General features: G+C 35.0%; 5 protein-coding genes across 13 annotated transcripts; 3 read left to right on the forward strand and 2 right to left on the reverse strand.

Moving 5' to 3' along the window:
• Window positions 1-11,627: 11,627 nt before the first annotated feature.
• Window positions 11,628-23,666, reverse strand: LOC125274692 (immunoglobulin kappa light chain). 3 transcript variants are annotated; one of them, XM_048201097.1, is made up of 8 exons: window positions 23,552-23,666; window positions 16,608-16,749; window positions 16,122-16,439; window positions 15,728-16,033; window positions 15,262-15,360; window positions 14,119-14,146; window positions 13,986-14,023; window positions 11,628-13,840 (listed from the first exon to the last, which is right to left on the reverse strand). In XM_048201097.1, the coding sequence occupies exons 2-8, from the start codon at window positions 16,663-16,665 to the stop codon at window positions 13,773-13,775; spliced, it is 915 nt and encodes a 304-aa protein (XP_048057054.1). In that variant the 5' UTR covers window positions 16,666-16,749; window positions 23,552-23,666; the 3' UTR covers window positions 11,628-13,772. The 3 variants fall into 3 exon arrangements, with proteins under 3 accessions (XP_048057054.1, XP_048057055.1, XP_048057053.1); XM_048201098.1 differs by lacking the exon at window positions 23,552-23,666 and adding an exon at window positions 20,510-20,867; XM_048201096.1 differs by lacking the exon at window positions 23,552-23,666 and adding an exon at window positions 16,943-18,563.
• A 3,167-nt stretch (window positions 23,667-26,833) lies between these two features.
• Window positions 26,834-69,078, forward strand: sema4ab (sema domain, immunoglobulin domain (Ig), transmembrane domain (TM) and short cytoplasmic domain, (semaphorin) 4Ab). 3 transcript variants are annotated; one of them, XM_048201099.1, is made up of 15 exons: window positions 26,834-27,118; window positions 41,755-42,004; window positions 53,012-53,172; window positions 54,157-54,216; window positions 54,340-54,438; window positions 56,871-56,976; window positions 60,820-60,942; window positions 61,081-61,208; window positions 61,378-61,559; window positions 61,660-61,804; window positions 62,418-62,607; window positions 64,151-64,266; window positions 64,569-64,729; window positions 64,899-64,987; window positions 66,398-69,078. In XM_048201099.1, exons 2-15 carry the CDS (start codon window positions 41,911-41,913, stop codon window positions 67,261-67,263), a joined length of 2,520 nt encoding a protein of 839 aa, XP_048057056.1. In that variant the 5' UTR covers window positions 26,834-27,118; window positions 41,755-41,910; the 3' UTR covers window positions 67,264-69,078. The 3 variants fall into 3 exon arrangements, with proteins under 3 accessions (XP_048057056.1, XP_048057058.1, XP_048057057.1); XM_048201101.1 differs by having other exon boundaries at window positions 26,835-27,118; window positions 66,413-69,078; XM_048201100.1 differs by lacking the exon at window positions 26,834-27,118 and adding an exon at window positions 27,204-27,226.
• A 1,586-nt stretch (window positions 69,079-70,664) lies between these two features.
• Window positions 70,665-89,914, forward strand: si:dkey-81h8.1 (uncharacterized protein LOC100034657 homolog). 4 transcript variants are annotated; one of them, XM_048201104.1, is made up of 9 exons: window positions 70,665-71,082; window positions 74,952-75,073; window positions 78,667-78,783; window positions 78,890-78,946; window positions 79,890-80,027; window positions 82,239-82,289; window positions 82,981-83,094; window positions 84,581-84,646; window positions 85,569-89,914. In XM_048201104.1, the coding sequence occupies exons 2-9, from the start codon at window positions 74,978-74,980 to the stop codon at window positions 85,701-85,703; spliced, it is 774 nt and encodes a 257-aa protein (XP_048057061.1). In that variant the 5' UTR covers window positions 70,665-71,082; window positions 74,952-74,977; the 3' UTR covers window positions 85,704-89,914. The 4 variants fall into 4 exon arrangements, with proteins under 4 accessions (XP_048057061.1, XP_048057059.1, XP_048057062.1 ...); XM_048201102.1 differs by having other exon boundaries at window positions 70,667-71,082; window positions 74,894-75,073; XM_048201103.1 differs by lacking the exon at window positions 70,665-71,082 and adding an exon at window positions 71,092-71,214 and having other exon boundaries at window positions 74,894-75,073.
• Window positions 89,915-94,994: 5,080 nt separating this feature from the next.
• si:dkeyp-92c9.4 (mucin-1) lies at window positions 94,995-103,763 on the reverse strand. Of its 2 annotated transcripts, none has more exons than XM_048201108.1 (8): window positions 102,919-103,763; window positions 100,007-100,188; window positions 99,794-99,867; window positions 99,470-99,618; window positions 98,919-99,079; window positions 97,609-97,764; window positions 97,219-97,294; window positions 94,995-95,779 (listed from the first exon to the last, which is right to left on the reverse strand). In XM_048201108.1, the coding sequence occupies exons 1-7, from the start codon at window positions 102,923-102,925 to the stop codon at window positions 97,244-97,246; spliced, it is 780 nt and encodes a 259-aa protein (XP_048057065.1). In that variant the 5' UTR covers window positions 102,926-103,763; the 3' UTR covers window positions 94,995-95,779; window positions 97,219-97,243. The 2 variants fall into 2 exon arrangements, with proteins under 2 accessions (XP_048057065.1, XP_048057063.1); XM_048201106.1 differs by lacking the exon at window positions 102,919-103,763 and adding an exon at window positions 101,630-102,140.
• Window positions 103,764-103,900: 137 nt separating this feature from the next.
• Window positions 103,901-111,376, forward strand: polr3gla (RNA polymerase III subunit GL a). The gene is made up of 8 exons (XM_048201109.1): window positions 103,901-104,057; window positions 104,196-104,323; window positions 105,452-105,581; window positions 105,808-105,876; window positions 107,062-107,118; window positions 107,242-107,318; window positions 110,045-110,170; window positions 110,796-111,376. The coding sequence occupies exons 2-8, from the start codon at window positions 104,204-104,206 to the stop codon at window positions 110,880-110,882; spliced, it is 666 nt and encodes a 221-aa protein (XP_048057066.1). The 5' UTR covers window positions 103,901-104,057; window positions 104,196-104,203; the 3' UTR covers window positions 110,883-111,376.
• Window positions 111,377-119,459: the final 8,083 nt, after the last annotated feature.

Consider the following 119,459-nt stretch of genomic DNA (forward strand, 5'->3'; position numbering starts at 1 on the left):
TTTCCCTGCTCAATTATTATTTTTTTTTTTCTGAAGTACGATAAACATAAATGAAGAAGAAAGCCAAAATATAAAATGTAATGGATGTATATTTGCTGAGTAATCCAATAGGCCTGTTTTGTAGAGAGGGGGTCAAAATTACAATTTTCACCTGACATTTGGAGTCAGATTACAGGGATAACTTTAGAACAACATCATTATTTTATTTTTACACAAAGATTGTTAGTTAAATCTGCTGACATTAGCAATCTTTTTTGCATTATATGCCAACAGTTGTAGATTGTAGATATCTTCATATCCTTTTAGATTTTAATTATTTTCAAACTTTTCTTTTCTTGATTTTAAGGCCCAATATGGTTAATTTCCAGAGATAGGGATCTCAATGTGCCTCCATGAGTAAATTGGTACACATTTTCAATGGTCGCACATTTTTCTGAAGAACAAATAATGTTGAAACTAGAAATGTTTCTGTTTTTTTCTATCACAATTGAACATTCCTGTCTGAGTGCCATAAATAGTATTTTTCCAAAGTTTGTGTGTCTGTAATTCTAAAAGTATTAAAGATATCTCAATATCCATCTATATTCTCATTCTTAATAAACTTTTCTTTTGTAATCTTCATTTTAAAGGCCATATAATATGGTTCAATCCCATAGATATAATGTGACTCCATGTTCAAACTGTTGAATTTTACCATTTACACCAACAGATATTAAACATCCACCTCTATTCAAAACCATAACATAAAAAAAAGACAGGAAAGATAGGCCTACATATGGCATAAAATTTGAAAGTATAATAACTGAACATCTTCATCTTCAAATTTCAGCCAATAAAACACGTAAAAATTTGAACTAAATGTTGTTTCAACCATGTATGTATTAATAAATGAAAATGCATATTTTTCAATTAAAGAGAAGTAGGCTAGGGGAACTTAGAGAATTAGCCTAGTATGGGCTGCTTTTGTGCTTGAGACTTTATTATTTTGTGTTTCACACAATCCATTCACAATTCCATCACAGTAATATTAATAATTAATATTTAGCGTTAATATACAGTGTTCTATAGTGAAGATTGGGGTTCAGTTCTTTGGTGTTCTATATAGACCTATGTATGCTTGAATGTACAACAATGTATTATTTTGTTTTCACAACAGAGATTAAATTATAATTTGTAGAACAGAATTATTAAATTTAATCTTCATATTAGACCCATTCTTAATCACTTAATCACAGAGGCGGAAAGTAAAGTGTGTTTCTTTGTATGAAACAAATAGGATATTTAAAAATATTTCTAAAATAATAGGTTTAAAAACCTATAAAAATAAAAACATGCAAACAACAAATAATCATCTTAAAACACATAAACTGTTGACTCTTAAGCCCATATCATGGCATTTCTGCAGAAAAACTTCAGAACGTCTTTTCATCCCTGGAAACGAAATGAATATGCTTTATTAATTTTTATTTAATATTAACATGAATAGTATCTTTTGACAAATGCAAAAAAAGCTTTAATTATACAATGTGAAAGACGTGAACAGATTTAATATTTTGGCAGATAAATACTTAATATAGGCTATAGCCTATTCGTTCACCAACATCATGACATGACACAATGTATTCATTATGCTTCTGTTGTCAAATGTCTCATTGGCTTAAATGCATGTGTCACTTGTTCAAGGATTTGCAGTGATTAAATACATGTAGGCCTATATTTGACATTAAAGCACATACCTCAGTGTCTTTAAGTAGGCGACTTCACAAGTTCACCACATGAACATAAGGAAATAATATTATCACATAATACAGTCAAGGGAGACATTTTACTATGGTTACACATTTATTAATAATTTATTTACACATTTATTAAATTTATAGGGTTATATAAATTATATGGTTAAAAGTATTTGTTCTAAATTTATGCAAATTAGTTCATGCCGTATGAACTAACAAAATAGTTTGTAGGCTATTATCTGTTAACATGGTAGGCTAATAAAAAAATCCTCATTGTACATCATGATATCTTATGCATAAATTAACAGAAAATGCACTTTATTTAAAAGTATTGTTGTTAAATATTGTAGACATAGATCCGATCAAAATCCATAAAAGAAAATTACGTGTATGGGTAGTGCAACTATGTCTGTTTAAGCCCCGCCCCTCACTTCCGGATCTGTGGATGCGGTTCCGAAACTGCTGGTTCTGTAGTTCAGCAGCTGGTTACTATTGAATGAAACAGACATTTTAGAGAGAGTTTAGTGCTCACAGCTCCTCATTTTGGGTAAAAATAGAAAAATACTAAAGTAGGCTAGCTCATTTGTAACGCTGTAACTTGAGTAGGGCCTAGTTTTTCAGTTTTTCAATTACTTAGCCTATTTAGGCTTCTCTAACTTGAGTAATATTATTTTTCAGTACTTGTACTCAAGTAAATTATTTCTTGAGTAGCAATACTTTTACTTAAGTAGCCTACAATTTTTTAGTAGCCTTTCACCACTGCAGGGTTTTGATAGGTGTTTGTAACAAACACCAAAAATTTAAAAAAGGAAAAGAAAAAACATTTGTGTAAATGACCTTTGAATCCAAACTTTGTAGTTACTGTATACTGTGACAACTAATCTAGTCTCTGAATTCTGAAAATGCAAAGTAAATAAAATGAGAACATATATCGCGTAACATTTGTCCTGATGTTTCTGAGACTTTCATCATTATACACACCATATCGCTTCAGTGTTTTGGAGATGTTCTTGCCATTATATTCAACAAAGCATTGGATTTCATCGTCTTCTGTCCACTCCTCTGCAGGAATAAAGAGATGAGCACGTGTGAATTCTGTGGCTGAATCAGTGGCGTCTGTCCAGGCTGATTCAGTCCATCCAACACGGACTTTCTCTCCAATCATCCAGGACACCCGCACTTGAGACGGGACAACTCCGGTCACAAGACACTCCAGTGCTACTGATGATGAGTCAGGTTCTTGTGGTGAGTAGGCCTATAAGATGGATAAACCTGGTTCCTCAACAGAGGGGTCTACAACAGAGATCATCAAGTCAAAATGTTATCTGTTATAGTGACCATGACCCAGAAGTGTTGATGAGATTTAACTTAAGACTTATTTACCTGTTACGATCACCCTGCTTCCACTGCCGACAACAGCCATTGAGTTATGATGGCTCTTGTAATAATACAAACCTGAATCGTTCGGTGTTACATTTGTAAAACTAACAACGCAAGTTTTATCATCATTTTGAAGAAAATCAGACTGTGAGATAGACCAGTCCGTAGGTTCAACTTCTGCCATGTTGCAGCAGTATAGCAGTAAGAAACTTTATACTCAAATTTACATGTTAATTTTACAGTGTCACCGACTGAGACAGGGTGTTGTAAGAGTAAGTAGCTGCAAAATGAGAGAATAAAAGCAAGTTTACAACGAATATTCTACATAATGAAATATTAATGAGTTGAGACAAATGTGATGACATTCTTAACTTGTATAAAAGACTTACTTTTTAAAGCTGAAATGCAAAAACATAAAATCCAACAGCACATCCAGGTTCTCATGTTAGCAGTTTCAAGGCTCTGATGCACCTTTTAATGTCACCTTTAACGGTACCAATCTTAATGCCAAAAGATGCCAGTACAAAAGTAAAAAAACTCACCAGTGGGTGGACCTTCTTAGCACTTAGAAATCACTGTTGCAAAGCATACACTGAAATTGTAGATCTCTTTATGTTGCAAATTACACTTCTATAACTTATTAGAAAGTTCTAATTTAAGGTAAATTTTACTGTAATAATGCTTTAAGCAAACAAGCTGCAAAGTAGCTCTTAGACTGCTTATGTTTCAGCAGGTACACTCAGCATATTTCAATGTATCATCTCTGAGTCTTGGATTAGTTTGTTTCTCTGTGTAGCAATCAGTGCTGAGAAGTTGTTCTTGTCAACTCTTTCTGACAATCTGCTGTTATTTTGGATGCTGTCACTTGTTTTTATCTAAATACATGGTGTAAGATGAAAAGAGCAGCATGGTATGTCAATGCTCAACACCCACACCTTCACTCACAAACTGACAATACCATTTCTCCACACTGTACTTCAGATCGCTACATATGTGGAATGCCAAGCTAGTAAATATACTGAATTAATGAATTATGTAACTGTGTGTCAAAACACACTGTAAAAAATGACCGTGATTTTAACAGTAAAAGACTGTAAAAATGCTGCAGTGAAAAACTGTTAATTGGTTTACAGAAAGTTCCAGTACTATATACGGTGAATAACTGTAATAGATCTAACGGTACAGTTAATGTAATTTTACGGTAAAATACCGTTAAATTCACAGTTTTTGGAAGTGAAAAATTTACAGTAATTTAATTTGGAATTTACAGTGAAAAACCGTAAATTGACATTCCCACAATTCCCTAAGTGACACTTCACATTTGATATATTTTCGTTGAAATAACTCTGTTTCTTCTTAGTTTTTCTCATTTTTTTCTAATCAGTTATGTACATTAGGGTTTTATGTTACATGTTGTTAAATGAATGTTTATTGCATTTTTAAAATGTCATGTGTGTTACCATGATGGTGTTTAGTGTGTGTGTGAATGACACTGTGTGCACCTTCTATATGTTAGTGCTGTCCTTCTCAGCTTGTGGAAAAGCTGCTTGTGATGAACTTTGATTAATCATGTGACTCTCATCACCACTGTGTTTGGTGATTGTCAGTGAATTATAAAGGTGCAAAACAGATATTAGTACTTCATTAGGTTGGTAAATTAACATTAATATCAGTTAATGAAATATGTTATTTTACCGTAAATTTAACAGATTTTTTTTTTTTTTTTACGTTGCTACCGTATTTTTAACGGTAAAGTTCTGGCAACCACAGCTGCCGTTTTTTACCGTAAATTTTACTGGGATTTTTTTTACAGTGTAGTTAACGCAAATATGAAAATTAAAAACACTCCAATCTTGCATAACTTTCTTCAGTGATTTTATTTTATTTATTTTTTTTTTTTATTTTTTTTTTTTGTCCAATGCAATGCTGTTTTTTATCTCTTATGGACAAAACAGTTAAAATATTTAAATATATTCTTTTGTGTTTCACAGATGAAAGTAAGTCATACAGGTTTGCAATGGCATGAGAGAAAGAGTAAACAATGTTTCGGTAGCCATACAAAAAAGAAGTTTATTCAAGTGTGCTATTAGTATACTTCTTTTAAACTAAAAAGTAAGAAAGTACTTTCAGTCCTCTTTTCATGTAATTCTTAGAAATATACTTTTCTCAGAAATAGATTTTTCTGTCAGTATAACTCAAGTATACTGAAGTGTAATTGTAAGTATAAGTATAAGTATATTTGACCTATTATTGTACTCAATCTTTTGATTGAGATATAAAATATATAATTAAGTATTCTAAGTATACTTGGCTTGTAGTTGTGTTTACTCTTTGGATTGAATAGCAGGGCCGGGTCTAGGGGGGGGCTAGGGGGGGCATTGCCCCCCCAGAATTTCCTTGTGCCCCCCCAAAAATGTGCAGCCAACAATAAAAATGAATAAGCCTACATAAACATTAAAAACGTCTTATCTATTGAATAAGGATCGGCCACTTTAATCACAGAAAAAAAGTGAATATTATGCTTATAATGATATTTAATCTCACAAAAATGGACTTAAAATCCAAAAACATGCGAACTGGGAAGTAACGAACATTAATCAGAAAACACGTCGAAAACAAGTGTACACCTAATCTTCAAGCAAGTAGCCTAAAAAAAATATCACAATGAGGATCACATCTGCATCAGCCGAACATATTTTCTGCATGCTGAGATAGCTGTCAGCGAACATTTCCTCAGTAATTTCGTTAACAATGAATAATTTGAACATTATATCCAGGGGCGGTGCTAGGGGTGGGCTAAGGGGGCTGGAACCCCAAATGTTTTTCCAAAAGCCCTGAATCTTTCAGGTTTGAGGTTTCTGTGCTGCGTGTTTTAAAGAGAAGTGTGCATCCGAAAATACAATGTAGAATGAGACTCTATATCACAACTAAAAAGATGTTTGAGCCCTCTTTCATGACCAGGTACAAGTCAATGCTGTTTCTTTGTTCCATTTGCACTCTATACATGGGTTGAAGCTCTCAGTTTTGAGCTTCCAAAGTGCACCAGACGGATGCATTTAACCTTAAAATACACAAACATTTCTTACCGGGGGGGCATGCCCCTGGACCCCCCTAGATGATGGTATATAATGTACATTTTATGAACTTTAACCAAGAATACTACAAAAAACGCTCCTTTCATGTCAGTAAATTAAAATGTCATTGGACAAATATAGATTTCGGTTAAGCCCCGAATGTATACAATGTCTGGCTCCGCCCCTTATTATGTCCATAAATAATTCACATGGCCTACATAGCCAGTACAAATTAGGCTATAGCCTATAATTTGTTAGCCACAAGACGATTCTTGATGAATCAAAAAAACAAAAAGTTAGCTATGAATATTAGCCTAGAAAATGCTGCCCTACCAAAATTTGTGATTGCCCCCCCAGTCCAGCAAGCCTAGTACCGGGCCTGTTGAATAGCCTATTTAATACTTTCTTCACATATTTTGCATATTGTCATAGCTATAAACTTACATTGTTTGAAAATATGGATTTATAAAGAAAACAGATTTGTTCCTAATAATGAGTATATGAATTTTTGTGTAGTCCATTGGTAATGTTCATAGGAATTTACTTAACATTTTATTTATCTACTTAACTCTTTCACCGCCATTGACAGAATTTTCCGGAAATCCATGTTTTTACTGTTATACGATAGGAGGCGCTGTGACGAATTTTCTGAAAGGGTACAGAATCTCCTGATCAAAATACTGGTGAAGAAGAAACAGAAACAAGTGACAGAAGCATTGCTTATGCACCATAGACTGTAAAAAAATATGGACGTAGTGTCCGTGACGTCACCCATAGATTTCTGAAGAGCATTTCTGAGGCAAAAATGAGGCCGCTGCCATCTTAGCTGCGCGTCACCGCACGTCACTCCCGGATAACTGAAAATGGGCAAAGAGGCGGGACATAGTTGAACTGAGGTGCCATGGTTACTGAAACCACGCCGCCTAGCTCAACGTGACCATGTTAGCAGGCAAAGGAGATACTATCTAAAATATTAATATTATAATGATATAACTGATCTTTATTAGTTAATAAAGATAAGTTATATCATTAGAAAGTTATAAAGGTTTACCGCCAATCTACGGCGTCTTTTTTACGATATGCTCCAGCACCAGTGACTTAATTGAAATTTGTGTCAGGTTTGCACATGACAACACGAAAAATCAAACAGGACTTCATACCTTTATAATGAAATAGTGATCGCAAAATAAATCCAATCCGTTGCACTTGGGTAAAATGTCCATGATTGTTCGTTGAAAAACAAAAACAAAAAAATAGTACTTTTTGTCCACAAAAGCGTTAAATCCATGAAATATTAATATATTATCCATTGTTTGCATCACATTTCTTCTGAATGATCTGCTCTCCATCATCGTTCTTCAAGAAATTATGCAACCTGGGCAGCGTTTATGTTGTAAAACTGTATGTGATCGTATATCTCACAACAAATGAGCCCGCGTCCAAAATTCAGCAGTTTTAGTTATAATATCCAAGCAGTGCTGTCGGAGTTTGTGGTGTCTTGAGAGGGATATTCTCCAGCCATAGTCATAGTAAATCTCACAAACAAAACTTTTAGCCAATGCCACGATGATCCTTTCCTTCCGCATGCGTGCACATCTACACAGACGCACATCTGTCTCGACCATTAACGCAGCAAACCATATTATTTTATAATTGTATAAAATAATCCTGAAAAAAGCACAAACACGGCAGAGATGCCAAATTCAGCGGCTGGAATTAGCTGAGGTGACGGCTCACAGACAGCAGCGCGATCCACCTGTCACTCAAGTGACCACTCTCTTAATTATGCAGAACTTCAAGGCTTAATATAATTTAAACGGATGAGTTATAAAAAAAATTCACCCCCCTCAGAGTTGTCATGAAGGGCAACATTAGCAGTATAGACCAAAACCACATTTTGTACCAAGCTGTAAACATGTTTTTTATGCTGTAAAATTGGCCATTTTAACATGGGACTCAATGAGATTCTGCTGTCTTTTGGAGCCTGTCCCTAGCGGCCAGTTTAAGACACTTCTGTATTGGCCTCAAGAGAAACTGGGGGAGGTTGCCGCTTGTTATGCACATGTACGTGATGATCAAATGTTAGGAAGGAAAATGTGTAGGCAGGGCCTAAAATTAACACTCGACAAGCGCCAAATGCGATTAAAAATTGGTGTCGGTGAGTTTATGAAACTGTGTCAGTCACCAGATAGCCGGTAACATTTTTATGAATTCTATCAATTTAGTGTTATGAGAAAATGAAAGTGAACAAATGTGAACGATGCTCAGGACACTTGATGGGTCAGTGCTGCATCATCACAAAAATGTAATCCCTTCTAAATGAAATATTCAAGCGCTAGAACACGGGAAATGGCGCGCTGTGGGAAGATCAAAATCTGAATTCCGAAACATCCGAATCGCACGCCCTGAAATCCGCATCTCAGACATCACGCAAATATGAAGTTGAGCTCTCTCTCATGCCTTCCTGTGCTTGAACGGACAAATTCAAACAAAATTATGTCAAAGAATGCCCATAGTCGGTTATGTCTTCATTTGAGAAAGAAAAGGCATGATCTGTGCGTGCATTTGCTCTTAAAGTGACAGCATCCTAAATAATCCTTCTGCTGTCTGTGTTTTTTATGTTAGCAAACAACAAAGGGAAAAAGCACTCACTGCTCTTAAACTTTAAAAAGGATGAAGACTATGCAGTGTTATTTATTTGATTAGAATACTTTATTACATTTCTATACCTGAAAACATACAGACCGATGGTGGCAGTTATGCAACAAGTAAGTAACTTTTCCTTACTGTTCTTAATGCCTGATCTGATATGTAATGATTCATGTACAACCATGTTCTGTGTGTCAGTAAACCAGTGACTAAAAGTAAACTTCACGTTGTTTCTCTTAGTAGGATGAAAATAATCTGTTATTTAAATGGTGATTAAATTATATAAAGAAAGCGATCAAAGAAAGCCCCCTTTGCAATCCTTTGGAGATGTCAATCAAACAACTAACAACGAGAGTATATCAGTGACTGGACTCACGCCAAAACTCCCGTTTTATTCAACGAATCTTATCGCGTCTGCACTGTTAGTGACGATGAAAGCATTTGTTAGTGTGCAGAAATTGAGTTGCAATGACGAGATCACTGCTTTCATGCGCTCAACATGTCTGTAATCAGCTGTTCATCACTGCAGCCTTTCATGCCACGATTTAAAGGTGCCCTAGAACTTTTTTTTAAAAGATGTAATATAAGTCTAAGGTGTCCGCTGAATGTGTCTGTGAAGTTTCAGCTCAAAATACCCCATAGATTTTTTTTAATTCATTTTTTTAACTGCCTATTTTGGGGCATAATTAGAAATGAGCCGATTCAGGGTGTGTGGCCCTTTAAATCTGGTGCTCCATGCCCCAAGAGCTCGCGCTTGCCTTAAACAACATAAAAAAAAGCTCAAACAGCTAATATAACCCTCAAAATGGATCTTTACAAAGTGTTCGTCATGCAGCATGTCTAATCGCGTAAGTACAGTGTTTATTTTGATGTTTACATTGATTCTGAATGAGTTTGATAGTATGCTCCGTGGCTAACGGCTAATGCTACACTGTTGGAGAGATTTATAAAGAATGAAGTTGTGTTTATGCATTATACAGACTGCAAGTGTTTAAAAATGAAAACAGCGACGGCTCTTGTCTCCGTGAATACAGTAAGAAACGATGGTAACTTTAACCACATTTAACAGTACATTAGCAACATAACAAAACATTTAGAAAGGCAATTTACAAATATCACTAAAATATCATGTTGCTTGCTTGCTTACCTAGTCTGTTGATTCATCTGTGCACATCCAGACGTTCTGCCCTTGTCTAATGCCTTTCATCCAGACGTTAATACTGGCTGCCCTTGTGTAATGCCTCGATCATGGGCTGGCATATGCAAATATTGGGGGCGTACACCCCGACTGTTACGTAACAGTCGGTGTTATGTTGAGATTCACCTGTTCTTCTGAGGTCTTTTAAACAAATGAGATTTATATAAGAAGGAGGAAACAATGGAGTTTGAGACTCACTGTATGTCTTTTCCATGTACTGAACTCTTGTTATTTAACTATGCCGAGGTAAATTCAATTTTTGAATCTAGGGCACCTTTAAAAATATAATGCTGTAGATCTAAATGTAATGCAGTACTTTTCACGATTAGATAACCTTAAGAGCTGTAACAGTAAAAACACGTTAAAAGAGAGAGTAATACTTGGCTATTTCAAAAAGATATCAGCCAATCACAGCAGTGGGCGTTTACACTTAAGTTTCACAGCAGACGCGCCCCTTAATACAGTGTTCAGATCAGAGGGTAGCAAAAATGCCTTTTATGATGTAAAATTTTTGATGTAAGTCCACCCCAAGAAACATTATAAAACAATAAAACAATGCAGTTCATGACCACTTTAAAGAAAACAAAAAATGTGCCAGTTCAGTTGTAGTATAGTTGCAGTACAAATGAAAAACATAGTTGTAAACTAGTTTTGTACTCAAAGTTTACTACTGTTACACTTAAAGAATACTTTAATACACTAAAAAAGTGGGCCAATTTAGTCCCAAGTAGTATTGCAATTCACAAGGTCTTTAAATCTACATAATGCAAAACAGAAAAACAAAGGTGGCTGATGTAATTTTCACAATTTTGCTCTCTAATCTGTTATCATTAACTGTTTTCCATTATATTCCAAAATATATTTGAGTGCTTGAATACAGATTTGCAGTCTTATTTTATTTGTCCTCGGTCCAAGTATTTCATATCACCATTAATGTTGTTATTTAGATTATTTAGAGATGACAAATTATAATATTATATCAATACAAAGGCCTAAGGTCCAACATGAACTGTTTCAAATCTAGGCATAAGTGATGTCAGTGGAGTTGCTGCAAAAATGGACAGTAAAAGCAGGTGTGCAGTTCTGTTTCATGAGACCCTCTGCTCATCTAACATCCTGTTATGCAACTTATGTCTAACCACAAGCACTCAACTGAGAGTATGAACACTGTTAAAAAAAACTGTCAAATTTACGGTAAAATACCGGCAGCTGTGGTTGCCAGGAATATACCGTGAAAAAAAATGTGGAATCTGTAAAAGACAATACGGTATACTGGTTTTGTAACCCTAAATTTTACAGTAGACAACGTATTTTTTTACCAAAATCATGGTAGAAAAAAACAAATATATTTGTCAATTATACAGTAATTTTATGTAAAAAATGCAACTTTCCATAGCTTTTTACGGATATTTGCAGTAAAAAAAAAGTTATAATATAATAATATATACAGTAATTTGTTGTTAATTTAACAGTAATAGGATAGACCCTATTATGGTAAATAACTGTAAAAATAACAGAAATATGTTAAACCTTATTAAAACCTTTGACAGTAAAAAAACACAGTGAAAAATGTATAACAAATTACAGCATTTTATTTTGACCAGATACATTTTACGGTAAATTCCTAAGGCTACAAGAGGCCACATTATCTTGTTACAAGCACTGACTGAGGTTTTTCAATCTATCACAAAAAATATGCATACATTATAAAAAATATCCATACATTACAAATCTCAAACAGGCTTATGTAACCAGTTTTATTAGTAATAATAAAAAGTACAGTCTGAGAAACTATAATAATATTAAATAATAGAATATGACCTAATGTCAACCTTATGAGCATTTTTTTTTTTTTTTTAAGTAGTTTCTGTCAAAAATAAGAGGTGAGGATCTGCTCTTTTGTGTTGCACAAATATAACAGGAATCTCATGATAGATTAGTCCTCAACTCAACATACTGATTTTTTCTTAGAGGTTTATGTTAATAATAAGGCTCACGTTTTACAATGTAATTTTTATGTATGTATCTATTGGTGAAGATGTGCCGGTTCAGGTGTGACCATTGCCACAGAGTCAGTCGTGTTTAATATTCTTCTTCATATTTTTTGTATGGTTCATATAAGATACAAACATGCAAGCATGAGACTGACAGGAAAAATTAAACTGGAGTGCATTTTACCATTTAATATTAATTTTAGGAAACGTAAGGCAATATAATTGGTTCCACTCTCCTCATTTTCATGTCCTCATTTTTAATAGAACTAAAGGTGATATTTTTTAATGAGCCTGTCTTCATTTTGGACAAATATAACTCATCAAACATTTCACACAATAATACGAACTTCTCTTGAAAGTGGTCTGGAAAGTGTGTGATATCCTCCAGAGGGGGTATTATTAAATCCAATTTCAAGAGGACAGAATACAGAGAAACTATATAGGGAAACCTACAATTTCTAACTAATAAATATTTATGATCATGGACATAAAAACAAGAACAGATAATATAAGACAATATGATTTATTTCTTAACTTTTACATTTAAATTAGAATATTCCGACATCTTTTCCACTAGCACCCTTAAAAAAAGAAGAATTCAAATCCATGTGATAATGAACCTTACAAGGGTTATTTTTTGCTATTTCACATAATACATATAATTACAAATTCTTTTGATGGACACACGTCCTGTTCATGACTGATGGGATCCGAGAAACACTGGACAAACTTTTAAAATGATAAAATGTTGGCTGACTTTTTAGTACAAGGTAGTACAAGATTTGTTTGGTAAAAAATTTTCAAAAGCATAGTTTTGTTGCAACAAATATGTAATATGTAAACATTTTCTTTAAGTGTTATTGGTTAAAAACCACCACAAAATATATCTAACATACAAAAAGGAGTAAATCACAGTGAGCACACTAACAAGACTTCAATCACGGCAGTTGGCTGGGTTTCCAAAAAAAGTAGCAACTTTCTCACTCCATCTCACACAAATTATTTTATGTTGCGTGTTACTGTTTAATAGAGTATTTTACTCCCTTATGTTATTCCAAATCCAACTGTAGTTACGTTATTATAGCATTGCATAAATATTCAAATTAAACCATAAGTTCTCCAACCATTTTTAGTTTGCTACTTGTTTTGAGATGCAAGATGATTTATTCCAACTTATTTTAGTATGAATAGAGAGAGAGAGACAAATAGAAGAAACTTGCAAGCAGCACAGCTATGTTGCCACAGTCAACCATTAAATATACAGTTTACTGGTCATTATTTAATTGCTCCGTGCCACAACTGACCAGTCAGAATCAAATGATCTAGAAGGCCATGTAATACAAAGGAACATTTTTAAAGAATCTGCACATAGCTCTTTTCCATTCCATGACATTCGTAGTGACCACTGCCAAGCTAAAACTTTGACCAATATAACAAATAAGAGCTCACTCCCCTCAATGCAAAATTAGTTTTATAACAAACTTTCGGGCAAAAATTATTTCCATCAAACTTCAGTAACAACCACAATAATCTTTTTTCCATTTAATATTATCACAAGTATTGTTCATAAAATACATATTTATAGCTTGCTTGTAATTTAATAATTCATCTTTTTGGCAACAAACAAAACTATAAACAAAAATCTCTCTGTAAATGTTCTAAATAGGGCACATTAAATAGTTGTTTTGAAACAGCAAAAACAGTCTTTTTCTGAAGACACAGATACAGTAAAAATTTTAGTTCAGTCTTCACAATTTTCTGTGCCTTTTATAACAGATGAACTCTCTCCTCTCAGTGTGTTCTGTTTACCTGTTAAAGGGTAAATAGACACATTCATTTTATGTTTGCAGTTTTTTTCTGACTCCTATTAGTTTTCAGCTATTATTGCATATATTATATGCATTGAATACAGCATACATACAAACATAGTTTTAAGTTGGAAAGGTAAAATTACCATATGAAATTTTGCGGTGAGCATCTTTTCTTGTGAGCCTAAAAGGAAAACCATTTAGAGTTAGGTTCAGTTGGCTCTATTACATTGTATAGTACTCTTTTAAAGTTTATAATGTATAAGTTGAAATACTGACCCTCTGGATTTTTTGTTCATTGACATATCTGAGAATTGTAATGAAGAAAATTAAACATATGATTGAAATTATTATAAATATATGACACGTTTCATATCATCTGCTGGACAATTTCACCAAAGCATGCGCCTTTGTCTTTTAATTCATGCAAAATTGTTGATTGATTCTAGTTTTAAAATTCATATCCAAATAATTTTTGTTATGCATTTGTTTATGAATTTTGCATATTTATACATATTTCCTCCAGAATAAACTATGATAAAGGTTACGGTATATATTAACTAATGTAATACATAATGTATAAACTAACATGAATTAACCATAAGCTATACATTTGTTACTGTATTTTTTAATCTTTGTTTACGTTAGTTAATAAAAATACAGCTGTTCATATCATGGTAGTTCACAGTGCATTAACTAATGTTAACAAATACAACTCTTGATTTTTTTTATATTAGTAAATGTAGAAATTAACATTAACAAAGACTAATAAATGCTGTAGAAGTGCAGTTCATTATTAGTTCATATTAACTAATGTAGTTAACTAATGTTATCTAACAAACCTTATTGTAAAGTGTTATCAAGGTTACTGATGTGGAATTTCAAAAGACTTATGCACTGAAAAAATTATTTTCATGATTTGTTATCACAACATTTTTTCTTTTGTCAGATCAACTTAGATAATTAATGTGGTTCAGATAACATAATATTTTGAGTTTCTGTTCAAAATGTTATGTTCATAATATTCTGAATCGCTTACTTTGTATTAACTCAAATTTTAATTTCAATGAACTCAAAATTTTAAGGCAACCAGGTAACTTACTTTTTTAAGTTAAACCAACAATTCTTTTTAAAAGTGTGACTTCCTTGTTTCATTAAGATATTCATAAATTACCATTTCCCCTTTTTACTGTCATGTTAATCAACATTACAAATTAACAGATTAGCCTATTTTAGATTGTTTGTCAGAGTACTCATTATTAATGTCCTATCAAACAAACCTGACTAAAGCACAGCAAAACATAACTCATTTTAGAGGCAGTTGAGAACTTTGGAAATATAAACCTTAATCACTGTTTTAGGAAATATACTGCACTTCTTAGTATTTATAGACATACAAAATCAGAAGTGATAAATTCTTACCATGGTATAATCCCACAGACATAATGATGGTTACAAGTATGGTAAGGAGCGCTGCCACACAGCCAGTGTACAGAAGCCAGGAGTAGATTGGTTTGGTTTCTGAAATATATAATGACAACAGTAATTATAACTATATAGGTAGGCTATAGGTTAATTAATAAGTAAAAGTGTAATGCTTTAACATTGTGCAATGTTCCAAGTGTTTCTACTTTCATTTTTTTCATCATGTTATGTTACAACATTTTGTTTCCATTCATTTAACTTGTCACAATCTTATCATTTCTACTTGATTTCTTGAGTTTTCAGAGTTCCGTTGTGAAGTTCTTCATTAAATTTTAAAAACAAACTTTTAGTGTTCATCAGTTGATAGTTTTATGCTAAGAAAATGAGTGAACAGGTGTAGACTTGTTATTTTCCCAGTTATTATATGTTTCTCTGAGACTTTTACCATTTGGGCTATACACACCATATCGCTTCACAGTTTTGGAGATGTTCTTGCCATTATATTCAGCAAAGCATTGGATTTCATCGTCTTCTGTCCACTCCTTTGTAGTAATAGAGAGATGAGCACGTGTGAATTCTGTGGCTGAATCAGTGGCATCTGTCCAGGCTGATTCAGTCCATCCAACATGGACTTTCTCTCCAATCATCCAGAACACCCGCACTTGAGACGGGACGACTCCGGTCACAAGACACTGCAGCAGTACTGATGATGAGTCAGGTTCTTGTGGTGAGTATAAGATGGATAGTTTTGCTTCCACAAAAGAGGGGTCTATAACAGAGATCATCATGTCAAAATGTTATCTGTAACAGTGACCATAAGCCATTGAAGTGTTGATGAGATTTAACTCCAGATTTACCTGTTACGATCACCCTGCTTCCACTGCCGACAATAACCATTGAGTTGTGATGGCTAATGCAATAGTACAAACCTGAATCGTTCGGTGTTACATTTGTAAAACTAACAATGCAAGTTTTATCATCATGTTGAAGTGAATCAGACTGTGAGACAGACCTCACTGGTGTGAGTTTACCAGTCCGCAGGTTCAACTTTTGCCATGTTGCAGCAGTATAGCAGTAAGAAACTTTCTGCTCAAATGTACATGTTAATTTTACAGTGTCACCGACTGAGACGTGTGTGAAGCTTGGAGACTGACTCATGAGGAATGAGTAAGTAGCTGCAAATGAGAGAATAGAAAAAAAGTTTTACATTTTTCTGATATTATGACTAGAATAAAACTATATTATGACTAGAATTAAATAGCTCTTTAAAATTATTTGAGGTGAGATACATGAGACAGAATGTTCTCAACTGAAAATGCAGGCAAAAATGTAAAATAACTTACTGTGTGAAGCAAAAATGCAAAAATATAACAGCCTCCAACAATGCGTCAAGGTGCTCATGTCTGCAGTTCCAAAGGTCTGAAAGAATGTTAGATGTATCAACACTCCTAAAATCAAACGCCACCCAGTGTGACTGAAAATGGCCTGCAAGGAGAAACAAAATAAGGAAAGAAAGAATCCTTTACAAGTCTTCAGTGGGTGGACCTTTATTATAAATCACTTGTGCAAAACCGACACCTAGATTGTTGATGGAAAGACCTATTCCTCAGTCTGCAGCCCTCAAAGGTGCTAGTTAGAGAAACATGTTGCCAAGATAAAATAGCATTTTACTACTTACATTTACTTTGGTGTTTCAGGAAATGGGGCAATGGAACCACATCACCTTCCTCAGGCCTCCTAGAACAGCGCTTCTCAAACCTGTTCTGGGGAACCCCACCATTGCACATTTTGGATGTCTCCCTCATCAGACACGCACCCAATTAAAATCTTGCAGTTTGAACTAATGAGCTGATGAATTGAATCAGGTATGTTAGATGGGGGAGACACCAAATTTGCAGTGGTGGTGTGGTCCTCAGGACAGGTTTGAGAAGCACTGTCCTAAAATGACTACTTCACTAACTCAGAAATAAACTTCCAGTCAGTATGTCAGTCTGCAAAAGCCTGTCACTTTTCATTACTGATGTTCTGAGTGCCAAGACGTGAGCTTTATGAACTCAGAGGCCAAAAAGGAAATTGTGCTGGTGTGGTATTAGTAACAAGAGCTCATAAGTGATAGGGTTTGGATGTCATATATTTTAGATATCATCCATAAAGTCACTATTGCATATTGGTGTGGCTTTCTCCGTGTTGCACAAATCTACAGATTTTTATCCCATAAAGGTCAATGCCGACTGAGCAGGTGTTCTTTTTGTCGGTTGACTCTACTGTGCCTGACAGTCTGCTGCCATTCTGGATGCTGTTACTTGTTTTGATCTAACCACACGGGTTTGAGATGAAAAGAGCAGCATGGTGAGAGAAGAACAGCCAATGCTGAACGCCCACACCTTTGCTTGCAACTGAGTCTGAAACCATCCTGCACTTCAAATGCTTCACCCTGCACTTTCCCCACCCTGCACTTCAAATACTCTCATATGTGCAATGTCATGTTAAAATTCCATTCTATAAATATAAATGATGTCTTTAAATAGAAAAAAAAATTATTAAATTATATTAAAACAAATCATTTTATTATGCATGTGTCCTATTAAGAGTTTCATCCTCTGAAAAAACAAGGATATGGATATTCACCAAAATATACTGATTTTTACAAACCAGATTGTAAAGTTATTTAAGTCTGTAAATAAGTAAATGAACAAATAAAAAAAAATATCCCCACATCACACATTAATCTGTGTCTATATTTATGGTCAAAAATGCATGTTCTAATCATAACACCAGCAATTTTGATATTTAGGATCTAAGGACGGGAGTACATAAAGGATTATGTTTGCTGCATTTTATTTGTTTTGTTTTTTGTTTCATGAGACCCTCATCTCTAACATCCTGTATTGCACCTCTTTACTTTGGTCTAACCACACGAGCTCAGATGACAGCAGAAAGGCTACAGCAGGAAGCCCACGCATTGTCTTGTCGGCATGCATTGTGGTTTTTCAACTCGTCGGTCTACACATTCACAAAATCTCAACTATAAAATCTTAAATACCTTTTGATTAATAAAAGTGTTTACCAGCTTTTTAAATCAACTTTTTGCTACAAAAGAAAGAAGTTGAATTATTAGGAATAGATTTTGTTACAGCCTGTTTCTTATTTTTTAGAGTTCACTTGTTGACTGCTTCACACACATCAGTGCAGGCATTATTTTGATCCAGGTCAAAGTAGGACAGGTAACATAGTCTATACCACTTGTTTCACTCTCTGATTCTTAAGAGTGGGAATGCATGCTACAAACCTGAACCTATATAAATAGGTTAGTTCACCCCAAAATGAAAATTCTGACATTACTCACCCTCATGTCGTTTTACACCCGTAAGACCTTCGTTCATCTTCGGAACACAAATTAAGATATTTTTGATGAAATCCGATGGCTCAGCGAGGCCTGCATAGACAGCAATGGTACTTCCTCTCTCAAAATCCATAAAGGTACTAAAAACATATTTAAATCAGTTCATGTGAGTTCAGTGGTTCTATCTTAATATTATAAAGTAACAAGAATATTTTTTGTGGGCCAAAAAAAAAAAAAAAACGACTTTTTAACAATATCTAGTGATGGCCAATTTCAAAACACTGCTTCAGAGCGTTATGAATCTTTTGAGTCGAATCACTGATTCGTATCGCGTATCAAACCACCAAACTGCTGAAATCACGTGACTTTGGCGTTCCGATCCACTGATTTGATTCGTAAAGCTCTGAAGCTTCAAGAAGCAGTGTTTTGAAATCGGCCATCACTAGATATTGTTAAAAAATCGTTATTTTGTTTTTTTTGGCGCACAAAAATATTCTCATCACTTTATAATATTAAGGTAGAACCACTGTACTCACATGAACTGATTTAAATATGTTTTTAGTGCCTTTATGGATCTTGAGAGAGGAAGTACCATTGCTGTCTATGCAGGCCTCACTGAGCCATTGGATTTAATCAAAAATATCTTAATTTGTGTTCCGAAGATGAATGAAGGTCTTACAGGTGTAGAACGACATGAGGGTGAGTAATTAATGACATTATTTTCATTTTTGTGTGAACTAACTCTTTAAAGTTTACATGTTTTCATCTCATTCTGGTTGCCATTCTGCCGCGTTTTCATGCTTTGACACGAGTCAAAATGGCATTTACAACTTAAATAAGTGAAATGTAATTTAACAAAACTATCACAAACTGTAATTCGCAGTCTTTCAATGATAGATAAAATATTTTAGGAATTAATTCACTCACTGACATTCTGTAAGAAATTAAAATAGTCTATATTTGTATTTATTAGATAAATAAATCAATTTCAATCGAGAAAACTGAGAAACTGAAGAACGTCACACGTAGGCCTACCTTTTACAAACTAAATTTCTGTTCGCACCCAGTAGTCTACTTTCAAACTCATTTAGCAATTCTGAAATATTCTGGTGTCCAAGCACAACATTCCTCAAACATAACAGCTGTAGTGTCAGTTTTTTCTCCGAAAGAAAAAAGAAGAATTCTATTCGTTATTGTGGAAAAAAATCTCATCGAAAGTAAGCAAACGGGATCGCCTCCACAGCGAGAAAGGGAGTTCTGGCTAGGGATGCGCGCCGACTCCTCGGCAAGATGAGCACAATGAGCTTGTGCCTGAACGATAAAGTGAGTAAAGACACGAATAAAAAGACGTTATCATTAGTCCTACCTCTGATAATGACTGTCACAATTACAACTCCAAAGAATTTTGTATTTTATTTCACTTGCCAACCGCGCTCTGTTCGATTATCCAACAACTTGAGAGTGAACATCACCTGAAGAGGACTTAAGTTTAAATCATGTAGCCGAAATAAACAGGTTTGTTCACACACACATATTTTTAAGCCATTAATAAACTACTACACATAAAAACACTACACATCTAGCAAAAATCTTCACATTTTTACACGTTCGCGTTGGAGCGCTTAGAGAAGCGCGCGAGCAACCATTTGCGCGCAAAAGCCGGTTTTGAGGTCGACTCTAAGCCTCAAATCTTCTTTGCTCATATTATAATCTTACTACCCGCTCCCCTGTCATGCTCGTTCCTGACCTAGGCTACCTATTAAATCAGTGAAAGCCTGAGACGACAGTCTTGGTGATTATTGAACATATTGCTTGAATAAATTGCTCAGCAAATGTTGTTTGAATAGCATAGCCTATACCTACCAGTCGGGACAGAATTTCAGAGAGCTAAAAAGTAATCACCTGGTTCTCAAGTGAATAATAAGATCTACATTTAGGCTGCTTAAATCCACACGGAATGCACAGACGGGCAGGTGCGATGACAGGACAACTCTAGCCTTTCAGTTCCTTTGAGGGAAGAAGAGCCTGTTGCTGCAGTGGGCAAATTTGATAATAAGCATTCGCTATCACGGGTTTGGCGACTTTTAGTGTTGCTTCGAGATAACACATGTGCTTTTATAGGCCTATGTGTTTTAGTTTAGACCGCGAACGCTAAACTGAGGTTTCAAACCTTTGAATGACCCTTGATTAGCAAAAGAGAAACTGAGGTCAAAGAATTTGGAACAGCGAATTTGTTGTCTTGAAAAAGTCAGGTAAGTAGGCTACATGATTTTATATTTATATGCATTCCCAGCAAGCAATTTTATGTCTATTAGACGTCTAATAGCCGTCAAAACATAGCCCGGCCGTCTAGGCTAAAACCAGGCAAAATTTGGGCTGTCAGTGAAAATCTAATAGACGTCTAACCATAACCCAAAAATAGACTAGTCATCAATTAGACGACTATTAGACGACTACATATATATGTCTAATAGACGGTGAATATGGATCTAGGCTAAAATAAGGCTGAATTTGGGCTGTCAGTGAAAATCTAATAGACGTCTAACCATAACCCAAAAATAGACTAGTCATCAATTAGACGACTATTAGACGACTACATATATATGTCTAATAGACGGTGAATATGGATCTAGGCTAAAATAAGGCTGAATTTGGGCTGTCAGTGAAAATCTAATAGACGTCTAACCATAACCCAAGAGTAGACAAGTCATCAATTAGACGACTATTAGACAACTACATATTTATGTTTAAAAGACGGTTAATACGGGTCTAGGCTAAAATAAGGCAAAATTGGGGCTGTCAGTGAAAATCTAATAGACGTCTATCTATAACCTAAAAATAGACTAGTCATCAATTACACTACTAATGAATGATTACATCTATACATGCAATAGACAACTAAATAATGGCTAAAGGATTCTTTTCACTTAAATATAACAGGTTCTCATAAATGACAATCCGTCCAAACAAATTAAATATAAAAGGTTTTATTTACAAAAAAGAACTCAAGATAATGCACAATGATAAAAAAAAATTAAATTTTACAAATACAATACAAATAAACATTAAAAGAAAATTACAACGTGTAACAATAAAAATATATTGACAAAAAAAAAAAATAACATTGACAAAAAAAAAGTTAAATAAAAAATGTTAACAATATTTTTTTGGTTTATAAAACAACCTGATTAATTTTCAGTTCCATAAATTCCATGTTTTATGAAAAGCACTCTGAATTACCTTGAACATTGTTGTTGAAATGTGCTATACAAAATAAACTTGCCTTGCCAAATCAAAAACTCATATTTTTATTTCATAATGATCAAAAGATTAAAAGATATACAAGGCTTCCATAACAAATAATAGTAGGGCGCACAGGTTTCATGTTTACCCCCTTGTATTTAGATAATTACAGAGTTTTAGGGCACAAGGAAACACTACAGTACATGTGCATGTATGTTAATCTAACCACGTTTTACTCTGAGTCTGCACTGTTACCCGCTAAAATGTCACGGTTCCTACACGTAATGTACATAAATAATAAACACATGTCAAAATGAAAAACACAGATACTTACAAGACCAAAAGCAGGAAAGAATTTGCTTTAACATTTGCTGTTGCTTGCTCTCCGTCTCCAACAGTTGTAAAATGCGGAAATGTTTATCGCGAGATCTGGCAACAGTGATCGAGAGTCAACGTTCAAGTCTCGCGTTGCCAGTGGTCATGTCTCAGTAGAGCCACAGTTGCCATCTAGCGGTTGAGAATTGTAAATTTTTATTTAACTTAAAATTAAATACAGTCATATATCCCAGCAAGCAATTTTATGTCTATTAGACGTCTAATAGCCGTCAAAACATAGCCCGGCCGTCTAGGCTAAAACCAGGCAAAATTTGGGCTGTCAGTGAAAATCTAATAGACGTCTAACCATAACCCAAAAATAGACTAGTCATCAATTAGACGACTATTAGACGACTACATATATATGTCTAATAGACGGTGAATATGGATCTAGGCTAAAATAAGGCTGAATTTGGGCTGTCAGTGAAAATCTAATAGACGTCTAACCATAACCCAAGAGTAGACTATCAATTAGACGACTATTAGACAACTACATATTTATGTTTAAAAGACGGTTAATACGGGTCTAGGCTAAAATAAGGCAAAATTGGGGCTGTCAGTGAAAATCTAATAGACGTCTATCTATAACCTAAAAATAGACTAGTCATCAATTACACTACTAATGAATGATTACATCTATACATGCAATAGACAACTAAATAATGGCTAAAGGATTCTTTTCACTTAAATATAGGCCTAACAGGTTCTCATAAATGACAATCCGTCCAAACAAATTAAATATAAAAGGTTTTATTTAGAAAAAGAACTCAAGATAATGCACAATGATAAAAAAAAAAATTACATTTTACAAATACAATGCAAATAAACATTAAAAGAAAATTACAACGTGTAACAATAAAAATATATCACATTGACAAAAAAAAAAAGTTAAATAAAAAATGTTAACAATATTTTTTTGGTTTATAAAACAACCTGATTAATTTTCAGTTCCATAAATTCCATGTTTTATGAAAAGCACTCTGAATTACCTTGAACATTGTTGTTGAAATGTGCTATACAAAATAAACTTGCCTTGCCAAATCAAAAACTCATATTTTTATTTCATAATGATCAAAAGATTAAAAGATATACAAGGCTTCCATAACAAATAATAGTAGGGCGCACAGGTTTCATGTTTACCCCCTTGTATTTAGATAATTACAGAGTTTTAGGGCACAAGGAAACACTACAGTACATGTGCGTTTATGTTAATCTAACCACGTTTTACTCTGAGTCTGCACTGTTACCCGCTAAAATGTCACGGTTCCTACACATAATGTACATAAATAATAAACACATGTCAAAATGAAAAACACAGATACTTACAAGACCAAAAGCAGGAAAGAATTTGCTTTAACATTTGCTGTTGCTTGCTCTCCGTCTCCAACAGTTGTAAAATGCGGAAATGTTTATCGCTAGATCTGGCAACAGTGATCGAGAGTCAACGTTCAAGTCTCGCGTTGCCAGTCGTCATGCCTCAGTAGAGCCACAGTTGCCATCTAGCGGTTGAGAATTGTAAATTTTTATTTAACTTAAAATTAAATACAGTCATATATGTGTGTGGTATATAATTATAATTAATATATGGCTTGGCTATACCCTATATATATATATATATATATATATATATATATATATATATATATATATATATATATATTTATATGATATCGTAGAATGTAGGATTGTGTGACAGCAAAAATATGCTGTTTCAAATATATACTTGCACATAAATGTATATTATACTTGCATATAAATGTATAAATGCAAGTATATCAAGAATCCCACAAGCTTTGTGGTCGAAAATGACTTAACACTATTTTGGTTACACTCATTGCTGGTCTGAATCAGGGCTATAGCCAAGCCGTAAAAACTAGACTATAAAATTGCCTCGATTTCGCTGGGTGGACTAAAAGCAGACTACACATAGCCTATCCAATTCAGAGCTAAATCGTGACTACATATAGACCATGTCATGAAATGCCACTTAAATCTTGTAGAAATCATTGACATTGCGAACATGATGAGATATCAACCATCTCAAGCACTTCCTGTCCAAAAACTACAATAAATCAGGATTGACTATAGGTGGGCTACAAATAGCCGGTCTGACTATGAGCTAAATCGTGGCTACGCACAGCCTACACAATATAACATGTCATAGATGTGAAACCAAACACCTTGTAATCACTGTTGACTTCACTTACATGATGCAATAACATACAACTCGCAAGTTATTTTGGCAAAAACGACATGTAACCAAATGAAAGATTATTTTGGCTAAAAGTGGGTTACACATAGCCGGACTATATCGGGTCTATAGTTAACTGAGACGGTGAAATGACGGCTATTGCTTGCTGGGATGTGTGTGGTATATAATTATAATTAATATATGGCTTGGCTATACCCTGATATATATATATATATATATATATATATATATATATATATATGATATCGTAGAATGTAGGATTGTGTGACAGCAAAAATATGCTGTTTCAAATATATACTTACATATAAATGTATATTATACTTGCATATAAATGTATAAATGCAAGTATATCAAGAATCCCACAAGCTTTGTGGTCGAAAATGACTTAACACTATTTTGGTTACACTCATTGCTGGTCTGAATCAGGGCTATAGCCAAGCCGTAAAAACTAGACTATAAATTGCCTCGATTTCGCTGGGTGGACTAAAAGCAGACTACACATAGCCTATCCAATTCAGAGCTAAATCGTGACTACATATAGACCATGTCATGAAATGCCACTTAAATCTTGTAGAAATCATTGACATTGCGAACATGATGAGATATCAACCATCTCAAGCACTTCCTGTCCAAAAACTACAATAAATCAGGATTGACTATAGGTGGGCTACAAATAGCCGGTCTGACTATGAGCTAAATCGTGGCTACGCACAGCCTACACAATATAACATGTCATAGATGTGAAACCAAACACCTTGTAATCACTGTTGACTTCACTTACATGATGCAATAACATACAACTCGCAAGTTATTTTGGCAAAAACGACATGTAACCACATGAAAGATTGTTTTGGCTAAAAGTGGGTTACACATAGCCGGACTATATCGGGTCTATAGTTAACCGAGACGGTGAAATGACGGCTATTGCTTGCTGGGTTTATATATGTATAATAAGTAAAATTTCAATTCTATTCATTAGGCTACATGTTGACTCGGATTTTACATTAATCACATTGCACACTTTTTTATCCAATCAACAATCATATTCTTTTCTGAGTAGCGGTTAAGTTCATATTAGTTTTTTTTTTTTTTTGGTATTTTGTATTTTAGTTTAACAGCATATTGCACAATGCCCTACAGGCAATTATCCACAGAATTTATAACAAAGCCTTTGCTTGTCACGTAGGCCTTACTGGTTTGGCTAATACGTGACATATTCCTGTTCAGAATGTTCTGATATGGTGAAAATGTGACAGTATGCCATGTTTGAGTCTTGAAAAAGAAAAACAGCTGACTCCACACAGCTGACTGAAAACCCCTCCCTCATGTTTTTTCACTTCGAACCCTCACCTTTGATTAAATATAATTTAGTTTTTACTAAGGAACTGTAAAGTTTATAGTTCTTAGTGTGTGGATTACAAAAGAAAACTATAGGATTAAGATGAATTTGACTGCAAATTGTTAGCCAAAATTAGATGTGAGGTTCAAAACACTCCTTCAAGGGTTAGTTCACCCAAAAATGAAAATTCTGTCATTTATTACTCACCCTCATGCCATTCTACACCCGTAAGACCTTCGTTAATCTTCGGAACACAAATTAAGATATGTTAGTTGAAATCCGATGGCTCAGTGAGGCCTTCATATAGGGAGCAATGACATTTCCTCTCTCAAGATCCATTAATGTACTAAAAACATATTTAAATCAGTTCATGTGAGTACAGTGGTTCAATATTAATATTATAAAGCAATGAGAATATTTTTGGTGCGCCAAATAAAAACAAAATAACGACTTATATAGTGATGGCCGATTTCAAAACACTGCTTCAGGAAGCATCGGAGCATAATGAATCAGCGTATTGAATCATGATTCGGATCGCGTGTCAAACCGGAAAACTGCTGAAATCATGTGACTTTGGCGCTCCGAACAGCTGATTCGACACGCTTATTCATTATGCTCCGATGCTTCCTGAAGCAGTGTTTTGAAATCGGCCATCACTTTAAGTCGTTATTTTGTTTTTGTTTTTTGGTGCACGAAAAATATTCTCGTCGCTTTATAATATTAGCAAATATTGAACCACTGTAGTCACATGAACTGATGTAGATGTGTTTTTAGTACCTTTATGGATCTTGAGAGAGGAAATGTCATTGCTGGCTATGCAGGCGCTGAGCCATTGGATTTCAACTAAAATATCTTAATTTATAACGAAGGTCTAACGGGTGTGGAACGGCATGAAGGTAAGTAATAAATGAAAGAATTATCAATTTTTGGGTGAACTAACCCTTTCAGGTTAGGCCTTCACTATTAAAAAAAAAAGTTTAGTGTGTTTATTATGTTGTTCCGTATCTTACGGCCAGATGGCGCCATTGTATAGTGTAGCGGTGTTGTGGAGTAGTGTCGCTGACCTGATCTTCCCCCTGGGCAAAACGGCGTTTACTTATCAACAGCGTGGACACAATAGATAGAGAGAGACGAGCGTTTACATGAAAACGAGTTACTTTAAAAAAGGGGGAGAATTTTGTCACTAAACACACACCCTATGTTTCAGATTTTCGATTAGTTCGAGTAGTAACGTCAGTTTGGGGGTTGTTCGTAATTCAGAAACGGTAATATACACGGACTGGGGACTATCGTATCAACACTGGAGCGGAGCATAACAGATCACAGAGAAGCACATTTTTATGTGAGTACAAACGTTGAATCGTTGCAGAGCTTTATGAAGTGCAATAAATGCGTCGTGTATTTGACGATAGAATGAAAAGGACATGGGAAAATCCCTAAACTGCTGTAGGTGGGTGATAATTTATAGTATATTTGTTCTATGCGTGAACGGTTATCCATATCAATCCAAATGCAGATTTGAGTTATACTTGTACAGTGTAAACTTTTGCCTGAAACAAACATTGACTTTTATGTTGCGATGGGTTAATGAAATATGTTTAGTAACAGTGTAGAAACTTTGCAAAAAAAAAAAAAAAAAGAGAGAGAGACACGTGCTTTTCATACTGTATGCGTCAAGCAGGATGTTTTTTTTTTTTTTCCTGGTTAATTTGTTTTTTTTTTTTTTGTAACGTTGAACATTTCTGTGATTGCAAAGTCTAGTTTGCATTTTTTTTTTGCTTTCTTAAACTCAGAAAGTTCAGGTCTTGAGTAGGTACATCTGTCAACAGCACATCATGTTTGTTTTGAAAGGCTGAATTCACGTTTCCTTTTTAAAACCCTGTATCAGCTGCTTGTGATCTAATCTATCTGAATATCAGTCTGGTAGTTTCGTGCGCATCGTTATCTGGACCTGCAGTGAAGTACATGCACACTTGTATTCTAACTGAGATCAAAATGCAGTCTATACTGATAGTGAATTACTAGTCATTGAAAGACAGTTCTGATTATTTTAATACAGAAGTTTACAAAATATAAAAATATTACATGTTAATATTAATGTTGTTATTGTTGTAATTATGTGATTAACTACACCTGTGGTTATGTTAAAGGGTTAGTTCACCCAAAAATGAAAATTCTGTAGTTTATTACTCACCCTCATGCCGTTCCACACCCGTTAGACCTTCGTTAATCTTCGGAACGCAAATTAAGATATTTTTATTGAAATCGGATGGCTCCGTGAGGCCTGCATAGGGAGCAATGACACTTCCTCTCTCAAGATCCATAAAGGTACTAAAAACATATTTAAATCAGTTCATGTGAGTACAGTGGTTCAATATTAATATTAATATTATAAAGCGACAAGAATATTTTTGGTGCGCCAAAAAAAAAAAAGGACTTGCATAGTGATGTCTGATTTCAAAACACTGCTTCAGGAAGCTTCGGAGCATAATGAATCAGCGTGTCGGAGCGCCAAAGTCACGTGATTTCAGCAGTTTGGCGGTTTGATACATGATCCAAATCATGATTCGATACACTGATTCATAATGCTCCGAAGCTTCCTGTAGCCATGTTTTGAAATCGGCCATCACTAAATAAGTTATAATTTTGTTTTTTTGGCGCACCAAAAATATTCTCGTCGCTTTATAATATTAATATTGAACCACTGTACTCACATGAACTGATTTAAATATGTTTTTAGTACATTAATGGATCTTGAGAGAGGAAATGCCATTGCTGGCTATGCAGGCCTCACTAAGCCATCGGATTTCAACAAAAATATCTTAATTTGTGTTCCGAAGATCAACGAAGGTCTTACGGGTGTAGAACAGCATGAGGGTGAGTAATAAATGACAGAATTTTCATTTTTGGGTGAACTAACCCTTTAAGACACCTGTGTGAACTTGAGGAGAACATGCATCCACTATCTTGGGATCAGTTGGGTTAAAAGACATTGCATAAATGGTTAAGAAAACTGAAGTTATTTCTAAGGAAGCTCCAGCTGTGTATTTTGCCATCTAAGTGCAATGAAATCAATTTGAGATCAATTTGGTCAAATCTGTCTGTCCTCAGAACATTATCCAGAGTCTGCAGATAGGATGTGATGGGATTAGGATTTTCTTTTCTTTTCTTTTTTTCCTTCATGTGTTTCTATTTCTCTCTCAGAACACAACAAACCTTAAATCACAGCCTGCATGGCATAGGATCACTGGCTGTTTTTTAGTTGCTGGATTCTATTCATTAAACAGACACGCTTAAAATATTATGTGGCTTTTCAAACTGTTCCTTTATGTGACAACTAGCATTATACTATAATGCATCAGCCCACTGGCTCACGCACCTCATCATAACTCCACTGCTGCCTGGTAATCACATCAGCTGTAGTCATGGCAACTGCACATGGGAATGGAAGCTTTCACTGGGAGAGCAATTTTCTTCTCCTTCACTGACTCATCGCTTTCCCTCCATGGATTAAGACGTGTTACCTGCTTGCACGCAAATGCCACCACCGTTTTTCCTCAGGGTACCGCTGAATGCTCTTCTAGAGGCAGATATATACGCTGCTTCTTCACGTAAGGCTTATTCTGTGACAGTGGCTGTTTTCCTTCACACTGTATTTTGCTTTTTGTATGTGTGTGTGAGATTTATAGTTTTTGCAATATAATAGTTATCATTATTATAATGTTCAGTGCCTCCAGGTTCTATGTCAGAACGCCGGCTCAGTATTGGCCGATGCTGTTCATGTGAGCAGCACGACGCATGCGTTTGATGCTGACGCAGGAGCTGGCCAGTAATGAGTCGGCATTCTGACATAGAACCTGGAAGTGCTGAACGTTAACAGCGTAGGAGAATGACACAGAAGAGAAGATATTGTTAAATAAAGTTGTTGTTTTTGTTGTGATTTCATAAAATTAAGGTTGAACCACTGGACTATTCTAATGATGTCTTTAGTACCTTTCTGGATCTTGAAAGTGGTGGTTAAATTGCTGTCTATGGAGGAGTTGGATATCTCGGATTTCATCAAAAATATCTTAATTTGTGTTTCGTAGATGAATGAAGGTCTTATAGGTGTGGAAAGACATGAGGGTGAGTAATTAATGAAGTGAACTAACCATTTAAACTTCATACAGTTGTGTGAAATGGAGAGATACAGAGTATTTGCCAGAGAGGGATCACTTTGTCTCCACTCTATTAGTTATTACCCATCCTCTTTTCTGTTCTCTTTTTCTCTCTCCCCTTTGTTTCATTCATCTACGTGCAACTGAGATTTAAGAACTCAAAAAAAAAAAAAAAGGAAACAGGGAACCTTTGCCCCTTGGGACCTCAGCTTCAGAAGTCTGTGCTTCATCATGTCTTCATTTAGTCTCTACTCTTTGCTCTTCTTCAAAAGGTCATTCTTCCTAAACAGTCAGACCTGCTTTGATTATTACTGTCCTCAGGTATTTCCTTGAATACATTTCTAATGGAAAATGTCCCTGTTTGAATAGTCTAAATGAATGTTTTTAGCATTAGGGGCTTTTGCACCGAATAGTTCTAGTAGTTAAGTTATAGAAACTCGCCACTAGGATAGTTCCCCCGAAAATTAATTTCTCCACTAGACCATGTTCCTGGTTGCATTGGCACCAGGAATAGGAACTCTGAAGCGGCCGACAGCAGCATCTTTTAGCACAGCATACAAACGCTAAAAACCAGTGAATGGAGGATGCCATGATCGGAGATGTGTTTGTTGTGTGTTCCATTCCTTGTTACTAGAAAAAAACGTCAAAACTGTCCCTAATTTGACTGTGGTGTAGATACTTTTGTACCAGTCTGATCCTGCCCTTGGCTCAACAAACAATCTCTGTGTTAAAATGTCATGAAACCCCATTTGGCACTGTTCGTTCATACCTCAAAATTGTTAAAAAAAAAAAATCAAGAAATGGGTGTGTAAACCTATGAAAAAGTGGGAGTAAGGCTGGGCGATACAGCCAAAAAAATAACTATCATGATACAATTTTTCGTATCAGTCAATAATTATGATAAATGTCAAATTTTAAAGGCTGTTTTTGCTTCTGAGTGAAAGTTGTATAAAAAAAGTTAGAAAAAAAAAAGGAAACAGGGAACCTTTGCCCCTTTGGACCTCAGCTTCAGAAGTCTGTGCTTCATCATGTCTTCATTTAGTCTCTACTCTTTGCTCTTCTTCAAAAGGTTATTCTTCCTAAACAGTCAGACCTGCTTTGATTATTACTGTCCTCAGGTATTTCCTTGAATACATTTCCAATGGAAAATGTCCCTGTTTGAATAGTCTGCATGAATGTTTTTAGCATTAGGGGCTTTTGCACCGAATAGTTCTAGTAGTTAAGTTATAGAAACTCGCCACTAGGATAGTTCCCCGAAAATGTATTTCTCCAGTGGACCATGTTCCTGGTTGCATTCGCACCAGGAATAGGAACTCTGAAGCGGCCAACAGCGGCGTCTTTAAGCACAGCATACAAATGCTAAAAACCGGTGAATGGAGGATGCCATGATCGGAGATGTGTTTGTTGTGTGCCGTGGGTTTCATGATAACGTAGATGGAATGTAAACGCATAATTTATGTGACTGAAAGATCAAAAAGTGGGGCTAAGAGACGAAATCTCCTATGGCAACTTTCAGTAATTACATATCATTGAGGCAGAGAAAAGAACACAACCCTGCAGACAACAGGTAAATGCAGTTATCGCTGTTTTCTATGTTTGTGAAGTAATTATGTTTACAGCTTTTTAAAAATGCCGTTGTTTGACATGCATTTGACCAATCAACGTACACTTGTGTCATTGATAGTTCCTATAGTGCTGGCTTAGACCCTACTCTGAAGTAGGAGGTAATTTAGTTTCCCAAAAAGAAGTTGCCAGAGCTAAAATCGTTCCTAGGTTCTGTGGTGCAAACATGGCAAAATCCGGGTACTTCAGCCAAGGAACTATGAGGAGGTTCCTCCAGTGCGAAAGCCTCTATTGTCAGCTAGACATTTTTTGGTACGCTTTACAATACGGTGTCATTAGTTAACTACTTTAGTTAACGTGAACTAAGAATAAACTACTGTATTTTTATTAACTAACATTAACAAAGAATAATAAATACTGTAACAAATGTATTGTTCATTGTTACTTCATGTTAGTTAATACATGAACTAATGTTAACAAATGAGACCTTAATGTAAAGTGTATATAAATATGAAAAAGCTGTTTGTTTCTTGGGGCAGAATTAAATGTAACAGAAAAATGTCACATTAGATTGGCAATTATGTTGATTCATGAATATCAGCAGATTTCAAATCAGTGTTTTTAAAAGGAACTATATGGGAAGTTTACAAAATGTGAAAACAAAATCTTCAAGTAATGGGTGAGTGGCTACATCTCCTTTGTGGTTTTTGAACCACATACGGATATGAAAAGTGCCAACTGATCTTACAGTAAACAAGAAGAGGAACACACTCAGTTAAATGAAGTCTCTTTTTGACTCTGTAGTTTTCGATCTGACTCAAGTAGTACACATGTGTGCATTTCTGCACCTGAAGCTTGTAATCTAGAGTCTGTATAGTATGACAGACATGTCTCTGAATGTTTATGGCCATGTATGGAAAGGCCTGGCAGGTTGTGATGTAAGGTTTGTTGTGTTTACATCAGGGTTGCGTGACTTCCTACACTAGAGGTGTTATCTTTCAGACAGTCCTGACACGAACGTTTTGACGTGGAGGCTGTGTATTATTTATCAAGTAGCTGAAGGCATTTCCTGCACGTGTCATTGGCTGTTGAGCTGACTTCAATTCTCTAATGAATATGCATTTTATATTAAGCTGACTGTACCTTATGATTGCATCCTATGTTACATTGCAAGTTTCTTATAAATAGTGCCTAGAAAATATGAGGCCCAGTTTGCTTATAACAGCAGTAGAGTGTCAGATTTATAGATGCCCTGAGTATAAATTATTGGTTAATTTCTTGGTTAAAGTTGGGGAGTTAAGCAAATTTGTGATTACAATAGCTGAAATTGAAAAATTAAAAAATTTGAAAAATGTACTGCTTGTAAGGACATTCCTTGTTACCAGAAAAAAACGTCAAAACTGTCCCTAATTTGACTGTGGTGTAGATACTTTTGTACCAGTCTGATCCTGCCCTTGGCTCAACAAACAATCTCTGTGTTAAAAAAAAGTGGGAGTAAGGCTGGGCGATACAGCCCAAAAAATAACTATCATGATCAAATTTTTCATATCAGTCAATAATTATGATAATTATGATAAATTTTAAAGGCTGGTTTTGCTTCTGAGTGAAAGTTGTATAAAAAAAAGTTAGACAACCTCATTTTCACAGAGTAAAATTTTACAGGGTAAAACTTGTTCTTTCATAGGATTTAGATCATGTTAACCACAACATTTTGTTTTTATGGTATTTATGTAAAACAGTTGCCTAAAGACATTTAGTATAATACAAATACAGAAAAACTGTTATAGCTTAATAAAAAAAAAAATGTATGCATGTTACTGTCACCAGTGCAAAGGTCTGCAACACGCATTTGCAGCATTATTTGCATAGTGCATAAATGCTAGTGCGTAATTATCGTTATTGTTTTATCGCCCAGCCCTTAGTGGGAGTGAAGTGAGAAGAGGGGAGACAATAAAATACGTTTTGATAAATCATTCTTAGAAAATAAGCATTATAGCTTTCTAGAGCTATTATGTGAAAAATAAGGAAGAACATTTAAAAGATTAATACTATTATCATTTAGTTTACTAGCACATCAGTCTCTGAACAAATGTCACATACCAATTTAACACAGAAAGAATGAAGGCGTTTACTTTTTTAGCCGTTCTGCTTTGAATTTTCAGTTTACATTGTCTTCTGAATAATCAGTCACGTCATTGTGTTCATGATCAGATGTATTGCCGTAACAGTGCAGTTATTTGCAGTTGCATCTACGTGTATGTAGAAAAAAAGAAATCAGATATAGCCATCATATTACTCTTCATATTTAAGTATCAGTTAATCATTTACCTTATAATAATTTATATTATTTCATTTATTTTATTTATAATTATTTATCCTATTTGTTTTTTTAACATATATATGTATTCTTGAGTTTGCATGCTTATTCCACATTTAAGCTTATTGTCTATTGTTTATGTCTGAGCCTGTTTCGGTGAAAGTGTGACTGTGACTTGTGCAAAAGGTTCCCTCTTTCTGTGTTTTGTGGTTATATTTCTGCTAAGATCAGTTCATGAACAGATGCTTAAGGGCTGCCTCGGTAGTGATCACTTGTTAAAAGATATCAAAACTACAATAGTTCATCAAGTTTATCCCGCATCTTTTCTTCAAATTTCATCAATTGAGAAAGAAATACTTGATACTCACTAGTCACACATCAGAGGTAGTACCTTGGAGAAATATATATGTTCTCATTTTATTTACTGTTGCAACTTTTTTTTATTCTTTTTGTAATAATTTATTGATTGTGAGATACTGCAAAAATGTATCTATAATTTATTAAACTGTGTTAATCTTTATACTCGAATTCTGTTTGCACATCACAATTTTTTTGTCTGCCTGGATCACACTACATCAGAATACAGTACAGTCCAAAAGTTTGGAACCACTAAGATTTTTAATGTTTTTAAAAGAAGTTTCGTCTGCTCACCAAGGCTACATTTATTTAACTAAAAATACAGTAAAAAACAGTAATATTGTGAAATATTATTACAATTTAAAATAACTGTTTTTTATTTGAATATATTTCACAAAGTAATTTATTCCTGTGATGGCAAAGCTGAATTTTCAGCATCATTACTCCAGTCTTCAGTGTCACATGATCCTTCAGAAATCATTCTAATATGCTGATCTGCTGCTCAAGAAACATTTAATGTGTACAATTGTACAAAATATTTGTGTACAATATTTTTTTTCAGGATTATTTGATGAATAGAAAGTTCAAAAGAACAGTGTTTATCTGAAATCTAATCTTTTGTAACATTATAAATGTCTTTACCGCCACTTTTGATTGATTTAATGCATCCTTGCTGAATAAAAGTATTAATTTCTTTAATTTCTTTTCAAAAAAATAAAAATAAAAATTCTTACTGACCCCAAACTTTTGAACGGTAGTGTATAATGCTACAGAAGCTTTGTATTTCAGATAAATGCTGTTCTTTTGAACTTTCTATTCATCAAGGAATCCTGAAAAAAAAAGTACACAACTGTTTTCAACATTGAAAATAATCATAAATGTTTATTGAGCAGCAAATCAGCATATTAGAATGATTTCTGAAGGATCATGTGACACTGAAGACTGGATAACGATGCTGAAAATTCAGCTTTGCATCACAGGAATAAATTACTTTGTCAAATATATTTAAATAGTACACAGTTATTTTAAATTGTAATAATATTTCACAATATTACTGTTTTTTACTGTATTTTTAATTAAATAAATGTAGCCTTGGTGATCAGACGAAACTTCTTTTAAAAACATTAAAAATCGTAGTGGTTCCAAACTTTTGGACTGGACTGTATGTGCACAACATGGTGCTGGTTCATGTTTGGCTCTTGAGGTCTACTTTCCTCCAGAGTTGTGCTCCAACCCTAATAAAACACACCTGAACAATCTAATCAATGTCTAAGGGTTACTAGAAAGTTATAGGCAGGTGAGTTTGATCAAGGTTGGGGTAAACTCTGCTGGAAAATGGAGCTTGAGGGCCAGAGTTGAGAATCCCTGCAATAGGGTATATGAAATATGTCCATAAAAATATTAAAACACCCTTGCTTTGCTCTGTATATGAACTGTGATCAGCATTGTGAGTGTTGCAACACTCGTTGCGGTATTCCGTGTCAAAACCACTCTTATGCTCACACTCATGTTGCGTGTTAAATATCGTTACATTTTTGGACAGAATCAACACTTGTGATGTCAAGGGTCAGAATACACAAAAGATAGAGATGAAAGAGTCAGCTCCATCTTTTGTTTACTCTGACCCCTTGATGTCACGTGTTGCTTTGTTCAAAAACAGCTTCATCAGAAAGAAGAAAGTCATATACACCTAGGATGGCTTGAGGGTGAGTAAAGCTTGGGGTCATTTTCATTTGAAAGTGAACTAATCCTTTAAGTGGGAATATTCCAGGCTAGTCTCAATTCCGTGGCCAGGGGAATGTGTCTGAATGACAAAAACGCAAAGCTGAGTTGATTTTTATGAGTAATTAAGAGAAGTTTAAACCTACATGTTATTATTTATATATATAAATAAGCCACATTCTGAATTCAGATTTGGTTTTATTGTTCAAAATTAAATTCTTAAATTTTGTTTGGACTCTATCCTTCCATTTTTTGCCAAAAAACGTTCTATTTATATTTTCCTTTCTACTGCCTATCACATCAAAACTCAGGATACTTTCTAACTGGTAGTGATGGACTTTGTGTTCTTATGATGCCGCTTAGCGTTGTCATGATGCCGTTTTCTCTAAAATAATAGCTCTAAAATAATAGTGGCTTTAAAATAAATAAAATAATTATTGCTCTAAAATAATTAATCACTAGGGGTGTGACGAGATCTCGTGATACTAAAATGTGACAAGATTTCTCGTCGAAGCGAAAAGTAGTCTCGTGATATTGCCATGACAGAGTGTTAGGATGATTAGGAAAGAATATGCCACCGCTACGTTTACATTACGCCTCCACTGTCATTGTATTTAAATAAAAAACATTTAATTCAGTTGGATAACGGTCGCCGCCGCTCCATATTTACAGAGTTACGCGCGATCGTGAAAGTGAAAGTAAACGCAAGCGCGCATTCAAACGCGCTTTCAATACCCCGCATTTTGAAAGCGGCTCCCTGATGAATGCAAATATCTCTCAATATGAAAGCTATTTTAGGCTGGACAGTGTAGTTGTAACCTCTTAGCTCTGTATCAAAGAAACATTTGGTCTCATTTGCACTTTGAATATTGAGAGAGTGCGATTATGGTTGCACTTATTGCAAAGTGTCACCAAAAAATTGAATAACAGTTTTCTCTTAATCTTATTAAGCACAAACAATAAAGTTTAATTTGTTAACATTAGTTAATGCACTGTGAACTATCATGAACTAGCAATGAATGACTATTTTTATTAACTAACATTAACATGTTAGATTAATAAATACTGTAGCAAATATATTGCTCATTGTTAGTTGATGTTGGTTAATACATTAATGTTAATAAATGTGACCTTATTGTAAAGTGTTAACATTTTTATTTATACTGTTTTTATTTCTATGATCAGTTTGTGGAAAGGAGTTCAGTTAGTAGGTCAAAAGTTGTTGAAGCTCATAAATCATGTACAGTAAGGCCTGAAGAAACTGAAATCATACAGAAGAGAAGTCAGTCAGTTGAGTTAGTGACAAAACCTTTTACAGTACTTGAATATTGTCGTCATTTACTGCATATGATAATTCACAGAAAGTAGAGCTGAAATGACATTCATTACAAGATGATTAGTTAAAACATTTCAAATACACCTGCAGAATATTTTTTCTAGTCATGTATTTCGCCATTGAGGATTTCTTAAAAAATAGTGTGTAAAAATCTTGTCTCGTCTCGTCTCGTGAGATACCTGTCTCGTCACACCCCTATTAATCACCCGTGTTTAACAGCTCAGGTGATTGGCCCCAAATGAGTAAAGATGGTAGAATTTCAAATCCTGTGCCAGCCAAACAACTGCCATTGAGATGAATGGGATAGCACAAAACAGGAACCCTTGTAGAGCTTCTGTGTAATTCTGTCACACTAGAGGCCTTACTGTAATTTCACACTCCTCAGTAGATTGTGAAGCACTCATGATCTGACCGCTCTCAAACAATGGATTACTAACTGTCACGATAACATTATGCTTAATCAGATGTGAATGCCACTGTTGTAATATTCATCGTTTGCTGTCACATGATAGAAGTCAAGATATGACTGACTTCCATTACTATATATGTTGAAATCCCATTGCACTGTTAGACAGCTGAGTGTCACATGTGGTGGATCAACACTGGAATATCCAACACTGCTTTAGTTTCAAATCTCCATCCAAATGGAAAAGTAAAAATAGTAAATAAACAATGTTTTTATAATATTATGCTTAGTATTTTTCTCAAAGAGTATAAATTGATAAATCAAAATATGTACATGTAGTTAATTTTTACATTTTAGGAAGGGGGTCTCCTGCAAGGTGGTCCTTTGCAACAAAAATGTTTAAAAAGTCCTGTCTTATACGGCTGTCACACTGTTTTCTTATGATCTGGTGCTGTGACATGATTCAAGTCGGAAGTGACTAACTGAAACTACCGTCGTTGGTACTACTTCATTGACTTTTTAAGGAACTAATGCTTGGGGCATTCTTATATGGTCATTCCGATTAATGCCACTGGCCGGATATAAAAGGATGGAAAGGCTTACAAATCTCTTCTAATCACACTACCTAAAGCCCTCCCCTCGGACTGCACATCTAATACGCATGTTCTATACTATATTTGGTTTATGTAAGTGCGAACATGTGAAATTATGAATGAGTAATTTGGGTTTGTATATTGATGACTGGCGAAGTAGTGTGCAGAAAATAAGGTTGAACGGTGTATTGTGATCAGGAGAAACAAGTATCCCTCAAGTCTTGTTGCTTGTGCAGGGTTAGTGCTGTATATATTGTAAACTAATTTACTGTTCAGTTACACCCTAAGACTCAACTAGTGAAGGACACCTGCTAAGCATCACTACTACTTTGGCTCAAACTCTATTAAAGGTGCCCTAGAATTAAAAATTGAATTTTCCTCGGCATAGTTAAATAACAAGAGTTCAGTACACGGAAATGACATACTGTGAGTCTCAAACACCATTGTTTCCTCCTTCTTATATAAATCTCATTTGTTTAAAAGACCTCCGAATCTCAACATAACACCGACTGTTACATAACAGTCGAGGTGTACGCCCCCAATATTTGCATATGCCAGCTCATGTTCAAAGCATTAGACAAGGGCAGGACGTCTGGATGTGCACAACTGAATCAACAGACTAGGTAAGCAAGCAAGGACAACAGTGAAAAAATGGCAGATGGAGCAATAATAACTGACATGATCCATGATTACATGATATTTTTAGTGATATTTGTAAATTGTCTTTCTAAATGTTTCGTTAGCATGTTGCTAATGTACTGTTAAATGTGGTCAAAGTTACTATCGTTTATTACTGTATTCACGGAGACAAGAGCCGTCGCTATTTTCATCTTTAAACATTTGCAGTCTGTATAATTCATAAACACATCTTCATTCTTTATAAATCTCTCCAACAGTGTGTAATGTTAGCTTTAGCCCGTTAGCTGCAGCCTAGCTACTATCAAACTCATTCAGAATCAAATGTAAACATCCAAATAAATACTATACTCACAGGAATCGATGTATGCGTGCAGCATGCATGACGAACATCTTGTAAAGATCCATTTGAGGGTTATATTAGCTGTGTGAACTTTGTAAATGCACTGTATTATAGTCGACAGCTCAGAGGGGGCAGGGAGCGCGCAATTTAAAGGGGCCGCAGCATGAAACGGTGCATAGTTAATGATGCCCCAAAATAGGCAGTTAAAAAAATGTATTTAAAAAAATCTATGGGGTATTTTGAGCTGAAACTTCACAGACACATTCAGGGGACACCTTAGACTTATATTACATCTTGTAAAAAAAAAAAACGTTCGATGGCACCTTTAATATTGCTTGTAGTGGTGTAGATATGCATACGTAACTATCCAATAAATCACAATAACCTTTGTAGTTTGTTGCTTTTGACATGAAACAAAGTCTCATATTTTAAATTCTGCCCATTTTACTTTGAAATAATAGAACATAAATACAGTTTCGGGGCTCTTTAATGTGTAGTGACAGATTGCTGTAGTTCAAGAGAAGCGGCAGCGTGAAGTGCGCGTGAACTGATCCTCTCCTCTGCTTTAATACCAGTTACAGCGTGAAATAAACATGAATGAACATCTCAAGGTATGTTAAAAGATAGTACAACTTAACGAAATTCGTATCATGTCTTGTGTAATTGCTGAATCAGTGTTTCAACTGTGGAAAGACGTCAAAATAACAGCTTGTAAAAACCACAATCACATTTACCTCAGAACAAACATTTTCAGTGACCATAAACTCGTTAGTCAGCTAGAAAAATTAACTCTAGAGAGGAGCATTTAAGTAAGCAATAAGGTACAAAAGGGTTTGCTGTATTATGAATAAGTCACGGCTGAAGGGCATTGTTAGGCACGATGCAAAACGGAGTATATGCATCATTAATTATATTTTTTAATGTTCTTCAATAGCCTATAATGCATGTTTGAATAAATCCGTCAAGTTGACAGCCACCATTTAAAAGTTTATATTTCAAAAAATGAATTGGAGTAGAAATAATTTTAAAGTTAGTAGGCCTATTATAACTTAGTTTAGTAAGTCTAAAGAGTGTTTTATGTTCTATTCAGATATAATCTAAGTGCATGTATGTTCTTTTCCTGTGTTATGTGTTCGGCTTGTGTGGGGATTAAAGGGGTGGGGTGTTCTTCTGAAGGAAGAGCCTGCGTGGTGATGTTTTTGCGGGGTTCTGGGGAAAATGTTCCAGAAGTATGTTCGCTGTCTGGAGGCAGGAGCATCGTCCAAACAGGTGCTCACCTTAATAAAGAAGACTAACCTGTTTAAGTGAGTCTGTCATGTCCTACGTTCGTTACAATTCTATATGCATTAGTGATTGTGGTGTCGCTCTGGGACGGGAAAAATCACAGTATACTCACTACAAAAAACTAGACTACGCCACTGATTGCTTGTTTTAAACTTTTTCATGTAACTCACCATTTGTGCTGTGTAGTGCGTACATGAATAATACCTCAGATCGTGCAGCTGGTTTTGGAGAGGTCTGTTATTTATGTAAGTGACTTGTGTGTTGCATGTACAGACTTGTAATTTTCAACAGGCAGATGATTAAAATCGGGAGAAAAAAATAGGATGTACCCAAGCTTTATCTTAAAATCAGAATATTATAGAGACCATAACACCCCAATAACAACATAACATGCCCATTGCTAAAAAAATACAAAAATAAAAACATTAAGATAACCATAGCAACTTCATAGCAACATCCCTGCATCATTGGTGAGTTTTGCTTGGGTAAAACTTGTTTATTCAGAATTTAAAAAATAAACTTTACTTTATACAATCTTTTTACCTGTGAGCTTAATGTAAGGTATTGTTTTACGTAAATCAAACTGAAAACTGCTTCTTCTTTTTTTCTTTTGATGGCCAAGAGAGTAGTCCACATCAACAAGTGTTTAGTAAATCATGGTTGCCCAAGCACAAGACACTAGTCACCATGTTTCTGTTTTTGGGTCACAGGGATTTCCATCATATAGTCATTAGACATGACTCAATGTTATTTATCTTAAAAAAATTCATCCACTCCATTTCAGTTTTCCATTTCCTGCTCTACACTCAGTGATGGGAGAAACCCCACTCCATGTTTGCTCTCAAGCAACAATTGCGCCCAGTTGAATCACTGTAAAGTTCTTACAATAATAATATATATATTTAAATATTTTTAATATCTAGGCCATAGTAAATGGAAAAAAAAATAACAGTACTTAGCAAAAAGCATATTGCCCAGTTTCCACACCACTGATAGTCTGGTCAAGTTACATTTTGTCTTTGCACACAGACTTTCTCTGCATGGTAGTCAGTCTCTTTCTCCAAAATATGAATGTAAAAATGGGACTTAAATCCCGCTCCCCCAATCACAAATGAAGACATCATGTGCTGATGCATGTCGTCCTTTGACTGTGTTTCTTAAACTTATGCAAAATTCTGAAAGAGGAAGAGGCGACTTCAGAGGAAGTGATGACTTAAAGAACTCGCCTTCCGATTTCTAACACGTTCTTAATTTTTTTGAGCAGATGAGATGACGGCAGACTCTTTTGGCTGTTTGAAGTGGTGTCCTTGTGGGCTACTCAGTGCTGAAAGGACAAGCGCAGAACCCGACAGCGACAGATAGACCAGTCTTGGATTTAGCTCATCTGTTGTACTCCGTGGCCTCCTGGTTTTCCAACAGGATGGTGCATTCAGCGTCACTTTGTGCCTGTCTGTCTCTTCTGACTGTCCTCAGCTGTCATTCTCATGTCCTCCCCCGCCTCTCTTTTCCCATGGGTAAGTCATTTTTTTAAACTTTTGAAGATTTATGAACTGAATTTAGAGCAAGAAGTTGTTTTTCAAATACTATTAGTTATTTGAATAGCTTAAGAAACTCGTGACCTTCTGTTGTCCTCTTTACCTTCTGCCTGTAGTTGTTTTTAGGGTAAATAAATAAACCAGAAGGTGAATTAAGTTGAATTACATAATCAAGTATAGCGAGATTAACCTCTGTGCCACCTGAGTTAAACATACGTAAACACATACTTGGAATACTGTACTGTACTCCATTGTTGATATCATATCAACATTGTAAATTGTAAATAATTGTATTTGTAAATATCTTGTAATAGCATGAAAATATGAATGTCCCTCAAATCAGTGTTATTTTAATATTTTATACTAAGTATTATAGTATTTATTAGTATTTTGACATTAATTTAAATTCTAGCTTTTTTATGGGCTTTTGTATTTTTGTATTTTTTTTTAAAAATATTATTAGGGCTGCCCTCGACTAAAGATTTTTCTAGTCAACTAGTAATTGTTCATTTAGGCGATTAGTCGACTAATCACTCACGTATCAGGGCTCGACATTAACGTTGTCTGCTTGTCTGGGATAAGTGGATTTTTTGAAGGGGCAAGTGAAAGAGAATTTTACTTGCCTGACCAGACAAGTAGCCTGATTAAAACGTCAATAGCAAAAAAAAATTAAAAATAACTAGGGAATCACCAAAACTCAAGAATGATTCTGATTTTATTTCAGTTAGTGTAAGTGGCAATTGATAGGGGACAATAATATATAATGTAAGTGCTATAATGTACTGACGGTAACAATGTTGCGCTGTTGAGGCTCACGCAGCCTCATCTCGAGGAGAAATCTAAACAAATGAGCGCAGCGCAGACAAAGAATCTCAGTTAACATACTGCGGTAAAAAGGTTTTATTTTTATAACATGATACTACCAAGAGTGCTGTTTCCTGAACACTATTTTTTTGACATGCTCATTTCACAGAGACCAAGAAAGCAGAAAGCGCATTATAGTTTGTTTTCTATATTTACATGTTTCAAATGATAAGCCATATTTGAGGTCGATGGATGACAGGCGAATGTTTTGATTGTCTACCCGACATACTGTAGACTGCGTGACTTCTCCTAAAATTTTTCCTTTCTGACTAACCGACTAAAAAAATATTTGGTCGACTAAGCCTCTTCTAGTTGACTAATGATGATTTATGTTTTAGTAATTTTAGTACTTACACAAATTAGAAATGTTGCTTTGGCAACTAACTTATGTATTTTATGTTTTTCATGTAATATTTAGTTTATTTCAGCTTTATTTCAAATAAATTTCAGTTAGATTTAGTTTTAGTTAACAATAACAACATTGCTTCAAATTGGGTTTGAAAAAAAAGCTTTTTTTTAGTAAGCTTAATAAAAATAAGATTTTTTGTCAATGCTTTAGACACGAATATGAATGTTTTCAAAACATGAATCACTAAATAATAGGGTCAACATGCTGCAATTTCATTAAATATCACTTAAAAAGAGTATTTAAAAAAAAAATCAAATTATAATAGCTTTTAATTAATATCATAAATACTTTGGAGCTATGTAAATGATAGCATTTTTTTAATACTCTCCAGTTGAATGATGAAATTAGTGTAACATTGTCAGTGTTGCTGATTATTACCTTTTTATTAATGTGTGACAAAGTACTGGGAATTAAGCTTGTTGTTGTTTAAAATGAAAACCAAGACAAATGAAATGGCCTGCACAGTTGTCGAATGACCCTAGTGGACTTGGTTTAGCTGTGCAGTGCAGTGACTGGTACAGGTACTTATTGAAAGACTTTGATTAGATGAGATGCTTAGCTGTGATTATGCCAAAGTCCTAGTGTGCCAAAGACCTGCCGGCTAGTATTTTTATTTTTCGCATATATGCAATATGCAAGTTATTTGTTTTTTTTTATTATTATTAATGCTATTATGAAAAAATAATATTTTTAATGCACTGCTTTAAGCATTATGTGACTGTCATAACGTCATAATAATCATCATTGTCTAATTAGTTCAATTAGAGTGACTAGTTTATTATTTGAGTAGAAATATAAAAAAAAGTAAATTAGATTTAAAAATGATCAAGAATACATTATTTCTGAGACATTATTTATTCACTTTATTAAGAGGTTATTGTCCACAACAAAGACCACAACTTTTGGAGTCTGCACAGATTCAGTTTGTACAGAATGTTTCTCTACTTTAATCATTTGTGTATGTTTAAATAACAACTTTCAGGGCATCAAAAAGTTATTTTTACTAACAAGAAAAGATAACAAGCAAAGAGAGATCATTACAACAAATATCTTTCCATGTATATCATGTTTATTGCCCTGAATAAAGAAAATGTAATAGGAATGAAAGATCCTGCCTGGATTCTCTTATGAGGAAGCATCTGTCCTTCACCTCAATGGGAGCTTTGATGCAAACCTCCTATAATGGCTTCTTGAAATGTTTCTGAAACTTCTAGATTAGGTTTCATTTCTCCTGTGACCTCTCACTTACATAAACAAGGTTCTTCTCTCAAGTTCTTAAAACCTAGGAACTTGTAGCAAACTTTATTGCCATATAAAGTTGTCATTGATGTGACTCTTTTGAATATTGTTCTTATTTGTTTGCATTGCTGCTAGGGCTGTGCAGTTAATTGTAATTGATTTTCGATTTTAGTTCTGTAAGACTATGCAGCATAATAGGCAGTGTTATTTTACATTTGTTTATTATTATTAGTAGTATTTTATTTTTTTGGTTGTAGGCTATTACTTATCTGAATACCACTGTTAATACGTCTTCCTGAAAAACTGAAAACACTGTTGATTTAATTTGTATTTTCATTCTGTTGTATTTGTTTGTAATTAGTTTACAACTGCTGACTGTTTACTTGTCTTGTGTCATTTATTTTGAGGACCTTTTTCTTACAATATAGTTAACCTAGTAAAGTATTAGTTTTTGTTGTATCGTTAATTGTGAAATTTCACTGATATTTAAATTTATAAATATCATAAATCGTATCGTAAAATAAGATCATAACGCCAACCAATTATTGTGTTAAATGATTGTGATTTCAGTATTGACCAAAAATAATTGTGATTATGATTTTTGCTGCACATTACTGTTTGAATTTTTAATTTCAAATTCTTTATTGCCATTTGTATAACATATACAACATTTGCCACCGTATCAGCTAAAAGATTAAGGCCAAAAAAAAACCCCAAAAAACCATGACTTCTAAAAGAATATACCAGTCTGTAAAAGGCTGCATTTATTTGAAATAATATATATATTTATAGTAAAACAGTAATACTGTGAAATATTATTAAAATTTTTGCAATAACTCTTTTCTAAACATATATTATTATCAAGCTTGAAAACATATATATATTAAACTGATCACTTTTAGTTTAATGCATCCTTGCTGAATTATTAATTTCTCAAATTAAAAATATTTGAACGTAAACTAAAATGTAAAAAAAATGAAATAAAATAAAAAATATACTATATTGATTTAGTATTGTTTTTTTTTGGTTGTTTGTTTTTGGTAAAAAAAAAAAAAAAAGGGGGGGGGGGTAATAAATTTAGGTCACAGACAAGGAAATAAAATTTGTCTACTTTTGAGAAGCAAGAAAGTAAGCAGATTAATCTGCTGATGTAGCTGAAAGTGGTTATTTTGTTTCTCTTTTTTTAATGAATGGAAGCCCTTGTTCTCTGAACCACAGTTATTTGATAAGACGAGGTCAGTCCATGAGTTGGCAAAGCAGGGTAGAATCAGGCTGACCTGGCAAATGGCTTTTCAGTGAGAGTCACATAAATCAGTTACAATAATCTTCTTGTTTATCTGAACAATTGAGAGACGGTGCTACGTACAATGCAGATACATCACCTTTGCTGATTCAGTATCAGTCATTTGACCTGTGAATGTTCACTCACTCACCTTGTTAAATGACTAAATGTGAGTTTGTGAAGATTACAGGGCTTAACTCAGACTCTGAGTATCTGTTTCCCAGCAGTACCAATTACAGCGGATGCCAGAATGAGTCAGATCACACTTATGCAGGTGTTTGAGCCTGATTTGATGATGACATACGCAAACTTATAATTGCTGCTGTCCTTGTTGTAGTTTGATAAATTAGTAATATGATGCTTCAATATTCTTTCTGTATTCTTATATTTTTTTGAAGCAAAATTAAAGGTACACTATGTAACTTTTTTTGTTGTTGTTGTTCAAAATTAACAAATTTAAGTAATGAGTCAATACATCATCAATCCTACCTCCAAAATGTGTTTTTCTTACCCTGATCAAACATGGTAAGCCTATTATAAGTGTTCATATTTTAGACCTGTCAGGATGGTTTTCGCTGGAAATTACGTACATGCGTCACTCGCTTACGTGTGTCTCGTCATATCCGTAAATAGAGAAAAGTTGCTCAGGCCATATTGACATGTTTATGGTCAAAGTCCCTTTTAAGGCAAGTCATTTCACACGGCGGCCATCTTTGAAACGCCTCTCGGACAGCTATTTTAGGCATCTCTTTGAATTTGAATGTGGAAACATCAAATTATCCAAAGCTGTTGACCAAGCTTACAATTAAATTTCATACTTGAAATCACCAATGATGCTCATGTGCAGTCATGAACACTGAATGTTTCTTTAGCAACCAGTCGTGATTGGCTCTTTTATTTAGAAGGCGGGACGTATTCTGCCATATTGTGCATTGCGCTTTCTTCCATTCATAAGTAATATGATTGCACTGTCTTTGTATAGCTAAAGTCTTTGGTATGGTGTGGAAGTGGCATAGGTTAGTTGTCACAATGAGCTAGAAAGGTTGACTTTAAATGTTGTAAAAGCAACTCTGAGATGTTTTTTTTTTTTATTACTCAACAGGTGAATAATGTACATTACTGAACAGATAAATTGCCATGTAGCTCTCTAACAGAGTTCATTGTGAAGGGTAGTTTCATAATGGTTGTTGTAGTGCTGTACTGGTACAGTATTTATTTTCAAGGAAGTTCTGTATATAGGTATAGCTACAGTAATGTTTTCAGCTAGTCAGCTTGTGATCCTTTCCATCTAAACTACGGTAGTCAACATTTGAAGTGGATCAAAACTTTTCATCAAACTTGTCCTAAAACCTTCTTCTTAGGACAGCTTAGTTCTTAGGACAACTTTGATGAACTTTTTTGATCCACTTCAAATGTTGACTACTGTAGGTATATCTCTCAAGCCTAGTAGTGAATCTGTTATGAGCAGTAGGATAACCATATTCATCCGCACAGTCACGCAGAGCCGAAGCACAACCAAAACAATGTTCTTCTGCAAAATGCATGCAGTTTTGTTTTTTAACCACTTGAGGGCCAAAAGTTACATAGTGTACCTTTTATTTAAAAGTGATTAATTAAGATAAATTTACATCAATAATTTAGAAAGTTGTGGACATTTTAGAGGTAATTTGCTCAATTTGTTTTATATTAAATGCATCAAATTTTAGAGCCATAGTTATAATTTAGTTTTTTGAGCATTTTTTTAATGCTCTATTATTCTGTTAGTAGATGCTCAGAACCAGACATTTTGGCTGCTTACTTTCAGTAAATAGTCTTTTTACTCTGGGGAGTTGATCAAATTTTTAAGTTCTGAAAGTTGTGAAGTATGTTTAAAATATATTTAAAATAAAGATTAACACTTTACAATAAGGTCCCATTAGTTAACTTTAGTTAATAATCTATACATGTGTTATAGTATTTATTAATCTATATTAATGTTAGTTAATCATCAACAGGTTATACTGCTGTTGTATTGCTGTGGTAATTTTAACTGCTGTCTCTTCATATCCTCACCCTTTGGATGTGTTTGCAAAAAGAATTTGCTTTTGAAGAGCAAAAAACAACGTCTTCTCGACATGTACACGAACCAGGCAGCTTCAGTTTTTGAGGGCCATCACGGAAGTGGTATTCGAATTCCTGATGTCTCGTTCAGGCTGTTCAGAGTCGACTCTTTCTTTTGAGAGACAATATCTTTATTTATCTTGCACTTCCGGCTTCACAACTTTGCAGAACTTTTACATTCACAGACAGCTACATTACACGTTGCATGAAAGGTAATATTCGAAAAAGCATATAGGGGCACTTTAAAGGTGCTAAAGAGGATGTTTTGTTTTATACATTTTTGCAATATTACTTGAAACTGTCTTTACTAACTGATAAAAGACTATTTATTAGGTGCACTGAAAGGAATAATATTAATATACATCATCTGTGCACGAGGTAGGGCCTTAAAAACATCAGCCAATCGTTTACGCGATCATCGTGTAAACGATTGGCCCTCTGGCTTGTCAATCACTGCCATGGCGTTTCTTGTGAGAGACGTGCGCAGCTGCGCGCTCCAGTAACTTTCCACACTCCACAGGCGCCGCATGCAGTGTTTTTGTCAGGAGACAGGAGTAACAACTGCAGATTATGAGTTACCTGCGGTGAGTCCGACATAATGAATCCACTAACACGACACAGCGAATGCCGGTGGTAAACACTCGTGTTCCAATACTCGTGCACGAGTTTTGGGAGGCGTTCCCTCGAATTGAGCTGTGAAGGAGGGGGGTTGTTCTTACACATGCGCTCATTTCAAAAACTCGCTAACAGTCTTTGGTTTCTCAGTCGACGGAAAGAACCTCTTTAGCACCTTTAAGGACAATTCACACTGCACTGACAGACGACCAATGCGCACAATCACCAGATTACAGTACGTCCCTTCTTGGACATTCCAAGACCCGACAAACGCAGATTCAGTATGTTCAGTCAGTGACAACAAGCACAGACCAACAGCAACACACACCAACAGGTGTTACAAACTGATTTGACAACCCGAAGAAGTGCCTGTTGCCATTGTTAGACATCTGTCTGCGCTGTGAATTGGCCGTAAATAAAGTCTTACTTTACATTATCATGAATAAGGAAGCATGCGTAGGTAGTCAAGCAAACTTCCTCTGCAGTCTGCACCTCTGTGTTTGTTTTTTTTAGTGTCTGGAGAGAATTTACTGTTTCAAGACTTTGATTTTTCCACATACTCAAGGAGGTTTCAAGCTTTTGGGTCTTTACAAATGAACTGAAGCGCTGCTTTAGTTTCTCTGGTCTGTACTGAGAGTATGTACCCTGGGGTTGCATAATTTCACAGCCGCGTGCTGACTGTCAGATCCACATTCTTTACAGGCCTCACAGACAAGAAAGCAGCTCATATGAGGAATTATAGGACTTTAGTGAAATGGTTATGAGGCTAAAACTGCCATTAAGTGTTACTAATAAGCCAAGATTTTCTTGAAAATTCCTCTTCCATCCCCTTCCCCCTTTTTGCTAGAACATTTTTAATGACCTTATTTTGTTTATCGGCTTATTTGTTCCTTTTTTTTTTTTTTTGCAAATTTGCAGACATTTTCTGCATTTACTCGACTAACTCTATCTGAAATCTGTGGTCTGAAATCTTTAAACATGGTACAAAAACAGTAATGAAAATTTTATCACATGAACAAACTTATTTGACACCCAGGGGCAGGAGGTGTGAATTCTGTGCAATTCTGCAGAGATTTCTGTGAAGATCTACGGGTGCACGTTGGGCTGTTTATTCCTAAGAAAAGCTATGATTACGCAGAAGTTGTCATGTGAATGATACATAGTGGAAAAGGGTGGAGAAGGAGGAGGAAAAGAAATGCTGACGTTCTTCTCGCTCAGAGGGCTGCTGGGAGAAGACAGCTGGTATGCTGCGGCTCAGCTTTAGGATTAGCCTCCCCACGGAGCCGAGTGTTTTCTTCCCAGGGTCATGACAGCTAACAGAGAAGTTGTTCACGTGTTCTCAGCAGAATAAGAACTGCGGTTAGGGCAAAAATGTGTTGATTTTAATGTTTTAATGTGACTTAGAAGTTGATAAGCTTTCTTTGTCTTAGAGCTTCCTTTATGACCTCACTATACTTGCTGTCGGCACTTTTCCAAACACTCGATGAAGGTCCAAATAGCGGTGTGTTTCTGCAAGCATTGGCAGGAGTTTTTCAGATCTGAAATAGTTGCGTAACACCACCTCACCCCTCTTTTTCTCTTCGTTCTGTAATGAAGAATGTGAATGAAAGGAGTTTGTTGGATCCACACAGTTCTGACATCTATTTTTCCTATAATATTTTTTTTGCTCTTAGAGAGTGCTGAACTTTGTTGAACTAAGAATTAAGTAGTATAAGAATGAACCAATCCGGAGCATACTCTGATAACTTTCAGGTGAAAGTTAATACTTTTTTTTGTCATACTTTGTTTAACTCTAGCTATAAAGTTCTCAAGTTACCTTTAAGGAATATAATATTAAAAAATAATGATGGAAAGTGGGTAAATATTTCAAGAATGGTGTAGTTTTTATTATTCTTACATTATTATTATCCTGTTATCTGTTAATGGATTAGAATAAAAACACTTTCCAAAGTAGTTTTTTTTTTTTTTTTCAAGTCTTTGGTTTGATGTTCTCAGTTCAGGTATTGCCGTGTTCAAATTTGACCCAATCAAGTTTCCTGTCAGAGTGGACATGGTGCCGGATGCAAACAGAGAAACAGTCGCTATCGTTTCATGTGTCTGTTTTTGTAGATGTAGACAAGACTTTACCCATAGACGTGCTCTCAGAATAAGACAGGCTTTTGAGAGATCATTTTTAGATATGGTATTCATTGTTTAACAAACCACTTACAGTTTCTTTTCTTGAGAATTACATAACACAGTTGTTTATTCTGAGACCTGTATATTCTTCACAAGCCATTTGGAGTACATATTTTGGCTCTCATCATCATCATAACAGTTTCTCTTGATTTAAATATTAACAAAGTTTCATGCGATCAGTTAAAATGAAACCAAATTAAGAGCCGCTGTTGCTGTTTTGCATAAAAAACAAGTTACACAAGCAATATTTTAATAATTAAGCTGTGCACAGTTTTAAATTTTGCATGACACTTCATATGAATACAGTATGTCAGGTTCTCTGTTTTTTAATTTTTAAAAAAAAAATTTTTTTTAAAGAAATTAAAATTTTTCTGCAGGGATGCCTTAAATAGATCAAAACTGACATTTATAATGTTCAAATTATAAATGAAGAATCCTGATTCTTAAAATATTAGGTAGCATATCTGTTTTCAACAATGATAATAATAAGAAATGTTTTGAAACACCAAATAAGCATATTAGAATGATTTCTGAAGGATCATGTGACATTGAGGACTGGAGTAATGACAGTAATGCCATCACAGGAATACATTACATTTCACAATATTACTGTTTTTACTTTATTTTTAATTAAATAAATGCAGCCTTGGTGAGCATAAGAAACATGAACAGTTCTTACCAACTCCAAACTTTTAAACGGTAGTGTACATGCTGTATTCCCGTACAAACTGTACATGCACAACATACAGAACTGTACAACATACAGAAGTTAACGTGCTCAACCCATGCACAAAATTACTGCTTGATTGCATGCGTGCATGCTTGTTTCTGAATGTAGATCATGGCATGTAGATCACCCTGGCACACATTATTGTGTTTGATTGTTCTGGCATCCAAACTAAAACACAATCAATAATTCACACAGCTTTCATTTTTGGTCTTCATTCTCATTGTTCTGTTTACAAAGGCGTGCATTGTGGTTTACCTACCATCTTTATAATACAGTGTTTGTATGACTGTTTAAGAGATCATAGTCACATGAGACTGAATGATAGGTGGATGTCTGCAGACATATTAATGCCGCCATCTCAACAGTCTAAACTGAACCTGATTGAGCAGAGATATAGTGTGGTTTTTGAGGGAGGTTCATGGTACAGAAACCAGTTATCAGCTTCTATAGCAGGCTTTTGCTCTGGGAAAATGACATCAACCACATTTAAATTTACTCACAGATTCACACATACATCAAGCTTGAGGTGAACCATCCATCTGGTGAAACAAAAACCGCTGCAACAGTGTAAGTCTAATAAAAGTCAAGCAAACATGTGGCAGGCAGTCTATTCTGCATAAAAAAAGCACAGGAAGTTGCTGTTGTCTTCACATGCTTCAAAAACCTGCTTCTTGGAAATTACAGTGTCTTTCCTCTGGGTAGTTTAATTTCATGCCTCTGAAATGCTTCCTCAATGTGTTGAATTTTAACATGAGATTTAAAGATTTTCTTTTTAGTGTCAGACATGGCTATTCATTGCTTAGGTGTTTCAGAAACAAAACCATAATCAAGATTTCTTAAATTTTTTTCTTTCACATCTTCTAAGTAGGCAATCACTATTACTGTTTCTGCTCAAACCTCTAAAATGTAAACCTTTGCATGTATCACATCCCCACTTGATACATCAAGCCATTTCATGTGTGCAATAAACTAATAATCTCTCCATCAAAAACAGCTGAAGGGTCAAATTCTCACCAAAACAGTGTCATTTACGTCATTGTCATGAGAACTACTGCTGTTGTTGTTTATGGTTTGTTTTTTCTTCAGCCACAATTAATAAGCACTTTTAGATTTTCTTAATATTTTTGTGGAGGCTTGGCTGCCCCCTGGTGTCAGTGATTTTATTCCAGAACATTTAGGAATAAATTATTACAATTAGGATAAATTATTTTTTTTATTTATACAATTTTTATTTTATTTATTTTACTTTTTTCCTGTCAGATTATTTTTATCACATGCACACCCCACCCCATCTGTCATTAATGGAATATGGAATTAATGTCAATCTTAAAATGTCTAGTGTAATTATCCTAAAAATACTTTTTCTTTATGCTAATGGGTAAATATATATTTCTTATATTTTTCTTTTGTGATTCTGGGAAATACAACCCTTTCATTCACCCATCAATCGAAATAAAAATAGGGATAATTATTGGGAACTCTACAGTAAGACTGTAATTTGTGATGAATTATTTTTCCATTTATGTTTCTGCTTTTTCATTGCTGTTTTTCTTTTCTGCTGTGTCACAGGTAGTCCAGGTCGTTCCCTCACTGTCTTCACAAACCCTGATGTTTATAACACCACCACACTGTTGCTTAGCAATGATGAGGGCACATTATTCGTCGGAGCACGTGATGCCATTCTCTCAATTGATGTCAGTCAGACTGACACTATGGCTATGAAGGAGAAGGTCAGTGTGATTTTGATTTAGTACGTGACTAGCTGAAGGATATAACCTAGAAATTCACTTTGTCAGCACAATAAATTAGAATAATGGAAACATTGGGGAAAAAGCAATTATAAATCGTCCCTGGATGCTGATTGAACAATATACAGCATTCCATCTCCCTTATATTTCAAGACTAAGGAACAGCTTCCATAGCAGATGATTATTTATGTTGCATAGCAACCTTTTGATATGTTAGGGGCTTCAGTGATTCAATGAAAATGTGTGTCCTTAGTATTTTTATTTTATATAATATTTTAAACATTTTATAAAAACAATAAGGCGCTTTACCTGTGACTATATTCAAAATTTAGCAGGACCTCTCATATCTTATTACTTGAATACAATGAGCTGATCTCAAAATAATTTTGTCAATACGTATTAGCTTTTTTCCTCACAGAAAAAAAAAAAAAAAATGGTTTATTAAATAAATTATCTAACATTTATGTGTAAGCATAAATGCATAATGTTTAAAGGATTAGTCCACTTTTAAATAAACTTTTCCTGATAATTTACTCACCCCCATGCCATCCAAGATGTCCATGTCTTTCTTTCTTCAGTCGAAAAGAAATTAAAGTTTTTGATGAAAACATTCCAGGATTTTTTTTTCCATATAGTGGACTTCAATGGGCACCAAACAGTTGAAGGTCAAAATTAGTTTCACTGCAGCTTCAAATTGTTCTACATGATCCCAGACGAGAAATAATGGTCAAAAATGATCATTTTGCTTCAAAGCTAATTTTATTTATAATTTTAAATCTATTTCATTTAAATGTATTAAACTATTTTAGGAAGTAAATAATTTTTCATGTGTTGGGTTGTTGTTTGCTTTCTTGTTTAGTAAGTTTCACAGTTTAATTAAATGTAAAATAAACAATTTTCAGCTTTCTTTGTGCTGTGGTATATGCTTGTGATGAATCTGACCCTGTTTTTACTCTCAAATTTCAGCTGGACTGGTCTCCCTCAGAAAAAGACCTTGCCGACTGTTCCATGAAAGGCAAAATGAAGGTAGGGAAAAAAACAACCACTTTAAGTGCTAAACAATCTGACCTTTTTGACCCTTATGTTAAACTGGGCAGATATCTGTCTTCATAAGCTGGCCTTTAACCTAACTCCCTCATTCACCCTCAGATGGATTGTCATAACTTTGTAAGGGTTTTGCAAGAATTGAACTCCACCCATATGTATGCCTGTGGAACATATGCCTTCAGTCCCCGCTGCATCTACATCGTAAGTCAGAGCGCATCCATCTTTTCACAGTTCTTTTTGTCCTCTGTTTAATTCTTGTAAGAATAATGGGTGGCTATAAATGATTATGTATGAAACAATTATTTTATAATTATTTACATTTATTAGCCCTAAAAAAACATTTTTACCATGGTAACTTCACAACCCTTTTGAAAGATCTGTGCGAGGGCCAAAATGCAACAATTTTATGTACATGTGGGAAAGGTGGCTTTACTGTCAGAAGGCCAATGATTATGTAGTTTCCTTTCATATGAGTCATATCAGAGTCTCTTCTGCACTGACCTCTATTGTGTGTTAAGCATCAGTCTATAGCCTTAGCCTCAGCATCAGTCAAATGACATATTAGAATATTGCATAACCCTGCTGTGTGTTAAATTACTCCTAGCTTTATAGTTACAGATTTTATTAGTTTACAACATGTTCGGGGCTTATAAACCGTTAAGATGGAAACTTGCGTGACTGTCCTTCACATACCATTGAGCATTCTTCGATCCTGTCATGCGAACACAGCGGTCTCAGTGCTGCTTCCTAGCTCTGCTTTCACACATCTCTCTGTGTGTGCGTGTATCAGGGGAGATGTGCATGCCAAAAAGCAAACCTGCTGAATGAAAGCACCACACACCCTATCAAGGATTTTATTACTGTTGTCAATGTCTTTTTCATATCAAATTCAGTAGGTCTGGGACAGTGCATTGATTCTTGATCCGTGATACAAAGAATTCTGATATTTTTCGATGTATCACGATATATTTACGATTCTCTCTGGAATCGTTTCTGAGCTTAGTTTTTAACAGCAGATGGCACTACGTGCTTTAGAAACACCCGTACTCTGCCTGCTTCCAGTTCCTTTATACACACCACTTAAAGGATTAGTTCACTTTCAAATAAAATTTTCCTGACAATTTACTCACCCCCATGTCTTCCAAGATGTTCATGTCTTTATTTCTTCAGTCGAAAATAAATTAAGGTTTTTGATGAAAACATTCCAGGATTATTCTCCTTATAGTGGACTTCAATGGCCTCCAGACAAGTTGAAGGTCAAAATTACAGTTTCAGTGCAGCTTCAAAGGGCTTTAAACGATACCAGACGAGGAATAAGGGTCTTATATAGCGAAACGATCAGTCATTTAAAAAAAAAAACACAACTGTGTATATGCTTTATAAACACAAATGATCGCCTTGTACGTGCTTCCGCTTTCTGTATTCTTCAAAAAGCTTACGCTGTATGTCCTACGCCTTCCTTATTGTACTTACGGAAAAAACTAAACTGGCGGCGCGTTCGTTCCGTAAGTAGAATAGGGAAGGTGTAGGAAATACAGCGTAAGCGTTATGAAGAATACGGAAAGCGGAAGCACATACGAGGTAGGGCTGCAGCAATTAACCGCGATTAATCGTTTGCAAAATAAAAGTCTGTGTTTATGTAATATATATGTGTGTGTTCTGTGTATAATAATTATGTATATATAAGTACACACACATTCATGTTTATATTTAAGAAAAATGTTATATTTATATATAAAATATTTGTTTATATGTAATATAAAAAAAAAAATATATATATATATATATATATATATATATATATAATACATAATACATGCATATATTTCTAAACTTTATACCTGTATGTGTGTGTATTTATATATACATAATTATTATACACAGAACACACACATATATATATAACGTAAACACAGACTTTTATTTTGCAAACGATTAATCGCGATTAATCGTTGCAGCCCTAATACCAGGCGATCATTTGTGTTTATAAAGCATATACAGTTGTATTTTTTTCGAAAAGGACTGATCCTCGTCTGGTATCGTTTAAAGCCTTTAAAGCTGCACTGAAACTGTAATTTTGACCTTCAACCGTCTGGAGACCATTGAAGTCCACTATAAGGAGAATAATCCTGGAATGTTTTCATCAAAAACCTTAATTTCTTTTCGACTGATGAAAGAAAGACATGAACATCTTGGATGACATGGGGTTGAGTAAATTCTCAGGAAAATTTTATTTGAAAGTGGACTAATCCTTCAACTTAAAATAATTATTCATAAAGTTAGAAAAGGTTGAAGCGAATTACAAGGGTGTTCGTAGTGGGCTGTGTTTACATTAATCTCCTGTCATAAAAGCATTCTGAGCCGAGGTGGAAGTACATTTAACCACTTACATAGCGAATGCACGATCGCAGTCCAGCACTCTTCTTTGTGAGCATTTCAATGTGAGGTTAAAAACTAGCGCCATCTGCTGGTAAAACTAAGCTCAGAATTTATTTGAGAGGGAAAATATCAGAATCGTCCCAGCCCTAAAAATCAGCAAGTCAAAAGTGTGGTGTACAAATGATCCTAATTGAAATTTCCTCAAGTTTATCATTGTATTAATGCTCATATGCTTTATGTGCTCACCACCACAGAATTCGAAGTCATTGGCCATGACTACAGGCCCCAGCGGTAAGCCTGAAGAAGGCAGAGGTCGCTGCCCTTACGACCCGTACCAGAAGAACACTGCCATAACTGTGGGTAAGAATCCCTCCACTGCCATGAGCATAATGAGCTGGCATAGGTTATCTGGCTTGTTTCACATAGCATACCTTAGTAGTGTGTGTTTATTTCAGCGTCCATAACAGCATTCACTGCACGCAAAGCTGGAAGTTGAATTTCGTGGCTGAGACTGTGAAAACACATAGCTGTAAACACATTACAATCATGACAACTCTTGAATAGTTTTATCATGTTAATGGATATGACTGTTAATGCATTTGGTTTTGATGGACTATATCTGCTATGCTGCTGCTCCTGCAGAGCAAGTATGAACTTGCTTCTGCAAATAGATACACAGATATACAGCTGTGAGCATGTTACTGCTGCTGCATGAATTGGTATACATAAATCCTGTAGCAGATTTAGGCAGGTGGAGCTGGGGGAGGTAAAGGGTTTTTAGAGGAACTCTGATAGCAGGACCAGCTTGAAGTGAACACCGAACTAGACTACTTTAATGTTGCGCAAACGAGCTTATTGGATGCATAATCAGCAGAAGCCAATCAGCTTGTGCCATGTAGTAAATTATGTGTTTGCCCATGCCATCTAGAGTTTCATGACTGTTTTGCAATAGACTTGTATGAAACTTCATTATATTCTATTATCATTATCATTATATTCTATGCTCAGAGATTTTTGGTCCAGTAACTAATACCTCTGTTTTGTCAGAATTGAGAGAAAGGAAATCATCCAGTCTTTGATATCACAAAAACATTCTGCTAACTTGGCTTAGGTTTGAAGGAAATATAAAGTTGAGTTTCATTTGCATAACAGTGGTAACTAATGTCTTGTTTCCTGATAATGTTCCCCAAAGGGAAAGTAAAGTAAAAAGTAAAGGGCCAAATGCTGAACCCTGTGGCACTCCATGCTTGATTTGTGTTTGGTCTGACACTTTATTAATACAAACAATTAGCGCAAAAAAGAATGTAGAAAAGTGAATAAAAAATATATAATAAAAGTTAAAGTGATAAAGTATTTTAGTAGAGAATTTGATAGTGATTAGCTGGCTATCAACACTGCATAAGCATAAAATATGTGAACATAAAATGACAGCACCCTCTATAGTGAAGCCCTGTGTTCAGTAAATCTGACTGAAACCAGATGATTTAAGCAGTTTGTTGCTACACTTTTGGGTTTGGGTTCCATTATGTTTAAAGGTGCTAAAGAGGATCTTTTCGTCGACTGAGAAACCAAAGACTGTTATTGAGTTTTTGAAATGAGCGCAAATGCGTAAGAACAACCCCCCCTGCTTTCGTGGGAACGCCTCCCAAAACTCGTTCACGAGTATTGGAACGCGAGTGTTTACCACCGGCATTCGCTGTATCGTGTTAGTGGATTCATTATGTCGGACTCACCGCAGGTAACTCATAATCTGCAGTTGTTACTCCTGTCTCCGGACAAAAACATTGCATGCGGCGCCTGTATAGTGTGGAAAGTTACTGGAGCGCGCAGCCGCGCTCGTCTCTCACAAGGAACGTCATGGCAGTGATTGACAAGCCAGAGGGCCAATCGTTTACGCGATGATTGCGTAAACGATTGGCTGATGTTTTTAAGGCCCTACCTCGTGCACAGATGATGTATATTAATATTATTCCTTTCAGTGCACCTAATAAATAGTCTTTTATCAGTTAGTAAAGACAGTTTCAAGTAATATTGCAAAAATGTATACAACAAAACCTTTTTAGCACCTTTAAATTATTTAATTTTGATGCAATTAAATATGGTCATCCTCCTAAATTAGATTACTTGATGACCAAAGTTAAAATAATTGTAATAATCACATCTTCTCCTGATAATCATTTAATAAGGGTGCTCCGATTAGTATTTTTGGGGCCAATCACTGATTACCGATCACTGGAAGCAGTATTGGCCGATGCGATCACAGATAATAGGCCAACCATTGTTAACAATAATGTGCTTTTATTATAAAAGAATTAAGAGATAAGAAAGTGTCATGAATTGACAACTCACTGATTGTCAAGCAACATGTGCAACAAATTACATTCCCTCTATTAGAAGTGATTAGGAACATCTTAGAGCTTATTCCTGTGAAATAAATCACAGTAAATAAATAAAAACAGAACAGTCTTCATCAACAGAAAGTAAAAATGTAATGTAAAACAACACTGCATTGTTTTCACTCTATAAATATAGATTAATCCTACTAAATCTACTAAAGAGCAGTGAGTGATTTTTCACTTTACCTTTTGTTGTTTGATTAGCATTAATGACACCAACGGCAGCAGGAATATTAGGCTGCTGTCACTTTAAAACCAAATGCATGGATACAATATACTGTTACACGTGACTTATTTCCTAACTGATTATGTTCACTTAAGACATAACCAACGGTGTATAAGCAAATACTCACCAAGCCGTCCATTTTAACATATTTCTGTGTGTATTTGATCATTCAGACACGAACTCAAAGCTCAAAGTTCAATTTCCTTGTCTGTGTCCCATTCCGTCTCAGAGCGCGTGCACAGAAAGCTGCTTGAGGAACAGTATCACTTTTACAGCTCAATGCAGTTTTAATAAATGTTTTTTTATTGAATTGACTGTATTTTATGACAATCGCTGATCTAGCTGATTTGGATATTAAGTTTGGGCTTTTAGTGAGGAATGAAAAAGCTCCACTGTGAAGGAAAGAAATGCACTAAAATGCTCTAGGTTCTTGCTGTCATTGACGTAGGGTGGCTGTCATTGCAATGTGTCCGCTCTCTGCAAAGATGTTGCAAATGTTTTCAGACACCTGGTTGAACTGGCAGACCAGTGAGTGTAGTGAAGCAATTTTAGCTGTTCATAGAAAAATTGTCTCGCGTGTTTTGCGTCATCTGATCGGCCTTTATAGAGACCACCAAATAATTTATATTAAAGCTGCAGTCCGAGATTTTTGGCCCTCTAGCGGTTAATAAACAGAATTGCACGCGTCTTGCGGAAGAACATTGTAGCCGGAGCTACTTTTCTCCGTGTATGTCTATGGCGAGTCTATGGCCCATATCATTTAATAATTTATGGATGTTATTAAAGGAAATACTTAAAGTAGCAACCCAGAAATTACTTTATTTTCCATATAGAGCATCATCTCCATTATGTTGCAAAAACAGTCAGTGTGAAAAGTTACCTTTGGTGCTGTAGTTATTGCTGAGGCTTCTCCTACATGCTACTTATGTGTGTGGTGTGAAATTGGCCTAGCTATAATGAAGAATAGATTGAAAAAGAGAGAGACAAGCAGATTTCTCTCAGTGAACAGACACTGTTAATCTTCTTGCTCGTAAATCCTGGTCCTGATCTACTTATCTTTGGGTGGCTGACATGTGACTTCAGACATGAGGCCTGAGAATGTTCACTTCACATTCACCTCATCATCAATCGGACAGGCCTGTTTAAATCCACGCATGAACCCCACTTAGCACACACTGTTGTTTTTTGTGTGCTTATAATATACTGTTAAAAATAAAGGTTCTTTATTGGCATCTATAGTTCCATGAAGACCTTTTAACATCATTGCACAAAGGGTTCTTTATAGCAGAAAAAAAGGTCCCTCTGATTATCAAAATGTTCTTCATAATAATAATAATAAATGTTCTTTTAAGAATTATTTACTGAGAGGTTCTTTGTGGAAGCCAAAATGTTCACTGTGAAAACCCCCCGTTTTCCACACAAGCAAAATGGAAGAATGCCCATATCCAAAAAGCATCATAAAAGGAGTTCATATGACTTTCTAAAACCACAAATGAGAAGCAAATTAGCTTGATGGTAACGACTGAAATTATGAATGCTTAGGTGAGATAAAGATGTGTCTGCCATGTGTATTTGTTTCAGATGGAGAACTGTACACAGGAACAGTGGCAGACTACAGGGGAACTCGACCTGTCATTTCACGCTACTTGAGCGAAGGCAGCCATGTTGATCTGAAACTGGATGATACGCTTGGCTGGTTAGAAGGTAAGAAAACTTTGTTTTTAATGCTGCCACAAAAGCAAAGAGAGAGGCAGAGATTTTAATGATTCTGAATTTGCTGAAACTGACAGTTTTGCTTTGCTGTATAACTATACTGCTTTCTTTTTCACCACACAATTCCAGATCCTACTTTCATCCGCTCCATGTATGCTCCCAGTGAGGAAAAGGTTTATTTCTTCTTTAGTGAGATTGGAAAAGAGTACGACTTCATTGACAAGTTTACGGTGTCTCGTGTTGCCCAAGTTTGTACAGTAAGTGTTGCTTGTTGATGTGTTTCTTGCATTTGTGAGCTTGTTTTTTAACATGGCATTTTAGTTAGCACATTTACAGATTCATCAATTTCATATGAATGATTAATTGTTTAATTTGAAATGGTTTTATTAAAAATGTCATTCTCAGTTGGTGTTAATCTCTCTTTAGAGTGATGTGGGTGGGCAGCGTACTCTTCAGAAACGCTGGACCACCTTTGCCAAGGCTCAACTACTATGTCAAGCTAAACAAGAGCTGCCATACAACGTCCTACAGGACATTGTCAGCCTTCCACCACTGGAGGGCGCATCTGAGGACGAAACTCTATTCTATGGGATTTTCAGTTCTCAGTGGTGAGGAAACATAACTTATTATTCTGAGTTTGGATATATTTTATATTTTGCTGTTTTGCTTTAAAAAGCTTATCTCAATGTTTGTTTTGTTGTTTGTTAGGCAAGTAAACTTGGGTCGCTCAGCTGTGTGTGCTTTCAGCCTCAAAGATATTAAAAAGGTGTTTACAGGACGTTACAAGGTTCTGAATCGGGACACTTTGAAATGGAGCACACGGGTACAAGAGCAAATGGCAAACCCTGGAGAGGTTAGTGTCTTTTATTTTATTTTATTTTATTTTATTTTTTGTTATTTTATTTTATTATACACTGTTCAGAAGATTAGGGTCAGTAATGAGTGCATTAATTTAATCAAAAATGACAGTTTATAACATTTATAATATTACAAAAGTTTTCTATTTCAAATAAATGCTGTTCTTTTGAACGTTCTGTTCATCAAAGAATCCTAAAAAAAATGTATCAGAAGTATATTAAGCAGCACAACTGTTTTCAACATTGATAATAATAAGAAAAGTTCTTTGAGCACTAAATCAAAATATTAGAATGATTTATGAAGGGTCATGTGACACTGAAGATGAGTAATGGCTGATAAAAATTCTGATTTGTTATCATAAATTAAATTTTATAATATATTCAAGTATAAAACAGTTCTTTTAAATTGTAATATTTCGCAATTATACTGTTTTTACTGTATTTACTGTAAATAAATGCAGCTAAAACATTTGAACCCAAAATATTTTTATTTTTACACTAAATATTTTATTTCATTTTATTTTATTATTTTATTAACCAAATTCTCTTCTTCTGTTTTCTTATGCCCTTAAATCAAACTATTCAAATTTCTGCTGTTAATCTCTGCAGTGTGGCCTCCATAATGCATCGGACAACACTCTGCGCTTTGTTAAGGACAACTTCCTGGCTGATAAAAGTGTTCCACCAGTAAATCAGGGCCTGACCATGGTGTCGTCTGATAAGAGCTACAGCAACATCGCTGCTCAGAGAGTGCGCGGAGCACGCGGCAGATATTACACTGTGCTTTACCTGCTTACTGGTAAATATTGGTCATTATCACAGTCATAATCAAAAATCACAGTTGGACTGATAGTGGAGATGTTTTTCTTTGTCACTAGGTTTATTGATTGCTTAAATGATTCTAAGTATCATGATGCATTGTATTTCAAACAGGATTAAGGTAAAAGTTGAAGCAACCTTTTATTTCTGTTCTGCACTAAATTTCCTGCACAAAATTTTAAAGCAGTATTGTTATTGTTAAATAAAACTATTAAATAATTGTTTGGGGTAAAAAGTTTTTGGTAATTGAAATTAAAGTTAAAATGATGTCAAATGAAAATATTAGAATTTGAAATGTTGCCTTGGCAACTAAACTACTAATTACTGAAGTAAACTGAAGTAAAAATAAATATTGAAAAGAACTTGGTTGTAAAAATGACAGAAGCACATAACAAATTTACTAAAACTTAAAAGTAAAATTAAAATGGAAACTAAAAACTAAGTAAAAGCTAATTCAAAATATTAATAAATGCTATAACAATATATAAATAATACAAAAATAATGCTGTATTGGAGATGTTATACCATACAGGAAAAAAAAGAATAAAGAATTAAAATATATATATACAATAACCATAACACCATAATTGTTGACCAGTAAAATGTGCTGGAATTAATGAGAGTAAAAAGAACTAATTACAGTTGTAACAGGAGTAATTCCAATACTGTGCAATGCAATGCATTGTTTTATTGTCATATTAAGGGGCTTTTGCTGCACTGGATGAACCTTTTCATAGTTCCTAGAACTATTGGCAGAAGTACCCGATTTTTGGCGTGATGGCACTGCAGGAACTATGAGCGATTTTAGCTCTAGGAACTCTTTTTGGGGGAACTAAATTAGCTCCTACTTCAGTGTAGGGTCTAAACCAGCACTATAGGAACTACCAGTGACATAAGTGTACGTTCATTGGCCAAATGCATATGAAACACCGGCACTCTGCATTTTTAAAAAGCCATGTAAACATGTTTATTCCACGAACATGGAAAACAGTATTTACCTGTTGTCTGCGGGTTTGTTCTTTTCTCAGTGTCGACGATATGTCACACTGCAAGTTGTGATGGAGATTTCATCTCTTTAGCCCTACTTTTTGCTCTTTCAATCATGTAAATTATGCATTTACTTTCCATCTCTATTATCACGAAACCCACGACACACAACAAAAATGGCTCCAATCATTTGGTGTCCTACCAGTTGTTGACGTTGATAAAATTTGCTGCGCTTAAATGACACCAGTGTCGGCCGCTTCAGAGTTCCCTCTGCCGATGCGAATGCAACCAGGAAATGGCCCAGGGGGCAATATTAGCTCTCAGGTAACCACACTGGTGGCTAGTTCCTATAACTGCGAAAACCCCTTTAGACTGTAGAACAACACATATTTTCCCAGACATCAAAGAAATGCATATATTGTTTTATTTTTTATTTTATTTTTTTGTGTGACTTCATTATCGTTTCTTATAATAGTTTTTCCCTCTCAAGTTTTTTTTAAATTATCTTGATATCAATTTAACTCTGTTTCCTGTAGAGTCGGGCTACCTGCACAAAGCTGTGATCTTACAGAACGGAGCTCACATCATTGAGGAGATCCAAGTGTTTCATCAACCTCAGATGGTCAAAAACATCCTGCTTTCAGTCTCTAAGGTACCCGATACTTCAGGTGTCATTTACTAGCTTTACTCAAAGAACAACCATCTATGTGTGTCTGTATTTAATACACAATAAAGCTCACAATTTCATACCCTTTGCATCAAGTCTATCAAATGACTGATGTGCCAGCTGTACATTTCTTATCCATTTAAATGAGTATACATGGGTTCCTTAACACCAACTAGTCTATTTTGAAAAGGTGTAGTTTAAATTTAATATGTATTAATGTATTTAAAATGGATTTTATGAAGGAAAGAAAAATTGTGATTAATTGTAATTGTTTGTCTCTCCCCCAGGGTGCAGTGCTGATAGGCTCTTCAGAAGGAGTGGTGTCAGTACCAGTGTCCAACTGTTCTTACTACTGGAGCTGTGCTGAGTGTATTCTAGCCAGAGACCCCTTCTGTGGCTGGAACCCTGTGATGAAAGTCTGCACAGACATAACTAGTCAGGGTCAACTGTAAGTATCATCACAGCCAAGTGTATTCAAACCTAACAAATACTCCTTAATCAAATATGCGGTTGTTTTATTGAGCTTGTATTCCAGATTTCAGAATTCACATTGGTTGGGTTACATCAGCATACCCTTGTCCTTTGTTTTTAATCTCTCCTTTCACTGCTTTTCACAGTGTCCAGGATGTAGATGAGGGTAATGTATCGGAGCAGTGTAAAAATGTGACCCCCAGGTCACGCTCTGGCCAGTCCCGAACCCCTTCAAGTGAGTACAGTTAATGTGTACATCTTTATAACGTGTAGATATCAGTGTATAAATAGGCTCAATTTTTATCCTTTTTAATTGTGTATCATTAATTTAATCTTAGGGTACGTTTACACGACAACAATGTACTAAAAACAGAAAAGTTTTTTCTTTGTACAGATGACAACGTTATGAAAACTACCCCCGTTCACACAGATCCACAGAAATTACTAAAAATGCTGTATTACACATGCCAGACCAGTAGATGGCGATGTCACTTTGTAAAGAACATGCATGCAAACATGCATGCCTGTCCACCTTATTTTTACAGTTTACTGCACTTCGATATTCTTCTCGCTATTTCCCTATAGCGGCTAATAAATCGGAAGTGTCACACATTCACAAAAACACATTACCTTTGCATTGAAAAATAAGGTGGATAGACTAAATACGTAATATGTGTGTGTATGCCGTCACCGTTTTCACAGATTCGTGTTTTTGCAGTTTACACAGAGTATTGTTTTCAAAAACTTGCACTTTGAAACCTGTTTTCAAAAGCTTGCATTTTCAGGCCACCAAAACACCGTTGTTGTGTAAATGAACAGCCAAAACGCATAAAAAGTTTTCCGTTTTTAGTTGAAAACAGTGTTGTGTAAACAGCCCCTTAATTTAATTTATTGCAGTTACTTGAAATATTCTTATTTGTCTCATTTTTACTTGGACCTTTAAGTGTGTTCAGTATTATTTATGGCATTTTCCACACAATTGCATTCAACAATTAACAATAAAATCATACAACAGTGTCAAAATTTCGGCACATCATTATTTATTTAATTATTTATTTATATTATTTGACTGTTGTGGCCATTTTCCACACAACACTCTTGATTTTTCCTCTAATTACAAAAATAATAATAACATTTCATAAACCTGTAACACCCAGGAAGTAACATCATTTGCACAGCATCGTCAGCAGGACAAAATAAGTGTGTATGTGTATATTTATATATATATATATATATATATATATATATATATATATATATATATATATATATATATATATATATATTGTAATTGTGTTTTTTAAATACTAGAAAATAATCACACAAATTATGATTTTAAACTATTTAGTCATGTCCCACATATAGCTATCAGGGTTGCAAAAATTGAAAGTTAAATATAAAACGATATCAGAATATATTATACAAATATTTAATTAATATATTTCATTATATTATACATATTTATATATTTAATTTGACCTCTTAAGATTGACATAAAACATTTTCACATTTTCGAAGGTTAAACACCCTTTTCAAGCCATGTTTAGTATTTACTCATGGAAAGTGTCATAAATAGTACTGGTTTAACTGCATGCCTGTGTTGTCGTGGTGTCATATACTGACCCTTGACCCCTGACCTCCTCAGCTGTGTGTCCTCCAGGTGAAGTGGTGTCTGTGTCTCTAAACGAGGTAGTGCACCTGCAGTGCCCAAAAGCATCACTCCTTGCCAAACGCCACTGGGAGCGTCTTAACAGCCAGCTCTCGCCCAAAATCTACATTCAGCCAGACAACGGCAGCCTCAGCTTTGTGGCGACCCCGTCCACCCTGGGACACTACCTGTGTCAGGCTGTGGAGAATGGCTATACCCAAACACTGGTCGTCTACCACGTTAAACAAAAGAGCAACCCCACCATCCTACCAGCATCCTCGAGCCGCCCGCAGAGCACCCCTCCTGCCGAAATGGAAAATAAAACGTCTATTTCCACTCCTAGGTGGATGATAACCAAGCAGGCGGAGCCGAGGCCTAAACCAGAAGATGTGGATCCTACTACTGTCACACACAAAGATTCGCTGGCGGTCACGGTCCGCAAAAGAAACTTCACTCACTGGTCTGGCACGAAAAAGGAAAACTCACCAATGATTGAGCCTGGCGAAAACCTCCAGCAAGTGAACAAACCCACCTACTTGAAGGAGCTAGTGGTGGTGTCCGTTCTGTTAGCTCTGTGCGTCAGTGCCTTGCTAACCATCGTGTTTAACAGGTTCAGGCATCTTTGTCAGAGCAAGACAGTCCCACAAACTACTTCTCGCAAGGACGCCGAAAAGGGAGGAAGTGCGACGCCCCAGGAGAGAGAGTCTCTCAGAGGGCATTCGCCATGTTTGGAAAAGCGGAACGGACAAGCTCCTAACGGACAGTCCCACAATGGTCAGGCACATAATGGCAAATCTCCCATCACACTGAGCAACAGTATGCTGAACAGCTCTAACGGTCACCTACCCAACACACCCATCTGAGGGCGGACACTGTGATGGTACCCTCTCACTGTAAACCTCTTTTCTGAGCCAAACTGGGCTTCTGCTGTATCGAGCCCTTTCGCTGAACCACTTGCAGGATCACTTTGCAGTCAGAGAAAAAAATAAATAAATAAAAACTGGTAAAAATGGCACATTGGACCAAACCTTTTGAAGCTGTAAGACTCGAAGATCTTTAACTCTAGGTACTATTGTACATTTTCAGTTTGTTGATATTTAAGCTGTAATTTATGTGACGATTGTTTGTTTCAGTTTAAAGTGTAACAGATTTTATGCCTCTCTTAAATCACTTTCAGGCAAACAAAAGTGAAATATATAGATGGACATTTTAAGGTTTTCATTGATCTCTTCAACCTTTTTAATTGATATCAGAAACATTTAATTCAGCTCAGTTCAAAATCTTATATCTTTAATGGACTTAAAGTTTAAAATGACTAAAATTTCCTAAAGAGAGGCAGCTTAACTAAATTGATCATCTGCAACATTTGCAAATTTCAGATTTTCCCTTCACATAAACCATTCAGTTTCCAGTACTCTGTCTACCTTGTTCGGAGTCGCTATATCGCACATCTTTAGTCTTTGCCTTTATTCCTTATTCTTGTCTAATTACAAATTTTAAATGTCAAGACGAGGTATGTTTTCTTTTTTCTTTCATACCCAAAAATGGAAATTCTGTCATTTACTCTTCCTCATGTCATTCCAAACCTGCATGACTTTCTTTATTTTGTAGAACAAAAAAGAGGATATTTTGAAGAATGTTGAGAACCAAACCATTTCGCTTCCCATTTACTTGCATTGCATGGTCAAAAAATATAATGGAGGTCAATGGGAACCGAAGCTGTTTGTTTACCAACATTCTTCAAAATATCTTTAATGCTCCACAGAACAAAGTCAAAAAGGTTTGAAACAACATTAGGATGCGAAAATGCTGACAGAATTTTCATTTTTGGGTGGATTTGTACCTTTAACTTTTCACAGATGCAAAAATGAAGCTTTCAAAGATGCTTTTCAAGTGGTTTGTTTTTAAGTATTTTGTGTAATGCGTTACAAATTTGTGCTGATCAGTCATGTGTAAGTACGGGTAGATGTATCTCTATCAATATATTTCAACATAAAAATATCTCAATATGAAAAATAATACTCAAAAGTGTTTTTCGGTATGTTGGACCTGTTATAGAACTGTGTAGCCTGGTTACCTCTTCATTATTGACCACTTCACTATACCCTAACGGCAAAGCACAGTAACTGCATCAAAACTGGAATCTGTGTAAATTTTGAGCAAAGTTGAGCCAAACCAAATCCTTCACAGAACAAATTGCAGTCAAAGAGACCTGATTTTGGTCTTGTCTTAATTATTATTTTTTTTAAAAATGGTAGTTGCTGTGTTTTGTCTTTGCACATCGGTATATTGGGCCTGATTGCAGCTACTTCTAGATGGGAGTGACCTAAACCAATCTTTTGTTTGTTGTTTTCTTTCCCAGCCTGTGATTTTGTCACTGAACGGTACGGATTTGAAGTCTTCATTCTGGGGAAATCACTTGTAAAATGTGATATTGCCAAATCTGTATTTTATAATCAGAGAAAGGAGGACATGTTCTTTCTAGTGGTTCAAGGAACAGTTTAATTTTCTGTTGGTCTTTAGCTGGATATCTGAGTCCAATCGAAGCCCAATATGTGAAGTCTGTCACAGGACTAGATGCATTTCCCTGCATGCCACTGTTTTTGAAAGATTCTGTTTATTTTTTTATAGCCTATAATGCAGGCTGTTTTGAAAAAAATAAAAGATATTGATTTAAATCTCTCTTGTCCTTAAAAAACTTGCTTTTATTGCCACTAGGTGGCATCAGAATACAAAAAGTAAAAATCTATAGACCATAAATGAACTTTCACACAGTCAATAGTAACAACTACAAAGGCCATTTAAATTGCTCTTCATCTGGTGATGTTTCAGGGCACCTTTCATTTTCCAATGTAAATGCATTGTAACTGATGTTTTTAAAGAAATATATATTTTTATGATAATCAACATTATGCCACAAATGCTGTCAATTGAGATTAAAGGATTAGTTCACTTTCAAATGAAAATTAGCCCAAGCTTTTCTGAAATGAAGTGATGCGTTTGTGTAAATATATATATATATATATATAAGTTACGAAGAAATGTAAACTGGCGTCGCAGTTACATTTTTTCCGTATGTTGAATGGCTTTGGTCATAGCTTAAGCTTTTTGAATATATACTTTATATATATATATGAATTATACTTCGTACGTTGAATATGGAAGGCAGTCTGTCGAAAGTTAGATATTTTACTTCATAACTTGTTAAATATGGATTTTTTTTTACACAAATGCATTGCTTTGCTTCAGAAGGCCTTTATTATCAACATTTTTTTTGTCTCTTATTAATGAGGGAATTGTGGAGTAAAAGTTAGTTTTTATTTTTAAGTAAAACTATATAATTAGACCCTTGGGGAAAGATGGCCCCCATCCCCCCTCCCAATATATTCAGTATTTCCATAAATGATGTACATCTTTGAAGTGAAATACATCAATTAGCATTTGTAGTGTTGCTGTTATGACATGTCTTCAAATAAAATATGGGCGATTAAATATGTAAATAATCGTATATAAGTCACAGAATAATTTTACCTTAAGATGAATCTCTTTAACTGGTATTCTGCTTTGTCTTTCATTGGTTATTCAATTATTATCAAGTAAGCTGTCAAAAAAAGATGTTAAATATAATATATTTTAAAGGGGGGTATCTTCACCCATCCAAAAGGCCTACAGTTCGTTTGGGAATTGTGCTGCATGGATATTTTCATAACTTGTTAAATATGGATTTATTTATTTATTTTTTTACACAAACGCATTGCTTTGCTTCAGAAAGCCTTTATTAACCCCCCGGAGCCGTGTGGAGCATGTTTATATGATGGATGGATGTGGATGGATTGGAAGTCGTTAGTCCCGTTCACTATAGGATATTTATTAATATTTCTCAGATTGTGTTCATCAAAAGAAAGTCATACACCTAGGATGGCTTGAGGGTAAGTAAAGATATAGGGATAATTTTCATTTGAAAGTGAATTAATCCTTTAACTGGTATTATAGGCTACCAATATTCGGTTTTGGCAGTGAAGTTCCACTCTGAGCATTATATTGACTAACTGACTTAATTGGAAACTCGACTTAAGTATAATTGCATAAGAAAGAAAATGGTCATTTTGCCTGAAACAAATGTAATAGATATTGTTAATTAAACTGCATAGCCTAACTACTGTTATAAAAGCAATAACCCATCACATTTGCCATAGGCTATGGCTTTTGAAAATCAGTTAGCTGCGGGCTCGTGTTCGTGTTTAACTTGCTCGCATGATTGTTTAGATGTTCCCTAGACGAAAAACTATACAAATATGAAAATAAATAATTTAAAAATAGGTTAGGTTAACTAAATCGAATAAACTGATTTAAAAAATAATCTACAGTACAGCACTGTAGACCTAATCTAGTGAGTAGGAAATAATGTAAACCCCTCTTCTAGTGTGTCGCGTCGCGTCGCGTATGAGGCGAATGAGTTTTATGGAAGTTGCCATAGCGCCGCATCACTTTCAGTCTGCCTCCATTCCAATGCAGAGCTCCAGCCTCCTCCTCACTGCGGTACTGTACGTAAGCCGCATGTCGCACACCCGAATTAACTAGTTGTTTCCCTTCAACCTCGTCGCGGATGGAATAACTGAATACTGCACTTTCGCCTTTAAAGAGAAAACCACAAAGCAACGCGTTTTGCTTGAGCTGCAGAGGTAAGTGACATCACACACACATGTATTTGAATGAATCTCGATTTGGGACAGGACCTATAGCCTACATGCGCGCGGCCCCACCTATAAAGGTTACACGCGTTTAGGATTTGTAAACCAGAATTCAGCACTGGGGTGAGTCGCATTGAGTCTGTAATTCATGGCGCAGGTATTGTGCTCGTAATAAAGTTGCATGTTCTGTCATAGTGCGGGGCACTGCGGATGTGAGGACAGTGATGAAGCTGCACGTTTTGCCCTACGTCTATTTTTGGCTCTTTCCTCCGGGGCCAAGAAACCACTTAAAATATAATATCTCATCAATTGAAAATGTGGAATACGGTGTTGTGCTGTATATGATACAGACTACACTTTTGCACTCAAGAAATGTGTAAAGATGTGCACTTGAATATGTTTAAAATGTCCAGAAACCTAATAGTACAGATTGGAAGTGGTAGTGGTGATGCAATGTCAATGTGTAATACCCATGCAGCACAATTCCCAAACGAACTGTAGGCCTTTTGGATGGGTGAAGATGCACCCTTAAAAGCATTGTGGATTTACTTCTAAGATGGTTATATAAGTGTATGTGCTGAATATTCTAATTAACATGTAGTATATATATATATATATATATATATATATATATATATGTATATATATGTATGTATATATATGTATATATATATGTATATATATATATATATATGTATATATATGTATATATATATATATATATATATATATATATATGTTATGTAAAATACTAAAACTATTATATTTAACATCTTATTTTGACAGTTTACTTGATAATAATTGAATAACTGATAAAAGACTAAGCAGAATACCAGTAAAAGAGATTCATCTGAAAGGTAAAATTATTCTGTGACTTATATACAATGATTTACATATTTAATTGCCCATATTTTATTTGAGGACACGTCATAACAGCAACACTACAAATGCTAATTGAAGTATTTCATTCCAATGAAAGCAAAGATGTACATCAAATTTATGGAAATACTGAATATATTGGGATGGGAGAGGGGGGTCATCTTTCCTTAAGGGTCTTAAGTGTATCTTTTTACGTCAAAATAAAAACTAACTTTTACTCCACAAATCCCTCATTAATAAGAGACAAAAAATGTTGATATTCAACATATACAATGCCATAGATCACTATTATACAGAGACATAAAATTAGATAAATTAACTTCAAAACAAATGTTGATATTCAGATGGTATATAACAAAATTAAAAAATAGTGTAGCCATTCATCAAAAGTGCTCACTCATCAAAGTGAGATGAGATTTTGTGTCATCTCTGGTCAGGAGAAGAGAAGAAGAAAAAAAATAAGGGAGGGAGGGGTCATCTTGCCCCAGGGACTTATACCTCAAATTCTCCCCTTTATGATGGGGTTAAATAGTCTGGGTAAACCCAGCTTGATCTGCCGGCGATTTGATTTAGCTCGGCAACTCAGTCTGGAAACCCGTACATTCAATTCTGCTGCATCTCTTAAATTTTTGCGGGAACCAATCACAGACTGGCTTATCCACCTTGCTCGCTATTGGCGGGTATAACACGATGACGATAGAGAAGCGACGGCAAGCAGTTTTCAAACTCAATCTGATCTACCCGTCACTCCAATATAACAATGCACAATCACAGTGAAGCCGATTGTGTTAAAGGTGCCCAAGAATGCTTTTTCACAAGATGTAATATAAATCTAAGGTGTCTCCTGAATGTGTCTGTGAAGTTTAAGCTCAAAATACCCCATAGATTTTTTTTAATTAATTTTTTTAACTGCCTATTTTGGGGCATCATTAACTATACACTGATTTTTTCAGTCGCCGCCCCTTTAAATCGCGTGCCCCCTGCCTCACGAGCTCTCGACTATATTACAGCGCATTTACAAAGTTCACACAGCTAATATAACCCTCAAATGGATCTTTACAAGATGTTCGTCATATATGCTGTGTGCATACATCGAATCATGTGAGTAAAGTATTTATTTTGATGTTCACATTTGATTCTCTATGAGTTTGAGGCTATGCTCTGTGGCTAAAGCTAACATTACACACTGTTGGAGAGATTTATAAAGAATGAAGTTGTGTTTATAAATTATACAGACTGCAAGTGTTTAAAAATGAAAATAGCGACGGCTCTCTTGTCTCCGTGAATACAGTAATAAACGATGGTAACTTTAACCACATTTAACAGTACATTAGCAACATGCTAACGAAACATTTAGAAAGACATTTTACAAATATCACTAAAAATATCATGTTATCATGGATCATGTCAGTTATTATTGCTCCATCTGCCATTTTTCGCTGTTGTTCTTGCTTGCTTACCTTGTCTGTGCACAGATCCAGACGTTAATACTGCCTTTCCTTGTCTAACGCTTGAACATGGGCTGGCATATATGCAAATATTGGGGCATACAGTACACCCAGACTGTTACGTAACAGTCGGTGTTATGTTGAGATCCGCGTGTTTTCCGGAAGTCTTTTAAACAAATGAGATTTACATAAGAAAGAGAAAGCAATGGGGTTTGAAACTCAATGTATGTCTTTTCCATGTACTGAACTCTTGTTATTCAACTATACCAAGATAAATTCAATTTTTCATTCGAGGGCACCTTTAAGCATTTCAATCTGAGAGAAATGTAGCAGAGCGCTGATCCGACTGTCACTTCATAGGAAGATTACAAACAGCGATTGATGACACACAACGATTCTCTGCTGTTATTTTGGTGGTTTGCTTCACGGTGTGAGTACAGGACTCTTTTACTTAAATGCCCCTTGTTGGTAGACAATATTTTTATTATTTGCTCTATATGTTTCGTCTCCCTGCTTCTTGAATTTCGCGCCGCCTGAGCTGAGTGGAATTCTTTTGGTTGTCATGACAATGACGTAGTTTAGGGCGGCTATATTCCGCGTTCATTTACACTGAACCAGAACAGTATCAGAGTCGCCTTTTAACCTCTCGACGATGCTGAATGACTTATTTAGTTTAGCAAACAAATCGTTCGACTGGGTGTAAATACCGATCACTTTAATGTTTTTGGCACAACCTGCAAAAATCGCGCGATGCCATTGCTGCTTCTGCAAACCGCGGATCAATGCTACAAACACACTGGAGTTTTCGCATCGCTCTGCAAAGTACGTCACCCGGATCGTTGATCTGATTGGTTGAAGGACTATCCAATTGCGTGACTAATGCTCGTTGATCACGCCTCTTGTGCAGCAGAAAATCCATACAGACTCTCCAGACCAATGTTCAATTTTAAATTGAGCTTGGTCTGGTGATAGCCAGACTAGGGGTTAAAGGATTAGTTCACCCAAAAATAAAAATTATGTCATTAATTACTCACCCTCATGTCATTCCACACCCATAAGACCTTTGTTCATCTTCAGAACACAAATTAAGATATTTTTGATGAAATCTGATGGCTCAGTGAGGCCTGCATTGCCAGCAAGATAATTAACACTTTCAGATGCCCAGAAAGCTGTTGAACTCAAAAGAAGGTATTTTAAATAATGCTGATAATCAAATGGTTGACAGTAGCCATTGACTTCCATAGTTTTTTTTTTTTTTTTTAATGGAAGTCAATAAAATATCTTTGTTTGTGTTCAACAGAAGAAAGAAACTCATACAGGTTTGGAACAATATAAGGGTGAGTAAATGATCACTTTAAGGGTAATTTATTGCTCAGTCAGCAATATTTTTTTCCAGCTCACCCTATTTCATTCTTTCCTGCACTGCCTCCATCTGTCTTCATTCTTATCTGTCCCTATTTCTCTGTTCACTTTAGGTTCCTTTTTCATAACCAGCTATATCAAGAGATCTCAACCTGTATTTCTTGACATTAGCATAGCCACGCCTCAAACTGACTGACATGGGCATTGAGAGTCAGGGCCCCACCCGCCCTCCAGGAAATCTGACGCCAAAGCAGGTGAAGACATTTCAGAATGTGGAGCCAAAGGCACTGGGGGTGAGTGTCACATTCAACACTGCAACAAATCTGATACTGAATGCAGAATATCTCTATATACCAATAATTTCACATGAGCTACTTTGTAGCACATTTTTTGCAATATGAAAGACTGAATTTAAAAAAAAAAAAGAATAGGTTAGTTTATCATGAAAAATTATCCAGAGTGTTAAAAAATATACCCCAAAACTAAATCTTGGACATCAAATAAAAGTATTTAGGGGCCAAGCACTGAAGGTGCGTAGGCATCTATTGTATCCGTTGGTGTTTCTTTGAATTATTATTCTTCTTCCGCTCTGGAAGTCTATGGCAGCCCAAGAACCGCTTGTGGTAATTCTGAAATTTGGCACACTGATAGAGGTCAGTCTGAACTGTCACCATAGCAAATTTGGAGTCACTAACTCAAACCCTCTAGCGCCACCAGTGGTCCAAATTGGCACTCACATTTATGCTAATAACTTTTGAACTGTAAGGGCTAGAAACAAAATTTTTCCCCCCTCTGATTCTTTAGCTCAAAATGATTCAATTCGTAATTTTCCATCATGAAAATTTTCCCGCCATTTTGATTTTTCCAAAAACCAAACTCCTCCTAGGCTGTTGCTCCGATTTTCACAAAAATTTAAGATCATGCCGACAAAAAGTTATGGAATTCAAGACGATTTCTCAAACTGTTATCGAAAAATGCATGAACAAATTTTACATAGCGCTTGTGAAAATAGACGTAAGGTTGTATCTCCGCAATGTTTTATCGTATTCAGACCAAACTTGGTACGTGTCATCAGAAGCATGACCTGAGGCAACATGCAATGTTTCAGCGCAGTAGTGATGTGTCGTTCTTGAACGATTCGTTCATTTTGAACGAATCTTTAATGTGACTCAGGAAGAACGAGTCGTCTCGGGGGGGGTGATTCGTTCAGTCGCGCATGCGCAATATTCTATAGGTTCTGTACTGCTAGTAGTAGTTCACCTGTTTCAGTCAATGCAGTCTGAGCCGGAAAGAGAATTGATTAGTTCACTTCATGAGTCTTTCGGGTTTTTGAGTCGTTCCTAATCTCGGGACAGACCCATACGCTACACCAATGCAGTCTGAGCCGGAAAGAGAATTGATTAGTTTGTTTAATGAGTCTTTCGGGTTTTTGAGTCGTTCCTTAATCACGTGACAGACCCATGCTAAACCAATGCAGTCAATACAGTCAGGCGGTGTGACCCAAATGCATTATATTTCTAAGTAAATAACTTTAACTCTTCAGTTTTATTTCAGTTTGGGTTACAACTGTTAAAGCTTATCATAACCTTAATGTTTTAAACTAACATTAATAATTCAAATTCAAAATGTTATTTGCTTTTAATTTATGTCATTATGTACTTTTTGAGCAATCTTCTTATACATATATTAGACTAATATGTCAAGTCTGCCTAGGAAAAGCAATTATTATACCAGCAAACTCAAAATTGGAGTAAAAATGAATAAACTAGGCTATAAATACTTTGTATTGTAGGCTTGGATTATTATATTTATAATCTAGCCTACAGTTTATTTACAGATGGACAGTCAAAAAGATAAATATAATCAATATTTTATTTATAACAGGGCTTTATTTATTTATAAAATAATAACACACCACATCCTCAAGAAACGGTAACAAAAACATGACAGAAATGTCAGAAATAGCATATGGGTCTGTCACGTGATTAGGAACGACTCAAAAACCCGAAAGACTCATGAAAGAACTAATCAATTCTCTTTCTGGCTCAGAATACATTGGTTTAGCGTATGGGTCTGTCACGTGATTAGGAACGACTCAAAAACCCGAAAGACTCATGAAACGAACTAATTCTCTTTGCGGCTCAGACTGCATTGGTTTAGCATACGGGGCTGCCTGTCACGTCATTAAGGAATGACTTAAACCCGAAGAGTTGTCAGACCAGAAGTGAGGTGAGCTTAAATCTTAATGAAGACCCAGGTAAAGAATGAATTAATCTTTTCTGTATCTTATAGCATTGTAGTTTTGTATTGTTTGTAGTGTGATCAACGTTTGCATAAGTAATAGATGTGTTGTTGAAGTAACACGTAACATTTTAATTACATTTTGCTAAAATGAACGAAATGACTCGAAAAAAGATTTGTTCATTTTGCTGAACGAGACTCAAAAGTCTGAGTCGGTAAAATGATCCGAACTTCCCATCACTACAGCACAGCGCCACCATCCGGAGATACAAAAAAAAATGGCTATTTTGCTTATAACCTCTGATGGGTTTGTCCAAAAATCATAAATGCGGTCTTGTTAGATTCAGGTATCCAATTTTCCCATATCGGCCATTTTAAATTTTGTGCTAAAATGCTGTATTTTATGAACGCATTAGCGTATCATTACAAAACTTGGTATGGGTCATCAGCACGATGCCCTGAAGGAGCCTGAGAAGTTTTGGACCAGCGCCACCTAGTGAAGAAAAAAATTATTTATATGCTTATAATTTTGGATGTGATTGACTTATTTTCACGGAAGTCATCTGTTTGGACTCCTGAATCCTTGCCGATTCCAAAGATACCAAACATGCTAGGTTTTGCCATATGGTTTGTGCAACGTGGTGGTTTTATCGTTTGGTTAACGAAGTGCTAATACCCAAATGTAAAATTTTGATAGGAAGTGGCAAAAAAAAATCAAATCAAAGTCGCCCATGGGTCATTTTTTTAATCTTCTCATACATATAAATGTCTGTAACTCCAAATCGAAATGAGATATTTTCACAAAATTTAACACACATGTATGGGCTCACTCTGAGGGCACACAAAAAAGTGGTGGGATTGTGCCTCTTGGAGGCACTATTGAACAAAACATGAAATTGCCATTAACTACAATACATTGTTATAAAAAGAGAAAAATGCTATATTTTATGAATGCATTGGTATACCATTATGAAACTCAGTATGTGTTATCGGCACCATGCTCTGAAGGTACTCAAAAGGACAGCGTCACCTTATGGTCAAACGTTGTAATATAATTTTTAAAAAATGCTAATAGCTTTATATAAATGTGGCCTATTGTAATGAGAATGGTCTTAATAGATTCAATGGGTTATGCTAAGCACACTGATGCCAATTTTGCCAAAGTCAGCCAAACTTCCTGTCCGCCATTTTGATTTTCTTTAAAAACATACTTTTTCAAACTCCTCCTAGACCGTTGGTCCAGTTTTCACCAAAATCGAATTGTATCATCCTCAGAACATTCCTGCAAAATGTTATGGATTATGTGTTGATAGACAAAACTGTTTTCGTATAACACAGCTACGACTTTGAGGCTTGATGCCAAAATGACTCTTAAAGCTGTATCTCTGCAATGCTTTGACATATTGACACTAAACTTTGCGAGTGTCAATGTTACCTCACTCTGACGATGCCACATTAATATGGTCACAGCGCCACCTATTGGTTGAAAGTGATAACAGCCATGTTGACATGACTTGTTTTGCCTTCTTTGTGCTTGGCCCCGTAATTGCTGCTTGCAGCTATATTTATAATTGTCTTCTGTTATACAACCTTTCTAATGGCCTTATTGGAAACATACCAAGTTTATCTTGTTCTGTTGTTTCAGTCCATTCAGATCATTATTGCTGTCTTGTGCTTGTGTCTGAGCGTCACCATTCTTCAGCTCTATGAAGAGGTCCACTTCTCTCCTGATGTCATCGTTGTGGTAGTGATTGTTGCTCAGGTAAGCTGAATGTACTAATATTCATTGAGAAACAGGGTGTTTATTAATCAAGTTGTTACTATGGATGTTGCAAACTTAAATAATTTCATTAACCTGTTGTTATCAGTTGCTTGTGTCTGGATCAATTTTAATCCATGCTGGAAGGTTCCCATCACTCTTTTGGGTGAGTACACGTTAAAAGGTTTGCAGAATCAATGAAACTACCTACCTATTTATCTACCCACCCTGAACCTACACTACCAGACAAATGTTTGGACACACTTGACTCATTTTTTTTTTCTCCTAATGATTGTAATGCTCATACATAAATACGGAAGAGGATTAGGGCCAAGCAATAATAAAAAAATAAAACCATCTCGAGATTAAAGTTGTTAAATTTCGAGAAAAAATGCGTTAAATTTCGAGAAAAAAGTTGAAATAAAATGTTGAGAATAAACTCATTAAATTACGAGAAAAAACTCGTTAAATTTCAAGAAAAAAGTCGAGATAAAATGTTGAGAATAAAGTCATTAAATTGCGAGAAAGTCGTTAAATTACGAGAACAAATTCGTTAAATTATGAGAACAAATTTGTAATTTTAATGAATTTGTTCTCTTTAATCTCGAGATGGTTTTATTTTTTTTATTATTGCTTGGCCCTAATCCTCTTCCGTACATAAACCATTGAAATTTGTTTTCCAAAAAAAAAAAATATATAAATTGTTTCTGTTTTTCTTAAATTTGTTTTTTTGTTTGTTCTTCATTTAGTTTTTTTGTTTAAGGTGTTTTTGCTTTTTGTTTTGTTTTGTTTTTTTATTTTGGAGCAGATAGCGAGGGATTGGCAGCTAATCTAATCTACAAAAAAAAAGAAGCTCAAATACAAGCAAGTTTTGATCTGCTTATTTTTTTATAATCCCTACATAATTCCCATACTTCCATTTGTGTTATTTCATAGTCTGTTGATTATTCAAATGTGGAAAATAATCATAATAAAGTAAGTATGTCCAAATTTTTGACTGGCAATATATTTCAGTCTTTTCTCAGTACTGTTTCATTTTTTATTGTTTTGATAAATTACAAACAAAGTGAGTTGTAGCTGTACAGTAACTTCTGTCCCATCGTGTAAAGGTGAAAGCCACACTGGTTGCTCACCTGGTCAGTGCAGCGTTTTCCACTGCTGTTCTTGGGCTGCTGTCCCGTCACCTGCCTTACCGTCAGGACACTTACCACTGTGAGCACTGCAGGAGACTGGAGATCTATGCTGTGGTGAGCTCACAGATTTGCTACTCTATTACTGCACAGCTTGCATTATAGGAAGATGGGTTTGTGTATTTTTGCACATATATATAGACCTACAGATATCTGTATACATACAATATATAGATGATAAATGCATGTGGGTGTGTTTTGGGTGCAGGGGAAGGATGAAACACTTCAAAGTGGGTATGATGTGATGAACTGGCCACATCAACTTTCTTGTTACAGTTTTTTCTTTAAGAAATTTCCTTGATGCCTTTTCAAAGGACTGTACCGAAGTGCAAAACATAGCATCTTCAAAACTTTCAATAAAAAGCACATTGATGTGTTTGTCTGTCAAAAGACCAAGTGGTTCAGATGGTTGAAGATTTTTTTTTAAGATTGTGCAGTGTAGTGGAGTTAAAGAACTGTATGTGTTTTTCTATATTTTACAAGTGAAATAAGAAGTGCTCTCAAAGTTGGAAGCTGAAGTTTTAGTATTTTGTTTTTCTTAAATTAAAACTATACATAGTATGTGATTTTCTTTTTTTAAGCAATGTGATTTTTTTTAACCAGGGCCTGATGAACTGAAGGATTATGTTGTTGGAATGAATATAAAGTTTTTGGATGAAATATAAAGTGAAAAAAAGATATGTAATGTTGTTATTTGGGGTACTGGCTTATAATTTGATGTGGATTTGAATATATAACACTTTGAATATATAACACTTTATTAAATTGCTTTAAATTGGGAAGCAATTTAAGCAGTTTGCTTGAATTTTTTTTTATTTTAGGTAGAATATTAATTGACATCATAATTGCTGAGAAATATAGATGGATATGAATTGTTGACATAAAATATAGCAAAATATGTTAACATTGCTCCTATTCATTTGTTTCAGCTTTGTAATGTAAATTTTGTCTTATATATTTATAACAGAATAGAGTAATGGATATTGATCCTTTGCACTTGGTACAGACTTTTTCTGATGCTGGAGGAATTAATAAAAACAGTGCCCTTTCAAGGTATTTGGACTATAACACTTAATGCTTTTTTTTTTTTTTTTACACACATTTAGATCTGAAATGAAACACGCATGATTCAGATCTAAGTGATCATAATGGCCATTTTATAATTGTATTAGGGTATTAGGGTATGGAATATTGCCATTTTCTTGGTTTGCTTTTTTTATTATTTATTTATTTTGTGTGTGTTTTGTTTTATTTTATTGTTTTGTTTTATTTTGGCTGGGGGGTTAGTGGTGATACTGTACATTTTAGGCTTTGAGGCTGCTCATGTAGTTTGAAAATTATCCCATTATCAAGCCATCTTAGGTGTATGACTTTCATCTTTCAGATGAACACAATCAGAGTTAATAATATCCTGGCTCTTCCCAGCTTTGTAATGGCATTGAACAGTGCCTGAGATTTCGAAGCTCCAAAAAGCACATCCATCCATTCTAAAAATAATCCATAGAGGGTTACATTGTTTTTCACGATAGGCACATTTCATGTGTCGGGTCAGAGGTCACCCTTCTGCCGGAACTCCACTCTCTTGTGAACGCACGTACAGCCATTGCCCGAAACCAGTGATTGTAGTTTATAAAGTTTTAAATATGGATATTTTTCTTACAAAAAACCCTCCTTCAGAAGGCATTTATTAACCCACTGGAATCGTATTGATTACTTTTATGATGGATTGATGTGCTTTATGGAGCTTCCAAAACTTGGGCACTATTCAGTGCCATTACAAATCTGGGAAGAGGCAGGATATTATTTATTTAATATAACTCTGATTGTGTTTGGCTGAAAGAAGAAAGTCATATACACCTAGGATGGCTTGAGCGTGAGTAAATTATGGGATACTTTTTATTTTTTGGTTAACTAAGTCCAGCAATGTCCAGCCACCTTAACACTCTGTTTTGTCTGACACCAAACAAAAACTCAAAAGGTGCCTGAAAAAAGTGAAGAGTTTATCAGAAGAAACATCTTATAATAGCTGTCCAACTAAGTCTATAACTGATGGGATTTGTCCCAATCTCAGAAGTCCAAAACCTTTCTGAGGGCACTGTAGTTTGTCAAGGAAGTCAAAAAACTGTAACAGTTTTTCTAAATTGACTAATTGGGTGTGCTTGCAGCTACATTTTTATATGAAAAGTAGCTTTATAGCTATTTGTCAAGTGAACCCGATCTTTGGCAAAATTCAACATGATTTTGTTTTTTGTGTCTGCTTTTCCAAAGCAACAATATTGTTTCAGGAAGTGCACTTATACTGTCGAGAGAAATTGTAAAGTAAGTAATTCTTACCTTTATGTTTTCCTTTGTGTACATGAATGTGCTTAAATATTTGCTGAAAATGCAAGAAAAAAAACAGGTTAATTGAAAATAACATTTTCCTAAAATCGGTATTGTTGTTTTTTAAGGTGAAAAATATTTTGCAGCAATTCAAGCACAACAAATATAATGTTAATTCAGGTAAATTGGGCCACCAATGTGACAGCTTCTCAAACAGTGGTCCAAAATGCCTGAATTCATCCTATAATTCAGGATCTTCTTATTTTTCATTGTTTTTATCAAAAAATTATCTGTAGCTTTGTGTATATTCGTGTTTCCAATTTGTAGGAGAGTGAATGCATGCGGAAGCAGCATGTAGGTCATTTTGAAGATTGTTTGGTCAGTTTTGCACTTTGGGCCAGTTGTCTGAAAATGCTTCAGAATGATACCTTTAATCATTTGCAGATGTGCTTTGAAAACTCGGATGGTCACTCTTGCTCATCTTAAGTCCATTTTTTTTTAAATATTACAACAATATCTGCCTTACTGATCTGCTTGTCTGCATGTTTGGAAAAGAGTTGATCTCTTTGGCAACTTACAAACATGTGGACAAGCACATCAGTTCTGATAGCTGTAGTAACTATTTTGCCTTTTTAGGTAAATTGTATGACCATTGTGTTGTTTTTCTGTCACTTTTGGGTTCTGTCAGCTCTTGATTGATGGCTTCTTGGCCACCTTGGTTCTGTTTCTGGTGGTGGAGTTGGCGATCTGTATTGTAACCATTTTGTTTGGACTCAGTGCTCTGGCTAAAGCTGGCATGAAGGTCAGTTAATCATATGCAGAATAGGAGGGTTAAAAAGAGTATGTGATGATTTTGGAGATTGTGTGGTGTTTAAATGGTTAGTTCACTCAAAAATGAAATTGCTGTCATCATTTACTCACCCTCATTTCGTTCCAAACAGAGGTGTAAAGAGTACCTGAAATTTGACCCAAACATGGGTTGAAATAACCCAGCAGTACTTAAGTATTTTACTCATACTGAATGTAGGCTCAAAGATGCACTAGACCTCAAACCTAAGAGACATTTCAGTGAGGAAAAAAAAAAGAAACGGTTGATTTTTGAGGACAGCAATCACGTTTATTTTCTAAAATCGAAATAAAACTGAACACCTCAATATTGCAACAAATCAAGATCACCACAACAGCTTCTTAAACGTCTACAAAGAGTCAAGTCTCAGTTAAGCACAAGTGCACAAAAAGGGCATAAGTAAACCAATATTCTTCAAAAAGGTCTCTTCAAAATTACGGACAAATAAGATAATGTTAAGTAAAATGAAATAGTCGATGCCTACTTGCACTGGACATGCTGGTTTCAGCCTCATCACCGGCTGCAGTCATGTCCTCATCTCATACGAAACATCTGCAATTCACAACTACCTGCTTATACACTCACATTTTCGCATTAAGTAGCCTTGTTGACAAGTTTGGGTGAGTAAGGGCAACACTCACAAGATATATTACCTTCAATGCCCTGTGCCATGCAAAATGTAACAAGTAATTGCATTACTCATTACAAAATACTGAAATACAAAAATGTAGTCAAGTAATCTTTGATACTCAGTCAAACTACAAAGTAGCCAAAATATACTTAAGTACAGAAACTAATTACATTTACTCTAATAGTTTACACCACTGGTTTCAAACCCCCTTTCTTTGGAACATTAATGAAGATATTTTAATGAAATCTGAGAGATTTCTGTCTTTCCATTGAAAGTCTATTCACCCAAAACTCTGATGCTTTAGAACATTCATAAAGAGATGGTAAAAGAAATCCAACATTGATCGGCTAATACGTAGAGCAGTTAAATTTGGTAAACAGAAGCTCAAATGTAAAGAACCAATGGGATTCATTGTTCCTTGTCACACCAGCATGATTGAGCTTCCGCAAGAGCCAATGAGATTTGTTCTCGCGCATCAAGCAAGTACGGTTAAGTGGGAGGGACAGAAATCTCTCAGATTTCAGTAAAAATATCTTCATTTGTGTTTCGAAAATGAACAAAAGTCTTATTGGTTTGGAACGACATGAGAATTTTCGTTTTGGGGTGAACTACCTATTTAATGCAAATATGGTAAATTTGGTAGACTTTTGGTATAAATGGGATTTTTTTTCTAAAATAATTCAGCATGTAGACTGGTGTTCTGAAATGTTCTTTATTTGGTCTTTGTAATCTGCTCTTCAAAATTGTCTGATCAAATCCTTTCCATGATGAACTAATTTAAGACAGTGATGAGTTCTGTGTTTTCCACAGCTTCCTGGTTTTAGACAGCGTGAAGCTCCATCTCAGTCTGAGGCGGTCACCCCTAGCCAACCTCAGGTACACCAAATTCACATACGTTGCTTATGAGCTTTAATTTAGGAATCAACCTTCAGTTGGTTCGAAACGGCCTAATGTGAAACTAAAGCATGCCAAGCCATTGCTATCTCATTTGTAAAGGCCCATTTACACCAAGAACAATAACTATAATGACAACAATAAAGTTTTAATAATTCTTTGAGAATAGGGAAGTCCACACAACTATAACGATAATGACACAGAGGAACAATATCATTTATAAACACTGACAGCCAATCTGAATCCACTCAACTTTAAAGAGCTCAAGCATTTAAAGCAATGACATAACTGCAGCGTGTGCTTATAATATTCAGAATGTTGGTGTGTATGCTAGTACAGTTTTCATTATTTCTATCATGACAACTCTCGGAAGAGTTTAGCATGGTAATGGATATGACAATGATAATGTATTTGATCTTGGCATTAAATATCTACTACTCTGCTGCTGCTGTTGTTGATTATTGCTGTTGTTGCTGCAGAGCAAGTACAGAGACTTGATAATGCCAGTACATAGACACACTGTTGTGAGCATGTAAGATGATAGCATATATGAAATTACCCATAGCAGATCTATACAGGTGGAGCTAGTTAAGGTGGAGGGTTTCAAAGAAACCCTGAAAGTGCACTGCAAACTGCTACACTTTCATTTACCAACTATTTAAATGTTGATCAGCAAGCTCGTTGGCTACAGATGCAACAGGAACCAATCAGCTTGTGCCGTGTTGTTAACAATGTGATTGTCAGCAGGTTGCGAGAAGTACCCATCAGCATGTGCCATCTAGAGTTTCATGACAAAACCTGGTATAATTATCTTTATAGTGATCATTCTTGGTGTGAAGGGGCTTTCTAGAACCTGTCAACCAATCAAACTTCTGTTTCTTTCCATTCCATTCAAACCCTGTAGGTGGAGGTGGTGGTCTCAGAGGTGGAGCCAATGCCAGAGCGCATGCCTGAACCTCTATCTGAGCCAATAGAAGAAATCCCCAGTCCTCCCACTGAACCTCAAGTGGCCCCCATTGACTCTTTAACAGACGTTTGACACTTCGTGCTCATGTGATCTGTATGTATATTGTAAGTAGGGGGGCTTTGGTGATCAGTGAGGTTTTAGCAGCAATGGTTTTTATATTTTAGTGGTATATGAAATCGACACGATAGGGCTTTACGATATGTCATTATACTTAAAGGGAAGGTTCAACCAAAAATGAAAAATCTTCATAATTTTTCTTCCTTATCATTCCAAACCTTTAACACTTTCTTACAATGAAAGTGGATGGGCACCAGGGGTTGTCAAGCTCCACAACGGACAAAAAAAAAAATCAAAAATCAATGAACTATGTTCAAAGTTTTTTTTTCAAAGTCATATAGTTTTGAGTGAGTAACAGGCATTTATATCATTCATTAAAAATCATGCTTGACTGCTGTGGTCACCATTCACGTTCATTGTTTGTAAAAGTGGAACATTCTACTATTATTATGTCCTTTTCTACAGAAGAAAAATTTTTTTTTTTAAGTTCTGGGTTTCAAAAGGCATAAAAGTGAATGTTCATTTTTGGGTGAACTATTGCTTTAACATTGCATTACCTTTTCATTACATTACATTAAATTACTTATAAAAAGCTGCAGAGATCCTCTGTGTCTATCAGCCGAGTGTTTGCAAAGCAGTACTCTACTCATATTCCTCAAATATTCAGGCTCAGCCCCTAACTCTAATATTAAAGGTGCTGTATGTAAATGTTTGACTGTACTAAAGCATAAAAATATAATATGTTTGCAGAGATTTAGGATACATGCTAAGTTCACATACTTGTTTCTCTGAAAAACAATGCTACATCCAGTTATTCTAAATGTGCTTTCCATGTCAGAATGTCTGTTTTTGTTTTGGTCTGTGTGATCCTGCCCACTGCCAATTTACCCAATAGGATTATTTCGATACCCCAGGTTGCCAGTTGGTGGAAAACACAGCGTACTACAGTAATGGAAGCCAGCAAATGAACTGGGTCAGAGAACGCAGATTCTATCCGACCTAAAAAGTCTCAGCATCCATCTAAAAAGCTTGTATTAGGCATTAAATCAACTTACAGCATAAGATCATCGCCTTCGTTTGTCAATTGCACTTGTTCCTGTTGTGTGTCCTCAATCTAGATTGAGGAGGTGGTGGGGGGAAACAATTCTCTTTGAATTTGGACAACAGAACCCATTTTAACCGCTAGCTGTCAATATTACATACTGCACCTTTAAGCATCTACAGTATAGTTCATTTATCCCGAACCACGAATTTCATCGCTTGTGTTAGCTATTTTTGTTAACTTCCTTCCATAAAAAAACAAAAACAAAACAAAATTAAGGTACAAGTTTGAAAATCTCCCATTACATGGTGATTGACTCCATATGAACTCATCATAACATTTGCATACTGATTTGTGATTGGTCTTCTATCTGAATGAAAATTGAATTGTGATTGGTGCATGCTTGCATTCTTTCTTGCATATATAATCATTCAGAGCATTTACACTGTACAGTGTATGTTTATTCTTTCAATAGTAAAGCAGGTCTTATGTAGCATTTCATTTACACTGAACCAAGTCTGTGTTTAGATTTTAGACATTGGTTGTGTGAAATAAATTTTACAGAGACTAAGTAAAAGTGTAACCCTATTCAGGGTTTCCACAGACACAGGGAATTTGTGATTTCCCTGAAAAGTCATGTACAATATTGTTTGTTTTGTGCAATCTCTATAAAATGACTTTTATAAATTCTTAATCTAACAATCAACAACTGGAGAAGTAATGGAAATTCAGTGATTGAAGGGCGTGGGAACCAGTCTTTTAGGGCTTTCGCATCGAATAGTTCTAGGAGTTCAGTTATAGAAACTAGCCACTAGGATAGTTCCCCGGGAATTAATTTTTCCCCCGGACCATGTTCCTGGTTGCATTCGCACCGGTAATAGGAACTCTGAAGCGGCCGACAGTGGCGCCTTTAAGCGCGGCATGGAGGATGCCGTGATCAGAGCTATGTTTGTTGTGTGTCGTGGGTTTCGTGATAATGGAGATGGAATGTAAACTTATAATCTACATGACGGAAAAAGCAAAAAGTGGGGCTAAGACACAATCTCCTATGACATCTTTCAGTATTGCATATCATCGAGAACACAACCCTGCAGACAACAGGTAAATGCCGTAGTTTACATGTTTACACAGCTTTTTAAAAATGCCAGGTTCTGGTGTTTGACATGCGTTTGATCAATCAACGTACACTTACATAACTGATTTTTCCTATAGTGCTGGTTTATGCTGCCTTCACGTGCTATCGGAAATTTAATAATTCGTCATTACGAGCTCATCGCATTCAACTTTCGAAATAGGAGGGCGCGTTCATGTGCAATTTGTACCTAGGAAACTCATATTTACGATAATTCAGAGAGCACATGAAGGCAGCATTAGACCCTAATCTAAAGTTGGAGCTAATTTAGTTCCCCCAAGTCCTAACTAAAAATGTTCCTAGTTCCTGCGGTGCGAACATGGCAAAATCCAGGTACTTCAGCCAATAGTTCTAGGAACTATGAAAAGGTTCCTCCGGTGCGAAAGCCCCAGTGCTTTACAAACACTGCTTATTTCTACAGGAAATAAAATACAATGCAAATCCCCTAGTGTCTTACAGAAAAAAAGTTCAGATAATGAACAATAACATCAATATTAATGCAGAAATATCACAGAATTATTGATGTAATATAACAGCAGCTCAAAGAATAAAAAAAAAATGTGGCTGGGCAAAATGTATCTGAACAATGCAAGCATGCACAGTTGGATCCGCTTAATGATGTATTACCAAGTAGTTTGTAAATAGGATGCTACATTTTTTAGATATAGACTGTATATCAGCTATAAATCATTTTCAGCTGTCAAAAACTATATTGCAGGTAATATTGTGGTAATTGAGAAAAGGTATCTTACCACTGATTTCCAATAATAAATACATGGAGCTAACTTATCAACAAACAAAAATGCACTGTATGATATGTTAATGTATGCTATATTGCAAAATACTCCCACAATTCATTTGGCCTCTTCAGTGTTAGTATTCTGGTAAATCTGATGGCATTTATTAAATATCTTGAACTCCTATGCTCACAAGAGAATAAAAAATAGTAACAATATCTTAACAGAATAATATACACCCAAGTTGGGTTTAATCTTTTACACTCTGTTAAAAGAAAAGAAAAAAAGAGTTGTGCTCTCCATGTAATATCAAACAGTAGGATGTGTTCTCTGTACATATGATGTATACTTCCTAATGTGACGTCATTGGTGCTAGTACACTAGTAAATCTTGAAAATCCATTTCAGTCCAAGATGAGGTCGTGTCTCGACCATGTTTTAATCTTGATCAAATGGAGAGAGTTAGAATAGGGGTTTAATGTGTCATTTTTGGCCCTTTCCCAGCTAACAAAATATGTTCTAGGAACAATTTGCTAACTTTCCCATTAAGTTCTTGTTTAAAACGTCTATTTTTTTAATGTTTTTGTTTGTTTGTTTTTTAAAATTCCTGGTTACACGAGCATTAGAGAAAATATTGAATGTTAACTTTATTTGATCATTTTGCAAGTATTACGTTTTGAATGTTCTCTGAACCATCTGAAAAAGTACTAAGTAGTAAATAATGTATAAATAGCATTGTTTTGGTGCAAATGTTTTCATAATGTTATTAAAGACCAGATAACTTTGTACAAACATTCTATTAACGTTCTTTTTGTTTATAACTTTGAGAGAACGTTAGCCAAAGTTCTAAGAACAGTCCCTGTTAGCTGGGTTGTTTGATTACCATTATAGGCTTAATAGTTCAGCTAATTGTAAATGTTGTATGTTACTCACTCACTAGACTCACAGAATGTCATTTTTAGTCTCTCACTAGTATCTGCATTCATCATATAAAATTAAGTGTTATAACACAGTCATAATCCAAGGAACTATTCTTTATTACAGATCTAACAAACCAAAGTATTTTGTTTATCCACTTTATTAGTACTTTCATACCTCTTTTACACAACATCTGTATATTTTCTGCTCTTGTTCACTCTGTCACATATTGTTTAATTGTGATCTTAAGCATGTTGCTGTTACTTCAGTTTCCATTAGATGGGGATCAAAGAAATTGGTGTAACATTGTAATAACACATTCTCATTGTGTTTGACGTGCATTGAAGTGTATTTTAGGTGCTGAATGGTCTTATTAAACCACTTTTATGCACCAACAATGTGACATTATTGTTTCTTATTTCACATTTTGATCTTTTCAGTGTATAAAAAGAACCTTATAGCAGTAAAATGATGTTTGTCATGGTGGTTTTGATAAAGGATGAACTATATTAGTAGTATATTATATATAGTATATTATAATAATTTAAATATCCTTTCAATTTTATCACTCAATAAACTATGGTTGTTAATTATATAACAAATCAACTTTTCACCGCATTCTTACATAATAATACTAACACATACATAATTTAAATACTATAGATGTTCATTGGTAATACAGTCTGATTAATTTTCCACAAAACATGCAGCTGTTTAATGAATGTCACCATAATCTTAACTGAAGTTTGTGTAAAGGGAGGCCTTGTCTACACTGTAAAAAAAATAGTATTGTAATTATAAGTATTTTTATGAGAATAGTAATACAGTAAAAAGTAAAATGTTGGTTAATTTAAATTTGTATTGCTTGTTATACAGTTATAATCCATTGTACTTTATCTCACAGTTTTAATAATTTTAAATAATTGAATATGTCTTCAAGCAGGAGTTGTGAAGAACTGTTTAAAAACCTGAAACAATGCCCTTTTCAGCACAGAGTGGTATCTGCCTTCAGATGCTTTCTGATTGTTGCACTCTGTATCATCAGTAATGATTAAATTTTCTGTATCATCGTTTTCATCGTGAGTAAGATAATATGACGTAGGTTTGACTAACTGATGTGATATTGTACATTCTCAAACTGAATTGTTGGTATGTTTCAAGTGCTGATTGTAGTCATTGCAGACCAATTAAATTTATTAGAGCTAATTTAAATGTTTAATATTCTATTCTATTATAACAGTAAAGTAAAATAATATAAATAAGTTTTTAATTCTTATTTCAAAATGTATATATTTTCAGTTTCTTATAGAATGTGTAGCAAGTTCATGATTGCCATGTTTATCTCGATGCCATTCATCTGACACAAATGCTGAGTTTACACAGTTTTCTCAAAAACATACACACACACAGTAAAGATGTATAAGGAGAGATAAACATTTAACAGATTTCAAGTTACGTATAGAAACATAGAACATCCAAATACCCTTAATGCTAAAAGTTCTTATTTTATAGACTGATCTTTGTGTTAAAACATACGTAAGCAACCTAAAGAAAGGCGCAGGTGATTCATCTATATGCCCTTTACACTTTAGCATACTTTTGAGTACTTATTACAGAAATAATATACTTAAATGTAAACTGATTGTAATGTTTTTCAGATACTTAATTGCATGTTAATTGCAATTGAATGAAAATGTATTAGTTAAATGTAATTAGCTGAACTTTTTAGTGCTTTTTTGACCCACATCAGTACATCGTTATATGTAATTTTCATAATTTCCAGTCATACTCTGTTTTTTTAATTCATTAATAATAAATTATCTACAAGTACAATTGTTTTTAAATATATACTTAAAAAATTTGAAGGACACTACAAGTGCACACTCAATAAGCATTCATAAATATTGCATAACAACTTCCTGCTCTGACAAACGATTTCTTTATAAATGGACTTTATAAATAGAACTGTTTAAAGGTTATCCTTTTTGATTAATAATCCACAAATAATGACTACACTTTTTGATTACCTTGTGACGCAAAACTGTTACTAAAGATAGAATTAGGTGCAGCACCTCTGACTTTCAGTTTGGGAATAAAACAAAACCTGGTTGACAAGTTTTTTAGTTTTTTTTTGTTTGTTTCTTGTTATAAAAAAAATTATATGAAACAACTGACATTCTGTTGAGAGTCAGGGGTTTTTGTCAGCGATATCTGGTATTGCAATTTTTTTTTTTTTTTTTTCTTATTTGGGATGATTACTCAGCACACTGATAACCAGGTTTAAACAATCTCATGCTCTACAAATTAAATTATTTCTTTAATTGGTTCCAAAAAGTATGCTGAAAATATCTGAATATCATTGTGCTAGAAACAAACTCTTGCTGGAGTCCTGAAGATATACCTTCCTGCAAAGTTCAGCTCCAACCCTGATCAAACACAACTGAACTAGCTCATTAAATCTTCAGGAACACCTGATAATTACAGAGAGGTGTGTTGTTGGATCAAGGTTGGATATGAACTCTGCTAGATCTCCAGGAACAGGATTGGGCAGCCCTTCTGTACCACTACTATCAAAATGTACTTGAGTATTTGTATACAGCTTACATTAAAGTCGTCACTGATCCTTGACTGATTTTTTTGTAGGCTACCACTTTATACATAGTATTACCTTAAACTTGAAAAGGGAATGTGTCATTGAAGAGGAAAACATGAAATACTTGGAAGTGGTGTGAAGGATAATATAATAATAATAATATATTTATATAGTGCCTTTAAAAGTTGCATCATAAAGTGCTTTACAAGAAAAAGATACAATAAAAGAGAAATACATTCATATAAGAGAAATGTATTCATGAAAGAGAAGTGCATTCTAATATACAATACAACAATTCAAGAAGAAAACTACTGTATAGAGTAAAAACTATTTCAAAGTAATCAAATGAAAGCTACCCTAAAAAGTTAGTTTTAAGGGAAGTGTAACAAAGTTCAAGGCTTGGGGAAGAAGGAGGCTGGAAACGGCGAACGTTCAACATAATATTTAATCATAAAATAAACACAAAACTAAAGTAAAGCGGCAGCCCCTCATGGACGACTGCTGCATAAAAACAAAACAACATAAAATCCTGGCCTCGTACTCTCTCGTCCTTCACTGTTGTCGCTGCTTTTTTTATCCTTCCGGAGCTCCTCCGTGAGAAACTCGAGGCCATAGTGGTACACATTAGCAATCATGTCATCAGCCTCGTTCCTTTCCCACGGCTCTCGGCCTCGCCCTGCTTGCCACAGGCATATATTTCCATTTTGGAGCACAATGAAGGGAAATTAGTTGGCGGAACTTAGTTAAAAGTCCAGCTTCAGAGGAGCAGAGTTCACGCATTGGGGTGTATGGAGCTCTGATATTGAAGAGCCAAACCATCCAAAGCCTTTTAGGTAAGCATGAGAATTTTAAAATCAACACAAAACCTTAAAGGGAGCCAGTGCAAGGACTCCAAGTGATGCAATCCCTTGTTCAGACCTAGCCAGGATTCTAGTGGCTGAATTTTGTACAATATCTAATGTATTTAGGGTAGCTTTTGAAACCCCAGCCAGAGCATTGCAATAATCAATGTGGGAAAATACAAAATCTGCATAAAAATGAAATTATTACAGATTAAGAGTTGACCTAGTGCAAAAAATGTAAATGTTAAAGAGTAAAGGACCCAAAATTGATCCCAGAGGAATGCCAGATTGCACTAAGCGTACACTGTAAAAAGTAATACGCTCTACTTAATAAAATTGTGGCAAAAGATTACAAGCAATATTATTAATTAAATTCAACATATAAGAATTGAGTTATAATTAATCAAATTAATTCCTTAAAAGTCTAAATGTGTAAAATTAGCAAACACCATTACAAAAACCACAAACTGACATAAAAAAGCAAAGAGTGAAACTGCCCAACTAAATGCAACACTGATCAACATAATGGTGACCAAATATTTTCAATAAAATCAGCATCAACATCTAAATCTCTGTTAATTCTTGCGTTTCTCTTTCCTTCAGTCATTCTGCTTGTTATCATCAGGTGTCTTCAATTTTGGCAACTAAAAATAAATAGTTCTTAATTCATCTTTGACATCTGTCTGTTATTCACATATTTTTGTTTAAATTTTACCCGTTTTAAATGGTTTAAGGTATTAATTTGATTACTTCTAACTCAATCCTATTTGTTGAATTTAATTAATAATATTGCTTGTTATCTGTTGCCAAAATTTTATGGAGTAGATATAGTGTATTCGTTTTTACAGTGTAACTAATGTATATACTTAAGTCCTTAAAGGAGTAGTCCACTTTTAAATACACTTTTCCTGATAAATTTACTCACCCCCATGTAATCCAAGATGTTCATGTCTTTCTTTCGTCAGTCGAAAAGAAATTAAGGTTTTTGATGAAAACATTCCAGGATTTTTCTCCTTATAGTGTATTTCAATGGCTACCAACAGGTTGAAGGTCAAAATTACAGTTTCAGTGCAGCTTCAAGGGCTTTAAATGATACCAGATGAGTAATAAGGGTCTTACTAGCAAAACGATCGGTCATTTTCGAAAAAAATACAACCGTTTATGCTTTATAAACAAAATATCGCCTTGAACGTACTTTCCGCTTCCGCATTCTTCATAACGCTTACGCTGAATGTCCTACTCCTTCCCTATTCAACCGATCGTTTCGCTAGATAAGACCCTTATTACTCATCTGGTATCGTTTAAAGCCCTTGAAGCTGCACTGAAACTGTAATTTTGACCTTCAATCTGTTGGTAGCCATTGAAATACACTATAAGGAGAATAATCCTGGAATGTTTTCATCAAAAACCTTCATTTCTTTTCGACTGACGAAAGAAAGACATGAACATCTTGGATGACATGGGGGTGAGTAAATTTATCAGGAAAAGTGTATTTAAAAGTGGACTTATCCTTTAAGTCTAAAACCACTACTGAAAATTATTCTGTTGCAGTTTTACATTAAAATTATATTGTTATTATAACAATTTGAGTTAAAAGATGAGTTGCTTGGTTATGTTCTTTTATGCTTTAATGACAGCAGCACTTGAGCTGCATGTTATCAACAAGTTTGTGTGAAACCAGATGATCATGTTCTCCAGCATGATTTAAGAATTATCCAAAGAGCATCTTGTGCTGCTTTGGAAGCAAGAACACCTGATGTGTTGTAAATTTACTTTGATTATTGGCCTAGATTATGAATCCTACATTTTTACATTTCTCTGTTTTATTTATTTTCAATAAAAAAAGGCCCTTTCCCCCTAAAGCTTTGATATTTTTTAGGTTTAAATTGGAAATTGATAATTGTTCTCAGACTACTGAACCCAATAACTATGTTTATAAGTGTTGCATAATCAACCAGAAGATTGTATTTAATGTTTAATTTGAGTACATTTAGAACTTCACAACTATGTAATCAATACAAAAGAACAGAAACTGTATGCAGAATTGATTTATTATGTAACTGGTGTATATTGTATTGTATAATATATTGTTTTGTTGACATTTTAAACTGCGTTAAATATTACAACAGTTCTTCCCTCAGAAAGTGTAAATGATTGTATATGTACACCATACAAATAACATGAATACAGATTTCAAATGAAAAGACGTTTATGAATTGATAACATCGTAATCTGGGGATACATTAAAGCAAACCACTAGTCTTCTTCTGTTGTCTAAGATATCAAAGAGACCGGGGCAAGTTGTCACACAGTGAAATGATTGTTGCATGTTTTTTACATATGATTTATTTGATACAATTTCATAATTGCAATTCCTGTTGGCCAAACCAATGCTAATTATTTTGGGTAACTTTTTACATCATTGCTGTTTTATATATTATTTTTTTTATATGTATAATTCCTTTACTGTTTGAGTAAATTGCATCAGCATGCCAATGAATATCCTATAGCAGAGGGTTTCAATCATTTAGATTTCCAAATATGATCATCCCAGGTACCTCCTAAAAAGTGTGACAACTAACCCTGGTATGTTATACTGAGTTAGAGATGCAAAAGTTCACAGACCCAAATCCCCATATCTGTGTGACATAAATAGTCCAGAATAAATAAAGTTACATCCTCTGTTAAAATTGGTTATAATACTTATATTACATATGGTAATGATGACAAGTCCACATTTCTAGAGTCTTTTTGAAGAAACCAGCATCTTCTACGAGAGAAACCGCTTTCCCGTCCTGAACCTTCATAGCATCAGTTACTTCATGGCTCTGAAACAAAAACCACATTATTTGCGTTAGTATTTATTACGCCAATGCAACAGATCTCGACATGTGATGTCAGTTTTCCTGAAATATTTCTCAGAAGGTTGTCAGTGTTTCACTAAATACCAATGCTGTTTAAGTTTTATTATTTTCAGTGTTTAATGTTAACAATATGATAAATCATGTCAGAGAAGCACTACTACAGATGTAGTAGTAGGTTTAGTATTGTAAACTATGTGAATTATAGCAATGTAAATAAAATGTGAAGGGTGAGTTGTAATAGCTTAATCCACTCCCTGACTTATTATTTTAGTGTATTATATTGTAAATGCACTGATGAGTATGACTCATCAGTTTAATTATTTTTTTCGTTTATTGTTCACTGTGATCCTACGGAGAACAAGCAGTTTGGACAATGGATGGATTTATTCATATAGACACACTTTTAAAGGGATAGTTCACCCAAAAATGAAAATTCTGTCATACTCACCCTCAAGTTGTTCCATACCTGTATACATTTCTTTCATATGCTGAACATAAAGGAAGATATTTTGAAGAAAATGGGAAACTGAACAGTTCTGGGGCACCATTGACTTCCATAGTATTTTTGGAAGGCAATGGTGCCCCAAAGCAGCCTTTCTTCAAAACATCTTCCTTTATGTTCAGCAGAAGAAAGAAACTCATACATGTTTGGAACAACTTGAGGGTGAGTAAATGATGACAGAGTTTTCATTTTTGGGTGAACTATCCCTTTAAAAAATCAGTATTTGTTAATTAAAGCTAAATAATCTCAAACAATTTAAATAACCTCAAATAATTACTTTCCACTTTACTCAGAAATCTGTAATTACCAGCATGAAGCTTTTCCCAGCGATAGCTGTAAATCACTCCCATTCATTATTTGACACTGCAGTAACATATTAATCGCATGTAAAAGAACAGCATACATTGAGTTTAATCCTAATTCAATGCTAGCTTTATGGAATATATTTACTAGCATTAAACCCCATATTTGTGTTACCATATTGTGCAAGCATTATGGTCACAATGGTAAACAGTTCATTGAATGGAGGGCTTCACCTCATGTTAACTAACCCAGTTTATGTACTTAATCTGCATTGTGTTGCTAGTTTCTCTTTGTTCATATTGAATAGATCTGCTCTCCCAGCAACTACGCATTTTCATATAAGCCTCCATCATAGGCAAACCTGTTAGTCACTCCAAACCTCACCCTTGGTTTCTGAGACCAGCTTGAGAAAATGTGAATTTTAATTTTTAATAATAATAATAATAATAATAATGCTGTTGTTATTAAAGTATTGTTTCTCATTTTGTTGATATGCAGGGGTTATATGCCTAAAGCTGTAATATAACTTACATTAACTTGTATATTTATAACTTATAGATGTCTAAAATGTTGTCTGCAGAAGTTTATTGATTTTTACCTCTCTTATAGTGGTGTTGTGGTTATCATCTCTGAGGGTTCATCGTGTACATCCCTGCATGCTGTTCCGGCCCTCCCTGTTGAAGAAACGATATAGCATTTATAAGAGATTATGTCTGACAGCTATAATAATAGAATCATAAACATATTATGTAATTCTGAATATTCATTGTTTCATTTATTGAATAAGTCAATACAGTTCCAAGTTTTCAAATTGCGCAATTCATAGATTAAAAGTTTATTTATGTTTGAAACTCTGAATCACATTGTCTTATGCTGATGTAAACTAAACGTTTTTAAGATAGTGGTGTGTGTGAAAAAATTTCTCAACAGATTTTTTTTAACATATTTCAGCCATAAGAAATTAGATGTTTGTTAGAGATGTTCTTACCAGGACTGGGTAGTTTGGGCTTTTCTCAGGTGTGTGTGGCATATATGTGGGATTGGCAAGATGTTCTTTGAAAGATGTCCTCTGATAAGGTGCATGTTCTATTATGGTGGTTGTTTCTTCCTTTTTGTCTCTTCTTCTACAGCACCAACAGCACATCTGGAGATGGAAATGAGGTATTTTACTATAGCATTTACATGAGGAACTTTTTTCCTGTTATTACTCTTAATTTATGATAAAGAATTTGAAGTACGGAAATAAGTCTAAGGTTATATGTGACCCTATAAGGGTATATTTTCATAAGGGTCAATTTTTTGGAAATTGAGATTTATATATCATAATAAATATAGCTGAATAAACTTTCCATTGATGTATGGTTTGTTAGGACAGGACAATATTTGGCCAAGATCTGGAATCTGAGGGTGCAAAAAAATCAAAATATTGATAAAATCGCCTTTAAAGTTGTCCAAATGAAGTCCATAGCAATGCATATCCACTCACAAAAAGATTTTTTTTTAATATATTTACGTAGGAAATTTACAAAAGATCTTCATGGAACATTATCATTACTTAATATCCTAATGATTTTTGGCACAAAAGAAAAATTGATCATTTTGACCCTTACAATGTGGCTTTTGCTACAAATATACATGTGTGACTTATGACTGGTAATTGCTTGTTATTTACAGTTAAATGAAAATGTATTGTAGTTTAAAATTATTTTAAATGCATTTAGGTGAACCTAAGAGTGCTTTTTGACCCACTTAAGTACTTAATCTTTATAAGCAATTTCATAATTGCTTCTATTATCTTTGAAATATGGTTAAAGTGTACTGACAAATGTACTGACAAGCATTTAAAATACACTTTAATGTCATTTCTATTGAAACTTGTATTTAAATATACATAATTTATAATATAATGTACGTAATAGAAATGATTACACATTAATGAACTTGCAATTTAGTACAGTTAAAATATATTAACGTTAAATGTAATATTGAATAGTTAAGATTATAATCAAGTACTTTATGTGCTTTAGTATGCTAGTCAAATAAGTGTAGTTTTAAAAAACAATTAATTAAGATGTGCTTTACAGTAAAACTTTTCATTTTAATTTCACATTACAAAGTGCACTTTTTTAAGTGTGTTAAGTCTATTATAAAAATGTGTTCTCTTTTTCAACAGCCTTTTGTTTTAGTAATATTATATTATCTGCAAGTACACTTTCTTAACAATATACTTTTAAATCACAAAGAGTACTTTGTGAAACTTGTGAGTTTCTAAAGCAAAGTGTAAATGTTACATTTTACCAGTAGGAGGAGGATGAGGAGAAGCAGAATGATGATGCATGCTAACACCAGCAATGCAATGGCCCAACCAGGAAGCCAAAACCCACCGCTTCCTACAAGGGGAGCTGCTGTATCCACAGGAGTTGTGGCTTTTTCAAAGAGCCAGGCAGGTGTGACTGTTTCTGCATTTAAAAAAAGTGTATATATATATTTTGAATTAACTTAGTTTCACAGCCTTTCAGCCTCTAGTTTCACACAGTCTTCAAAATGTAGTTACCACCATGAAACTGCATTCGAAATCGCATACTGACACTGGTAGGTCACATGATCATGACAACATGGTGAATGTAGTACATCCAGATTTCATTCACACGTTTATAACACGCTCATAACTTAGCGGTAATTACTTAATCAAAATAAGTACCTACTCAAGAGAGTATGCGATTTCGGACACAGCCTGTGACTCTGTTAAGTGTGGGTGTGGCCAGTTTAATTCAAATTCACACTGATAGTGATAAATCAAAAGCCAGTTCATAAATTCTTAATTTTGTCTGACCCTGATGAATACTTACCAGCAGTGTACTCTCTGTTGAGTGCAAGACCATTTATTTGAGTTTTATTATTATTATCTATGGCTCTCAGGAACAAATATTTGATCACAACATGGTTGATAAAAGCGGTCTGAAACTGAATGGTACAATTCGCCATCATAGGCTCGCCCCTGTAATCAAACAAGAAACAACATTTTGCAAATTGACTGTAATATATAATGCAGTAATATCACCCTTGTGAAAAAGAAGTACACTTAAGCAAGGAAATAATATTCTCTTTAAAGTGTCATTTAATTTAGGACCAACTGACAAACATCTTTAGAAAAAGAATCAAATGAGGTTTACCTGAACTGCATATTTGACACACCTCTGTAAGTTTCTCTCGTGTCACAGTCAGAGCAATTAAAGGCCGTGTCCAACTGTGAAGGTCAACAAGATCATGTTTACAGATCTCTCTAGGGTCAACAGCAATTTACATGTAGCTACTTAAAATGTTGTTGCTATTGTGTAAAATGAGTACTGACATCTATTCATTGATAAATCACAGAAAACACTTACAACTCCAGAAACCTCGGCATACATCCGCTTGTACTCCGGCGAGTTTTTGTTAAGGAGGGAGTCATTGAAGACGCGGTTGGTGATCTCCATGCAGAGGGAAAATGAGTAAAGGGGTATAGGGTAGGTCTGTGTGGCTGACTGGAGACCCTCAACAATTTTTAAAATGCTCAAGGGCTGAGCACCTACAAAAGAAATAAGCTTATTCATTGCCATGTTGATTGCCATATATATATAAAACTACATATAGAATTTATTTATGTCATTTTTCTACTGAAGAGGTCTATTTATGCCACTCTCAGAAAAAGAAAATGGTTCAAAAGCTGTCACTGGGATGGTACCCTTTAAAAAGGTTCTAATATGTACCATTTAGGTACTAATATATAGTCAATATGTACTTTTGAAGAACTAATATGCACTCTTTAGGTACAAATGTGCACCTTTTGATAGCAGTGACAGCTTTTGTGCCTTTTATGTTTTGTGGCTGTGTATTTTTCCTCAAAATAGTCATTATTCAGCTTTTGTCAATGTCAGGACATTTAAATTAAAAATGATTTGCTAATGTTAACTCCAATTACATTATGCACAGTAAAATCTCCAGAGTTAAATCAACTCTGCTCAGAGTACATATGGTCCCTCTCTAAATAGTGTTAAAGTAACACTGAAGCAGAATTAAAGTTAATGAGATAATTAAGCAATTAATAAGGCTGTGACTGAAGTCAGTTGTAGTTCTTGTGTTTCTCTTTTCTTCAGTGATTCTGCTTGTTAACAGCAGGTGTTCATCAATAATGCACAACCATTATTTAATTAATTATTAATTAACTTAATTATCTCATTAACTTTAACTCTGCTTTAGTGTTATTTTAACACTATTTAGAGAGGGATCATATGTACTCTGAGCAGAGTTGATTTAACTCTGGAGATTTTGCTGTGTGTTAATAGTTTATTTACGAATAAAAAAAGTGTTGATCTCCATGCAGAGGGAAAAGGTGTTTCATTAAATATTCAAGACTGATACTAGTTGCAAATTGGGCATATTATATATTATTTTAAGTGTATCAAAAATGTATTTAGAGCAGACATTTTATAAATAGCATATAATATTTTATATCTTTTATATTACAAAAAAAAAAAGGTTTTTTTTTTTTCAAAAACACATTATTGATATTTTCCAAATGTGCCGGCATTTTAAAAATATTTTAGCACATTTTTCTTACTGGCATGTTTTTTTTTCTTCTTGATTTGTGTTGATTCATTGACTTTACAAAGTATAATCTGTGTCCCTGACAGCAACATAGTGTGGCCCAGATCCAGCCCATATCTGGTACATGTGGATTACATGCGGACCAGATGTGGGCCAGATCTGGGCTGACACTATGTTGCTGTCAGGGGTTTATCAAAAAGAGTTTTTTCCCTCATAATATAAGCAATAAAGCATATTCTTTCTCACCTACAAAAAAAAGAATGGATACAAATCTATTAAAGTAATATGACTTCTACAAGCTGATTGTGGGAGTCAATGAATGAAATAAAAACGAGAAAGTGAGTTACCATAACAGTTGTTCACATGAATTTCTAAAGTGATATTTTGAAGATATTTCATCAAATGTTAAAGTTTTAGCGTACCTGTTGCGGAAAACAGCAGGAAGAACAATACTGCCCCAGTGTAATGCAACTCAATGTGCCTCATCCTGAAGAAACTGGAACTGGATTAAAATTCACTGGATGTTGAAGTATTCCTCTAGAGTGTCTTGTGTAGAGTGGTACTGATGGTAACTGAAGTATAATCTTTTATTTGCAAAGTTTTTATCCAGAGAAAGACTGCCAATCAATCAATCGTGGATAGAGGCGTGGCTTTATTGGACCTAAAGTTAGTAACAGATGATGAATCATCTCAATTGTTTTGTTTTGCTCATATCCTCTTTTTCATTGTTCTTCAGTGAGATCCATGGACCTCCGACAAAGCCATTTTGTTTGACCTGCACGCACTACACTACAGTGAAATAATGCTTGCGTCAAAATTGTATAACTTGACTGTTTAACCAGGGGTTAATGCGTCTGACAATGGTCTGCTGCACCTTATGGAGAGGGATACACATGCTACCTCACTGCACAGGATGTGTTGTCATGGAAACATATTGCAAACAAGAGAAAACTGGTTTTGGGGGGCTTTTTAGACCTCCTTATGACACAAAATATATTTCTGGCATGGTAAAAATCTTGTGGTGAGGCATGATTAAGAATTAGATTTATACTGATATATGTGAGATATGTGAGAATAATAAAAAAGACAAAAATGATAATTATAATTAGTATAATATAATAATTATAATAATATAATGAAATAATTTAAACGTTGGGGGGGGGGCTAAATTTACATATATTATTATGATAACACTTTACAGTAAGGTTCATTAGTTAAACATTAGTTCATGTAGGCTATTAACTAACATGAACTAATGAATTAATATATTAGTAAATATTGAAATTAACATTAACAAAAATTAATAAGTGCAGTTCATTATTAGTTCATGTTAACTAATGTAGTTAACTAATGTTAACTAATGAAACTTATTGTAAAGTGTTACCTATATTATAGACCTTTCAGCAGAATTTAAACTGGATTTCAGTTGCAAAATTGTACAAGTTAACATGCAAATCAACAAAAAATCAAATAACAACATATGAATCTTTCCCTGACTTGACTTTTATGAAAAATGCCCTCATCTTTCAGTTGTATTCTGCCTTTATTATTCAGTAACCTCTTGTCTTGTCAGTTTGTTTAATTGAATTTACTAAATTTTACAACTATATACGGTACATAGTTTAAGGAAAGAACTTTCGATGCTTATGTAATTCTCTGCCTTTATTTTGGTGGTTCATTGGGGGGAAATGTATGTCAAGACTGTACTTACCTTCCATAACTCAAGTTTCCACCTTACTTTAACAAAATTAATTTCTTACATACAGCTATAACAAAGCGACATTTCTTGTTGCTGGAAATGCCAGATTCCTCTGCCAGTTTCAGTGATGTGAAATCATGCAAGTAGATACAACCATTCCGCCACCTTCTGGAATAAACATAATATTGAACATATGTTTCCTAAGTGACACATAAGCCTAGTTCTTCTCCTCCAGGGGGCGCTCGACACTCTCAGAAAGGCACCTTCAAATCTCACGACGTTTTTGTCTTTACAGTTTTTCACAATTGCAAAGACACATTTCTTGAAACCTTCACCCATTTTCGCACAACAATAAACACAAAACCAAAACTTCAAACTACATTCACAAAACCCCTGACCCTTCTGGCTTCAAAACCATTTTACCTGTATTTAAAATCAAACAATTCTTTATTTACATCATACACACACAGCCAGTCAATATATAAACACTACAGAGCATTCATTAGACTCTACATAAAAAAAAGTTTTAAAGGATTAGACTTTTGCAAAAAGAGTGCATGAGATTTGAAAATGGTTAGAGAAACTGCCTGAACTTATTTAAGGTTTTGCAGAACGAGTGATTTATTCGACAAATATGGTTCAGAGAATGGGGTTTAGTGTTGTGTAGCAATTGTGAAAAACTCTAATGCACCACAGACATTTATTCACAAAACAAATATAATCGTTTAAATCTATTATGACACCTAAATCTACCAGAATTAGTACTTGTGAAAAAACCTGCGACCATTAATCTATATAAAATGGTAAAATAAAATATCTTGTAATCTTAACCAAAGACTATAGAATATTACGTGTATTCTAAAATAGTTTACAACACCATTAAGATATGTTGTTATATCCTCTTAATAACAGTCAGTTGTAATATCAATGCATGCTGTCAGCGCTAGGAACTCTTCACCCTAGGAGTCTTTCCGGTTGGACTGTAAATTGAGACGGACCACATGTCTACATGTGCCGGATGTAAACACAACTACCCACGTGTTCAAGTAGGCCCCTAATGACTGTGCCTTACACATGGCTCTACATTCAGGAGGCAGCTGTTGATCTGTGCACATATTTACTGGGAACTGATCCTGAAACACATTTTTAAGGTAAGCTATTCAGTGACTATTCTAAAAATTACTGCTTCAAATAAAGTCATCCTTGTGGTTATATATTGCAGGTTTCATCATAGCTAATGACTGTTTTTATTGCTATTGGCTAGTTATATACATGTGTTGACTTTACAGGTACAGTCATGGCAGGTAGGAGCAAAGGTCGTGGAAGAAGCCAGTTTACCTTCAGTGTGGACGCACTGGGTTTTGGAAGGGGAGATTCTTTACCCCAATCTACACATACACCTTCTCCTCTTTTTCCTGTAAGTGTTTAATGGTTATTCAAGTGTCTTTACATTGTAATATACTCTAAAAAAAAAACATCCTGTCATTTTTACAGGAAACAAATCCTGGCAGCTGTGGTTTAAACATTTACAGAACAACCTGTACAATATGTAAACATGTAAATAACTGTGATTTTCAACAACAACAACAAAAATTATATAAAATAGAATTAGTAGGGCCACGCTGCTTCTAAAATATGTTTTGTACCTTTAAAATATACTGACAACCACCATAAAAAAGAGAAAACACATGATGAATCAAAGTTTATCACAAGTAGCTTTTTTTATGCAGGATCATGCACACAAATACAAAAACATCATCATAGTATCACAGAGTCACTAAAATAATGCAATAAACATTAATTTAACAACATATGATATGATATAAAACCCTATTGTACATAACTGATAATATAAAACCCTATTTTACATAACTGATAAAAAAAAAACTAAGAAATATAATTATTAAAATGAAAAATCATCAATTGTGAAGTGTTACAGGGAATTCTGGAAATGTGAAATCTTTATAAGATGACTTTGTCTTTTTTTACTTCCAAAAATGGTATTTTACTGTAAAATTACATGAAATGCAAGGTTAGATCTATTACAGTTTTTTCGTATAGGGCACTTACTTTTAACCAATTAGCAGGTTATTACTGTAGCATTTTATACAGTTAAATTTACAATAATTTTGGTAACACTTTAATTTACAGTGTCCTTGTTACATACGTTACATGTATTTACCATAGTAATTATGCATAATTACAGGTACATGCAAATAACCCTCAACCAAACCCTAATCCTACCGTAACCCTATAGTAAGTACATGTTGTTAATTTATATTACCCAGTACATAAATATATAATTATACTGTAACAATGACACCTTAAAATAAAGTGTAACCTATTTTTTTACATCTAACTACAATGGTTGTTATTACACATATATTGCTATGTGTATAAATGTTATAAATGTCTTATTACTGATTCTTGTTCTAAGAAAAGCTTTTGTTTTGTTTGAGATTTTGTTTCTAATGCAATGGCATTAGAATGTATGTATGTATGCCGCTGTATGTAACATTTGTTTTAATTTAATTTGTTCTTTCAGCCTATGCAATTTAGGCCAGTGCCTCTGACTACAGGAGAAGAGGTGGACTATATGCTCGCTCTTAAACAGGAGCTGAGAGCCTCCAGCAAGAATCTGCCATTCCACATAAGAGAAGCCAGAACAAAGACAGGTAAGATGGGCTGAGGCAACATGTGGGCAGTACTGAGCACACTGAGAGTGGACAATTCTGAGCACAAAGGATAAAGATCCAACATGACTTAGAGAATGAGGTCATGCAGTATCTGGATTTGCATTTGAACTGTGGGCAATCACAGAATTATTTAAAGCCGACGACCCATCAGGCATGGATGGTCGAAAATCAGGTTTGAACGGCTCTTTATTGTCTTCTTTTTTAGATGTGGCGCGTTACTCTGATAAATACCAAAATGGTGAGCCGAAGAACAACACAATTGAATGGAGTCCAGGTGAGACACAATAGTAGATGATAAAGCAGAGGAAATTCAACAGTCAAACATAGAAACCTGAAATCTGGGAGTTGAAACCTCCACTCCATTTAGGTCCTAGGATGCTTTTTGTCTCTTTGTAATTTAAATATATAATATTTAAAGGGATAGTTCACCCCAAAATGAAAATTCTGTCATCATTTTCTCACCCTCAAGTTGTTCCAAACCTGTATACATTTCTTGTTCTGCTGAACACAAAGGAAGATATTTGGAAGAATGTTTGTAACAAAGAAGATCTCACCTCCCATTGACTACCATAGTAGGAAAAAAATACTATGGTAGTCAATGGGGGCGAGAAACTTATACAGGTTTAGAACAACTTGAGGGTGAGTACATGATGACAGAATTTTCATTTTTGGGTGAACTATCCCTTTAAAGCTGTGAATTCCAAGGACTGGTATCTGGCTTTTTATTCAGCAAGGATGCATAAAGTCACAGATGACATCATTCCTTTTTGTCAGATAGGTGATGTCGCAACAGACCATTGATCAAAAGTGACAGTAAAAGACATTTATAATGTCACAAAAGATTTCTATTTCAAATAAATGTTCTTTTAAACTTTCTATACATAAAAGAATCACGTATCACTGTTTCCACAAAAATATTAAGCAGCACGTTTTTCATCATTGATAATAAAAATGTTTCATGAGCAGCAAATCAGCATATTAGAATGATTTCTGAAGGATCATGTGACACTGAAGACTAATGTTAGAGTAATGATGCTGAAAATTCAGCTTTAACATCACAGGAATAAATTATATTTTAAAATGTATTCAAATAGAACAGTTATTTTAAATTTCATATTACTGTTTTACTGTATTTTTAATCAAATAAATTTAGTCTTTGTGAGTATAAGAGATGTATTTCAAAAACATTTAAAAAATCTTACCACAGACTTTGAATGGTAGCGTGGAAGTTCTTTATTAAATTCATTTACTATTAATCTTTTTAGAATTTTATTTTTAATGTAATTATTTTTAAGAAAACTTGTTCAGCATGAATTAATTGGTCAAAAGATGCGAGAACTCTATGTACCATTGTAGAGGTAATCTTCTTTATTAATTGTGTTACAACTGACTTATTACATATTATAGTCAAGAAAATGTGAAAGTCAGGTCTCTCTAAACATATTTGATTTCATTTCAGACTGGAGCAGACTGCCAAAAGAGCTTTGTATTAAAGTACGGAAACCCCGAAAAACACGTAAGAAACTCTATTATTATTATTACCATGTGTGTAGGTTCACAGTCTAATGTACTAAATGTACAACCAATACATGTTAAAATATGAGTAAATCATGTTTTTTTTAATACCTTTGTTCCATAGTCACAGGTGCTAAGCCACTACTTCAGCGAAAACCAAAAGTAGCTGCTGGCAAAGAAGAGGTTCTCCAAAAACTAGAGGTATGAGTTCACAGAAGCCATAATATTTTGTTATGTTGCATTAACTGCGTATAAGATGTTTTAAACATGCTTGGACATTCAAATAAATTGAAAAAGCAGATTGACCTAACTGAAAACTTTAAATAGAAACACAAAATATTCTGAAACTCACACTGACATACTTTAACAAAAGAAAATACCCATTTGCTTTCTCCTCATTACCTGTTTTTAAAGGTGCCATCGAATGTTTTTTTTACAAGATGTAATATCTAAGGTGTCCCCTGAATGTGTCTGTGAAGTTTCAGCTCAAAATACCCCATAGGTTTTTTTTTATTAATTTTTTTAACTGCCTATTTTGGGGCATAATTAGAAATGTGCCGATTCAGGCTGCGGCCCCTTTAAATTGCGCGCTCTCCACCCCCGGAGCTCGCGCTTGCCTTAAATAGTGCATAAACAAAGTTTACACAGCTAATATAACCCTCAAAATGGATCTTTACAAAGTGTTCGTCATGCATACTGCATGCATGCGTCGGATTATGTGAGCATTGTATTTATTTAAATTTTATTCTGAATGAGTTTGAGGCTATGCTCCGTGGCTAACGGCTAATGCTACACTGTTGGAGAGATTTATAAATAATGAAGTTGTGCTTATGAATTATACAGACTGCAAGTGTTTAATAATGAAAATAACGACGGCTCTTGTCTCTGTGAATACAGTAAGAAACGATGGTAATTTTAAGCACATTTAACAGTACATTAGCAACATGCTAACGAAACATTTAGAAAGACAGTTTACAAATATCACTAAAAATATCAATTTATCATGGATCATGTCAGTTATTATTGCTCCATCTGCCATTTTTCGCTGTTTTCCTTGCTTGCTTACCTAGTCTGTTGATTCAGCTGTGCACATTCAGACGTTAATACTGGCTGCCCTTGTGTAATGCCTCGATCATGGGCTGGCATATGCAAATATTGGGGGCGTACACCCCGACTGTTATGTAACCTTTTTTGGAGGTCTTTTAAACAAATGAGATTTATATAAGAAGGAGGAAACAATGGTGTTTGAGACTCACTGTATGTCATTTCCATGTACTGAACTCTTGTTATTCAACTATGCCAAGGTAAATTCAATTTTTAATTCTAGGGCACCTTTAATCTGTGTATACAGCACTTTAGTAATGTTCATTTTATGAAATGACATTTACAGGGAGTGCAGAATTATTAGGCAAGTTGATTTTCTGATCATATTTTTTTCCCAAGCACATTTTACCAATTCCAATCCACATCAATCTTAATAACTACTATTAATATTGTTTTTAATCATTTATAAGTGATATATAATTGTTCATGAAGGCTGGAAATGAAAAATGCCTTATATTCAGGTGTGCAGAATTATTAGGCAAGTTTTCTTTTACAGGCAAAATGAGCCAAAAAAAGAGATTTAACTCAGACTGAAAAGTCAAAAATTATTAAATACTCATGAGAAGGACGCAATACTAATGCAATACTAGAAATTGCAAAGTTAAAGCATGACCAAGGGACAGCAAAATGCTCATTGGGTCAGCGGGGTCAGACAAAAACAGGTGGAAAAGAAAAGACACATGTTAACTGCAAAATAATTAAGAATTATGTGTGAAACCATCAGGAACCCTTTAGTCTCCAGCGCCACCATTTTCCAGAACTGCAACCTACCTGGAGTCTCCAGAAGTGCAAGGTCTCAGGATCTCAGAGACTTAGGTTAGCTAAAGAATCCTAAAAAATGACCCGCACTTGATAAGAATCACAAGCTGAAGTGTTATAAAATACATGAAGACTGGGTTTTTATAGGCCTTATAAACAGACAGCTTGAGAGTGACTCCTGAAGGACCAGCACCACATCCTCTTGTACCACTGTTTGAAGAATTTATCTTCCAGAATCTGGCAGTAAGTTTTGGAAGATCATTTTTAGTCCATCTCTGCAAGACAGACATTTCAGGATAAGAGATGGACTAAAAGTGAACTCAAACACCTTACTGCCAGATTCTGGATAAATTCTTCAAACAGTGGTACAAGAGGATGTGGTGCTGGTCCATCAGGAGTCATTCTCAAGCTGTCTGTCTATAAGCCCTATTAAAACCCAGTCTTCATGTATTTTATAACACTTCAGCTTGTGATTCTTATCAAGTGCAGGTCATTTTTTAGGATTCTTTAGCTAACCTAAGTCTCTGAGATCCTGAGACCTTGCACTTCTGGAGACTCCAGGTAGGTTGCAGTTCTGGAAAATGGTGGCGCTGGAGACTAAAGGGTTCCTGATGGTTTCACACTTAATTCTTCACCTTAATTCTTAATTATTTTGCAGTTAACATGTGTCTTTTCTTTTCCACCTGTTTTTGTCTGACCCCGCTGACCCAATGAGCATTTTGCTGTCCCTTGGTCATGCTTTAACTTTGCAATTTCTAGTATTGCATTAGTATTGCGTCCTTCTCATGAGTATTTAATAATTTTTGACTTTTCAGTCTGAGTTAAATCTCTTTTTTGGCTCATTTTGCCTGTAAAAGAAAACTTGCCTAATAATTCTGCACACCTGAATATAAGGCATTTTTCATTTCCAGCCTTCATGAACAATTATATATCACTTATAAATGATTAAAAACAATATTAATAGTAGTTATTAAGATTGATGTGGATTGGAATTGGTAAAATGTGCTTGGGAAAAAAATATGATCAGAAAATCAACTTGCCTAATAATTCTGCACTCCCTGTAGACACTTGAGAAAAGAGAACAAGAGCATCATTCTGAAGAAGAGGAGGAAGAGGAGAAGAAGAAACAGAATCAGGAGGAGGAGGAGCCAGATGTAGATGAAGATTATGATGAAGAGGAGGTTGAAGATGTAAGAATTTTTTACATCAATCTTTGTGGCACTGTCATTTATCCATGTGACTTCTTTCTTTCTTTCTTTCTTTCTTTCTTTCTTTCTTTCTTTCTTTCTTTCTTTCTTTTGTTTGATAGAGACACTTTGCAAAATCACTGTTTATTATCATTGCATGGAAAAAGGTTGCTTAAAGCTGCAGTACGCAACTTTTTTGTGTTAAAAATTTACAGAAATTATATAATGAGAATATACAACATGAATCCATTTTCCAAACCGTGTTTTTGTCTTATCCTGAATCATTATGGTACACTTATAATAAGTGTTTATATTCGGACTATTTCAGACCGGACTGGTAGGACTCGCCGCAGAGTATCAGAGTAACTGCGTGACTCTCCATCCGGCTACAATGTTCTTCCGCAAGACGCGTGCAGTTCTGTTTATTAACCGCTAGAGGGCCAAAAATCGCAGACAGCAGCTTTAAGCATTATGCAGAGTATATTCATTTGTGGCTCACATAGCAAAGAAAGTCATATGGTGAAGGGTGGCAAAATTGTCGTTTTTTCTGCAAACTATCTCTCTAAATATCCTAGAAAGGGTCCTAGTAAAGCATTTTTAACAGCAGAATATGTGTACTGTGTTTCAGGAGACAGACTACATCATGTCTTACTTTGACAACGGAGAGGATTTTGGAGCAGATAGTGATGACAATATGGATGAAGCTGTCTACTAATGTATTTTAAGAGGATTTTTATCTGAAGTTCTTATCACTGGGGATGCATATTTCTATGAGTGAGAGTGAAAGTATGTATTTCAAGAAGTGTCTTAATTTCAACTTGAAACATACTGAATCAGATCATGACAAGTGACTGAATTTAATTTAATGACTAATGTTTTTAAGATCAGAGAGTCAGTGCTGCTATTGAGATGCTGTTCTGTGGTTTCTCAGCTGCTTTACGCAAATGGCTTGATCGACAGATACTGCTGCTATTCTAACAGTGTGCTGGAATGTTACTGAAAGACTTTTAATTGTGCTTTTGATTTCAGTTTAAGTATTGTAATTGGAAAGCTCTGCTTAAAAAGGGGACACACAGAAGCCATCATTCCTTTTTGCCATATAGGAGAGGACACTACAGACCGTTCAGACCAGTCTGCATATTTAATGCATCTCATGTTTACACCTGAAAATGCCTTGAATTGCAAATTACAACTGTATAAGAGAAACTTCATCTGTGTTAAGTTTCTTTTTTGTTGTTTTAAGTGTGTGACAAAATCATATGTGTTACTTTTTATGATGCTTTTTTATTCTGGAGTTTGACAGACCTAGTCTTTATTCATTTCCATTATATGATAATGAGTGGCTAAGGGTGGACATTCTTACAAAATGACTTCTTTTGTGTTCCACAGAAGAAAGAAAGCCACGTGGGTTTGTTATGACTTGAATATGAGTAAATTATGACATTTTCATGGGAGCTAGATGGGAGAAACGTCGAGAAACGTCATTCAAACATCATCATCTGGCAGCCGGCAGATGGCGATATTTCCCTTCAGTCTATAAACAATATTATGAGCTCTTAGAATAGCGTCACCTGATTGTAGAGCTTTAACTTCCCCATGTATTGCATTCTGCAGTTTTCAAATGCATGCTTTGGCGTGTGTTCAGCACAACGATTCTATTCATCTTGTTTTATTGCACCATGACAAACTTATGTTGCAACATTTTGCAGTGCTAGCAATTAAGCTAACAAAACTTGTTGAAAAATATCAGTTGCCCTCTAACACTAAACCCAATTCACAATGTGTCAAATCAGATGTGCTCCTTTTCACAAATATATTTAAATCCGTGACATAAAAGTTTCACTAGAAATTACGTTAAAGTATATTTTAGTTTACTATAAATGCTTGTCAGTACATCAACCATATTTCAAAGACAAGACAAAATTATGAAATTACAAAGATAGTCTACTTAAGTCTAACATACGTGGGTCAAATTACAGTACTTATGGGTCAAGGTCACTGCAGACTATTTTTAACGATGCCTTTTACCTTTCTGGGCCTTAAAAGTGGTAGTTTCGTTGCTTTCTATGAGGGATGGGAAAGCTCTCGGATTTCATCAAAAACAGCTTAACCTGTGTTCCGAAGATGAACAAAGGTCTTACAGGTTTGGAATGACATGAAGGTGAGTAATTAATGACAGAAATTTTTTTGGTTGAACTAACCATTTAAAGTATGTTATTTCCGTAATAAATAGGCTACACTTTTTGCTGAATGCACACACCTACATAATTTGCATGCAGCATTTTCCATCAGGGGCTGAGAGAACATGTTTTTCAACGTATGTCACGCGCCGTGAAGGACAAGGGTGTGAAATATAAGTCAACAAACAGAAGCAAACTCACCAGAAGGTACTAACCCCCCTATCTGTGTGGTGAACTATAGCACAACCAAGACATAAACAAATGCCACAGTCTACTGTAGAAACATGAACATACCTTACTGAATGTATTTGGACCAGCATGTGACTTTGTTAAACAAACATGGAACATTGCTTACAGCAATGTTAAATGTCTGCAGTCCTGACAAAAGCCCCTTAACCCGGTGAAGTCTGACCTATGAAATAAATAGTTAGATATATAATGGAAAAGTTTATTAAACCTTTAGACAAAAAAAGTTTGCATCTGTGTTCTTTGTTGAGCATCATATTTGATATATCAGGCTTTTATCTCATATAGTATGTTTAGTTGATAAAAGTCTGAAAATATTTCACAGCAAAAGGACACGTGCTGAAGGGGGTGTTTTTAGAATTATACTAAAAAGCCTTTCACTTACTAAATAAGTATAAACTATCAATCAGATTACAGAATGCATGTAGATCACATACAACAAGTTTGTCAGATCATGCTAATATTTATATAGCCTATCAAATATGATACAGAAAGATATAGGTTTAAGCTTGCATCTGACTGCTTTTTCTTCATTTCAGAACTTCTACATAATGCCTGTCATAAAATATTGAATCATAAGGTTGTGCATTAACCATTTTATGCTTTAGTTATGAATATACAACTTAACTTTGTATTATCTTTCTTCTTTTTAATCATGAAAATTGTGTTGCTGACTAAATTTTAGGCCCAAATTTTAGTCCCAGATCTAGTCTGCAAATGACTGCAGGACAAAGCAGCCTGTTGTTTGGGCGGTATGGAGGGGTCGTATGTCAGTGTAAGGTCGGGGTCTGTGAACTTACAGCTTTGAGCAGCACCATATATTTCCCAACCATTCACCCTGTCAGCAAGCTTAATGTGGAGGATCCCAAAAATATTTCTCGGTATGCCATGCATGGCAGAAACATATTTCATAAGCACGTATACAGCAGGCGGCTTTTGACAAGTAAGAATTGTAGAGTTTCTCTATTGGTAAGACTCATAATAGTAATTTATGAGTCTTTGTGGGCCATTTGGTTACATAAATAGGTGATACAGCATGTTGACAACACGCACGAACGTTTACGTGCTTATGTGCGACTTCCTCCTTCACTTGGTGTACTCAGCATGCCTTTGTGGTGAGATAAAGTACACAGTGTACACCCACAAACCCCATGCATGTATTGCATTTGGAAAGTCATTTTTTTGCTTTGTCCAGCCTACTTACAAATGATACAACTAACCTGATTTTGACATTCATATTCTTTTGGTACATATATTTTTTTCTGAAATGACAAGAAGGATGCAAATAAAAGTAAAGTAAACTATTATATCATATTCTCTAGATCAGAATCAAGCTAGATGCTAATGCTAAAGATGAAACTATTATGACTTTGTTATCTGGTATGTTTACCCTCCCAGTTCCATTTACGGCCACAAAGTGTCAACTTTACACTTTTCAACATAACAAATTGCCACCAAAACTTGGATCAAGTTCCCAGGGTGGAACTAACACTATTATGTAACTGTTGTTATTATAAGTATATTGAAGGATTTGTGTTGGTGAGACACTATCTGTTCTTAAATTGGTAGTCGACGCATCACATTGCTGCTCATTTGCATAAAGTTAAAACTTTGTTGCATTGTCAACAATCAAACCTACATTTTACGTTGAACATTCACCTGTTCAACGTAAAATGTAGGGAAATCAAGAAAGAGGATTCTGCTGTGGCAAGAAGGAGAAAGGCCTTGGAAACGGTCCCTCTAACATTTGATACAGCCAACACAACAGTGAACAGGCTTGTATTTAATGTACTGTAATATACTTTAAAGGATTAGTTCACTTTCAAATGAAAATTTCCTGATAATTTACTAACCCATGTCCTTCTTTCTTCAGTCAAAAAAAAATTAAGGTTTTTGATGAAAACATTCCAGGATTATTCTCCTTATAGTAGACTTCAATTGGCCCCAAACGGTTGAATGTCAAAATTAGTATATAACAATTAGTTCAAACTTTGACCTGTGGAGGGCAGTAATACACTTAGCAGCGTCTACATTGCCGTAATTCTAATAGAGAAGAAGAAGAAGAGAGCTACGGTGCATTCCAAATGGGATATATCGCCCTCTGAAGGGCACTTCAGAGTGAAAACAATCATGGCCGCCATATTGAAGGGTTGTTCCAAACCGAAGTGCTCAAAACTGGCCACTTCAAAGGGCCCTTCGGAATGAAGGATTTCAAAGGGTACAACTGATGGCCACTTCGGGCCCCCATGATCCTTTGCACAGGGAAGTTGTTTGACGTCACAGAATGGGTACAGGAGGTTAGGAGTTCGATTTTACCTATAAATGTATGTATAGTATTTTTCTACATTACTGCAATATTAAATACGAGTTAGATTTGGTACATTATTTTGGTCAAAATGGCATTGTACTTCAACCAAAATCTTTACAGCTACTTTTATCAGTCCATTCAAATGTTTCAAATACATAGACACAATATACATTATATTTACCGTAAAAAAGACCGGCAGTAGCTTATAATGTTACTACAGTAACAGAAGTGTGTTCCAAAAAAATAGTTTTTTTGACCCCTACACCCTTCATCCCTTCGAAGCTCTAGGGTAAACCCTTTGATACCCCTTTTCCACCAAGGCAGTTTGAGTGCTGGTTCGGAGCCAGAGCCTAGTTTCAAATCCGTTCTTTGTCTTTCGACACACAAAGCACCAGCTCCGAACCAGGAAAAGTGGTTCGTAAGTTGCACCAAAACATTGCTGGGCTAAAAGTAAGAACCACTTGCGTCAGGGGCTGGGGGCGGGGTTACCGTGACCAACAAGAAACTTGAGACCGCCATTTTTTAAAATAGCAGCTAATCGAGCTAATAGCAGCTCACAATCTCCGTCTATATACAAATTACGGTGAGCCGTGTTTGGATGCCGATGTAGGTTCGCAAAGACATGAGCATCAACAGTAGTGTAACATCCACGATAGTTGATAGAAGGCTTGATCAAGATGCATCGGAGCAGCGCGGACCAATTCGCGGGAGCATATGACTCCTTGTGCTTTTGGATTGTTCTCGTGAAGCTTTGATATCATGCGTCGATCGCTATGCGAGAAGCCGATGCATCTCAAATATGCTGTGAAATATGAGACGTATACAGTGACGTAAGACCTGGCTCTGTGCTGCTCTCTAGCCCGTGGAAAGGCAAACCGGTTCTTAGAAGGCTCGTCAGTTGAACCAACTCCGAACTGGCACTAGCACTAGCTCTGAACTAGCACCCGGTTCTGGTGGAAAGGGGGTATTAGTCCATAGGGATGAGCCCTTCCGAATGGAACGCAGGGCGAGTTCAAGACGAGCGTCTATGGTTAAAACGTATATAATTTTTTTTTTTTTTTTAGAAAATGACAGATCATTTCACTAGATAAGCCCCTTATTCCTCGTCTGGTATCGTTTAAAGCCCTTTGAAGCTGCACTGAAACTGTAATTTTGACCTTCAACCGTTTGGGGCCAATTGAAGTCCACTATAAGGAGAATAATCCTGGAATGTTTTCATCAAAAACCTTAATTTCTTTTCGACTGAAGAAAGAAGGACATCTTGGATGACATGGGGGTGAGTAAATTATTAGGAAATTTTGATTTGAAACTGAACTAATCCTTTAAGGCAAGTGACAAGATCAAAACAGCTTAGTACACCACTGTCTTGAGCAAGGCACCTAACACCCAAACACTCCCCGGTCACCACAGCAAAATGGCTGCCCATGCTCTGGGTGTGTGTGTTCACTACTCACTACTCCTATGTGTGTGCACTAACTTGGATGGTTTAAATCCAGAGGACGAATTCTGAGTATTGGTTACCATACTTGGCCCTCATATTTCACTTTCATATACTTTTATACTTTAATCAATAAATTGGTTAGTTCTAATTATCGAAGAGCAGAAATGTAAAACTTTTAATTTGATAATTTTATTACAAAATGCACATTTATAAAAGTGTACTTAAGTGTTCTAAGAAACATTGTCATGAAGGTTTACTCTCTTTAAGTTCACTTAAGTGGTCTTTTATTTCATTCATATTATATTATCTGCAAGTACAGTTTTTTGAATATACTTTTAAGATTTGAAGTACACTATAGAAGTGTGCATTCAAACTATTTTTTTTTCACAAGAATATTTCAATTTAAGTTCAATACTGTGTCACTGATTTTGCAAAGATCTCTCAGTTATGAGATCCTCCCTTCTGCTAATTCCGACTCTGATCACATGTTAGTCATGTGCTGCATTATTTCATTACCCAGTTACTTCTAGAATTTACTTTCCCTAGAAACAAGGATTCCACCAAACCACCAAAGATTTATATTTATAAACAGCTATCGCTTATCTACATTTATTTGCTGATTTTCAGAAACTGCCTCTAACTCCTGACTCCCATGAGAGAGCTGACTCAGCGCAGCCCTTTTCCTGCTTCCGCATATTCAGGGCCATTTCAGCTCCAGAATCAACCTCTCTATTGTGCTCTCAGGGAACGTCAAGTACTGCAGTGTGCTTCCTCTGTTTGGTTAGTTAACACATCTTACTTCCTCCTCGCTTGTGATCTGTTATTCATTCTATTCAATGACACAATGTTCTTGTTACAGCAATAAACAGTCCAGTTAATGAAACTGAAGTAAAGCAATAAACAGTTAAAATGTCAGCAACGCTTTGCACATATTGCTTTTTTATTACTTGTTTGCAAATTTAACAGTTAATTTTGTACTAAACAGAAGTCGTGACATAGTAACAAAAACTTAAAAGGATAGTTTGCCCAAAAATGAAAATTCTGTCATAATTTACTCCCCCAGTTGTTCCAAACCTGCATTTCTTTGTTCTGCTGTACACAAAGGAAGTTATTTTGAAGAATGTTTGTAACCAAGCAGGGGTGCGTTTCCCAAAGCGAACTATGGTCACAAGTTCCGTCGTTACCAATAGAGTTCAATGGGACTCACGACCATAGTTGGCTAACGATGCTTTCGGGAAACTCACCCCAGATCTCGCCCCACATTGACTATACCATAGTAGGGGAAAAAATACTATGGTTGTCAATGGGGAGCGAGATCTGCTTGGTTACAAACATTCTTTGCAACCAAGCTATGTAGGAAATCACTTGCTAGGAATAATGCAGTTTAGTATAACGTTAAATGATGCAATTGACCTGTTTAGTTGCTTTGACCCACATCACGATTGACCCTGTAATTACTAGCAGAACTTCCCATGTTCAAAAAGCACAACAATAATATGGAAACCACGTGAAAGCAGGGAAATGTGGTTATTGTTTGCGTAGAGCTCTCCGATTAGGGCACCAAAGGGTAATCAGCAGATTTTAGACTAAACACATGACAGGAGACAGATGTAATCAAGGGCATTATACTGCACATTATCTCTGACTTTCTCACTGATGTCTTTGTCTTTCCAGAATCTTAATCAAAGCTGCACTGCTGAAATGTTGACATAATGTAAAGGCTGACTCCACAAGAAAATTATGCACTGCCCATAATATTAATGCCAAATATAGTCATTGCTTTTGGTAAAACAAAAAGCATGTTCAGTGCCTTGACTTCCTCACTGTGTCACTGTCAGCTTAGTTGTTACTGACACTAGGGCTGTGATATATCATGACACTGTCTTCACGCAAAAGCTTGTCAGCAGCTCATCAGTCTGTGGTGTCACCCCTAAATGTGTTGGCAGGTGTTGCAATTCCTTCTAATACTGGCTTGAGGGACTGAGTCACGGCTCATTCAACGGCTGAGGTTACTGTGTGACCTGTGATCTGAATTCAAGCTTCACTGATTTGTGCATGTGCAGGAGATTTTATATTTTTTAAATTATTGAAATGAATGTATGCAGGTGAACAATTGGGTTGCTGAACTGCATGGTACACTGTGGCCCACATGGGTCACTGGTCTGTTTAAAAAAATGCTTAATGCAAATAATAAACTGCAACTATATGACTTGCAAAAAGTTCTTCTAACAAATAAAGTAGCCTAAACAAAGATGTTTTAGTAGGAGTCAGCTTATTTGTTCGTTTATTATCTTATTTAGATACTCAAAATGTGTACAAATGTTGTTATGTTGAACAATGTTTTGCAAGTTCCAAGCATGCCTTGAAGCTTGGAAATCACCTGTTATTATTATGTAAATACTATTAGAAGTTTATTAAAGGTTTTCTATATTTGTAATTGTAATCAATCAATTTTTGTGTGTGTGTGTGTGTGTGTGTGTGTGTGTGTGTGTGTGTGTGTGTGTGTGTGTGTGTGTGTGTGTGTGTGTGTGTGTGTGTGTGTGTGTGTGATGCAATGAAACATGCCAAATCATACGGACATGCTTTTTCATGTGAGCTTTTTGTTTTTATATGCATTTTTTTTTTTTTTTTTTGTAAATTAAAATAAAACCTGTAGTGGTAGTTTGCCAAATAATTTTGTGGGATAAATACATTAACCAAGTTTAGTGTTTTGTTTTTCATTCACATTTAAAATATTTTGCTCAAAGTTTGATCATTAAACTGAACTTGTAGGGTCAAAAAAAAAAAAAAAAAAAAAAATCCCAACCTGGATATCACATTTAGCCACTATTGTATATTAAACTTTGTCATTCACTGCAGTGGTAGTTCATGCATATCATACATCCATGCATATCATATTTTTTTTTAAATAAATTTATGTATCCTCATAATTTTTAATCAAAATATCTTCTCCTCCCCTCTTGCAGCATCATCTCTTCTCTTCTCTGATGATGTGTTTACTGGTGTGAGGGTGGGGCAACCTGTCAATCACATGAGATAACAATAGCAATCCACAATCATCCAATCAATTCCTGATAGACCAAATGAAGTCCCGCCCTACATTTTTTTTTTTTCTTG

Source organism: Megalobrama amblycephala, linkage group LG9, assembly GCF_018812025.1.
Source record: "Megalobrama amblycephala isolate DHTTF-2021 linkage group LG9, ASM1881202v1, whole genome shotgun sequence".
Lineage (NCBI taxonomy): Eukaryota > Metazoa > Chordata > Actinopteri > Cypriniformes > Xenocyprididae > Megalobrama > Megalobrama amblycephala.

Excerpts from the sequence above, each read along its gene's own strand:
- polr3gla (XM_048201109.1), top strand. The coding sequence starts at position 104,204 with ATGGCAGGTAGGAGCAAAGGTCGTGGAAGAAGCCAGTTTACCTTCAGT. Across the intron at positions 104,324-105,451 it reads CACCTTCTCCTCTTTTTCCT|CCTATGCAATTTAGGCCAGT; the intron begins GTAAGTGTTTAA and ends TTGTTCTTTCAG. Across the intron at positions 107,319-110,044 it reads AGGTTCTCCAAAAACTAGAG|ACACTTGAGAAAAGAGAACA; the intron begins GTATGAGTTCAC and ends CACTCCCTGTAG.
- sema4ab (XM_048201099.1), top strand. The coding sequence starts at position 41,911 with ATGGTGCATTCAGCGTCACTTTGTGCCTGTCTGTCTCTTCTGACTGTC. Across the intron at positions 42,005-53,011 it reads CCGCCTCTCTTTTCCCATGG|GTAGTCCAGGTCGTTCCCTC; the intron begins GTAAGTCATTTT and ends GCTGTGTCACAG. Across the intron at positions 54,217-54,339 it reads CCATGAAAGGCAAAATGAAG|ATGGATTGTCATAACTTTGT; the intron begins GTAGGGAAAAAA and ends ATTCACCCTCAG.
- si:dkeyp-92c9.4 (XM_048201106.1), bottom strand. The coding sequence starts at position 101,693 with ATGAGGCACATTGAGTTGCATTACACTGGGGCAGTATTGTTCTTCCTG. Across the intron at positions 99,868-100,006 it reads ATGCCGAGGTTTCTGGAGTT|TTGGACACGGCCTTTAATTG; the intron begins GTAAGTGTTTTC and ends TGACCTTCACAG. Across the intron at positions 97,765-98,918 it reads TCCTCATCCTCCTCCTACTG|ATGTGCTGTTGGTGCTGTAG; the intron begins GTAAAATGTAAC and ends TTCCATCTCCAG.
- si:dkey-81h8.1 (XM_048201104.1), top strand. The coding sequence starts at position 74,978 with ATGGGCATTGAGAGTCAGGGCCCCACCCGCCCTCCAGGAAATCTGACG. Across the intron at positions 78,784-78,889 it reads TGGTAGTGATTGTTGCTCAG|TTGCTTGTGTCTGGATCAAT; the intron begins GTAAGCTGAATG and ends TGTTGTTATCAG. Across the intron at positions 83,095-84,580 it reads TGGCTAAAGCTGGCATGAAG|CTTCCTGGTTTTAGACAGCG; the intron begins GTCAGTTAATCA and ends TGTTTTCCACAG.
- LOC125274692 (XM_048201097.1), bottom strand. The coding sequence starts at position 16,665 with ATGAGCACCTTGACGCATTGTTGGAGGCTGTTATATTTTTGCATTTTT. Across the intron at positions 16,440-16,607 it reads TTGCATTTTTGCTTCACACA|CTACTTACTCATTCCTCATG; the intron begins GTAAGTTATTTT and ends TCTCATTTGCAG. Across the intron at positions 14,147-15,261 it reads GTCTGTGGGATTATACCATG|ATATGTCAATGAACAAAAAA; the intron begins GTAAGAATTTAT and ends TACAATTCTCAG.